Below are 144,179 nucleotides of genomic sequence, written 5' to 3'. Positions count from 1 at the left end.
TGTCTCACCATGTGCTGGGAGAAGGACAGAGCTGAGCAGGCCCTGAGCAAACACATGTGCATCCAACACATCTAATGGGGGCCATTTTTGAGGGGGGAGATACTAGGCCACGGCTGGAGCAAAATCCTGTTATTCTGAGCCAGCAAGGCTGAGCAGAAAGCATCTGTTGCTTTCTCTGCCGTGTGAGTCGGCTGACATTGCCTGGTTTTAATCGGAGAGGTGCTTTCAGGTGAAATGTTGAATCCTCCTTAGCCCTGCGAGAACACATCTGATCAAAATTTTATACAGCCTTGGGATCTTGGCATTTTATAAACAAAGGTTTTCCTGAAGTGTAAATTAGAAAAGTCTGGAGTATCAGAAATTGCTCATCAGGTGAAAAAATATAAAGGAAGAAAGAAAAACATAGGAACTTACTGATCTATTTGTACTTATCATTTGCTTCCCTGGTGAAAATAACATGTCTTTCCTTAATATGAAAAATAAAGCAGTAATTACTATTTGTGCTCTTTGCTTGTTTGTTTTCCAGTTTGTCTATATATAAAATCATTTTTAAAACCTACCAAATGAGTTTCAAGTCTTTAAGGAAAGAGTAGGATCTTTGGGCTGGTGTTCCCAAGGTACTCCATTGTCTTTTAAAATGGTTGGACAAGATGATCTCACAGGTCTTTTCCAACCTTAATGATTCTATGACTCTGAAAATCCTCATTTAATTTATATTAATTCTATCCATGCTGGGTATTCTGTAATAGTTCAGATTGTTGTCTCCGCTCTTTATTTCACCTGCAGTCACAGGTAGGGATGCTGTCCCACAGCCTCTGAACACACACGTGGGCTGATAATGGCATTTCCTAGCTTCTGAGGCTTTTTAATCACAGTGCTGTTTCAGTATGGGTTTGGGGTATCATATAGCCATATTTTCCTTGGCAGGCAGTGATCCTGATTGAAAGATCATTGCCAGTTTGGGAAGAAAATGTCTTAGTTTTAAAATAACGAGATACTTAATTCATCGGATAATCCACTGCTAACACCAAGTGGAGAGAGGCTGCTCCCCTCTTTGTTTCTGCTCTCGTAATATTTAACAGGTACAGTTGCTCTACAGTTCTTGGCAATATTCAGAGCCCCTGATATTCTGTTACCCACTCAGCTACTTGGTGATCCTGGAAGTTATGGAGTGCTGAAAACTGGACCACTGCTTGGAAGTGTGCTTGCTTGCAAAGCCGGTGTGATTTCCATGTCCTGTTCCCTCCAAATCCCACTTGCTATTTGAAATACATCTGATTAGGATGTTAAATCGCTCTGATGTTAATGCACTCCAGGTGGTCCTACGCTGTTGGGAGCTGACGTGTTTCATCACAGAGAGACACCGCAGTAAGTGCTTACGAAATGGAAATACTGCAAAGGCTGCCAGTTGTCATTTGTTCAACAAGCAGAACGGTCAGCACTGATTACAATGCACCAGCGCACCTCCGGTGCAATCCCTGAACCACAAGCAGAGCCTCTGCAATAAATATAAATACAGCTGAGCAAGGGCTGCTGAGACATAAATAGATAAAACCATCTGGTAAAAATTGACCTCACCTCCCTTACAAGAGCCCTTCTTAAAACTGAGGGTGGCTGCCAAATGCATGCTTGCTGCTTGTTCCTGTGCTATGAGACGGATGATGAATGTCAGTTACCAACTGGAAGTGGATCCTTCTTGGTTCAGGGTTTGAGCATCAGCCATACCACACTCTTGGTAGTATGGTGGACCTCTGGCAGAAGTCTAGAATACAAAAAAGGGATGTGTGATACACAGGCTGACAACAGGCTGTACGCTGTACCTGGTGCAATAGAAAGGCTGATGTTTTAACTTTTCCCTAAGATGCCTGTTGGCCACACCAAGTCTCTAGTCACTTTGCAGAAGACTGTTTTATGTAGCTATAGTGGATGGAGTGTTCCTCATACCTGTGTTAAAATATATATATCTATATTTTTGACTAAGATTTTCAAAGACATTTAGGTACCAAGGAGGATACTTGGGATTTCCAAGATGTACCAGGCAGGATAAAGAAATGAGTTTCCTATGAGTGGAGACCTAAGAAGCAAACAGATCTGACAGAGAGTAAAAAAAGTTCTAATGTGGAAAGTGTGGAGCATTTCAGCCTTTCTCCTGGCTGAGAGTTGGATCTGGAGAAGGTCTACCTGGTAGAAGATTGGCTGGAGGATAAGGAGACAGAAACAGGCAATAAAAGGCTGAAGGACTCAGCACCTTGGGGCTGAAAGATGGCGTTAAGTAAAGCCTTTCAACCCTGCATCCTTTTTTTTTTTTAAAAAAAAAAAAAAAAGATTAAAAATGAATGAATTGAACAGATTTTTTTTTTTTTTGGGGGGGGGGGAGGGGTGGACTGGGTGATGGGGGAGGGAGAGCTCTTCTCTTATAAAAGCAATTCCTATTGTAAACTTCTGGATGACAGAAGGTGTTATACCAATATGCCCAATATCACTTCCCTTTAATGGACAGTGCACAGCACAATTTTAATGGCAAATTTATTATAAGAGTACTCTTCTCTACTAAATCTCATATCACAATCCTAAATACCGATCTATGTTTTCAGCCTCTAAAATAATCCTTTCCTTTCTCAAAGTACTAAAAATGTCTGTTTGAGAGAATGTGTCCAAACATTTTCAAACTGTTTTGCTGAATTGCTCAACTTGAAGATAATGTTTGCCGGAGTCACACTGGAAATTCATTTTTCATCATTTCCTTTATGCTTATTTCTGACATTTTGTCTACTAAATTTAAACTTCATTCCTCTGTTTGTTTGTAAGATACTCTTTTTTTTTTTTTTTTTTTTTTTTTTTGGCTTCACACTGTTATATTACCTAACTACTACAGCTAACTGCTATATAAACTATTGTGCTAAAACTAAAAATGAACTAATAATGTTTATGTAACTGACCTCAGAATTGGGAGAACTTTCAAGCAAAGGGATGTGTTTCTACTCAAATTTCACCATTGGATAAATTTGTCACTGTTTTTGTCTTTGTAAAAATTACAGACAGGTTTAGTTTTCATAAGGAATCAACTTTTTCAGGTTAATATTGTCCCATTTAGATTTGGGCTCATTTGTGTTCAACTCTGTATTATCAGATTTTAAGATTCAACTTTTGCTGTTAAGAATCTTTTTTTTTTTTTTCTTTTTTTTTTTTTTTTTTCCATCCATTGAGTGTTGTGCCTTTTCAGCAAGAAAAAGACATGTTCTGCATCTTTTTTTTTTTTTTCTTTTTTTTTTTTTTTGTATGTTACCATTAATAAGAGACTTGCACTTTTATTTACAAAGACAATTTATTGTACTGTATCTACATGCTAAGTGGTTGCTAGGAAATCCAGTTTAATCCACTGCTTGTGAAAGAGAATCCATCTAGAATTTTAAGTAGATGAAGCAATTATTTCTTTGTTTCTAAGTGCACTGCACACAGGTCCAAATTAAAAAATGACTTTGAAAGATTTTTTTGGAGACCGTTGATTCTAGATTGATTCCATCTATCCATTCAAACTACTGGATTTTGTTAATGCTATCAAGTAGAAGGCTGTTGTCTCTTAGTGATCCTCTGCTCCTAGCAGTCTTTACTGTCATGCACCACATCCAGGTTTGTATGTGAAAATCCAGGAAGGTATTTTAACTTTCACAAGAGACATGTTTCAGCAGGACATCTTATTTGGCAAAAATACTGCTTCAGACCTCTGATAAATATCAGTTTTACTGATCACTCTGGAGATCTCTGCTCTTGGGCCATGGTGTGTCTCATACCCATGCAAGAAAACAGAAGATTTCAAAAAAACATTCAGTCACACAAGAAATCCTGTACTTTTGGTTAATTCAGGTTTAATTAAAAGAATAAATACTGTATATTGCATGTGCACTGCTGCTAATCCCATGTATTGAAAAATGCGAATCCAATCCCATGAAATGTGAGATTAATTAAAATTAAACATTTGGGCTTTTTCTGAGGCTTGCGTTTTGATCCACAGGTTTCCTATTTCATCTTCATGTTTGCCTTCCTGGCCATGTGGGCTAGAAACTAACTTTTTAAGGGAAAGTTGAGACTCTAGCACACTAAATAAGTTTAGCTGGTGGGCCTCTAAAGAAAATATTCATTACCAGCTGACTCGTAATAACATCTTTCAGCAGCTGCATGGTGTGTGCGGTGTTCTCCATGTGCTGGCTCAAGTGCTGGGCGCACGTTGCTCTTGGGCAGCTGGCTGATCTCCAGCCCTCTGCCAGGGTCAAGGCAAACACTGAAAGCCTGCCCGGGGATTGCAAGTGAGTGCGGGGACCCCGTTAGTGCTGCAGGTGAATTGGTTGCTCTATGAGTAGTGTTCCCACAGTTTTGGGAACTCGTGTTTTTCAAAAGTCAAGAATTTGCATTCATCTGCTTATGCTTTTGACCTTAAAACAATGCCTTTCTATGCTTTTGCCATGACAAACACTAGACAAATAAAAATGCATTCTTTTTCTAACACCTGAGACTGTTAGGAAATACCAAATCTATGGTGACTTAAACAAGGAGGAACTGCCTACATAAGAAAACAAAGCGGGCCTTGAACCAATTAGCACAGCATGATTTCATTTAATATATTTATTATGGTTTCTATTAAAGAGCCATTGCTTGCCTAGTTACATAATGCTATCATTTTGATAAGTGTAACGCACTTTATAAAATATGATATTATTTTGGCTCATGATTCCAAGAACAAATTTTTCACTTATTTTCTGCTAAGTTTAAGGAAGCAGAATGAAGCTGGTACTGACAGTCTAGAAAGAAAGGGGTAAAAAATTTGTATAACAGTACTCGTGTACCAGCTGTCCAGGTGAAGTGAAGTGTATGGGGAAGACATAGGCACATTTCCAGTTGCCATCACATTGTCTTGGACACCACTAAAAGAAGAAATGGAACACATAGACAAATCAAACAACTTTCCTGCTGCTCAGGGTCTGCCATGGAGCCCAGGAGGGGTCCTGCAGCTGTTTTCTCTTCACACTTTGTCTCACTCCATGTGGAACAAGCTCTTCGCCTCTCAGCAAGAGTGGATTTCAGTGAAGGATGGATATTTTCCAACACTAGCTGATTTCATTGAGGAAAAATTCCCTTTGTTGTGGTTGGATCTTGCAACGAGGCAATTTTCTCCAGGCTGCAAAGGTGACTGTAGTGCATTGTCCTGCAATGATAGGCTAGGTTTTCCTCAGACTCTTACAGTAACTTCCCAGACCCTCAGACGATCTAAATGAAGCACCGTCCAGGGAGCTTAAAACCATTAAAATCTAAACCTTCCCTTTAATCACCTCATGTTGCTGTCACAGCTCCTTTGCAAGTGCCCTGAGGCAGTTTCCTGAAGGATGCAGGAGCTGAGGACTGACTTGCTGAGAGTCTGAGAGCAGAATATTTGGTTATCTAAATTGGCATTGCTGAAGTGATATCAATGTACATGCACAGTTTTATGTCATCTGGAGATCAAGGTCTGGAAATGTTTCCATGTCTTAAAAAAAAACACAATACATAGCTTATTGTGCTCTTTCCCTTCTCTTCCAATTTCCTAACACTCTTCTTTATTTATCCCAATGTTTTGTTCCACCTTCTCCTCCTTTTGACACTATTTTCCATACAAATTCTATTTTTTGTTTGTTTTGTATTGCTACTTATAATCTCACCACATGGATTTCCATATATGCTTCTAGATGACATACCACATGCATCTCTAAACCCTGGCTTTAGAACACAAAAGAACAAAGTCATAAGTTTGGTTAAAATTTTCAAAATTTGATATAAAAATTACAGGAGGATATCAAAAAGTAAACAAACACAAAAAAAAACAAACAACAGGAGTGTAAGAAATTGTATTTCAACACATCATTCTGAAATCTCTCGTCTCTTTGCCATGCATCATGGTTGAACCTTTTGCCAAGACCTTATTCAAAATGGTCTTCTGTGGATCTCACCGCTATGCAGATCAATCTGAAAACAAGAGCAAACATTAAAGTTTGTGTTCCTGTTGAATGTAGGACCAATTTCACTGATTTCAATGGTATTACTTGAGCAATAAGCTACTACTTCGTGGACAAGAAAGAAAGAAAGAAAGAGAGAGAGAGAGAGAGAAAGAAAAGGAAAATTTCAATTCTACAATCTGAAGTCTATTTTCCAATGAAAAATACTTTTAATGTCTAATGTTATTCTCCTTGATACCTGACAGTGCTATATAGTCCTTATGACTGAGAAATAGTTCATTTAAATCACCACAAAATCACAAATGTCTGCACATTTGAGATTTTTTGTTGTTCAGGACAAGGAGTATAACCACAGGCTCCTGAGTTTTGAATACACAAGTTCTTGCCCTTCTCAGTCTAAGCTAGTTAAAAAGAACTATGGAATTTTCAAGATATTGCCTCTGGAAATTCCTGTGATAGTTACTGCACATGACATTATCACTGTCTTGTAACTGTTAATTGTTTTAAAAAATAGGATAAAGACTATATTCCTGACACACAGCCAACTAGAAAATTACCCTTTTGTTAATGTTCTAACCTGAGAAGAAAAAACTTTGACTCAAGGCTCATTAGAACATAAGAAATATAATGGGATCTTTCCTTCTTTTTAATTTTCTCTTTCCTTCAGTAATAATAATAATAATAATAATGTAAGGTTAGCCATTTATAAACCTGAATATATTTTCTTGATTGTAATATAATGACTTTGCTTAGATTGCCTGGAGTCAACGTGGCATCTATTCCTCTAGGTTTTTTTTGTTGTTTTTTGCTTTTTTTTTTTTTTTTGCTTTTTCCCCTGTTAATCTGAAAAATTGATTCATTTTTCTTCTTTTCAAATGAAAGCCCTATCCAGGTTAAGTCAACGAGATGTTCTACTTACTGCAGCACTGCCATATGCACACCATGTCCAATGTGCTTGATGTGTATCGTGTGCTACACAGCAGATACAGCATGGGGAAGTGGTAACTGAGATGTCAGATACCAAACTGTCACAGGTCCTGCATCTTTGGTGACACGTGAGCTTGGTGTTGAGTGAAATCATAGACTTATTCTTCGGCAGACAGCTTCTTCTGCTGGGGACCACATGACGATGGTAATGGGTTCCAAATGAAGGAAGGCTTTGGGGTAGGTCATCACCTCTGCTCCACAAAACTTGAACTCTGTGGGCACCACCATGAACTCTTCTCAAGAAACCTTCACAAAGGCCAAGTATGCATTTCCTCAGCAAGATAGTCAAAGCTGTACAGATTGATGAGTACTGCTGAAGTCTCTGCTGGGCTGATCTTGCTTGTTTTTCTTTATTTAATTTAAATAATGTATTTGGATGTGCTCTTGTTACTGGAACAACTTCTGGAAAGCATATGATGACTGCAAGCAGTAAAACATATTTTATTGATATACCATGGGTGATTACCAAGACTTGGTTGGAAATTTGGAAAAATCTGTTCTTATTTAAATATAATAAACAACACAATTTTTTTTTGCAAAAATTGTTGAATAGTATTTCTTTCTCTGAGAAGATTTGTCTGAAATGCATTTGTTCATGTTGATAGATATGAAGAATAACCTCATGCAAGTTGCACTGGAGAAAAATGAGTGTAGGAGGAAAATTAAGGAAAAGGAATCTGAAGCAGAAACCGCAGTTTTATGGTATGGGAAAAAAAGGAAGTATTGTTGCAACTTTTAAGGGAAATGTATTTATCACACTGACATTTTAAGGCTGTAGTTGGGGGTGCTTTGAGAATAAACATTATTATACAAAGAAAAAAGAATTTGTAAGGTCCTGACGAAAGTAGATGCCAGAGACTTGATTCATTGCCTCAAGCAATTATTTCATGTAAACAGAAGCCCCCAAACCCACTCCTACATACTACTGAATATGTTCACTGTTTTGTTTTGTCAGTTGTTGAAAGTCATATTGCAGTTTGTTTAAAGAAAAAGCTTTTTGTTTCAGAAAACATATTCACCAGGAAACCACAAGAGACCAGTCTGTACAGCAGAACGTACTACAAACAGATCTAGGGTAATCCTTACCCTGAGAATATGAGGGTAAAAAAAAAAATACATTTTCCGATGTATGAAGTTTCTGGGTTCCTTGGATATATTGTGTGAGGAAGCCACAATGGTTTTAGTTTCTGAAATAAAAACAGAGTTCCTTAAGGAAAGAAAGGTTTCTATTAATTTTGGTTCTTTTGGGTGTCTCCTGGAGGTGTTATTTATTCTTTCTGTTGCTGGATCCACACCAACAGTGTTTGAATTCACTGATATTTTCACACAAAATGTACCTAACATTTCTGAGAACTCTAAAGATGTCACAAATATACTGGTGATTTTTTCTTGGGATTTGAGATATTTTTGTCTCCCTACCCTTAATATTTAAATTCACCTGCTCTGTGAGATATGCCATATGCATTTCAGACCTGCTGTTTACCACTTAGTGGTGATGATAAAGAAGGTCAATCAGCCAGAGATGTCCAACTCCTCAAAAAGAACAGTAAATAGGACAACTTAGCTTCGATTACCCTGTTCTATCTTGGCAACAGTTTGAATACTTCTGGTTTGGTATTTTTCCAAAAAGTCAAAATTGTCCAGACATGCTAATAAAAAGTTGAGAACAATATATTTCATTTCTAGCTAGAGCAGATCAGGAAATACTCTTGCATTTATTTTTCTTGTCTAAGTCCCAAACAGCTCTGTGTTTTGCTTGCATGAGACTGAAGTCAGACAAAGAATGAAAAGCAGCCAAATATTGAATAAATATTTCTCAGGGAAGGTGACCATGATAACTCCCTGGATAACTCTCCTTCTACACTAAGAGGAATACTTTTTGTTCCACAATACTTTTCTAGTATTAATATATAAAAAAATCGTTAAAGAGTCAGTGAATTTTAGATTTCATTGTAAAAAATTGCTTTTTTACAACTCTATCAAAATTCCATAATTGCTAAAGGAGTCTTAAATACTCTCTGTTCAGCTGAAAATAGAGTTGTTTGAATATTATTTTTTTTTGCAGTTAAGATATGACTTTTGCTAATAAGTGGATGCTTCTGTCAAAATATTTCAGCAGCTTTCTCTCTTTCTTTAAAATTGGCTCAATATCCAAAAAGAAAACTGTGTGCCACGGGCTGCATGGTATATAACCAGGGACAGCATTCTGCCAGTTTATCATACCACTGAAGCACTTTTATTAGAGTATAAGATACAGTCAGGCAAAAAGGACTTTATTTTGATGTTAAAAAAAAAAAAAAAGCCCACAGCAATTGGGACAGGTAACCCAGATTAGGAGACAATGAACTAATTGAAAACATTTCATTTTTACTCATTATCCCCTTATTTCATTTACTCATTATCCCCTTATTTTGGAAAATTCATCCCCATTGGAAAAATTTGGTGAATTCCATAGTTAAAGCATTTTAACGGAAGAGAAGATACTGGAGAGTAGAAGGGCAAAAATCCTTCATCTAATCCTTATTCACCAACAGAAATGCTTATGGCCTCATATGACCACACTTTCATGCCACGTGGCTTGGCAAGATCACAGCCTTTCTCCCCAGCCACATCAAACATCAAAGAACATAAATGATGCCAGCACACATGGTCTCCCTCTCCATCATTGCCATCTGCGTGGAGATCATGCACTTGGATGGGTGATGGGAGACCCTGCTTCATTACACTTTGGGGTCACAAATGAACATGCCATGAGTCTGAGAATTGCTGTGACTGGTAAAACCATCCAGTCTTAACTGAATCCCTGTCCTAGCTGAATCCCTGTCCTGTCCTGCAGTGTGGGAGAGGTGAGACGTGGTGTGGCGTAGTGGGATACTGCTGCAGTCCCACATTTCCTCCAGCTGCCAACAGACTTGGGGCTGCTCCCCATTGCTCATCAGCTGAGCAGGAATGAAAATCGCACCTTGGAAATCTGGGGAATTTTCACAAATCATGAGGAAGGAGGAATAAAGGCAGTGGGCAAAAACTAAGGTGGCTGCTGACGATAACCAGAGCAGCACGAGGCTGGCAGTGGCTGTAAAGGAAGATTTCCTGCACATTGCAAAACCTACACCACTTTGACAGAGGTTGCTATTTTATTTCACACTGGCTGATGCTAGATGGTCCCTGGGGCCCGCTAGGTCTCCAAGTTGGTGAGCTCATGATACTTTCAATAATCAGAAGGTATTCCTATGTGGCTGCACTAATAGACAGACTGACAGGATCTACCTGCAGGGAAGAAATTGCTTTGAAACCATAACAGCAGCATTGAGGGATTGATGGGGTGAGGTGCTGGGTTTTCACAACTCCCTGTGGGTAGGATTGCTCTGTGCTAGTGCAGGAGGATCAGTGGGTAGAGAAACTGAGCTAGAAATAAACTTGCCTTTTCTGTTCGTTTTATTTATTTTATTTTATTCTATTTTTTTATTCTTTTTTATTATTATTTATTATTATTTATTATTATTCTATTTTATTTTATTTTAATTTTATTTTCCCTGCAACCCCTCTTAAATTAGAGTTTTGTTTCTGTTGGTCCATGTATTTTGTGTTTTAAGTCCCCTTTTCCATATCTCTGCCCATTACAGCTATCACAGTGCCACTGTCAGGAGACAGCTCAGCAGTGACAGCCACCCTGTGGGTGCTGCCAGTGTCCTTTGAGGGTCTTCAAACTACCACGAGCTTCTTCCAGGGTGGCAGGACAGCTATCAACCCTATCTACCTGCTGGGTACCATTTCAGACACTGCAAGAAGGGGAAGCCTCTGCTTTGCAGCCAGTGCTGCTCATGGATGCAGATTAACAGGGGGGACTCTGCTCTCTTCCCCTTCTTCACTGCCTTTGGGCTCAGTCCTGGATGCTGGAAGCAAAAACTTTGTTTCTTCCATGTATTCCTCCTAATTTCCACCATATTTGCGATGTGGAAATCACTGTTCATCTTATTAATTCTTCAGCCATGCTGTTTTCTTCTTCTCCCTTGAATTTCCAGTGCTCTGCATCCTAGAGAGGTGGCTGCACGCTTTGTTTGCGCTGGTAAACCTAAATTACATTCCTAACCCCATTTGTATGGAAGATTAGTAACAAAGCAAGCTGAAGAGAAGCGGTAAGTCAATCAATGAATTAACCTTCTGGTTAAATGCCATAGTATGTGACAGGACAAATGCATCATGATCCCTCTTTGGTTTAGAAATGCAAATTTCAACAAGGGAGATTAGTGCAGTTTATAATGACCCAGAATGTTTGCCTTAAAAAATGATATCCCAGATGTTGGCTGGCAGACAAGGATTCAGCCTCTAGAGTTTCAGCAATATGCTAGCAACATGAAAAATGTGCTCTTATCAAGGAGTGGAGACTCCAGGCTCAGTATTGATTTAAATTTATGAGCATATTTCAAAGGCAGCGCAGGGTTTATTTAGTGCAGGCAACTGGCTGAAAACAATATTTACCTTGCTTCCCAGGGCCAGCAGAGGTACCAGCTTCAGGTTTCCAGCTTCCCCTGGTGTTTGTGCAAAACTGCATGTCTTCCATGCTGTACAAGGGGGAAACCCAAATCTGCCCACCCAAGTGAGACAGCAGACAGACCACCCCTCATCCTTGAAGGTCTGGCAGGATTTGGCACAGGAGCTTCACTTGGAGTCCACCTGAAGCGTTGGGGAATTATCTGAGGTGATAACTAGTATCTGGACAATTTCAGTTTTACATCTGGAAGGAGAGAAGGCAGCTGATCCTCACTGACCCCTAGATGAGCTTTTTGCTTATTAATGAAGGCTGAGGAGGACCCCATCTCTTCCCTTGCATTCTTGCAGAAGAGGCGGTTTATGAGAATGACCAGTCAGGACTGGAGATTTACTGTAAATGTCCTAGTTTTCCTGTGGGTTGGCCAACTGTGAACCTCTTACTGAAGATGTATTCTTCTATAAATTTCCATCATGGATTGTTTTATGATATCCTCTTCATCTGGCTGAGTCTGTTTACTTTAGCTGCATATAAACCATCTCACAGGTCAATGTGGCAAGAAATTAAGCTAAGACAAAACATTTAACTGAAAAAAAAAACCAAAAAACTTATATTTTACTGTTCACTGGCCATCATAGGCTTCTTATTTCTATTTTAAGACAAGCTTTATGTATTTTTTAGGAAGGAATATCAATTATTGGAAGCTTGCACATAGTTATATACATTTTTAAAGCTTAAGAGAATTATTAGACTTTCTTTAAGAGTTAGAACTTTCCCTTTCACATTTCAAGCTCTCCAGTTATTGCTTTCCCCAAGCTCTTCATCTTTCTAGATGTTCCTTATTTGATGTGCAGCTTATCTAGATGTACCTCCATTAGATGATATGCAGGTTTATCTGTGATAAAATACTGGAGATGAGTTCTCAAGAATTAATCTGACAGAATTTTCTTTCTTTGATTTGCATTTTAATGAATTTATGTAACCTTAGGGTACTTTTTAAGCATCAGCAGCATTATAAATGGTTTTAAGATATACAAAGATCTGCATTTTGTTAAATACAATGACTAAAAGTTCAGATGTCTTTAACTCTGTAGTTTGTCTATCTATATAATACACTCTGAACAACATTTAGAAAGGTGACCTTGATGTGTGAGCGTATCCATGACAGACAAATCTAGATGCAGTTTAGTCATAAAGTCTTAAATAAAGCCTCACAAGTCTTCCTCCTTCACCAAGATAACACTAAGGGAAAAGGAGAAACAAAAGATGGAAGTTATAGGAGACAACAAATATAAATCTGGGAGAAAAAAAAAAAAAAAGAGGGAGAGAAACTCCATAGAAACAAATTATTAACAGAACAACCTTGGAAAAAATGTATGAACTTTTAAAACCATATGATGGTTTTAAGGAACATAATATTAGAGAATCACAGAATCACAGAGTAATTGAGTTTGGAAGTGACCTCCAGAGATCATCTAGTCCAACCCCACTGCTCAAGCAGGGTTGTCAGCATTTAAGTGAGATTGAATTAGTCATGCTATAAAACTGGAGATCTGTAAAAAGAGACAATTACTTAAAGGAATTCAGTTCCTAATGGAAACTTCCTGGAGAAACAAATCCCAGTTTTGCTATGGTCAGAGCCCTGATCTATGCAGCCAAAATTGCCTGAAGGAGTCCAAAGCCAAAGCATAACCACTTCTGTAGGTCTGCCATTGATATTCTTTCATATCCAAAAAAAAAAAAAGCATCCAACCCAAATTGTAGTAAAGTAACTATATTTAGAGTTGAATTAAAATCATAATAATAATAATAAAAAGCCATAGAGTTAGAATTAAAACAAACAAACAAACAAAAAAACATTTAGGGAGAGACTTGAAGGCACAATGATTTGGTGTGCAAGAGTCACTTGCCAGGTAGCAAGGTCAAGAAAAAAACAGAAGTGAGAAGTAATACTTCTCTACAAATTAAAATGAGGTGGATGACACTGAGTTTGTACAGAACTAAGTGGAGAGTTCCTCGCTCCATGTCTTCTGTGAGACCTCAAATGGTGAAGCTGTTATTTTGCAATCAATTCATCTGTATGTACATTGCAGCACATAGTGTTACGAAGTTCTGCCTGAAGTTTTGTAGATTAAATATTTATGAGCTCTTTTGCAACTCAAAAAACACTGAACAAAATTGGACTCCTGATCTGAATGGAAATACATTGCTACTTAAAAGACTCAAGATTTGCTGGAGAAGTTGCTTTTACATTTTATTTTGAAGACTTATACCTGTCCTATGTGTGAAAAAAATTCCAACTGTCTTTATTTACATCTGAGGCAATTATTGCAAGAAAACACAGGAGAAGACTCATGGTTTGGATCTGAACTTATATTGAACATCTGGTACTATAATCTAAATGAAAGCTTCTTTTTGGAAGGAAAAAAAAAAAAAAAAAAAAAGCTATTGACTTCTTTAGGTTGTTCTAGGTTGTTCTAGATTATTTTAAAAGTTTTAGAAGTATTTGTTTCCATGACTTAAAATTAGGAAAAAAGATCTGTCATTTTTTTTAAAGACTTTTTTTTTTGTTGTTGTCGCAGATGCATCTGTAGTTAATACAATCCAAAACAAATCAAACAAGGATTCCTCATGGCAGTCTAGTGGAGATTTAGAGGAATTGACAAATTGAGATTAAAAACCTTGCATAAAACATTAATCTTCTTATTTAACAATTTCATAATAGAAGTCTTGGCTACTCATATGGTGCTCATGATGGGAAAATACAACAGCTCTGTGCAGTGGTAAGTGCAAAGTGTCTGTCATTAAGCTGGGGCCATTCTCTGAACCTGAGAAGTGCTATGGGGTAAGGACGATCCAAACTGACCTATGCAGAGGTGTGTGTATTACATGCTACACTATATTTTACATATGGACCCTGAAGAAAGAATTTCTCACTTAAGGGGAGACTAATTATATGACCTTTGTAATTTGAGGATCCTTCTGGAGAATTTTAATCACTCAGACAGCATGAACGATTCAAGTCAGCTCTACTTACAATCAATTACGTGTAAGCAGATTTATCATCAGAACAAGCCATCAAAAAAGGCACCTTGATAGAAATAGTGCTGCTTACATTGCATGCTAGAATGCATGTTATGATTTCATATTTTCCTGATATTAATCAGGAAATCAGGATACCGACTCTGATGAATTTATAGCAGCAGGGACATTGCTAGGACAAGATGTGACTGATGCAATGTATTTTCCACTTTAAGAACACAAACTTCAATTTTTTATATTCATTCATTTATTTTATGTTATGTGGGACAAGTTGTGATCTGTTATGCTGCAGTTCAGTGCCATAAACATCTTCAGCAGCTCTAGTGAAATCATCCATAAAATCAGGCCATAAAAGCCAAAATTGCCCAGAGGAGCCAGCAATGGTAGCACACCTTACAAGTGAGGCAAATGTACTCCTTGAGTTTTGCTCAGAAGGAGCTAGAATAGGTGTTTTAAGGTCATTTGTCAGCTACAAAAGTTCTAGGCATCTTCCAGGCTCTATATTACACAGAAGCACTTCCTTTTGGTCTCTTTTGGACAGAGAAATGTAGTAAGATGAGAAAGGTAAAGAAAGAGATGAGATGTAAAGAAGAGAGGCATTGAATGGAGAAATTACAGTTGGGATAGAAATAGAAAAGGAAGATGAAGACAAAAATCTTAGTGGGTGCATTCGTTACTGAACACTTCTGTCTTAACTCTATGGAGGTTTTATATGTAGCTGTACATTTCTCATAGTTATTTATAATCACCAGATTCAGAAAAAAAAGCTTTATGTCTTTTCATAGGCTTGCCAGCTCAAGAGGACAAGATCACCTATCTCCTTCCCAATGGTAGAATAGATTACAGATAACTTTACCTCTGTAACTTGCAAAGATGTTTTCACTACAATCAAGCGACTTTCAGTGTTGTGTTTAGCTGAACAAACATGAAGTTTATCATTATAAAGCATCTCCTCTTATTTATTGCCTTTAGATATTTGCTATTCTTTTTAAGAAGTTTTCCTTCTTTTTTCCTTCTTCCATTTTCTTCTTCCTCTCCTTTTTCTCTGAAGCAGTTGATTCCCAATTCCCATTGTAATTAGGGCATCAAACCAATTTGAAGATCCTGATTTAAAAGCTTACATGTTTTACCAATGACCTGTGTGTTCTTCCTGATTAATCTTTCTCTTCTGATACCTCCTTTGTAAAAGAGTGATAACATCTGGATACCTCAGCCAGGTGCTCTGAGATTCACTGAACTGTCACTGTTTACCTTATGGAAAGCTGTAACAGATACTGTTATAGCCACTGCTTGATGATAGGCTGTTATGGGTTTTCTGCTCTTCTCAAGGGTTTTGTTTCTTACTAAACACACCAAAAGTGGTGATCTCTACTGGGCAAAGAGCCTTTTTCACCATCAGAAATATAAATTTGGTGCATTCTTGTGCTCTGGAGCATTTCTGTAATTTTCCATGAAAGATTAACTTCCCCATATTTATAAAGATGAAAAGACCTCAGTGTGATGTTCATTATCAGAGAAGCAAACACTGACTCAATACTATCAGATGTAAGAAAACAACACAAACGGACAGATAAAATCTTTGGCATGGGGGACTTCAGGCATAGAACTTATTGCATTGGTATTGCTGTATGGATGAATACAGATTTTAAGAAGCACAAGATGGGCAGGGCTGTATCTCCAGCCTGAGCAGACTGCATATTGAAGTACCGAAATTGAGGTCAGCTCATCAGCAGCAATTATCTCACCTTCCAGACACAACAGATTCTTAGACCTGAGCTCATTTGATGCCTTTTCTTCCAGGGTTAATCTGGAATAACCAGAGAGAATGTATTATTCTGCTTGCACCATGGGTCAAGAATCAAATGAATAAGTCACCCTTGAGCTTTTGAGCTTTTAGTAAAATATTACTTACACAACATGTATTACCAGATGATTTTGCAAGAAGGCCTTTTTTTTTTTTTTTTTTTTTTAAGTTTGTCCTGAAGAAACAACAAGAAAGCATTTTGGAGACACTACCATCATTAGAATCATAGAATCATTCAAGACTTAATTTTAATTCTTGGATCTCAAACTGAGCAGAAACATTTCCCTTAATTATAACTCCCGTGTGAAGATGTTTTATCATTCTGCAGGTAAAGTACACTGACACAGAACCAACGAGCTTCTACCTCTGAACGTCTCTACTGTTTTCTGCTTTTCTGCTGAGAAGATGATGAGAAAGTACATACATTAAGAAATACAAATACCTACAGATGGTCTCTGGAAATTCACACGAAGTTGAACTAAAAGATCATTTCGATAACTGGCTGCCCAGCAACACCTTTTCTCTAAGACAATTCTATAGCATGTTACAAGGTTTTTGCCAGCTCTGCTATGATGATGGAGCTTTTTGTATTGGCTGTGGACCCAGAACATCTTGGTTCATGCAGAGTCTGTAGGCTGGAAGTCTCTTGGAATCTGCTGGTCCCCGGTACTTGCATAAATGCCACCAGTAAAAACAAATTTAAACATTTCATTGGTGTAGAATTTCAAAACTATTCAAATCCAAAGAGATGAAAACTTCCCCTTACTGAACGAGTGACTATGATTTGATCTGCTTCTGTATCCAGAAATACTTGTTATGGGCTTAGGGATATCTATAGTAGTAATAAAAATAGTAACACACTGCTAATTTGAAATACATTTTGATTTCCTTTCTGGAGACAGAATCTGCTGTCTGATGGCAAAAGACATGAGTGTAGCTGGTGGGGGGTTAAAAGCAACATTTGTAAGATAAGCATTACCCAGGCCTTATGCCCCTATCTTGTTGAAAAACATGCTGGTATAGCTGGAAGCCTTATAGAGATTTGAGGCTTATATTCCTATAGGGAAAATTTAAATAAATAATTTTCTCTTTCAACAGCTGTAGGAAATGCTTAGATGTACCCTTTAATTTCTCTCATCAATCAGTTCAGATTGCTTTTAAATGGGGATCATAGGGAAGCCATATGCTCAGAGATATTCTTAACACATTGTTCAGCCTAACAGAACTAAGCTTGCTCCTTAGGAGGTTAATTTTTCACTGTAATCTTGTATTCTGATCGAATTTCCTAGCAGTAGGTGGTCAGCTGCATTGTTAAAGGGCCATTTCAATGAACTCCAAAGGAACGTGACAGAACAGCTCTCATCTCGCTTTCTTCTAATTGCGTAAAACATCTCCACGTGTGAATGGCAGCACAAAGGCTTTGCAGCGAGCAGTGATCAAGGTGGCTGCTCAAATCAAAGCAGAAGATTGTTGTGAGATACTCTATTCATTTTGTGAGGAAAGTCTTTCCTTTTTTACATAGACTCAGAAACATGGCTTGACCTGCCTTTTGCTCTCAGGGGGACAATTGGTCCCTTTGGTTCTCACCCTCCAAGCACTCATCAGAGTCAGTGAGCTCTTTGCCTTTAATCCGTAAGTTCCTTTTCTATGGAGTACAAGCTCTGAAAAATTAATGATTTGAAAGAGATCATACGCACAGGTCCTGTCTCAGATCCTTTTCTGTGTGAAAAACTGTGTATTGGAACGGCAGAAATATACATATATGTATATATATACATGTATAGTTGTTTTCCCTCAGCTTCTTATTGTTTATGAAGAAGGCCTTCAAAAATAGGAGAAAAATCACCATTCAAGTCAACTGCAAAGTGCCCGCCTCTGTTCCTGAAAGCTGCTGCTTTGTCCTGGGAAGGTTGAAGACCTCCAGCCACCTCCTGCCTTAGCAGCTGAGGATGTGGACATGGCACAAGGGCAGCAGCTCTGCAGTACATTGTGAATGTGCAAACTGTGGAGTCAGGTCATCTATGGTGAAATGCCTTGAAATGGAAGATTTTCAGTTTTAATGATGTTATTTATTTGTGTGAAAACAGAAAAAATGAACTCAAGAATATATATTAAGTGGATCAGTAGCAAAGGCAAAGCTTGGGTCCCAACTGAAGGCCAATAACTTGTTCATCTGGGGAGACATGCATTTGCACCCTGTTGCCTGGGCAGGGTATTTTGGGAGAGAGGGACAGCAGTTCACTTGATGCTGCTCTTGCAAGGGAACAGCTTTCTGCATGGGCCTCAGCCCAGTGGCTGGGAGCTAAAAGGTCACATTACCTCTAAGGAAGAGGAGAACGAGCAGTCTTCAAGGCTAATGGAAATGCTGGCACTGGGTGTTGCATAAATAGAGCCTGGTTCTTCTTTCAGGCGTGTGTAAATCAATCTGAGTAAGAGATAATGCATTATAAACTGTTGCACATAGAAGGAAAAGAAAGAAAAAACCACCAAGAACCCTGTTTCTTTTGCTAGTGGCATGTGCTCTTTGCAGCCTCTAGTAACAGCTCTCAGCATGGGAGATATTTTATATAACAACATCTGGTTACATAGTGCAAACAAAACAACAATTTACACAAGGGCATGTGAGAAGGTTTGACATATGGTATTTATTTATGAGTTTCAAAGAGTTGCCTCTATTTAGTTTCCATTCACATGTTCCATATATCCCATGAAGAGACCCCATCTGGGTTGTATACATGATCAGATCATTTTGGTGTATTTAGGCATGATGCTGAGTTAAGGGAACCTCCAATTGGCAGGCTCAGGTGAAGCAGAGATTAATCACAGTTTCTACTGAGAGATATGGCAGTTTTCTACGAGAAATATTAGTGAGAAATTCAGAACTGAGAAAAAAAAAATCACAATTCATCGATAAGGATTAGGCACCAAATATGTGTCATCTGATTTATTGCAAGAAACTTCCTGTAATGACATTGAGCATCAGCCATTAATGCCAAATTTTGATCCTGAAGTGTTGTGGAGTCTCCTGTTAAGTAGGGATACTTTTTAATGTTTAGATGGAACATATAGCAGAACATTTCAATGCTTTTCCTGCTTAGAGTGGAAAAAGTGTACTTAATAATATAAAAGTCATATCTGTGCCAGTCATTTGGTTCAGATCATGATGAACTCAGCCATGACAAGCGTATAAACTCTCTGTGTCTACATGCACATCCGCTCATTTCTGCTCTAATCTTCCAAGATCCTGAGTGCACAAAGTGGCCTCAGGACTAAAAGATGCATGACTAGATTACTATATTACAGATCTGTAATGTCAACTTCATGTCCCTATGGGAAAAAAGTATCATTTTCCAGTGACCAAGAACAGTAAGCTAGCAATTTCAACTACTTTACACTGATTTATTTCCAAATCATATATCCAAGCCTCAGATGGGATTTCAAAATACTTTGTAAACATATCAAACCAGTAAACTTGCATAGCTAAAACCCAACCAAATGTGAAAAATCTGCAGACAACATTTCAATCAAAACAAATTTCTAGAATACCAACATATAAAGCCTAAAAATTAGAATCATGCTAGTCTCACATCCTCAGGTCACGACATTTTCCATAGAGGAATGAGAAGATGTAAATTTGGGAGGGATTTTTATGGTTACTCAGTTTGACCTACCACATGGTACAGACTAGAAAGAGAGATTTTTTAGATTATTTCTGCACCCAAATTCGTATCTTTTGAAGACATTCTAAAGTCTCTATTACATCTGTCATCAGTTAAGTTCCAATAAAGTTTAGCCTTGCCATTAAAAATCTGCAGCTCATTCGTGTTCTGATTTTTATTTATTAGTTGGTTTCAGCTACCAGAGTTGATAATTCCAGAATTTGCTGAGCCAAAAGAGCCCTCTGCTGTTGGAAACCTACTTACACCCAGGGGACTTTAGCCCACAGTCAAGTGTTCTATTGCATAGTGTAGAAAAACAGAGTTTTTTAGTTTTTGGAAGGCAGTATTTCTTATGCTGGCATCCTTCTTGCAGTTCTGTTCTGAAATGTTTCTAAAATTGCCAACATTTTTTGTGGGTTGGCATCGCAAACACTGGCATCTCGATTGTGGTGAAATAAAAAAAATACTTTCTTCCTCTCTCAAGTTTTTAAGTCTCAGATTTCACCTTCAGGTAGTTATTCTTCAAAACAACATAAAGAAAAATGGCTCAAATTAGACATTTTCTTTGGTGTGAGCTAGGCAACCACAAGTAAAGAGGGACGTGTGACACTGGTCAGCCTTATAGGGAAGGCGCCTGTCTGCAGTCTGTTTTGGACTATGTCTTGTGGCACAACCACTTCATCCAGCACAGAAGAAACATTTTTATAAGGCAAGATAATAGTGCCTGCAAACACAGTCAAGGCTAGCAATGGTCCAAAGACTGAAGTTTTCTACAAATGCAATTTACTTTCATGGCTCTCATAAAAATATGGCTCTCATTAGAGGTATGGAAGTAGACTTTTAAAAAAAGCTCTCTCTCTGCAAAGTGAAAGCAGTTGGCTTGTTGAAATGCCAGGTTTTTGTCCTTTGAATGTTAGTTGTGAGAGTTATTTTTATTTGGCTGCTTCTCCCCTCACCCTGACCCAGAGCTGGGTCCCCTCTGGGCTCTCCCTTGCATCTGCAGGATGAACAGACCTGCTGCAGCTTGCTTGTGAGGACCCTTTCTGACCAGCAGAAGATAGGTTACAGCTATGCCCTTCTACCCTCCACAAGCATAAGGGGATATCAAAGAAGAGAAAGGAAGAGAGGACAGGGCATGCAGGCTGCCACCGTGGTGACTGCAGAAACATCGTTATGGACAGATTTTCTTCCTTGTAACAGCATAGAGTAAAATCACTCCATGGAAGCCAGGACTGGGTCATCTACTCCAGAAAACCCTAGCCTGACAGGAAGAAAAACTAATTTTCTCTGCACCAGATTTTCACCAGTTAATTGATTGTATGAGCAGTTTAAGCCAGCGTGCCCGGTGTGCGGAGCTGTGGCAGTGCTGATGGGACCCAGCATGAGCTGTGCTGGAGGCTGGGTAAATGAACCTGTACAGTTCTCACAGCTGCTTTCATTATTAATTACAGCGGGCATTTATGTACGATCTCATTTAAATACATCCATCACATATGAGATAATTTCAAGGAAATGCTCAAGAAGCTGAAAATAAATAGGGTCTCTCAAGCCAGTTGAGCTGACCCTGGCTCAGTCACTGGCACTACAGATGTCTCTGTGGATTTTACCTTACAGGGCCTCCTGTATTAATTAACGCCCAAGAACCGATCTAATCAATGGCATGGTCACAAGATCTTCCTCACCTTTGCTTGACAGTCAAAGGATACCCTAAAGTTAGAAATTATTGGCCCAAATCTTCACAGCATATTAATTGTATACACATGATTAATTTTATTAGTGCTCTGGATATTGTTACCAAATCCCAGTTTGATTCTCTAATTAGCCTGCTTTGTTAATTAATTAGGCCTTTATTGCCACACTGTGAGAATGTTGCCTCCAATACTTTTTGTTCTTTTTGGACACACTCCTTTGATTTTGACAGGGAACTTGGAGTTTGCAGATATTTAAAGTTACTACTGACTTCCTTTCCCACATTCTTATTTTTATGAAACACAGATTGCTGATGCTCTGGGTGAGGAACAAGCCATAGCCTGAACTGACTCGTTAACAAACAACAGAAATTATCTGGGGAGGCACGTTATAAGTAGCTCGCTCCCTTCCCTCCTAGTAAATATTTATTTAATATTAAATAGTAAATATTTATTTATTTTTATTAAGTAAATATTTATTTATTTTTTATTGCAATGGCTTATTATGTAGTGTGAACTGCCATAGCTTCTGTTCTAGTTTTGAAACAGATTTTTGGCCTTGCACTGCAGCTACTTCCTTTTTTTATGCAGCTCTATCCATTGTGGCCCATGGAACCTGAGGGAAATCAGCAAAGCTCAGATACCTGGAGAGCTCCACGCCACTGAGAGCCACATGGTGAATCCCCAGAGACCAGAGGGTTTTTACGCAATAACATACCGATAGAAGAGAAGGGAAAAAAAAAAAAAAAGTAAAAAAAAAAAGTATCAGAACTCACCATTCCAGCAATATGAGGGAAACCAAGTGTGTTTACCAATACAGACCTTAAACTGTCATGTTAGTTGCTCTGGAAATAGGAATAGTGATGTGGTCTGAGACACCTGGCAGTGACTGTTCATAGCACAATCTACCCCCATTTGCTGTTTAAATGAATCTGTCGGTCCTGGACTTGTCACAGCATCCAGGCTGGGGGCAGCCGGGGACTCAGGCAGGTCTGGGCAGGAGGGGTTATTTTTAGGACAGGAATCAACATGATCCAGAAGCAAGAATTATAACGATTTTTACCTTCCAGATCACGAGCTTATTCTTCAGAATTAGCTGAAATTCATAAGTCTGGAAAAAGGAGAAGTTTCGTATCATTATCAGCTCCACATTTTTTCTGGTCAAAAATAAGTAACTAACTAAATAAAAATCACTGACACCATTTTGAAGCCCTCATTAGAAGTACCTGTAAAGCAGGTCAACCTGTTCGACGCCCAGCCACAGAGCTGGCCCAGCACACCAAGGACACACTGTGACATCCATCAGGCTCTCGGTGCAGCACCTCCTGCTGATGCTGGGCAGAGCACCATCCATCCATCTCAAGTCTAATGTGACAGTGATTTATGACAGGTACCTCTAAGAAATCAATGCTGAGAGAGCCAACTGCTTCTGAAATTGCAATTTATACAAATATGGCCCTCTTCTGATATTAATCTTAAATTCTGAAACTATGAAGCTCTCTGAAAACTCCTAAGATTTCCTTTCCCGTCCCTTTCTTGTACCCATCCCATCCCAATTTTGAGGTCAAACAACCTGTCTTATGGCAGCTCTAACATGCTGTGCTGGCAAGTACAGTCTCTGTGTGCTCCAAGCTTCACCCATACTATTTAGCACAGAAGTCTTTCCTAATAGCCTGTATTACCTAATCATATATAGTTGCATACAGCATAAATTACAATACTAAATTTACACATATATGAAATAAAACCACCATTACACAATTAAATAATTAAGAACACTACATTTTAACAACTTTATAACATCCTTATAAAGGTACCAACTAATTCTATACATTTCTATAAATTATATATGTATACATAGCATAATTGCTATACACAGACCATATTATGTTGAGTGTTACTCCAAAATTTGAATGCTTATAGTTACCCATTAGGGAAATATTTTAATTTCAGTGAAAACTATCAACAAAAATCAGTTTTGCCTGATTTGCTTAGAAAAGTGTCATTTGTAGGAATCAGCTGTTAATATAGTTTATATCTTACCTCTTGCTTTTTCCTTTTGTGGCAAAGAAAACACATGATTATGCTTTATCACCTTTTTAGCCAGGACATCTGCTTTGAGATGAGACCTTAAAAGTCTTACTCACAGGAGGGAGACTCTTACAATCCCTTTTATAAATGGCTTGTTTGTAAAACTGGTAGCTTACAAGCTGTAGGTTCTTTAAGAAATAGTTTGGAGAACTAACTGCAACCAAGTAACCCTTTTTAAACAGACGCCAAGGTTTTTCCATCATCCTGCCTCCTCCTTGCTAGGATGGTGGAGCACCCTTCATAGTCAGCGTATTAATGAATCCTGTCTGCATGAATTTCCAAACAAAGTTATGCGGTCATACTGAACGTGTGTGTTCAATACACACAAGCACATGTAAGTAGAAGCAAATTAAACTTGCAGCTCTTATCAGCCGCACAAGGCTTTTTCCAGAGAAGAATAAATGGAGAAAGTGAGTCGCAGAAAGCTGGAGCAGCATGGTCAGATTGACAGAACATTGAAGAACTGAAGGTAAATCTCAGCTCTGCTACTCCTCAGCTTTCTGTGCTCATGGCTGGAACATGTGTGGCTGCCAGTACAAAGAAACTGGACAGAGAGAAAATATGCGAGAAGGGCCTCAGTGCTTGGGGGAAAGGGAGAAATGTAAAGAAAAAGTTTTCCTCTCTCTCAGATCCTAAATCTAATCTTTTGAAAGAGTGTGGTACTGTTGTTTATATGTTTAAACATGAACATGCACTGCTGATTCTCTGGGATGAATAGCTTTTGATTTTTTATTTGTAGAAACACAATTACAGTCCACTCCGAAGAGTCCAGAATCACAACTATCCCATTGTGAACCTTTCTTTATAGCACAGACATCTACTTTCTGACACGGAAATGAAAGAGACTGACAGGCCAAGCAGAAAGATCCGCCTGTAAAGACAGTGTTACCTCAACAGCTTGCTGTTGGGCTGGTAATAAAACCTGCTTGCACCCTCTGGCTGTTTTCTCAGCAAAACCGGCTATTTGAAAAAATCAAGGTGGTGAAAACACCAACTCTGTAAAGAGTAAGGAGTTATATGAAATGATGTCATTAAGGACCAAGCAACAAAATAACCGGGTTGCCTGATGGGGAGCTGAGGCAGAATGCAGGGGACCATTAATTGACTGGCCTGGATAAAGGCTTTTTGGCCTGAGCTGGCTGCATGGCACGGCCAGCCGTGGGGCTCCCACCGCTGCTGACACGCACAAGCAGGGCTCTGTAAACACCATCTCATTAGGGCTTTCAGAAAGGGAATTGTTATGAGCTGGGTCTGGGAGCGAAGCCTGCACGAGGCAGGTCACGGGCGGGATGGGGCTGAGGGCTGCATCCCAGCCTTTGCGTGGGGCTCACGCCTGGGTGACTACAGTAGAGGAGCAAGGGTGAAGTATTTAATGCTAGAAAGACTGATATCAAAATCCACCACCTCCACCACGCTTCCAATAATCTTAGAAATTGCATGGGATTTTTTCCCGGATTAATGAATGTCCATGGAATTGGGCTGTCTGTCTGGAATGCGGTGTGTCTTGCTTTGCCTTTCTCCATCCTACTGTTTTTGTTTTAAACTTCTGGTGTTTTCCAGGGCATTTTCAACATTGCCTTATAAGTATTTTTTTTCTTTCATGACAGCCCTAGACAAGTAGGCAGGAGGAATTTACACATGATTGGGTGAAATAACACGAAACAAATATTTTCCATTGCAATTACAAGGTTGGCCTCCTCACATAAATTATTTATGGAAAAGTGTGCTTAATACTGTTACCCAGATTTTCCAAGATAAAAGAGGATGAAGCTAAAGTTGCTGCACTGAAATCCATTAGTCTGGTATGTATGATGGATCACAGCTAGATGGGAACCATTTACAGAGTAGCTATAAGTGATCCTCCAGCTGACCCTGACTTTTGAAGCTGATTTTCCACTACCAAGGTGAAGATATATCTGTTGCAGCACAACAAAACTTTCTAGGCACGTTGCATCCATCTTCCTGGCCGTGCTGGCCCTCGGCTTGTTCGGCAGCACTTCACTGTGCAGCCCTGGACGCAACAGATACGTGTGGATATGGGAAGGTTAATGACATGAGGCATTTCACACTGGAAAATATGATCCTGGGGAACGTTTAGTTTGTCTGAGTGGATTCCTGAGCGTCTTGACTAACTAATGCTGCCCTGCAGTAAATTGCTGAACGTGCGAGGAGGTGTACAGACATGCAGGGGAGATGACCATGGCTGAGCAGACTGCTCATGTCTACCAGAGCCCTCTCCTAATTCCCATGGCTCAGGGCCCTGCCACGTGGCTCAGGATGAGGCAAAACATTCCCATGCAAACTGGACTCACCAAGGGCTCAAAGCACCTGCTGAATCACGAGGCAGAATTGCTGTAATTCTGGGATTAAAGAAAGAAGTGGCTGACAGCTCAGCTCATCATAAAAATTCAGAGAATACAATCTGCTGCCAAAGACTGTATTCGTATTAGTTGATGAAACTAATCACTGTGCATACTCATAGCTGCGAGAAAGCCCAGAAATTCTTAGCTGCAACCTAAATTCCTCATATGGCAACTTCATTGGCAGGACAAACATTGTGAGTGAAGTTTCTTTCTTCCTCTGTGTTTAAGATGAATATGTGTGATTTAAAACAAATGTGCTATAAAACTCCCCGCCATTTGGTGATGTGTTGCCCCCTGCCATTTGGTAATTTGGCCAGGGGGCAGCAGGACTGGAAGGTCATTGCAGCCTTTGGGACAAGGAGGGCTGGTGGAGAAGCAAGAAGAAATGCTGAGCTTGCAGCAAGTGTCCTGGAGGGACTGGAGGTACCAGCATTGCGTGCAGGCAGGAAGGAAACCGAGCGTGATTTCCTCTGGACCTCTATCCTGTGTCTCTCTGTAATGACTTGATGCGTCTGATTGCTCATCACAGCCAGTCCAGCTTTTCTTCATGTCTCCTGCTCCCTCATCCAGAGTGAATACCCTTGGCTCTCTTCCATACCCCCTAATTGCCATCTTGGCAAGAGGATTCATGTGCTTGGGTTGGTCTGAAGCTGTCTGTATGTTGGTATAACAGCTAGCTAAACATAACAGAAAATCATTAAATTCGCAGAGCAATTTTCTTCTCGAGTTACTAGTTTAGCTGTCTTTTCACTATTCAGCCAATTTTCATGCTATGTGAGTGGATTTTTTCTTGTCATCTTGACTTTAATGTTGAGTTGAAATGAAATCCACTGGGGACTCAAAGATCACAAGAGATGAAGACACTGCAGATGGATGGATTTTGGGAAGACCAGTGGACAGACAGCTTGGTGACAGTGCAACACAATGGGACAGGCATTTCCAGATACCCTACTACAAAAATAACCTTCTGTGAGGCTTCGGGGTGTAAAGAAGGACTAATGATGCTTCTGTAACACCTTAGGCAGCTTGAATTTATCAGAGATAAAATAATGCATGGGAAGGGTGTGACATTATTGGTAAAATCACAGTTTTCAGACGAGTGTTTGCAAGTGACTTCTACCATTTGTGAAAAATCATGACCTTACATGACTGTAACCTCAGTTAAAATACAAAGTACCCTTGAAGCATAAAGTTGTCACTCAGCATTAAATAATCAAAATATCTGAGTGCATGAAAGAGTTCTCTGGAGAGAGAGAAGCTAAGTTTTCATTTTTCCTCATTTGCTGGCAAAGAAGCCTTCGGTAATATTCTCTGTAAATGATCAGAAGTCTCTGGTGAATTTCTGCTGGGGTTTTGTCCGAAGTGAATGAAACCTGGATGATGAATGGGTTTGAAAATGCTTGTTTATATTCAGAAAAAGTATCACATTTAATATCACTTCAAACCACCTGTGAAACTAAGCAGGAAAGATAATCATGGTGTAGTGTTACACCTATTTAAATAAGAAGACAGCCTGAAGGCTCAGAAAATGTACAGGTCCCATTCCCAGGGCTTCCAGCCTTGCTGCTGGTTTGGTCCAGAGGTCTAATATCTCATTTTAAAATTTCTGCAAATCCTCTCAGCTTTCTTCTGAAATGGATCCCCAAGAAGCAAAGAGCAATGAAGCAGAACACAAACTCAAGAGTGAATACAAGTCTTGGTAGCAAAGTTTGTGTTCAAATTTGGAATATCTGAAAATTTTATGTCTGAGGAAAAGGAGGCTCATCTCAAGGCAGATGTGCAGAAAACACGGATGGGAGAGGAAGAGAAGTTCATAGGCAATAGCTGCATCTCTAAAAACCCCAGGAGAATGCAGAAATTGCTTTGTGCCAGTTTGGTTATCAATCTAGATATAGCAGTAACCAAGAAATATGAAACTCACTTGTCTGGATACTGTTGCAAAGGACGCGGTAGTTCTTGACTTTATTCACCAATTATTTCCTTTAAAAATATTATTATTGTTTTTATTATCATTTTTAATGACATAAGCTGTTAAATCCTGATGGATGCTTCTGGAAATGATTATCTGTTCAGCTGACAAGCTTATCTGGCCTCAAGTGAAGCTGAGGTATTTTACTTGAGTGTGTTTGCCATACCCAGTATGAAGGAAGCAAAACTAATCTGAACCGCACTGTGGGGTGTATTTGGCTATGTTTCAATATTTCCGAAATTCAAATTCAGTAACCCAAATGTTAAAGACTGTCTGAATGATATAACTTAACTGAAGTCAAGTACATCTCTAATAGTGATGATTTGATTAATAAGTGGGATTGTATAAGCATACTGTGAGAAATGACCCACTTCTTAGAAATCTTAGTCTAAATATTCAGAGGGGACAAAAAAGAAAGGGGGAAGCTGATCTCTCAAAGATCCCTTTCGACCTAAATTGTTCTGTGACTTTAGGAACCAAAATACTCAAGATATATTAAAAAATGAAGGCATCAATGATTGATATATCAGACCCCTGACCTTTTAACCATCCTGCTTCCTTGGCAGTGCCCAGGACTGCTGTGGAGAAATGCATTAATGCATTTCTCATAGTCAGGCATTTGTGATTTGAGGTAATTTACATGATGCCATATATTAGTAAACATCTGCACAGCCTTAAAGCTTCACTGTAATTTCAGAGCCCCTCTGGCCACCTTTTGACTAGCTTTATCCAACAGGCTGGCACAAGTACTTTTTTAACAGCTATAAGTCAGGTTCAAACGAGTTTATTACACAGCTGTGAAACTCTACTGTCATATCCAGTAATGTAAGTCTGACATGAATCTTTGATGCCTACTGCATGACAAGTGAAGACTCATTTTGGAACTTATCTTTACCATAAATTCTTGCATTTTCACTGTTTTAATAAGTGAATGCATTATGGAAGGTATCTCCAGCATTTTGTCAAAAACATGTGATTATGACGATTAACAAAATCAGTTCTTCCAAACTTTAAACAAATACATTATCTATAATTAATGAAATGTCTCTAAATTAATGTTGAGTCTGTTCAGATTTGGATATAAACTATGTAGGGACGTAGTTATTATGGAAGTATCACATTATTTATGAACCACAACCATGAATATTACTTTAGTCTGAAAGGAATCACTCCTTGCTATTGTCTTTAAAAAGCTCTTAAATATAATAATTTTGATGACTGCTTTATGGTGTCACATTTGCCTGCTCTACTGCATTTGGCATGGCAAAGACTGCTACATTTATGTGTCGTCTTCAGTCCCACCAGATTTCTGTCTGTGACTTCTCAGGCTACACTTAGGCTGTGGATATTGAAGAAATCATAGGAAAAAAAAAAAAAAAAAAAAAAGGCTTTTGAGTTTCATCAATCTCCGCATTGCATTTCCCTGCTGCTGCCTGGGATGTGTTAAACATACTGCTCACACTCCACATGGCACATGTACAGCAATTTTGATCCAGGAAATACCAGACAGAAATGTGAGAGTCATTACTTTTTGAAATTCAAATGTTGGCAGGTAGGTGATGTCCATGGGAATTTGCTGGAAGTGGCTGTTTTTGTACAAGTAAAGTGAAAAGGCCGCTCCTGCCGCACATCACCCATAGCCTGTCTGCCTGCAAAGCTGGGGTGTTTCTTCCCATTTTCTCCAACTATTCCATAAAACCACCATCACCCAGTCATCTCTGTAGCCCTAATGCTAGCTTGGCCTTACAGTTAAAATGAAAGGCACATAAAATTTGCTTTACCTTGATCAATGCAAAAACCTCTACTTTCAACTGTTGACTAATGCAGACCCCCAGTCTTTCAAATGCTGATTAATCAGCCAAAGGAAAATAATATTAGGAAAAAAAAATATTGGATCTTCTTTCTGTAGTGCTAGCATTACAGACTTTTGAATCACATGGCAGCTTCTTCCGTCCCCTTTCTGGTGATAATCCTGCTGGCGCTGATCCAGCAATGACTGCCAAATGCCAGGGCAATGTGTTGTCAACATTAAATCTACAAGCATTCTGGGGCATGAAGAAATGTAGTTCCCATCATAAAAAAAATAGAACTATTACATTCTTTGCAAAAATGCCTGAAATTCTTTTTGGCTTTGTTTATATCATGGGTTAATGTTGTCTTTCTCCAAATTCTGCTTCTTCTCATCTGTTCAGCATGGTAGGGAAAAGAAAACTCTGGAAAAGAGGATGCAGAGACTTTTCACTTCTCCAGCATAAATGGAGTGAAACAAATTTCTCTGAGCTAAGTATCCCTAAATAATAAGGATGATGTGTGAAGCCTCTGATCCACATTCAAAGCATTTCTGCCATGAACTGAGCCATCACCTAAGATGACTTTGGGATGCTCAAAACATGAAAATCCCACAGTTACATTTCTTGCTAAGAAAAGGGTTCATACAGCAAAAATGGTATCATAGCACAGGGAAGTATAAGAGAACAAGGAACTTTTGTTTCCATGGCAATCTGAGCTCCTTCTTCAGAGAGAAACACAAAGGCAATATGCTGAATGATTATCTGAAGGTCATGTTGTTCTTACCAGAAAAGTTAAAGACAATACACCGGGCTAATTTCCCCAGGCAGAATGCATGCTGCATTTCTAACCAGTTAAAATAAGCAATTTCTAAAGGAAATAACTGCTATCATTGATGTCATGTGTTTATTTTAAAATCTATTTTCAAAAAGGAATACCAGCCTGTTCATGAGGGAGGGGAGCATAAGTGACTGTTCTTCAGACTCACGCATATTTTTTTGTCATTATTTGATGTCCTCAGAAGACAAAAGTTGAGATCCTGCACATTTTTGGCATCCCACACCTGGTAATATAATCTTATTCCCCTTTAGGTCAAACATCTCTTAACAATGAATTAAATGTCTCCCAATCAGAGCTTGGGTTTGCATCCAGTCAGATCTTGGAGGAAGAGTGACACTTGTAAGCAAGTGCAAATAGGTTTTTAAGAGCCTGGGTACCACAGGGGTGCACGCAGTAAACACAGGTATGCCGTGGAAAAGCAGCTAGCTGTTATTCTCCTCAGTTACATACATAAGAACCAGCACTTAAGTGACATATAAATGTTAAATGCAGTTTACTTTGTGTTTCCCAGTGTTAGTTTTAGGTTTCCATTTCCTCTGATGTGTTTTGACCTTGTTGACAGCAGGAGTAAAATGATTTATGAAGAAAAAAAAGAAGACTGCTTAAAAACTAATTCTATTTTCTTGCTCCGCTCTGTGCTCTGTGATTTACTACAGATCTAAAGTACAAAGGGAGAAAAAACTTTTCTGGTGTTCAGAAGAAAAGTTATTTTTAGTGTTGTTTTGTTGCCAAGACATATAGAAACCTTATGTGCTACCTCAGAAAGTTACCGAGGAATGGGAACAAGAGGGATGCCTATTTCTTGATCTTTTCCTTCCCACCACTAAGCTTTTCTCCAATTAAAAATTGCACATGTTCAAAAAAAGAAGTTGCAGGAGTCACTGACCATTTTGAAGTAGAATTAAGTAAGAAATGTGTGATCATGCATTGTGTAAATATAAAGGAAGATTTTGAAGCAGGACATACTTACACATAGAACCCTACCTGTCTTCAGTAAAAATGCCTTCCTGAATCAGAACTCCTGGAAGGTAGGGTTGTTGACATCCAGGTAGGGACAAATGAGGTTGCAGGTGCTGGAGAATGTGATGGAGCCCAGTTCTTCGAGACTTTAACCAGTAGTTCCAACAAAGCTATATAATTCCAAACTGAAATAAGAGATGGAAAAACAAACAAACAAGCAAAAAACATCTCAAGGGACAGGAAAGGTGGGAAAGGGCAATGCTTTTTGACTGCAGCTGGGGTGAGGAGGAGCTGGAAGTGTCTTTTTTTCCACAGGTGTTGATGAAGCTGGCTCAAAGAACATGGCTTGAAAAATGTTAACTCGACTTGGAGGGTAAGCCATAATCTTGCAAATAAATAATTCTCAGGAACAGAAGGGGAAACCCCTGCTCATTTGCTGATAACAGCATGCAGTGTTTCACTTCAGCAGAACAAAAATTTATGTAGAATGACTTCTACATTGTCATGGGCTTTGTTCCAGGAGGGAGGATATGGCTAGCTACAGTCGTTCTACAGAAATATTAGTTTGCTTAATCTCCTTTCACATCAACTGCAAGTTTTTAAAAGCTTTTGTTATATTTTACAGGCAAAAATAAGGAGCAGCCCTTCTTATGCCAAAAACATCTCTCAGTTCAACTAATGAGACTTCAGTGAGGTTAATACTCCCATGCTACTCTAAGAAGAAAAAAACATCTCTCTTCCTGTAAGTTGTATATTGCTAGGATGCTGACTTAGAGAAAAAAGGGTAAAGACTTCTTATACTTAGGGAGACCTAAATTCTGCCCACAGACAGGCTTTGCCATGGCTGGAGCTGGCTGGACGCATGCATACCCTGAAAGCAGAGGTGGATCCACCAGGAACAGCAATGCTTGCAGATGGAAACCCACAGGAGGAACAGCTATTTCTTAGGAGTGCTCCCTCTGTGCATTCTGACCAAGCTGTAGGAAATACAAACTAGCAGAAAGTATTAAAGTTCAAGAGAAAGAAATATAGGCAAACTAGGTGCAGACACGGGCAGGGATGTAGGAATAGGTGTTGGTGGGTATAGACATGTTTTTGTGAGTGAGTCTCTCTGGGTCGCTAGGAGTCAGTGATTGCTGTCGAGAGAAGGAAGATGGAGAGAAGGGATAGAGTTATTTGTGGTGGCTCTGAGAGGTGAGGAATGATTGGGGCCCATCCTGAAGTTCTGCAAGACTGTTACTTGCAGAAATGGAGGTGTGCAAGCAAACCTGCAGCTCCTTGAATCTCTTCATGTATCCTGCTGGATGTATCCTCGTGGCTGACCATGAATTCCTAACCAAGGCTCTCTTCTGGCTTGAATGTCCCCAGAGGCATGCTTGGGCATGGCTTCTCCTGTTTCCTGCAGTGTGCAAGCTTGTGTTGTGGCCTCTCACCACAGATCATTTGTGAGGAGGCCCTTGCAGGGACTCTCAGATAGCTGCAATGCATAGAAACTTTGTTCAGACCTTCACTGCTTTGATGAATTTACTTGTAATTTGCCAGAGAATTCAGAAATTTTTAGGGGCAAGAAGAAAACACACAGACACTTCTTGGAGAAGATTTTTCCTGAGCTACTAGAAGTAGCTATAGTCATGCATCTACTTATATATAGACAATGCGTGATTATCTATTAAAGAGGTCCAAATCATATGTGACACATTGCTATAATATATAATAAATATATGCTATATAACATATAACATGTAATATATAAGATACATAATATATAATATAGTATAACATAAAAATATAATGAATATAATAATAATATAGTATAATATAATTAATATAATATAAAGTAGGATGAATTAAAATAAAAAAGACTCTTTACAAGTAGGTTCTATTTTATAGAGCAGCTGTTGTGTACAAAAGGATATGCATGGTGTTTACATGCATACATTATTGAAATGTGCATTTATAAAGTTGACAAAAGCAAATAATTCAACATTCCCCCAAATCACATTCCTCTGACTTTAATTAATGTACACATGACTCTACATTGCATTAAAACACTTTGCTTTGCTTGGAAATGTAAATCCTCTTCTGTTTCTATGGAACATTTTTGACCACTGCAATGACTTTAAGAATTTGCAGCTAGGGCTCCCTTAGTTACCAAAAATGTAGGTCATTAATGATGACATGGAAAAATCAACTCTACAATGACTTCTGTAGACATGAAAATGTCCACAATATTCACAAAAAGTGTCTGTGCTGCAAACAGTAACAAAAGTATGCAAATCTTCTGTACCTCGTGCTCTGTCCTTGGAAGTTAGGATGAAGGGAGAAGAGGACTGAATAGTTTGGAAAGGGAAAACAAAGTATGAACATCTGTGAAATCACTAAATTGGGATATCCAGGATATTCAGCCTGCCACTGAATACAGAGGACAAGCAGCCTGTTTTGCACACTGTGCTTGGTGTGTCTGAGCTTCCACATTTCCCCCATCACTGCACGAACTGTGCCAAATGTCACAAAACCTTATATTGCAGATAAAACTATATGAAAATCTTAATTTTTAACATTAAATGCTTTTTTTTTAAAAAAAAAAAATTATAATTTAGTAAAGCAGTGGAAAAGCAAAACATCTTTAATTCTATTTTCAGAAAATGAAACTCCCTCTCTTCAAAAGAGAAACATTTGCAGTTTTGAGTTTTAAAAACATGTAAAATATAAAAATCGGACTGAAAATAAAATCAATGGTGAAAACATGTTTTCATTTGTTTGTGTGTCAGTAAAATGGAGGACCATAAACACAATGTATTCACTAAATTGCTATTGGAATAGTGATTAAGAAAGCAATGACAGTAATTAAATACAGGGGACTGGATCACCCAGAGTCTGGAAACCAAATATTCCAAAAGATATAGGTACTAAGATGTGAAATTGTGTTTATTATGTTATTAAAGTTATGAGAAACACACACAAAATATGATTGCAAAGGCAGAATGAAGAGCGGAGTAACAGATGTAGTACTTTCTCCTAGGTGACTGGACAATGGCAAGAAATTCAATATACATGATGAAAATATAAGCTGGGATTTTCAACACAGGGGTGAGGATTCATATTTCATGTGGGCCAATGGCTGCACATTTCCTTCAGCACTGAAGGTTATTTTGGAGGTAAGAAGAAGATGAAAGACAAGATTTTATCCCCAGACAAATCGATTCCATTAACGACACTGGGTTGCACGTGTGCTGCTGCTAGCACAGTGCAACCTAATCTGCTTGGAAGATGTTTCAGAGAGAACAAAAGTCAGGATCTTTCCAAAAAGAGTGAGAAAAAGAGCTTCCTGATGTTTAATTGGGCCATGTCCAGTGAGCACCCCTAAGTCCTAGGAGAAGCCTGTAAAAAATTGGTGCGTTATGTATTTAGTTATATTGTCTGGGGCAACCAGGGAAGCTGAAATCGGTGCTGGAGAGGGATGCTACTGTTGTAAAAGCTTGAAAAGACAAAATAAAAAGCTTTATAATACATCATACATGGCATGAGGGCTCTTCGACACTGACAGATCACACATACGTGTGCACGCTGAGTGTCAGAGCAGGCAGGTTCGCCCAGGGCTGTGTGTGCCCACCCCCATCCCTCACAGCATCTCCCAGGGGAGGGAAACACTTTTACACGCAAGCTGGGAGGCGAAGGCTTGCTGCCAATTTTACTTTTCTCCGACTAAAGGCTCACTTGGATCGGCTGTATGTGGGAAGACTAAAGAAACTCTTCGGGGATTTAGCCAGAGCTGCCTCCTAGCTGTGTTTTTGGAAGAAAGTGACAACAACGGAAGGAAAAGCTGCAAGAGAGTTGTGCTGGAGATCACACCTGCCAGGCGCCGGCAGAGCAAGCACACTGCCTTCCTCGCGTGCGCTTGTCCGTCTGTCTGGCTGGTAAGCCCAGCGATCACATGCATCCCGCTCCTGCCCCCTCCCTCTGCAGCCCTCTGTCCCGCTGCACGCCTCACAACTTCTGCAAACTAGCCCAGAGCAGAGGCACTTTCCGCAGACGGGCTCCCTTATCCCCCTGCCAAGGCTTTCTGCTTCCCCTTCTTCCCAAATAAAGTTCAGGGGCTTGCAGAGGAGGAAGCAAACACTAATGATCGCCCTTGGCAAGGAAAGCTCATGTTCGTCTCAGCTCTGCCTCGCTCTCTGTGCCTTTGGGCTCCTATTGCTGGGGGATCTGTCCCAGGCTGTACCCATGGACGATCAGGATTATTATCTGCAGGAGATTAGCAACAGGGATCATTATTACTCCTTTCCGTACCCCGGTGAAGAGTATTTTCCTTTCACGGAGCAACCTGGAGAGGAGGGAACTATCCGTGCTGCACAGCCAGAGGAGCACCCAGGGTTCAAACCGAGCAGGAAAGAGTTAAAACCGAAGAAAAGCAGCAAAAAAGGAAAATCCATTCTTGAAACTCCACCAGGTAACTTTCCACCTCCTCCTCCAGAGCTTGGAGTCTGCTGAATCTCATGCTGACTGTGACTTTTAACATTAATGAATACCCAGTTAATGGGAGTCTTGGTAATAATAACAATAACCGTGCTCGCGGTGATGATGATGACAACACATTAATTTTTAATATCCTGCAGAACAAGTCGTCAGAACTTTTACAGGCTTTTTAACCCCTTCCTCATCAAGTAAAGAGCTTTAGGAGTGCTAATGTACTAATTATGCTGCACTGTAGCTAGTGCATGGACTTTTCCTTCTTAATTACACTTGACAGCTGGATTGTTGTTAAAGTTGCAGTTCTAATAACAAATGAAGGGAGACAGATTCTGAAGTACAAGCGGGTTGTAAATGCTAACACCTTACTTTGTCCCTGGTAATTTTAGCAGAAGAGAGACTCCTGAATTGATTATACTCACAAATACGAATATCATTTGAGATTTCACTTTAAAGCTCTCCAGAGGAAGATATGTAGACAAAGATCTTCACTGTAAGAGACAGCCATAGCAAACTCAGTGTAATCATTGGCCTGTAAAATAAAGAAATTAAGTGACAACAAAAAATCCTTATAAAAAAAAGGTCACTTGCTATTTTATTTTCTGTTTTCTGCATGTGATTTAATGAAAATATGCAAATATTAAAATTTGCAGAATCTCAGTTAGCAATTATCATCCAGTTGTTCCCATTGAGAGCTAGTTGCACCAGCCTGAAGGAAAAGTTTATTCTTGTGTTTTCTGCATGTATAGTAGTTACTTTTGGTAGGTTTGGGACACACTCAGAACTGAATTTAGCCCATGAGATGAACTTCAAGAGTTATACAGTTAGGGACCAAATCCTACTCACTTAAAAATGAACTCCTCTTTACTTCAGAAGGAAACTTTTAATGATAAAAACCAGAGTACAGGGCACAAAGTGTGCAATCCAGAGACATTACTATGTGCAACGTAGCAAAACAGCATCAAAGGTTGTATAGAGACATTATTTTACTCCGTTTACATCTAGCCAGTAGCAAACATAGAATTTTCAATTTAAGGTTAAGACTGATAGAAATCAATTAGTCTTTGATTAGAAAAGTTCTTAGCTGTTATAATAATAAACAGTGGTAAGGAAATACGATTTCTGAAATCTTGAAAACCCTTTGTGGGGCAGCCAGTTTGGACTGCCAGTGTAAATCAAGGCAGAAACCACAGATGAGAACAAGATCCATCAGGGGCCAGAAGTAGGCAACAGTTTCCAGGTCTCAAGTACTGCCCTATTTGTTATCTAACCATGGGCTTTTAAGTTGCCTCATTAGGTCCAGGTTTTCCTTATTCAAAGTGGTAGATGCAGCACAGGATTCCTACTTGTAGTGGGGTGTTGTGCAGTTCAGCTCTGCTTTCACCTTTTTGGTTGGCTTTTTTCCCAATTTCCCTGGCACCATGATTTCACACATGCTCCAGAAAGCACAGAAGCACAGGAAGAGGAATGACTTCTAGTCTTGAAGGGCAATGTTCATTTACCTTGGCAGACAAGCATAATTCTTGTTCCCCACCTGGTGTGCTGAGCACCTTGCAGGTGCAGAGGAAGTAGCAGCTGTATTAATGTCAACCTCCTTCGTTGCACAGCACTCTTCCCTTCCCAGCCTGGTTTGTTTTATGCACCGTGCATATGCAGCACAAAATTCCAGCTATGCTGGGAGAGCAAACTGAGGTCTTACAGGCATTTCCTAAAAATGTTTGATTTTGCAAGTAGAATCGCATTCCTTTTCTACATAGGAAATTATGGAATTAGATAAGAAAAACAAACAAACAAGCAAAACTCTTCCTTAAACTCTCCCCCAAACATACTACATTGTGTGCCAAACAGTATACTAGTACAAGATTCATCTTCATTTCTAATTTACTGCTTCTTGATTTCCACCCTACTTGATTCTTTTATTTCTGTGTCCAGCCTGGCGAGCTCCTCCTCAGTCTCCTCCTCTTCCTCAGTATGGCCAAGCACAAGGCCAAGGGAAGCATGGGTGAAACTTATGACACACAACCAAAAGCAGCTGGAAATAGCTCTGTTGCAGCTTTCACAGCAGGCATGTACTCTTTTGACACAGCTACCAGCTTCCAAGCTTCCACCAGCCACCTGCAGTAAGAGGTTTTAAAGCCTATGAGCTTTGTGAGGTTAGCCAGAGGTAACACAAACTGATTTCCTCCACCAAACCTTTGGTCCTTGCTCCAGCATGTGGAGGCTTGACACCTACTCAGTAAGGTGGTTGTTAGATCTACTTTAATATGGTGAAATGCAATGCGTTTCCTCGGGAGAAGTTGAACTATATTAATGGAAATAGCCATAACAAACCCTAGGGCGGACACACAGAAAACAGAATGGTTACCATTTGTTGAAGACGCAAATAACTGAAAACAGGAGTCATTTAAAAGGAAGTGTCAGGCAATTTTAACTAGAGACAGTGATAAAAATTCTGGCTCTAACATCTGAAATCTCTCCTTTTGCCTCTCCCAAAGGCAGCTAATGGCAACAGGCAGCAGCAGTCAAGCAAGGGCATGGAGTAGATGTCCAGGTCCCAGCAATGCAGTGCAGTGCAGTGACACCAAAGCCTAGTGCCATGTCATTGGGTTTGAAATGAATAGCTGAACATCTGGCCCCACACAGAGGTGCCTAAATAATAATCCATAATTATAATTTCTCACATTTGGCCAATTAGGAGGACAACTAGAAATAATAATGGTGGTTACCAAATAGCCAAGAACAATAACTACGTCTGATTGTAAATACATGTGTGTGTTGTACATATGTGTATACATCCATGTGCTTATACATGTATCCAGAACTGGAAATAATTTACTGGACATGCAGTAAATACAAAAATCTGCTTTTTGTGAGGCTCATTGAAAGCTGGGGCATGTGGGATTAATTAGTTGTAACAAACAATAGGCTGGCTCGGAGCTGGGATGAAGAAGGCGGAGGACCGGGAAAATGTGATCTGCCCTTTGGCTGAGCAGCTGGTACTGATCACTTCTAGCTTTGAATCAAAGCTGAAATCAAACTTAGCAGTCTGAAGGATGCAGCACATAACAGATGACACGGGCTCAATTTATTTAAGCTAATTACTAAGGTGGTGAGAATATAAATGTTTTCAATCTGTGAAATACAATTGTAGGAAGAAATCCTATTGATGTCAGTGGGATTGCAATATATGTATATATTTGAAAAAGTGTTGTTGGAATCAGTATTTGCAAATATTCAGGTAGCAGCAAAAAATAGCCAGAGTGACTTCTAAATGAAATGGTACTAAGTCATCGTTGAAAGGTAAACAGTCAGATTGACAGGTTTCTGCATATACAAATTTCCCTTTTCTAATTCCATCCTTGCTTATTTAGGCCTTGATCCAAAGCCCATTCAAGTCAGTGGAAAGAGTCTCATTAACATCAGTGTTTTTCTTTTATGAGTTCTTTAATGGAGTTTAATAAATGCTGCCTCAGCTACCACCTGTGTGGCAGACCCCCACAGATGGTTTGGGGCTTTGTCTGCCTAGAGACCAAAACTCACCTCAGAGAGGTTTATGGGCTGAGGTGCCCATGAACACTGCTTAATATTGCTAATTGCTCAGGGTCACGGTTAAACCTTCATTCCTATTGTGCCTGCATATGCCATAATTATATCTGTAATTATATATTCTTTTTTACTTTTGCTGTTTTTCAGCATAGCTATGAAATAACTTCAGAAAGGCAATGCAAAAGATACTCTATTCCATATTGCCTTTCATATCTAACATGATACCATTCTTTCCAAAGTGCCATCTACACAGCTTTTTTTAATCTGAGGCTATCAGGTTCATGGAAAATAGAGAAAGGTGGAACTTACCAAACATTAGGTGGAACTTACTAAACATTAGCAAAAATTCTTACTAGGAAACAAATCTGACTTACAAAATTGCATGCGTTATAGTGGTTCTTGTTGTCACCACAATTCTGACTGCCACTGGAAAATAAAGGAGCTGTGTTTGGGTTTTAGTCTAGTTTTTATGCTAGGTTTCCAGCTAGAACAGAAAAAAAGGCAGAAGAAAGTAGTAGCCTGTGAATTAGCATTGCTTGCCAAAATTGGGTGGGATTATCTAGAGAAAAGATGGAAAAGGAGCAGACAGGGAAGAGATTGAAAATAGGCAGACATGCTGGATGCATACCTAGAGAGCTGGGAGGAAGGCTAGGAGCAAAGGGAGTCATCAAAGTCAGTTTTCTGAAGCATGTTGAACTTTGCTGGCATGTTGAAGATGGGGTAATGTCTCAGAGCTCCAGCTAGGAAGAAGTCATTAGAAAGATTGGCAAGAAGAGTTTTTGTGGAATGCAAGGGCTGAAAGCCAGATGGGGCGGGAGGCTGGTGAGGGTCTGGCAGAGAACTGTGCCAGCAGCAGCTTTAGGCAATGCATCAGGGAGCTTAGAGGGGACGGTGTGAAGGGAGATGGGGCAGTGGCCAGTAATACAGCAATTCAGAGGAGCCAAGAAACAGGTTTTGGTGTTAGAAAACTGAATCAGAAGGTAAAGTGAAATTTGGGCATGACTGCATAGAGAAACTGATATCTAAGTGAAGACTATTCAGTTGTAAATGACCCATATAGCAACCAAGAGTATTAGCGGTGTTGCTGTTATCTAACCCACTGATACCCTGCTTCAGCCTGGCTCACATTCCTGAGAAGTCCAGAGAAACTGGAGCACTCCTGTGACCTAGGATTGTAATTTTAAAACTTTTGCTTAAACTTCTTATACTGGCACCTTCTGTGAATGAACGCATTGGCCCTACATGCTCTTTGGAATATCTCCCATGAATTTTAATACGACCTGTATCATGTCCTAATTGCCAGATGTGACAAGCGAAGATGAAAACATCTGGCTTTTAATGAGCTTTCTTTCATCTACCAGCTTCTATTTTCTCCCCAGCATTTCTACAAATATGTAGAATAATAAGCCATAACACAACCATTCTGTTTAAGAGCTCATCCTTTAAAGAATGTCACAACAAAAGAGGAAAAAGATGACTAAGAATAAATAATGGGCAATGCTTTCAAAATCGTCCAACCCTTTTTGATTAGCTATGGCTTCAATGAATAATATAACATGAGAAAAAATTTAGAATAAACACATTTGATTATGCTAGAGAACACCATTTTCTACAATAATTCTCCTAGCAAGCTTCTCTGAATTCAAACTAATTTTTAAGGTGAGAAAAATACCTTTTTAAAAAAGGGAATGATTTCACTGAATAGATTTTAATAATATGAATCTGAGCCTAGACCTGTCCCTGAAATGCCAGCATATTCTGAGTCACTCATTATTTGAACTCATTCTTGTTTTTTAATGTTATTCTCTGTTCAGTGAGCCGGTTAGAGAGGTCATTCCGATGGTTCACAATCAAATTTCAATTATTTCTTTTGGGTTTGGCAGGATGACTTCTATCAGCTATGTGAACTATCAAAAAGATGAAGTATTGGAAGTTGAAGATATGGTGCAGAAGAAGTAATTTCTTGAATTTTTTAAATATGAGCCTTTTCTTCCAGGGATTTTTTGAGCCTTGCCCAATTCATTGTCTATGTAAAAAACAGACTTCTGAAAAATTTATTGTCTGGATACAGAGATGAAATTTGATTGTCATATTCACACAAAATAGCTGCTTGTGATTGTATTATCAAAAGGGGGAGGGGGGAGAGGGCTGCACTGCCACATTATTATGCAAAGTATGCAATAAATCTGAATAAATCTGGCCTTCTTGTCAGGCCTCTGGTGAGGCTATGGCTTGTGGCACCGCCTGTCTTAGAAAGTAGGGCTTTTTGAAACAAACATACAGCTATGTGCCCTCAACACTCATTGCTGGTTACCTGTGGAAAAAGGAAACAAGCAAAACTGTGATGCAGCTGAAATGTAAAAACAAGTGATTACACATGCAAAACACTCCCACAGCATCTTCTCAGCTCAAACAAACATTCCCCAAGAGAAAACAGAGGTGATAGTAACAATCAGTCATGCTAGGAGCAGGCAATCACCTTTAAGCTTTCTGTCCCTGGGAACTACCTTAATGGATGGCTTGGTCCTTCTTAATTCAATAAGCCATGGATCAAAGAGGGCATTAGAGTCTCTTTGCAAGGGATTTCATTCGAGGCTGATCACAGCCATCATATCTGTGCAGTTATGTCTCTGATGCAGAAGCTACTTCTCTGTAACCTGCTTGAACACACTGTCCATGTCCTGACAAGAATAAAGCGCATTGACAGTGGGTTAAGGGTCTTTAGATGTCACCATGACCATGGCCATCTAACACTGCTGCTCTCTGATTACTTTGTTGATGGGAGCATCATTTCCTGAGCCATGGAGGATGCTGATCACTGAACACCTCAGCTCTCTCTTTCAGGGGTTTACCCAGCCTCCCTGGAAGTCTTTCTCTGGCTTTCTCTTTACTTCAAGAGGTGTTAGATGCTTTGTATTTATTTATTTATTTTACATATTACTCTCAGTGAAATACACTGAAATGCTGACTCATTACTTTGGAATTAAATGCATTTCTAATATCCTTGTAGTACAGCAAAAGGAACATTTATGATTCTGTCACCTTGTGGTTTTATAGACCCATTTTGGGGAATAATAGGATGCTCTGGGTGTCTGCTGTGTGCAGGAAGGGCTGGAGCCCAACCAGAGATGAGCAAGGCATTTTATTCTCCATGCAGTCAACAGGCAGTGCTAAATCAACTTGACAGGTGTAAAAGAGAAACTGTTTCTCTTTTTTACCCATAGCTAAAAATGGCAACAAAAAAAAAAAAAGGTGAGAAAAACAAGAGGGGGAATGAAAAGATGCCAGATGGTGACTCTGAGAGTCAGAGTGCCTATGAAGACATCAGAGAAGCATGTGAAGATCATTTAAAGCATCTTTGGAATACTTGGGCTTAGTTAATAATCTCTGTAGCCCTGTTTGAATTAAAATAAAAAGGAGATTCTGGAGAGTCTGTTGATAGATATCTGAGTCCTCTTATGGATGTCAAACAGTTCCTTTCTACTGGGTAACGTACTGATATTGGCAAGCAAAAATTTGTACCATGTTATTAGAGGTTAAATGGAGACAAGTAAAGATCAGGGGTTTATTCTTTATTTCCATAGTGAACTACGTCACTGTTTCTTAATAAAATGAGGCTTTAGTATAACTTTCTGATTCTTGAGTGCTGTTTCAAGCAGCTGTCTTATAAATGGGAATCTGGCTCAATGCACTGTAAAATATATTTTACAAGAATGTCTTGTAAAAATTATATGAAATACTACTAATATATCAGAAAAACGGAATGATTTCCTGTTCTGACACATAAATTAGCTTCAAACCTGCACTGTATGGTCTGTGTGGGGCTGAGTCTCAGGGTGTCGACTGGGATTTGATATTGAAGAAGATCAGACAAAAGCTGAAAAGCTTCAGCAGACCATAGTGAGTTCCAGTAACTGTTAATCACACATGAAGTTGAATATCTGATTTAGTAGTGAAAGCAACCAAAGGCTTAATCTTCTGTTTAATTGCAGTTATTTACAGTATGAAAATACTTGAAGTATACAGTTTTGTTATCCAGTAAATAATACAGCTCTGCCGCTCTGCTTTCACACAAACATTAGCAGGATGTTGAATTTGCAAATGTGCTGCTGAATCAAACAGTCCAAACAAGGAATGTAATAACTGTTATTCTATACATACGTTAAACATAGTTCGGGTACTGGCAGCATACACTTTATTTCTTTCTACTACAGAACTTACCTACTCTGAAGTTTCTAGTTACTGGCATGGAAATTTTAATATTCAAAGTGGATAATGTATCTGAATATTTTTATTTATTTATTTAACAGTGGATACAGTGGACAGATCTTGACTATTCAGAAGGAGACACTGTATATGTCCCAAAGGTGAACTGCAGGTACCTAAAAGGAAACTATGCAGTGTGTACAATTTTTCTAGTTGTCTTAAAGGCAAAATAGTACTTAATTGGAGATTTATGCATCTAAAAGGGAACTGAACTGCAACTTAAGCACCAGAGTCCTCTATTCAGCTTGTCTTTTTTTTCGTTTGGTCCTCAATACCTCATCCAGACAATGACTAATAGTTTCCTAAATCTGGATTGTTTTCTTGGGTTACGGGGTTTGAGTGCTTCCTGTAGATTATTTCTTCTTCACACTCCCAAGTGTCATAAATGCCGTAGCTTTCTTGCCATTTCCTTTCTTGTTGCCTCTACAAGACTGATCCTTCTGTCTGGGACCTAGAGGGAATCTGAAGGGGAAGCCCAAAAGTCCCAATTTGACTTACAGAGTTTTCTTTGGCCTATAGAGGGGCCCAAGAGGTCTGATCTCTCTTGTCCCCAGATTTGCCTTTTCCCTATTTCCTTATAAGATCTTTGGAGAGTAAATCAGTCTTCATGATCCCATTTCGATGGGAGTTCTGTTTGACAAGAGAGTATAGAGTGATGCCAAGTGTCTCCTGCTTCTAACACATGTGAGGTTTACTGTAAACTGCCTGAGTGCATTAGTCATCACGATGTGCTGGGAAACATGGTGTTTGCAGTGGAAGCAACTAAAAAGTCTATCATTCTTTCCCAGAAATTAGAGTATTTTTATGTTCTCTTCAGAGAGACTGTATCTGATGGTGACAGGTTTATGGCTCTGCTCTACTGTCAGTGTGCTCATATAACATGTGTCAAAGGGAGGGAAAAGTTCAAAGTTTCTTAGAAGAGTTGATTTCAAATCCGGATGTAAGCAGTCCCTGCCACCACCATTACTACTGACCATAATGCCCTAATTGGTTTTAATATACAGTCCTTTTTCCCCAGAATAGTTTTCCCTAGTGTAGTGAGTTTGCCCGATGCACATGACAGGACATCTGAACATAGGACCAGATTTCAGACCTCCCAAAGATTTTTACTGATCAAGGGCAGAAATTTCAATTTCAGCCAAAAGCCTTTTGAATGTGATCATGTAAAAGTTGAACTTAAAACTTCAGCCTTTGACAACATCAATTCTCTATTTTTCCTCTTAATTGTTTATGTATTGAGAAGTTACAAAAAATATTTCAGAAACCGTTAGAATAATATTCACTATCACAAGATAGATGGCAAGTACCCTATCCCAAAGGACAGAACCAAACTTATCCCACCAAGTATTTAATCAACATTCGCTTTGCACACTTTAAATTCCAAGCAAGAATTCCATTGAGAACCCTACCAAAAATATATGTGGGTTATATACAGGTGATACATATGGAGTTTCTCAGAGTAAATCTGGACTTAGATATACTCCTGGACGCAGGTGATCCAACAGCATGGGACAAGCCCCAGTTCTCAGTGCATTTTGCACAGCCCAGAAAAGAAGGCTTCTCCTATGGTGAGACAGGGCTGCAGAGGACTGCAGTCCAATTCTTTTCCAGACTCCTCTGAAGACTGCCTCACATCTGGTCCAGTTCCTTTGCGTTGGATATTTCATTAGATATGTGTAAGTGACAATAATGGGCCCCAAAAATATTTTTTCCATCTTATAGAGGAACAGATGACTGAGGGACCATACACATAAAGCAGAAAGCTGTGAGTGACGACTCACAAAGACCTTTGTGAATGCTTCCATAGTGATCCCAGGCACTGAAGAGATCCAGAGATGGGTGGGATGCTCAAGTCTCAGAGTAGAAAATTAGGCTGAGATAAATTCCTCAGCTGCCAAACATGCTGCACAGGAGGAATGAGGTATCTGGTCACTGTAATCACAAGGTTTAGCATCTGTTCTCTGCTTGAATGACTGAATTGTTTATTGAAAATGGAACAAAAAAAAAAAAAAAAGGGCTAACATATTTTATTTATTTATTTATTTATTTATTTATTTATTTTCCTACAAGATTAAATGTTTGTTGCTTAGGGTCTGAAAACACTTCTATAAAGAAAAAAGGATGATGTCTGTTTGCAAGCAGACAAGTTCAAGTCCACAGTGAACAAAGAACAAAGCTCTCATCCAGCAACTGAAGGCATTCAATGTTATTTTAAACTATTAAATGAGAAGAGGGAAAAAAATTCTTGAGGATCTACTTTCTAAATAATCCAAATCATGATGAATGCTAGTAATATATGGAATACAAAATATTGCAGACACATCTGAATTGTTTGATGTTGCTAATAATATGCAAAGAGCAAATATGTACTCTGGCTTTTTAATACTTGAAATGCTAGTCAAATGGCAATGACCGAGAGAGAGACCATACACTTTTACAAGAGAACTAGAATGGGAAACTTTTCAAAATACAATTAAAAAATGCTAGTATGGGAGTTATGCAGCTAAAATGCCACTGAGGTCTTTGAAAGCATGGAGAGAAAATAGCACAGCACTATTCCTCTGCAAAACTGTTCCATATTTCTAGTCATTAATCCTGAAGCAGATTTTTCCTCCCAATTAACAAGTTGAAAAACATTTTGTTATGCTCAGGGAAGCTTGCCTTGAAACTTTCTCTATTCTACTTCTTTCCAAGTGCAGAATACCTATACCCTCTGAATACTTCCAGCTCTTCTGGGTGGCTGGGAAGACAGGCTCTGTATGGCAGTGGCTGAGTAAGTTATAAATCCTGGATCATGGACTGAACTTTTCACGTTAGCACATTCAAGCTTTACAGCAGAGGCAAGGACTCTGTTGGCAATACCACCAGCTATTTATTGCTAGTACAAGACTGTTCAGGTAAAGGATGTCAAATCCCACTGGGCAGGCAGCATATATTTGGGTTTATTTGAATGCATTTCTGAGGAGTCCTCATTGGATCCACAGGCTGGTAATCCTTTGGTGTGGATCTCTGGGCCTTGAAGAATCATACATTCATACATGCATTCAGTTTTAAACTCACTAAAAGCTCACATTTGATGGCATTTGAAACTTCTGACACACTTAGCTTCACATCGGTTGAGTCCTACGTGCCAAATGTTTAGCTTGTGATTATGAGCCTTTGCTGGACCAAGGCTGAGTCATTAAACAAAGCACAGAAGATGTTGCACAGAAGATGTTTAGAAAGAATGAATTTTGGAAATCTTTTTGGGGGCTGTACAACGTTTCAAGGAGGCTTCATAGGAAGCTGGAATGAGGAGGAAGGACCTCTGGACACGCAGTCATTTGAGTTGGAGAGGTGCCCAGCCTTCAAGATGTTTGTCTGAACCTTGCTTGAACTGTTTCAGATCCTTTGCTCTCTAGCATGGAGATCGAGTTTTGCAAGAGCTTCCCTGCTGAACCTCCAGTCCTTCCCTCCAATCAGTTGAGAAATATTGAGTGCCATGTCTTTCTCATGGTATTTTTAGCATTTCTCTTTCTGCAGGCAGGAAGCTAGTGAAAATGCTGAGCACTGAAAATGTAACAGATATTAATGGAACTTCTAAAACCACAGAATTCTGGTGCTGGATTGGGCTCGATGCATTTATTTATTTAAGTTTTGTAAGTTCCCTAAACTGGTTCTCCCATGACTAGTTCAAGGGCAGGTAGAGATGGGGAGGTAAAATGTATGGGCTATCGGATGTGCATGGTGCCATCTTCACAGTGGACAGCTAAAAAGCCATCTGAAAACTAAAATCCTTTGGGAACATAAGCAAAAGCTCATGAGAAACAGAGCTGGTGAAACGTGGGAAAGGGAGAGCCTGACTGCAGGGTGCTTGTGTGTTTTCTAAGCTCCATAAAAGTCTTGCTTTTTTTCTGAAATTGCTTTAGGGAATAATTAATTGCCTGTGGGAGCTGGGCTCTGTGCTTAGATCTCTGCACTGGTGGAACACTTTCAAGAGGGATTCTTGTGCTGCCCTGGAGTTTGTGTCCCACAGTGAGCCCAAACACCATCCTTGGACCTGTTCTCTCCTGTACCCCGCCTGCATCCCTCCTGCACCCAAGCAACACCTTCCTTCCTTCCTTCCTTCCTTCCTTCCTTCCTTCCTTCCTTCCTTCCTTCCTTCCTTCCTTCCTTCCTTCCTTCCTTCCTTCCTTCCTTCCTTCCTTCCTTCCTTCCTTCCTTCCTTCCTTCCTTCACTTTTTAATGTGACTGGTCACATTTCAATCCAGGCCTGGGGTTGTTTTCCTCAAATCTTTGAGGTCTAATTGTTTTTTGAAGTTTTACTTCCTGCAGTTTTGAACCTTTAAGCAGTCTGCTTTCAGGGTGCTTCTCAAGGGTGCAACAGCTTGGACTTGGAGTGCTCTAAAGGAAGGAAGAAAGCTTTGTTATATGAGTTCCTAAATCTTTTTTGCTTTTTAGGACTTCTGGGTATATCCAAAGAGCCTCCAGTTATTTTCTGTGTGCCCTTGGCCAATTTTTCATCCTCTTACTAAAACAGTTTCCACTGTTCAGGATTTTAAATGTATCAGCTACTTCTGACTTTTTAGTACAATATTAGAGGTGAGCTTGGATCAACTGTGAAAAAAAAAAAAGAGCCCATCAAAAAGAATAATTAAATAAAGAGCAAACAAACCAACTAAACTTATTTTTTTCTTTTACTGTGCTCAAGGAAATACAAACATTCTGTTTTAAGGGTTGGGAAGGAGCACACAGTTTGAAATCAGGTTAATTGTAACCACACAACTTCCTTCTGAAATCATCGTCTGAGCAACAGCTCCAGGCGCTACGGAGACTTCTGTGCTTTATGAGGAGTGTTTGTTTTTGTTCATTCATCTTATTATTTCATATAAAATAGTAACAACAGATGTGATTTTAGAAAAAAACACTTAAATATCTAAACTCACTGCTAGAGCAGACACACCAGGTCTCCATAAAACCGAGACTTACACCGTATAAAAGGTTTTAAAACCAAGTTGGATAGATTTTAGGTATTTCCTGTCACAGGCTCTCTATGTAGGTCAAGTATTTAGCCCAGATGTGCAACCTGGAGGAGGCATAGGCTGCAGCTGAGACCAGCCGGCACGGGGTGACAACTCACAACCAAACCCTGTGCCCCAGGCAGCATTCCCACCACTCGCTGATGCTTCCTCGTGGTGGGCAGCTCTGCTACTGCTGCTATAGGAAGAGAGACGAGTGCCAGGGGATGCTATAAGCACAGTTTGGTGCTCGGGTGTGATGGTTTGCTCTGCTGAAGTGGCCAGCCCACCTTCAAGGGTCTTCTTGCTTTGTTCATGGAGGAGTGTTTGCAACTGTGTGCTTGTCTATGCACTGGGAGGCAGATTTTAATGCCACTTCTGATTAGCCACATACCCTTTGGGAAGATTTAAAAATGTCAAGGACTAATTTTTCACAGATCAGCAGAGGGAGGGAATGACTCTAAGAAAGATGATCCTACACTGTTCACCTAGGTATCACTGCAGACACAGATTATTTCTATTCCAAATTCTGTTGGTAAATGCATATTTTTAGTTTTAATTGTGAAAAAAATGAAAGATGACATTTAAACTTACAGCTAAGATGACTAATGACTATCTGCTGCCGAAAGGCATAGCTCAGACTTGTGCTGGCTCTGAAGTTTGCTGGCTACCACCAAGAGCTAAGTCGGAAAGCTAAACTGGTAGAAAACAGCCTACTGTGGAACCCAACAGGGGACAGCAAAGTGATTCTATCTTCATCTCTCATTTGCTTGTCTTAAGCTTTGGACGGCTTCATCAAAGGAAGCTGATGTATCTGTTTCAATATCACATTCAGAACATTTCCCACCTTTTAGGAAAGTAAAACGAATACAATCTGGTCTATACTAGGACTTGAAATTGATTAAAAGTATAATGGCATTATGTAGTGCTGACTGGTAAGTAGCTGATTTCAGTTTCTCAGCTGTAAATTTGGTACTTGGGAATGGAGGCCACAATAGCAGTGGCAATAAAATTTAACAGTTCAGCATTACAAATGAGAACTCTTTTACAATCTTTTTATTGTTGTTGTTGCTGTTTTGTTTTCCTCTGTTTGTGTGTGCTTCATGTGTGTGCTAGGAAGACAGAAAGTGAAAACTGGTTGATAATATAGTGGTGCCATTTATTTCAGTGAAATTATGAGTTTGTAGAGAATGTCTGAAGCTGTTCATATCTTCTTCACCACTAGGTCTACAGTAGCCTAAGGTGTGTAATTCTGATCCTTGTGATGGGGAGCCTTGGATCCTTACTTTGATGCAGAACTGGTGGGTCTGCCCCCAGATCATTAAAGCTGACAGAATCCTTGGTATATCCATATTTCCAGGACCCGAAGTTTAGGCGATTTTCTAGTTTATGTATGTTTAAAGAGTTTCCTGACTAAGCTGTTACACAGTACATCTGCATAGTGAATGTGCTATACTGAGCTATGAGTGTATTAGATTCTGTATAGAGTTACTACTGCAGCTTTCATAGGAGGGAGAGGAAATTGATTGTATCATAAGATATTTTTATACTTACACAACTGTTTGTATGCAGTTATACTATTTTTGGTAAAAAGTATTGAAATTGAGTTGTTAAGGTGGTTAAATTTTAGCACTTTAAAGGTGTCTCATTTTTTGGGCCATGGTACTATCTTAAGATAGTAGCTATTTTCTGTCTTAATTTTATTGTAGTTAATGGTATTCCAAGTTTCAATGTTTATTTTTAATAGCTGCAATTAAGTTCTTATTGTAAAATCTTTAGTCTTGAACTATACCTCAGTGATTTGATCTTTTAAGCTATTTCTGGCATGAGCATATTGGATAGATATGCATTTTGATGGTAATTTTAGTCCTATACCCAGCCAGTCTGCAAGCAGTCTGACTTTTGGTTGTTTTTTTTTTTTTTTTTTTTCTTTTTTCTTTTTTTTTTCCTCCATTGTTTAGCTAAGTCTATTTGTTTGGATCTGGAAAGAAAAGAGTGGTTCTCATTTTTGATGTCTGTACTCAGTTTTGTGGCTTTAGCTGGAATTACAGAAAGTCTTCATCCCATGCTTCAGAAAAACATCAGAGGAGACATTTTAAAATAAATAGCACATAAGTCAGTATTACTCAAAGCTTATAATAAAATGTGAAGAACTGATATGTTATTTTTCAAACTGTATTTTTTTTCAGCTATTAAAGGGAAAAATATTTCTTTTTCAGGGTGACTAAGCACACATATTCGTTTGTAGGGAAAATGGAGGACTCATCAGCTTTGGATACAAACAAGAGTGTATTATGAGCAACTGAAAATCTTTCCTGGGGCTATGTCTACAGTGAGACTTAACACCTAAATACAGTGATGGTCCACACTGAATACAGCTTGTTATCACATCATTTCTTTCATTAGGGCATTGTTGCTATGACAGGGTTTGGAACACGAAGCTGTTTGATTCCCACCCAAGTCAGGTCAGTGTAAGTGGTGTTCCCATGGGCCAGCACAGTGGAAACTCCAGGGTGCCTACCTAAAAACCCTTCCTTCCTCCACCTTCTTTTTCTAAAAGAGAGGGGAAAGGGAGACAAGCCCAGTTTCAGACATGCAAGAGCTATGGGCAGTATTTCCATACCACCTGGAGGAGGAGGATGCCTCCAGGCACTTACAGGCATGGTTGCTGCTTCACCCCTAGGAGAAGAATCACAGGCAGCAAGATCCAGTTCCAGGAGGAAAACTGGGACAAGCTTCTTTTGGTCAGTCACACTGGCTCTGTGCATGGAGGATACAGCTCCTGTACTGACCTTGTCATAAATCACATCACCTCCTAGGTAGACTATATGACGGCAGCAACAGGCAGCTCCAAGGTTATATAGTGTCTGCAGTTTAGCTGAGCCTCCTGAGTCTGAAAGCTTGGCCAGAAAACTCCCAGAGAACAGGCTTTCTGGAAATTCCTGCCTCCAGCTGTGCCAAGAATAACAGAAACTCTTCCGTCTTAAATGTGCTCCTTTGTTGCATCTAGAACCAGCCACAATCTGAATGTATGAGGGAGCAAAACTGTGAAGAGTAATAAAAAAGTGTACTTTCTGTATACCAAAAATGTTTGATTTCATGTCAGATCTGACATAAATAATCAAGATAATCCCCAATTTATTCTCTATTTGACTTTAACTGCTGAATTTTCCCTGAACCTCAAAAACATAAGAAACACTTTTACTCTTGCATAGAGCTGGCACCCTGCAGCCTTTCAGATGTCTGTTGTGTCCAATCCTGCCATCAGTTCAGCACTTAGGTGGCACAAAAGAAGCATGGAAGAAGTAGTGTCTTGGTGTCATGGAAAGGCCCTGTGTGTCACTGGTATCAGGTGCAGTGCGGGCATAACTTTGTTACAAAAGAAGCAGGATATTTGATCATCAAAAGTAGCTTAAAGATATCAGATGGGTCATATTTGTGGGAACCTCACTGAGGCTTTGCCTTCACCTAGAGCCCTTCAAAATGCTCCTTCTGAGTTAATGAGGCTTTGGCTCTGACCTGGGTTTTGTGGCTTTTATCCAAAACTGTTTTTTTTGTTTTGTTTTGTTTTGTTTTGTTTTAATCTTCAACAGCAACCACAAAGGGAAGTGTATGTTGCAGTGCTGTGATAAATACTGCCCTCTCCTTCTCATATAAGTCACTGACATCTTAAACTCCTGTGCAGCGTTTTCTGATTGTGCTAGAAAAATATACAGCTTTGATGCAATATTAGAACACAGTTAACATAGTTAATGTCATCTTAGGATATAAAATTTGGCATCTATTTAATCCTTTAACTGATCTTTGATCTGGGACTATAATTCAGTATTTGAGCTTATATATAGGGGATTTGTTGTAAGTGTACATTGCTCATTTTATTCTTTTAGTGCCCTGGGAATGGGTTTATAACAAAAAGCAAATAAAAGCGAAATGTGTTTCTTGAAGAACTTTCATCTGCCTATACTGCTTCAATTAATCTGGGGCACATGGGGGCTAGTGGTCAGAATTCAGGCCAGTAAACAAACTAGCATTCATTGCTAGCAATATTTTGTATGTGAAAGAAGTCAGAAAACTGCTCAGACTGAAATCCATGGAGCTGCTTCCAGGGAAAAGCTGGGACATACCAAGTATAGAGTGTGACTCATGAACATCTGTGAAAATTTCACACTTCCACAATCACATCTTCAAAACAGCAAAATTTAGCTAAACCATGTTCCCCCTACAAATGGCTTAAGACTGTAAATATAACAAATTTTTTAGAAAATGAAGAACATTGTTCTGTTTAATTCAGCCCCCACAAAGGCTGTCTGTCACAGTAAAGCAATCAAAAGATATTTTCAGCAAGTAGCAGGCCAGCAGAAATGTGCTTTACTGTTATTTCACCTTTCAGGTGCATTACATTTTTAAAATACTTGGCATATCCGTGACCTAAGTATCTGAGACACAGGTGTTAGACTGCCAGAATTTCCATTAAGTTTCCACTATTGGAATGAATTATCAACCACATGTTTCATAGGAAAAGCTCTAAAGTTTGATAGGTTTAAATTTATTGTATCAACTTCATTAAGAACTTTTGTCTAATTCTACAAAGATCTAAGATTTAGGTCAAAATAGCGTGAATAATGTAAGTGTCAAAGTTTTCATCCTCCCCAAATGTATGTTTGTGTGCTTATTGTACCAATATCAGTAGCTTCGTAGATTAGCAGTTTCTTCTTTAATTATGTTTAAGTGTTTTGCTTAAATGAAGCCTAAATTCTACATCTACTTTGGGATGGCCCAGAAAAAGAAATAGGGAATCAGAAATTAAAAGTACATCTACCTTATGAGATGTGACTTTGCCATGAGATGCCTGAGCATGCTGTGTTAGCAAGGGTATGTGTTGTGTCCCCAGAGAACAAGATCTCTAGAAAAGAGACAAGACTGTAGTCGAATCTAATAGGCAAACGTGTGCAGAAATAAGAAACCGGTTTTGATTATAGCAATAGGTTGCTAATTAGAAATAGCATCCTAAAGCACATCACACTGGCACCATACTGCTTTCCTTCCAAGCAATGATAGACCTTCTCTGTTCGGTGGGTTCCTGCTGGTCTCTGTTATCCCCCTACATGAGCAAACTCTGGCCACGTGAGGGCCAAGATATGCAATATGGGCTTTTGACCTTCTAAACTGACCAGAATCATTTTAAAAGATAGTTCATTTGTCTATTGTTGCTGTTGATGGCAGAGTGAACTTGGGCTGTGCTGCATTACTGGAGATCACAGTATGTTCTGATGGAAAATGAAAAGCTTAAAGAAATCAGTTATGCTGGGAGGTTGATGAGGTGAAAACCTGATCCAGCTTCCACTTGAGTCAACAGGAGTTCTTCCATTGACTTTGCCTCAAGTGCAAAGACAGAGATATTAACAGTAATGACAAAATATCCTGGCTCTAAAAAATTATTTGCATAGGGAAAACTCTGTGTAAACTCATCAGCAGTGCTGCCTTGACTTCCTCCTGTCTTCTCTGAACTGCTGTATCTGGATAGTGTAACATCCTTTCTCCCCAGACAAATGTTTGCAAGTGCAAGGGGGCTCTTACATATTTTAAAATGAGAAAGATCTTAGAGCTAAAACACATTTGGAATCATAAAAAATAAATTGAATACACTCTGTCTCCAAATGTTAGGGAGACTGTCACACTGCACGATGATGATATTTCTCCATTTCCAGATCTGAGTGTGATGAGTTAGACAAGCACAGACTTGTGGGGATTGAAAAAGATTATAGGTATGGCTCCTAAAAAATAAGTAAAAAGAAAACATGCTGCTTCTGTTTTCTTGCCATTTGAAAAACTGAACAAATACTTAAATTGATGGAAAATTTTCTTTAAATAAAACAATCATTTCTCCACTTTGTCTCCAAAAGGACAATACAGAATGATTTACTAAATGCATCCTTATTAGATACAAGAGCTATAAAGATAATCTGTGCTTACCTGACAATCTTTATTTAGATACAAAAAATAAAAAATAAATAAAATAAATGAAAAAATTAGGCAACAAAGATGAACAAGAGTGTTTTTTCTTGCCCTGTTTATACATATATATATCTTCTACTTATGACATTAATTTGTGTTTTTAAGAATGTCTGCAAAAATTTTTACCATAAAGAACAGCTAATGTTGCAGCAGAACAACTATAATTATACTGCACATATAAAGACAAACAAGCTGACTCTGCAGAGTTGTTTGTCTTTTTGTTTGTTTTGTTTTTGATAAGAGTTTTGGTGGAAGATGTTGCATCATTAGGGCATGCAATCATGAGGCTAAAACTACTTTTGAACCTGGGCTAATATCTCTGTACTCTCTGTACAAACTGAGACTGCAACCTGAGTTGGTGCTGGCTGGAGAAGGGAGCTCAGTAGCTCCTTCGGGTAGTCCTCTTATAGGTAAGCCTTAAATTATAACTGTAAGGTTCAGATTCCAAGAGGTGAGGTAGGGTCTGAGGTTTTTGTAAAGGGTTTCCCCCTCCTGATTTCAAGGGACAGGGGATGGCTAACTGTCAAACTATCAGAAATGACTTTCTGCCCTTAGCTGGGATACAAATTTCCACCTGGCTAGCCAAAGCAAAATTGAAAACCATAGACATGTAGATATAGCCCTTTTTCAAGATGCAAATGTTATTAAATCTGTACCCATGCCCTGTCTCTTTTTAGGTCTTGGAATTAATTAATTTGATCCAGAAATCTTGTTAATGACTTTTTTCTAAAGTGAATACCTATTCATGGTTGAAAATTACAAATGAAATCATGGTTGGATACAGGCCAGAAAAAGAGAAATGCCCATACCTCGGATTCTTCCCCAAACCTTCACTATTAATGCTTGCTTTTATGTCTCTGTAAAACATAAATGTGTTGCTGGAGTTTATTACTAAGTTTTTATGTAAATAGTATGTGGATTTAAATGTCTTCCAAAGCCACAGATACATTTTCTGTATTTTGTAATAATTCCTTTTTCAACCAGTTAAAGAAATGAAAATAATTAGGTAATTTCAAGTTGAATCTATAAGGTAAGCTGCACTGGTTATCCATGCTACCTCTTTTCTATAGCTTCTGTGTATATCTTCTAAATCAACAATAAGACAGTCTTATCAACTGTGTGGTAGTTTTCATTTTTCTTATCAAGTTTAAAAAAAGAAATCACACACACACACAAAAACAACCTTTAAGTGATTTAGTAAAGTGACAGCTTTAAGTCTAATTCACTTCCTGAGAAGCACATTAGGTGTTCTCCTACTAATTTACATGAAAAACTGTAAAAAATGAATTCCTGGATATTATTGAATAGGTGGTAAATATCCTAATGATGTCACTTGATATATTGTAAAGCTTGACAACATGAAGAAAGGACAGTGTATTGTTAACAACATGTTGCACAATTTTCATCAAAATTATCTATACTGCATACCATAAATAGCTCCTGCCATATCTTAGAGCCAGTCCTTTTTTCCATTGATAACTCCTGTTAAATTGAGCATTTCATAATATTGGCCAGTTAAGCGGAGGCATTCACAGACAATACAAATAACTCAGACTTAAAAAATATAGAGCAGACAGACATTTAACTGAGATCCATATGAACATTCTTGATCCATACAAACTATTATTGGGCTTCAGTTTCTCTAGAAATGGAGATAATACACACAAATATATGCAGGCAGGTTTTTTGCAGCCTGTAACTAGCCCATCCTGGAGTTTAAGAAACGTTGCTTGAAATCCACAGGCAATGCCAGAATATTGCAGTTTCGTAATAAATTAGGAACATTTCAGTCTGCTGAATAAAACCAAATCCGGTTCTTTGTACGTACACTGGCAAGTGCACGTCACTCCAGCAACGTCTCAGTGGGCTGGGAAACTTCATCCAGCTCTGGCAGGCAGCTGCCAGGCTCAAAAATAACAAGTTTGCTATGGTTTTAATGAAAATAGGTCTTTGTATGGAAGATAGCAATTGTGCTAATAGCCCTGCTGAGGAAAACGAGGCTGCAGATTGTGTGGTTATGAGTGATAGGGAGATATTTGATAACAGAACTGGGCTGTGAAACACAATCTGGAAGAGGCCAAGCTTCATTGGATCCTCTGCTGATGGAACTGACTATTTGCTTTGTGGGAAATTTTTGACTATTAACTTCTAGCAGTACCTACATATTGTCCTCCTAGCCTTGAGTTAGGTGTGGTATAAACATAGAGTTAAATGATCTTTTATGAACTGAGTATGACAAAGCGTCTTGCTTTTGATACTTCTTCATAGTGGTTCAGTGCCTTTAGAGAGTGTTTGCAGACAAAAAGACACTGAAATGGAAAAGAATATGTTGGATTACCCCATGAGATTGATTTCCAAACCTGTCTCGAGGACTGAACTTGTTAAAGGGGGGCAAGCAGTTCCCAGTTAAGTACTTTACTGCTGGTGCAGATCTGTCACAGTTTGAGACTTCTTCCAGTCAGAGCACAATGAAAGATGAAGCACTCTGTAAGGAAATGCAATTAAAACAATCTGCCAATGAAACAAAAATCCTCTGAGCTGCTTTGTCCTCTGGATTTCCTTATAAATCCTGTCTCTTCTCTGTTTTGGATAATTAGATTGAAAGCTCTTCAGAATGAGGAGCTGTCTACATCTTGTCTCTTGTGTAATACTAAGATCACAGTTGGTACTTCAGAAAATACATTAGTACTTAACATTTTTCTTTACTGCCTCTGATAAAGACATAAAACTTTGGCCCTGGATTTCTGTGAGAACTTTTCTAAGGATAAGCAAAGAAGAGCTAGCACAAATAAACAGCATGTAATATTTTTCCTGAGGGATTTTAGGTTGTTATGAGCTGACGAGGAGCATAGGATATCTCATATATGTTTTGTCAGTTTGTGCACAGCAATACAAAACTACACGTGAGAGTCAGACACAGTGAAATACTAAGTGTGGCACAGTTTGCTGCCTCTGCCCTACATAGACTTTCCAATCCCAGTTGGTGCTGACTTTGGGGGTCTCTAAATTGTGCTCTCTTGTACAATTTATATGCTCCCCAAATGCTATTCTGTGGTTTGTTCACCTTCTGTGAAACACTAATAGATTGTCTTTCAAACCTGGCCATTGTATTTCTAGGACTGACGAACGTGAGGGACTCAAAAACTGGTGGCTGAACTCATCTTAGACCACAAAGTTTTTTATGATAATAATGAAGTAGACTCTTTCCAATGTCTTCTCTGCCAAAGCTAGAGCTCCAGGCTGTAACTTGCTCACTGTTAAAGTAATATCTGCTTTTCGTTCTTTAAGGCTCTGTGAAATCTGGAGCTTCAAGTGATGTCCCCTTGTTTCAGATTTGCCCTCTTTGTGCTTTTTGTGCTTTAACCTGGCAGGCAGCTAAGACCCACACAGATGCTCATTCACTGCCTCAGCCCACCCAGTGGGATGGGGGAGAGATTTGAGGAAAAAAAAATAGGTAAAACTTGTGGGTTGAGATATAGACAGTTTGATAGAGCAGAAAGGAAAGGGGAAATAATAATAGTAATTATGATAAAGGAGTATACAAAACAAGTGATGCACAGTGCAACAGCTCACCAGCCATGGACTGATGCCCATCCCATTCCCAAGCAGCAGCCCCCACCCCAATCAATTTTCCTATATTTATTGTTCAGCATGTCACCACGTGTTATCAGATGTCAGCCTGGGCCAGCTGTCCTGGCTGTCTCCCCTCCCAGTTCCTGATGGACCCCCAGTCTCCTCACTGGCAAGGCAGCAGAAGCAGAGAAGTCCTTGGCTCTGTGCAAGCACCGATCTGCAACTACAACACTGGTGTATTATCAGCATTACTCTCATCCTAAATCCAAAACACAGCACCATGCCAGCTACTAGGAGGAAGATTAACTCTATCCCAGCTGAAACCTGGACAGTGCTCAGTTATTACCTCTGCAGAGTTCAGCAGTCCAGCCTCCCAGCCCTCTGTAACAGACGCTATTGTGCAATGTGACTGTGACTGAAGTTTCCAGAATAGATTTTAATTAGAACCATAACTTCATACAGTAGCTTGGAATGAGTACAGGGGGAAAATCAAAACAAGGGATGAAAAAGAAAATGCCAAAAGACAGAAAAATAAAAGGCCATTTTACTGGCATTTTATACTGAGAGGCACTTGACAGGAAATACGCTGCATATCTGTGAAAGACAAAAGCTTGCTATATTTTTTTTTTTTTGTGAAAAAAAAATTATAGCAAGCAATAATAACTTTTTGAGAACCAAAAAAGCCAGATCCTCAACTGGTGTAAATCAGCATTGCTTCATTGATTTCATGAGAGCTGCCATTTCTCATAGACTTCACTGGTGCTGTGCTTGTTTACACCAGCTGAGAGCCCTGGCCAGTTTGGCACAAGTGAAATCAAGAAACTTGGAATACTTTTTATGGTTTGCTTTAAAAAAAAATAAAATAAAAAATTAATTTTTTATAAATCTTTTGTTTTGTAGATTGTCCTCCACTTGGTCTAGAGACATTAAAAATTACTGACTTCCAGCTCCATGCCTCTACAGCAAAGCGATATGGCCTTGGGGCCCACAGAGGAAGGCTTAATATTCAGGTAACATCAATTTTGCTCCTAAGTGGGAGAACGGCTTCAGGTTGTACGGCTTTATAAAGAGAGCCAATGGATGGTTATTGGTTCTGACTACTTTGTCAGCTCATGTAATTCAAATGAAGGGGAAATGCTAGAATTAGAGCAGTGAATAAGGTTGATGGATAACCCTTAAAGTTGTGGGGCTTGTTTCCTGGGTTACAAAATGCTCCAAACTTTGTGTGGTGAGGGTACAAATCCACACAGACCTCAATGTGTAAGCAGAGGTGGCAGCAGCCCAGAGCTGCTCCCCTCCCAGCTGTAGAAAATCACCCCAGGTCCTCAGCAATACACCTGTAAGGAAACTCCCAGAGCAAGCTACATTTTATTTATTTTTTATTTTATTTTTTTTTGTCATTTGCCTGTAGTTAATGACAGCAGTTAATTGAAAGTGTGTAGTTCTAAGCGAAGCACTTGCCCTGAGGCAGCTTTTCTAAAGCAATGATTATGCTGCAAAAAATTCTGCAATTCATAAGCTGCTAGCTTCAGAATTGTTTAGCTGCTTTTATTTAACATTAGAGATGTGCTTAGGTGCTTTGTAGGACCAAATTCTATTTTCCTACTTCTTGTGTTTATGTTTTCAACTTCAGGAGTGCTACTTTCTGAATTACAATCCTTTCCAATGTAAAAACTGTGCTTTTGCATGAGAAAGCACAACATTTAAAGCTCAAACTCATTAAGAGGATACTACCACCAAGTCAGCAATAAAAATGCCTAAAGATTATTTCATTTATTAGTTACTTTTTATTATTAGACCCCTCAGTAGATTATTTTTTTCTCTAGCTAAAGGGAGGTGTCTGCTAATGAAGTAAGACTAAGACTGGGAAGGATGGGCTCTAATCAGCGGTGTAATTTCACCTGCTGCCCACTGCAGGGTAATGGTGGGCAGCTGCTGGGAGGTGGCACCACTCTTGGATAAAATTCCCCTCTGCAACAGCCTTCCTTTTCTTCAGCTCCTTGTAGTGCTTCTGCAGAAATATTTCTGTGAATTTCTCCAGGGGAAGAATGTTTCCTTCCCTTCCCTTGTGTGATTTAATTGGTTAATTTTTGTCAGCATGCTTAGTAAAGCAGTTTGCAACCACAGAAGCAGTAAAGGCAGCTCGAGGTGAGAGGTATGGGCCTGCGGGCAGCGTGGAGCTGAGAAGGAGCTCTTCCTTTCCAAGCCAGCGTGCAGGTATGGCAGGTTGGGTACGTGCAAAGTCTCACCTGCAGGCTTTGGGTTGAATTCCTGTTGAGAGATGAGTGGGGCATTTTGTTTCTTCACTTCATATTTACTGTAAGGAGGAAAAAAAAAAAAAAAAAAAAAAAAAGGAAGAAAGACACTAATGAATCCAAATATATATATATATATATATTTAATATGATATTCAGATTGATCCTATAGGAATGTTTAATTACTTTATTATAGTGTTCATAGGGTGATATAAAATCAGTAATATATATCAAGGGCTGTGATCCAAATTTGCATCATGAATTCTTTGTTGGGTGTGGTTTCTCATTTTCCATGCTGACACTAAAGTCCAGTTTATTTAAATACAAGAACAGCCATACTAGCTCAGACTGGGAGCCCAGTGTCCTGTTGTCATCAATGACACCACCTAAAGGAAAATAGAGGAGAGCATTTTACCTCTGAGTAATGTTCTTCCTACTGCCCAGAGCCTCCAGTGGGAGCTGAAGGAACAGTCAGTTCTTCCTTCCCAAAACTATGAGATGCTTGGCTCAGGCTGGGTTTCATTCTTTTGGTGTCCTGTCTTCCAGGATCTCATGGCTGCACTTGTCTCCTCCTACATTCACCTGCTGGTTAGAACAATGCTTCTGCCTGTTCTGTGGCAGAGGTTTCTTTCTCCTTTATTGTGCAGAAAAAGGCCTCCACCTCTGTACTGCTACAGCTTTGTGCCCTCCCTGCAGAGATGCAGGGCCTTGGGTTAAAGGACCTTCAGTCCAGTGCCAGTTTAAATATAGTTTTTACTATTTTTTTTTTTTTGATCTGAGATTTTTATTTAGAAAGATCGTGGGGGTACTTTTATGTTTTGTTTCTTTGTGTGTGGTGTTTGTTTGTTTCCATTAGCTTTTTCACTCTCCTGTTTATGAAGAAGCATTAAAAATGCATAGCCTTTTTTTTTTTTTAAGTTGTCATAAGTTGAATTCATTCACTTTGTTAATTTAATGCATGATTTATAAATTCAAGTAAACATCTCACTGAGACAAGGTAGCTTGATCTATATTCTTTGATTAATATTTGATGATAATTGTTCTCATTTTTCAGGAATGAAAGGTTTCCAATTAAATTTAACAGCAATTTAAGCTAAATATTTGATTGCTATGAAAACCTTATAACCTCAAAAATATTTTGAAGTGTTTATAGGACAAATTCAAATTTTCCTCCCCCTTGAGGGGAAGAAAAAAAGAAATACAATTCTAAAAGAAACCTTAACACAAATTCCTTAGGATTATTTCCCTTTGGAAATATATTTGGAAATATTATTGATTAAATCTTATTTCAAGTATTACTTAGTGATAGATACGCAAAGACACCTGCTTCTTTTTAACCTAGTAAAAATAATTTTTTTAGCTTTGGAGAAGCTAGCATCAGGAAACAAGTGCAGGAAGGAAAATCAACAGTGTTTATTTATTTATTATTATTATTTTTTTAATTCTTAATATTTGCCCCCAATTTAAGGTAGGGCTTCTTAAAATGTGAATAATTGTAAATCAAATCTGGAGAGTCTAAAGGCTATGTTTACAATTTAAGTATGTGCATAGCTTCTGATTAAGTCCAGTTGAAAGAGTAAAGACATGAATATGTAATTTAGTGTTTTTTGTTGCTGTGATGTTCTTGTTTTTTGTTTTGGTTTGTTTGCTTTGTAAATAAGCTCTTCTTTCTCCTCTCTTTCCTTCTCTCTGTAATGCAGTGGAGAGGTTTATGCCATGATGAGCATCATGCTAATTAACGGACAGCAACCTCAATCTGAATGAGGACTGAGATTCCCAGCTGAAGCACTGGGAGATATGGGCTTTTGTTCTGCAGAAATTAGTGGAACTTCATCAGGGGTTAGCACGATGCTGGTTCAAGGTGCTCTGCAGGATTTTAATGCTTCCTGGCAAGTGTCGGTCTTAAACCCTAAGGCTACATCAAATTCAGTCTTACTTTAAAATGCCTTGAAATATTTTCTTGATAAAGGTTAGAACTAAGGCTGTTACCATATTTATTTTCATTTCCCATTTTTCATGTCTCCTTGAAGAGTTTATATTCCACTGTTAATGGTGTTCCTCCCTGTAACTTGCACATTTACTGTGTGTGGAAGTGTGCTCACTGTATGTGAGCTTCACATTTAAAATATTGAAATTTGAGTATAAAATCAGATGGCTTCATGCAAATTTGGAAAATTCAGGAAAACTAATAAATTTGAAGCTGCCCTATCTTAGGTTTGAATGCTGAGAAAGATTCAGTTCTTAAATTACCTGTTTTGCATTACTTTCTTCAGATGCTACCAGGCTCAGACTGGGGAAAGAAGGGTTGACATCTGCATCCGCTTTTTGCAAATTAGACTACTCCAACACCCATTTAGGTAGAAACTGTATGTAAAAATGGAAATAGACTTGTCAGCTTCTGCCACTGTAAACCAGCTTTGAATGTAATTTAATTAGCCATATAAAATAGCTGTACAACAGAGCTTAAAAGTGTCTATAAAAATTTAAAAAGTTTTCCATTTTCTTCATTTCTCTTTGGGAAATATTTAAGTATATCCTTTCTTGGAGTTACATGGATGGCAATGATAAATCCATGTTAAACACAGATGATATAACAAAAATAAGTGTAGTCTCTGAGAACCATATGGAGAAGCTTCTGTGCTTTCTCTGACAGTAACCAGCTTAGTGCAGAACATTTCCTGGCCTTTAGCAACACGATAAATATCTGAAAACCTCAGATGACATGTTTCCTTGAGTTTTATTTCTTGTGTGTTTAGAATATACAAAATGTCTTTCAGCTATTTCTTCTATGAAAATGTTGAGAAGGGGTGTGTTTGAGGTGTTTATTGCCAGTAGAAATTGGCATGCAAGTTGGAGTACAGCAGGGAAGTGGGTATTCCTGAATCCTTAACCTTTGACATTAATTTGCTGTAAGGCCTGAAAAATCTCTGATGAAAAATGAAATAATTCTTGGAATGGTAACTGGTGGAAAACAGTATTACAGTTTTCATATGCCCTGCACACTCCATTGCTGCTTCTGTGGAACAAAGAGGTTGCTCCTTCACTCACCACTATTGAAATGGAGTGGAGATTTTTGTTGTTGTTGTTGCTATTTTTTTTTTCTTCAGAATTTCGTAACTCTGAAGACCATGTGGATAATTCCAACTGGATAAAGGATCTATTATGCCACAGGCACAGACGGTGGACTGAAGTTCTGTTTGTGCTTTATAAGTTAAATTTATATTTAATGGTTCTTAGTTTTTGAAGGGACTTGCAAAATTCTTTCTCCCTGCCTTTGAGTAAGAAAATATTTTGGTCTCTCCGTGTAGCTGTGGAGAATGACAGTCTCAGGGGTCTTAAAATGGAGCCAAAGGAGAAAATGAAATGAATGATGACTTCATGTTTTCTTTTCTTTTTCACATGAAAGACCTTTCGTTTCTTGGTTCTGATTTATGAAGACAGTTTTGCCTTCTTTTCAGGCAGGTGTTAACGAAAATGATTTTTATGATGGTGCTTGGTGTGCAGGAAGAAATGACCCGTTTCAGTGGATTGAAGTAGATGCTCGAAGGCTAACAAAATTCACTGGAGTCATCACACAAGGAAGAAATTCTCTCTGGTCGTAAGTACATTCTGGTTTTCCTCACTGAGATCTGAGCTTCCAAACCAAGGAGTTGAGGTGTTTTCTTAAGAAAAAGAAAGAGTGAAGATGATGTATGAAGTCAAGTACTGAATAGAGGAACAGTAAAAAGGCAAAGTGTTTATGTATGGCATAAAACAAATTTAAAGGTCTACAGTCATTATTCACATCTGGCAAAGGAAGCAACATGATTCCCTTCAGTTATATGCCTTTATACTCACCTTGTTGAATTTGCTTGTGTTTACCTTTCTAGTTCTTCATCAGTATTTAGCTTGACCAGTGTATCATGCTAAGGAATAATTGGTGCAACTCTAAAACATGACTCTTAAATGAACAGTTAAAACAATTATCTATATCCTGCATTTTTGCTCTAAGGAGGAATTATAATATAACCAAAACCCACACAACGAGGTGACGAGGACTGCAGTATTCTTGCAGCAATCATGCAGTGCTGAGTTTATGGATGGTCAGATGACTCCATGCAATTTGAGCCTGCTTGCTAAGAAGGTTTTAAGAAAGAGTACTTGCCATGAGTATGTCAGCTGTCTTGTTCCCTTGTTGCAAGGAGGAATGCAGCTACCTGTAGCCTGGTCTTACACATTTGGTCCCATAATGTTGTCCATTTCCAATGCTTAAAACATCTATGAGTTTTCTGGCTGTTTCTCCTGTTATGTACTGAATATATTGCACAAGGAAAAAACTGTTTTGCACAGAGCTGTGTGCAGTCCTTTGTGATCTGCTTCTGAGTATAGGCACCCAGGTCACTCTATAATATAACTAATGTGAATGAGGTGAAAATTATTCTTGGCATTGGAATATAGCAGTCAGCTGGCATACACAGGAACTGAAGTTGAAGGCTTATTTTCTTCAATTCAGTTTCAATTAACTTCTTGTTTGGTTTAACAACATTATGTGAGTAAATAACCCTGCTCATGCTGCAAGATCTTTTTGACTAAGTATGCAAGAGATGCATTGCATTAGTCTGGTTCTGGTCAACTCTCACATTAAGAAAATTGGTGTGCCATATAATGAAAGGCAAAACAACAAAAATCACTTTAGTTAAGAAATATGCATTTTTTTCTTCTGCAGTTTAGTCTTCTGGTTTTATTTCTTTTAGCATTGGTGTGGGAGCCTTTTTGGCAATAGGGTTTCTATATTTATTCCACATTGTTCTGTGTTAAATAATTACTGTAGAAGAGTCTTATTCTTTTCTATATTCATACCCTTGACATTGCTGTTCCCATCAACGCCACTGTTGCACTGCTTCATCGTATTGTATTGCTATTTTCAGTTCAGCTGTATTGTCAGTTTACAGCTGGACTTGATGCTCTATTTATAGTTGTTATTCACTGCCTATCTGTTTTTGTTTGGGAGGGAAGTGGTGTTTTGTTTTGTTTTGTTTTCCTTCTTGCGTTCATCCTCTCCTTCATGAAGATTTGGAGGGCAGGAGGAGAGGTGTTGGTGCTGGGAGAGCAGGTCCAGGCTCCTCCTGGGTTGTTACTCAGGTCACAGTGGAAAAAAAAAAGTGCACTTCTGCCTTGTAAGAACAAGGCTTCCTGGAAAACAGGGCTTCTCTTGTCAGGATCTGATGGCTACATTCTGTTGATGTAGCCTTGGCTGTGGGAGTGGTCTCCCTGGAGTCCAGCTCATGTTCTCCTTCCTTTTGCTAGATAAAACAGATGAAACCAGTTTAGTTTATGTATGTATGTTCTTCTCTATGTATATAAGACCTTAGATTTTTAAAATAACTTGTTATACAAGTTATAACAGTATAAATTCCTTCCTCAACTCCTCCAGCAGTCAAGGAACTGAGAAGACAGGAAAAACCATGAAGCCCTTCCTGGTGTGGGCAGAAGCTGAGCAAAGAAACTGGATGTCAGTAGAGGCCCTAGAGAGCATGGAGCAGAGTTCATCTTAGAGAGGAGTTTAGGGGCACTGTTGAAAGCTTTGGTACCTGTGACTATTGGGGTGTATGCTGTGAATTTCTTTTGTAAGCCAATTGAGTAGAAGCAGGCTGGTGGGGCTTCTACTGGTGTAGGCAAGTTCTTTTGTGGCTGTTCTGCTACAGTAGGCACTAGATATGAAAAAGATTCATTATCTTCTTTCTCTTACATTTAGCTACTGGCTGTGATGGTATCAAAAAAGAGTATTTATGATAGAGTTTGTAAGAAAAGATTCCATTATGTTGCCTGAGGCACCTTCCCAACTTCATGAAGTTACATGAAAGGAATATAGTGCATTTGTAGCTAATAGAAACATATATTGGAAAATAAGCTTATTTCAGGTAGAAGAGCTAGAAGAAAGCCCTCTCTTCTGTGTTGTATTACAAACAAAAGCCTGCCAAGCTTGGGAGCCAAGGTAAGATTTTATTTAAGCCTTGGAGACTTTCCCAGCATTATATAAAAGTCAAGGCACTAGGGTACGTCTTAGGTTCACCAATGCTATTATGTGATAAAGAATCAGAAGAGCAATTTTTCTCTCTTCATATTGAACAAGGAAACTTTAACAAAATGGAAAATTTTACTTAAAATCCTCTCTGAGCTTCTGCCTAGATCGGATTCATACCTTTCCTGGTCCCTTTAGCTTCCTGCTGCTGACTTAATGGGGACATGTAAAATGACAAGGAAAGACAGCTGAGGACACCCAGCTGAATGCTGCAGCAAGTAACTGCTTTTCATTGTAAGGCTGTACAGGCAGTACCACTGGAGTTACTAGGAGTATGGCCTTTGATTCTGCTGGTGTTTCTGATGCTGTGGCCTAAGTTAGTGTACTGGTGGTGGGAACAGCACTTTACTTTTATATAAGCTCTGGCAACTGCTCTCAGGCTTTGCTTATTGCCCGCTCCACCCGAAGAGTGATGGTTTCTTTGCATCAGCCTTGCTTCTTGGTTTTAAAACTTCAGAGGGTATTGATGAAATAAAAGATATGCCTGATATAATGCAAAGTACACAAAAATGCAAGGGGTTGTCACTATTTTTATGCAGGCAGGAACTGTTTCACCTCAGTTATTTCTCTCCCAGTCTCACTTGGGCAGTTGTTTTTTATTGTCCATCTTCCCCTGTGGGCTGTGGCTCTGCTTGCTTTCCCAGGGCTCCTGGGCCTGGGCTTGAGACATGAGAGCCTTGAGGAGAAAGAGGCCAAGGTATGGAAACAGCTCTTGAAAGCACATGTGACCTGACTAGAGAAAGAAGGAAACCATGCTTGGTTAGTAATGAATATTTGAATTGTTTAATCACTTCCTTTATAGAGAAAAACACTTCTTGAAGTCAAATGTTATACTTGAACTGTGTGGCTGCAAATTCCATGACAGTAACTTGGAAACAAATCTTTCTGCTTTTCTCTTTCCCTCCTGTAATGAGCAGAAACAGCCTTTGAATGAAAACTGAATTTGAGGAGTCTTTCCTTTTACCGGTCAAAGCAACCATGTGGACTCGATAGCTAGAGCTATTCAGGCACCTCAGTCATTCTTGAGAGACCCAAAATGGTGAAGCACTCTTTTAATGTTGTAAATAGCAAACACTGGCTAGACTGTCCAGATCTGCAGATGTTGTATTTCTGAGGTAATGGGGAACAGCTACAAGAAACAGGGCTCCTTTCTGACTTTATCCTGATGACATCTGAAACTAACTAGTGTGGTCCAGTATAAATAAGATCTAACACCTTGAAACTGAGCAGAACATCAGTTCCTTCCCATGAACTGAGTATATTTGGAATTCAGTCTCTTGGCCATGCTATTTCACTATGACTATCCCGTAGTTAATAAAAGGATGATATTGATATCTCTATGCAGAACTGTTTTGTTTGCCTTCAGAGAAGTTGTGTGAGTGATGAAATGCCTGGGATGTCCTCCTCTTAGAGACTGACAATGCCAGCAGAAAAGATTGACCTGGGCTACCAGAGGATTTACAGCTGAATATTTGGGGGAGAAATATAGAGTATAATTCTCCAGTTCTGCCAATACATCTTTGACTTTTATGAACTATGTATCTTTAAACAACTGTTCAAGGATGAGTGGGACACTGGAACCATCACTGTGGAATTGTGCCATGTTTAAAACAATGATGTGATAGTTTAAAATATGTACTCTTGACAGAGGGAAAGAAAATATTAATCACTCTTAGCAGTTTGGCAAGAATCTAAAAAACATAGGAAACATGTTTCCCACAACCCAAACAATCTTGATAACTCAACACCATCTCTTGTATCAAGAAAAAAAACATATGTCTAAATAGACTTAGTGTGTACTTTTAATAGAATGCTTCAGACTTTCAATGCAGAGGATGTTTTGATATTAGAGAAGTTGATGCAATATTTCAGTTATCAAGTTGTATCTGTGATGGTGCATTTTATTAAAATTAATCTTTCAAACATGTTAAGTTAAGCACTAAGCACTACATGTCATGAAATACAATGACAATGTGAAAGATTATGGGTGAAATAATCTGTAAAATGATCAAGTTCTAAAGAAAATTTCTGGAATTTTGCAGGTGAAAGTCAAAATACTTTTTTTTCAAAAAAAGCTTAAGAACTTGAGCTTTATGAAAATATTGAAAGTGTTTTGAAAAACAACAACTATCCTTTTTTAAAATTTAAGGAAACAAATGGGGATGTGAGACTGGGATGATTCCTAGCTTACATACCTTATCTGATATCTCTCCTGAAGACCTGGCATGCCATCCCATTGTTCCTGTAAAACTTGATAGTCTCACAGACATGAATCTCATCTTATAAATAGATTTAAATCTCGGACTGTGGACCTCATCCATTATATAATTTCTTCAGGGCATGACGTAGTCCTTATTAGTTTTATATCTTTACGTACAGTTTTTCAGTAGAATAAGGAAGTCACTTAAACGGACAAACTTCTTTCCAACACTTCCTGAATTTATTTAGGACTACACTTGACAATATAATAACTTATGTTTAGCCACCCTGGCTAGATTTTTAGAGCTGTCTCTTGGCTGACGTATCCTGGGAGACCTGGTCTCATCACAGCTCTGACCCACCTCTAGACTGCCCACTATTTGTTCACTGCTGTTGGAGCTATGCTTTAACTAGAAGGTAGTGTAGACACCATTACACTGACCCTATTGAGCCATTCGTTATCCTTGTGATACAGTATAGGGATAGCAAATATCCAGCAGAACTGATTTTTATTTTGATCTTTTTGTATCAGATCACTTTCTTACTAACTACAAATACTTTATTTTTTGATAAGGGAATAATTTTGCAGTTTCCTATAGCATTTTCTCAGGCTGCTCTGCATGCAATGCAATCCATTGTGATCCCCAGTATTTCTTCTGACAAATTGTACCTAGGGAAGAGTAGGTCTGTAGCAAACAGTATTTTCTAGATACATACTTGAGGATAAACTCAGGTCAGTACAGTTTACTTCTAATTTGGGTGGTGCACCATTCTGCTTTTTCTTTACTCAGAAGCTAAGTGTACTGTCCTACTTTCTAACTTCTGTATTCACTGACATTTCCTCAAGAACTGAGATTTACTTTTATAGGCAGTCATTATGAGAGGGTTTCAAGTTAATAAACTTCCTTGCTTGCAGGAAGGTAGAATTTCTTGCTTCATTCCCAGTTCAGCAGCCTGTCATGGTCTTAGAAATAGTAACTATCTTCATGAGGAGAAGGTAACATCAGTGTCTTTGGTACTCCAATAATCAGGAATTAAGCAGTGATTACCCAGTGGAGCCACAGTGACATTTGGGTAAGCATAGTGGATAATCATTGGTATTTGACTTGTTGCTACAGATACATAAGAAAACAATTTTGCACCGTACACGGGAAGAAAGGACAAAACATGCACAAAAAGGCAAAATGCTGCTTTTGAAAGCATCGTGGGATAATTGTAAATATAGCCCAGTTCACAAGAACAACTGCCATGGCTGGCATTGTCTTTCAAAGCAATATGTTGTCACCATGCAGAGGTTGCTAAAACAGACCCTGATTAAAGTCTTCAGCAAATTCAATGAAAGTGTCTCAATGTTTTATCCAAGTCCTGTAATAAAACAAGCAGCTGCTGCGTACTGACATGAACCGTTACAGTGCGTTAAATCAGTGTGAGCTGTTATTTGCCCTGACTGGGTGAGGACTGCAGAGATTGTTACAGCCTCACTGAAGTCACTCTCACTCAGTGAATTGCTCCATATCAACTGAAATCATATCAAATATAGGATGGGAGTTATGCAACAATCTGGATTCAGTGTAGAAAAAGCTCCCTCAATACATCGATGTCACTGGTTACCTACTATACTGGTGTTTATCACTGGCTTTGTTAGTAAGCTATATTTTTCAGTAACTCTGGCTTGGTGGAACTATATCTTGGGTTTTGTGTTGTGGTACCCAGGCAGTCAGCTTTTAGCATCTTCAGGCTCAATTGCTCTCTAACTACATATCTTCACTCCCTTTGCTAGGTTCACCTTCCTCCTCGGTCTTTGTGCCCTGTGCATGGTGTGGCACGCAGCCCAGTGCTTCTTATGGATGCTTGCTGCCTGCTCCTGAAGTTCGGGAGCCACTCTGTGACCACCTCTAGTGATCCTGCGTGGGTGGAGTTTTGCAGCAGTGCACCCAGAAATGTACTTGTGCTTTTGCTACTCTGCTTGACAAGAATGTCAGAACCGCTGACATTTTGCTGTGGGTAGGATTTGTCACGGTGTTCGCGCTCCAGTTAGGACTGTTTTGCTGGGTACTTAGTGACTCATGGTGCAGAGGCTGGGTCACTGCCATCCCCATGAGGAGTGCTCCTGGCTGGTTAGCCACAACTCAGCTCTTGGAAAGGGCAACATTGTGTGGGGAGAACCTGCTCTGCAGAGAGGCTGTTAGGGGTGTTCAGAAGGTGAAGGAAAGCTTGTTAACTCCCATGTAAGGAACCAGACTGGGGAACTTTAAATCAAATGAGCTGAAACAGGAAAAGGATACACCAGATAGGACAGAGGCAACTGCTTAAACCTGTTTATCATTCACAGATTTGATTTTTATATCTTTGAATGTGAATTATGACTCGTTGCAATGAGAGTGACCACAGGGGGGTTACTGAAAGGCTGTCTGGCAGCTGCTGCTTTTCCCTCCACCTGGGCATCCTTCCCAAGCTAGTGTCCCTTTTGCACACACTGAACTGCACTTGGTTGTGGTATTGTGTGCACTTGGTAGGCATGAGCCCTATCAGTATTGCTTTAAATATGCTCACAGCTGTGCACACAAATGGCAATATTTGCTGGTTACTGTTGGAGCTTTTTATTTTCCATTAATTTAATATTCACGAGCAGGAGACAATGCATGATGTGGCAGTGGCTGTATAGTTTGGATTCATCTGAAGTATGTAACCAATATGAAAAGGTGTGGTGGGCACAGAAAAGAAAGGGACAATGTGAAATTCCACAAAGGAAGGTTTAAAATAAAAAAAAAAAAAATCAAAAACACCTTGTTTGTGTTCAGCAGGTATAAAAGACATGAAAGGGGAAGGTCTGATGTAGGAAGGATTTCAAATGCATGCAAGAATTTCAAACCCTTTGCAAGGTTGCCGTGTGAATGGTAGGTGTTAAGACTAACATCTTAGAGGCAGAGGATGTCTTTGACTCTACACAAGAGGCCTGGGACCTTCAGGTTTTCTTACAGTCTGAATGTGAAACAACAACAGGAAACTGGATTTTCAAGGAAGGTTAGAAAATCAGAGAAAAAACAAACAAAAAACAAACAAACAACAACAACAAAAAAAAAACCATAAAAACCCAGCAGTAAGTAGCAAACATTGAGTGTGAAATTTTCCCAGTTCCTACTCACTTGAGAAGGGAGCTTTGAAAAAATTCATGCTTAATTCATCCATAGAAAGTGAAATTCTGGCCCTGAGCTTTTTTTCACAAGGCCTCTGAAGAGCAGATTTCACAGCAGTATATTCATTTAAGTCAGCTAGAAGCAATTTAAAAAATTAAATATTAAAAGATTTCAATTATTAAAAAAAAACACCCTTGCTTGCTATTCAAGCTCTATCTCTTAAATCATATTTATTTTAATTAGTTTGTAAAACTTGATGGGCTACCTGTGGTTAGCCAGAGCATTTTCTGACTTGGTCTGTTCTGGAAACTGTTGGGCAGTAGGTGATTTAAAATGTTATCTGCATAAATGTTATTAGATTATATTAATGGTTTTATATTTATTTGCAAGAGACTACAGATTGCTTTTTCAAGCAGAAAGTCATTTAATTGCCAGCATGCTGATTCTGTTGCATCGTTAGAGATTAATCTAAAATTTGCCTAACTTTTTTTTTTTCTAGAGATATTTCTGTTTCAACCACTTTGGAATGTCAGTTTATACGTTATTGGAGGATACAAATCTGTTTGCTTGCCTGTTTCTATTTTCTATTATTTCTGAGGTTTTATAATGCAGGTAAATCAGGTTATCCTGACAGTAGCAAAAATAATATGGTCAGCTGGAGCCAGGTCCACTGTAGACAGTGCTAGCCTGAACTCTGCCAGTGCTTGCTAGTCTCATCTCCAGCATCTCAGCTGCTGTGGTCTCCAGCTTCTACTGACAGGCACCTGCCAACCTTCCTCATTTGTTTTAAGTCACGGGGCAATTTGGTGATGTGTACAAGCACACTTGGAGACTGAGATAATTTTACTTGTTCCTTATTCAGCTTCCCATATTTGAGGAGCCTGGCCTTAAAATAGGTCATGTAGCAGATCCTGCTCAAATGAAATAAAACCATATCCAAATAGTCAGAAGTCTCAGTTAATGTACTCACCTGCCGGAGGTCAGGCAGCCAAACTGCCTGGCATCTCTTCACTGCTTCTCATTCAGCACTGTCTGTGTGCTATGCTGCATTCTGATATCAGTGTTTCTCACATAAAGAAATAAGAGAATATAATAATATAATAAGAGACTTGCCTCTGTCCATAGGCAAGTTGCTTAAGCTTCCCTCAGCTTGCCTTTTTTGGATGGAAATGCATAAGCTGGACGCTTCCATACATCACGGGAAACTGAATTGAAAATGTTTAAATAAGCATAATCTAAAGACAATTCACAGATGAAAATCAACTAATTATAGAAAATAACTTTAAGAATTTCATTACAGTAAGTGAATTGGAATTGTGTTTTGATTTTAATATTTACTTTCTTTGAAACAAGTTGATTAATCTTGGCAAAAGATAAAGAGATTTTTCAAATAGATTTCTTGAAGAGATGAAGCTGGTGTAATTTTTAAAAAGGATTGTTAATGGGAAACACCTGGATCCAAACTATTCCTGTCAAATCTACATCTTGTGATCTTTTTATAGCATAGATGAAATTCTGAGGAAATCATGTAGGTAGCACTTAAGCTCATCTTTGTGCTAGAGTGCGATGAACTTTTAGTGCTTGAAAAGATACTGTTAACCTATACCTTCCATATTGCCTACCTTCCTACCAAGAAAACCTCGATAATTAATTTGTTCCTTTCTGAATGCTGGTGTATGACTATTCCCTGAGTTCTGTCTCCTTGACTGTGTAACAAATGCCTGTGTATTTTGTCTCAGAGATATAATAGTAATGTCCAGGGAAGTTTTATAGACTGAATTCAGAAGAGCTTCTCCGTAATAAGTGTAGGGACATCCTAAGTACTGTAAAACTTTATACTTTTCTTTCAAGTTTCCTTAGATGGCTTTATTGTTCAGTGCTGATGGGGCCCAAAAAGGATTTCATGTGATGTGCTGCAGAAATTGTGTCTGCAACTCCAAACCCAATGAGATGAATCTTTTTGTCACTAACAAAAGAAAGCAGATGACATTCCCCAGTACTACTTCTGGCACAAGGCTTTTCTTTGTGATGGGTTTCCCTGAAAGCTTTACATTTCCGTGTACACATGAACAAACCAGACACCCTGTAAGAATTAAACTCTTCGATTCCAGGAAGCACTGTGCTTGCTGTAAACAGGCTGGCTGTTGATTCGAGCATGTGCAAGGCATTGATCCGCTCCCTGGAAGTATCAGACCTCCCTTGCTGCACATGGATGGGAATTTATATGGAATTTATATGGAAAACCTGCAGCTTTCAGGAAGATTTAACATGTAAATGTTGCTTGCTGATCTGGATCTGTAGAAGTGCCTGGGGTTTAAAGACACTCAGTTGGGAATGTGATTTCAAGGCAGAAGACAGCTTTTTTTTGTGGGGAGATTGAATTTACAGCAACCTCCTTAATAGTGGCAGAAGCTTTTTATTTCCTTCTTATGACATGTAGGGGGGAAAAAAAGGAGGAGGAACTTAAACCCGTAGAGGCACTTTGGCTATTTAGTGTTAGTGGGAGAAAGAGCTGGTCACCTGTGATTTGTTTATTCTACAGCTCAACAGATGCAAAAGGGATGTTTATTCCTTACAGGCAAGCCCAGTTAAGTCTGTGGTGTGTGACCTAATACATCACACTGATTTATCTCCTCCCACGACCCTCTGTAGTCCTTCGATACTGCAACCATACAAGATTGGATGAAGTCCCATTTGTGTTTTAATTGGCAGACTGCCTCTGAAAAGCATGTTACTTGTTATCACTCAAGATGGATTATGTGTACTACTGATTAGTATACATTTTCCTTCAGGAGAAGTTTGAACTTTTGTGAGTATATGGAATGAGAAAATTAAAATATGGTAAATAAGTCCTAGCTGGGAAACATTAGTATAACAACAACATATTTTCTTGTGTCAGTAAATTGACCTGTTTCTTTAAAAATAAAAATAAAAAATTGTATAAGTGCTGTGACTTTCTTACAATGTTCTCAATTATAAAGAATGCCTGTTTTTATCTTGTTTTTGTGTGGTCTCAATATTCTCTTAGAATATTTTTTTTTTTCCAGCTGTAGGGTAATGAATATGGATGCATTGTTTGTCCTGATTTTAATTATGCAGCTAGTTGTGTGGTTGTTTTTTTTGTTGTTCTGCATTCAGCAGTAGATGGTATCTTCTGGTTTGTAACGTAGACTCTTTGGTTAATCCTGATTTTAAAAAACGGCCATAATTCAGTTGTGCACTGAATACGCATGCCCCTTCCTCCTCACCCATTTAAACTTGTAAGTCTTGCTCTTAAGCTTGCTTTATTTTTCATTTGAAAAAGTTGTTTTTTCTTCATGGAGGTTTGATGTTGCCCATTTCTGAAATTCTTCCTTTTTATCTTTGATAGATGTAAATCTGCCTTCCTTCAGCTTACATGTATGAGTGAAAGTGAAATATTTTGATGCAACTACCACGTTATTGCCAAAGTTGAGGGAAAAGTTCTTTTCAAGAGTTGCTGGGAACTTGTATAGGGCACTGGAGTCACGGTCTACCTTATTGTATATTCTTTCACAGCCACAAAGACTTGAGATGCCAGCATGGCACTTCACAGATCTGCTACCTCAGGAGGAGCCTCTACCCCAGGAGATCTTCTGTTGACAGGCAGAAAATAAGTATTTTCAAGGGCTGCTAACTTGTTAAAGTCTTTCAACAAATGTTGAAGTAATGTGTTCATTACAAGCTATGTACAATAAAAAAAAGTTCAATCTGCATGGCAGTAGCCAACATTTTTCCATTTAAAATAACATGAAGTGCAAAACCTTTTCATCTAAAAAGGATGGTCAAAGGTTTGCAAAGTACAGGTACCAGTGTATAACAGTTGGATTATTTCAGTCAGTTCTTTCAAAAGCACATATTTACCCTCTGACTTTTTCGGGGTACTTATAGGTTGCATGCAGAAGTACATCCTACTAAGCACTTTGGTTTTCTGTCATTTCAAGTCTAGACCTCAGTTTGAATCATTCATACAAATGGGATAGAAAATGAAAGAGTTGGACATCTAAAGCTATAAATTTCCTGCTTCCATACCTTGACTTGAATGTTATTTGGAGGTCATTCTTTTTTTGCAAAAGGAGGTTAAGGGATCCATGTATTTTCTTACAAAGCTGGGTGAAATTGTGTTGATCCTGGGGCTGCTGAATTTGCCCTTATACATCCATTGGAAGCCTGAATACTTTCTATAGAACACATGAAGGCTAATTTGCCCCTTTAAACATAAACACAGTTAAGTCAATATGTGAACATTCATAAGTAGCTTGTTAATGTTTTTCTTATTTAAAAGAAATAAAAGTACATATAGTTGCATGTGTATGGTAGAACAAGAAGTTCTTCTTAGGTGTGTCTGTCCTTCCAGGTCTTCCTGTATCTCTGATCCATATGATCTGTTTCTCCCACAACTCCTATTGCCCCTGTTTTTTCTAATCCCAAGAGCTTTCCTTACTCAGGTTTCACTCTCAGTAACTTTAATATGTAGCTTGGTTAAGAGCCTGGTTTCAAGAATGGCTGCTCTAGAGGACAGGTGGTTGCAGGTGATTTGTTTGCATACATGAAAACTGGATTTAAACATCCTGGACTATCCTTACAGTACAAAGATATCTCTGAGGCATGACTCTCCTCCAAGCTACTGCCTATTGAAACCAGCTTTTATGAAGGGAAAAAAAAAATAAAACAAACTTATGATGGAAGAGTCAGGGTGTTACCTTCCCCAGAGATGTTATTTCACATTACCATGGGAAATGCCTAGACGGTGTATGAGCTACATTGATGAATCTCCACTCAGAATAGGGGAAGTAGGAACTTATTTCTTTTAACTCATCTTTGGATTAATACAGACAAGGTACTACCTTTGTATGAATGAAGATTTTACTTTTGAGATTAAAGGGGATTTTCCTGTAAATCAAGGAAACAGACCACTAGAAAGATCAAACTATCAAAGACTGATCTTGTTATATTGCAGTAATGCACAAGTACTGTGATCAATTAGACTGCTGTGAAGAGGCAGAATTATGTCTGTGTTCCAACCTACTGCTAATAAAACTGGGAATGATGGCAGGCTCTGGTTCACAAGCTATGGACTATTCAATATTGGTGCCAGGTGAAGGACTCGTGCTTGTACAGAGGAATGGAACCAGCTTGTAAATAGAAAACAAGTGAATGAAAAAACTGATGCTTAAAATTCACAGACTTCTCACTGGGGAGGTTTTATTTTTTTCTGTCTTCTCTGATAACAATCGTAGAAATAATGTGTTCTGTGCCTGAACAGATAAGAGTTCTGAATGCTGGAGTGAATATATCTGTTCTAGACAAGCCATTTAACCTGAAAAGGAAAGGAGAACAGTATAAAGGAAAGGAGAACAGTATTCCCTCGCACCCTGGAATCCTAGAATATTCTTTTTTTTTTTTTTTTTTTTTTTGTCTGTGCACTAGCATTTCTTAATTATCTGTTAAATCTAGATCCGCATGTCGCTCTTTTAATCCAAGTGTTGGTGTGACTGTGCCAAGTGGGGTTTCCAACCTTAGAAGCTTTATTACAATGCAATTTGCAGTTGCTGTTATCTATGGAAAAAATAACTTGCTGCTTTGTCTTTTTCAAGGAGTAACTGGGTGACTTCTTACAGAGTACTGGTGAGCAATGACAGTCATGCATGGACAGCTGTCAAAAATGAATCTGGAGATGTGGTGAGTATCACAAAACAATTATTCTGTGAAAAGGGAGGGAGGAGGGGGGTTGCCTATGTGGGATTTTGACTTGCTAGATTAATAAGTATAAGAGTAAAAGGCAATATCCCTGTAGTCCCACCATCCTGATGTAACATTAAAAGCACATCATATAATATGGAGAGGGACTCAGAATATTCGGAATGGCAAATCTGCATGAGTCTGCCTATGGATGTGGATAGCACCCTGGTAGTAGTCTTACCTGAGATGAGAAATGTCTCTAATTGCATGTCCTGCACAAGGGTTAGCATTTGTCCATTGATACCTGGGGACGTCTCATGTACATGAGGTGCCCAATACTAGAAGGAGGGTGTGGAGCTCTGGCTCTTCTGCCCCTGCTCTGGGGAGCACGGAGGGACTGTGCTCTTTGAAGAGCAGTTCTGGCCTGAGCCACCATTGACCTGGGCCTGTACCAGGTGACTTTATCTGATTCTGTTACCAAAGGTGTAGAGAGCCTTATTGAAGAAATGATCTTACTATTTTCATATGTTTGTTGCCTACGCAGATTTTTGAAGGAAATAGTGAGAAGGAGATCCCAGTTCTCAATATGCTGCCAGTGCCACTGGTTGCACGCTATATCCGCATAAACCCTCGGTCCTGGTACGAAGAAGGTAGCATCTGTATGAGATTAGAAATCTTAGGATGTCCTTTGCCAGGTAAGAGTCTTGCTTGGTTGGTGCTGACATGGCTGGCTGTGCCAAGACACAGAAATTTTATTTCCATTGGATATCTTGATATAATACCTCTCTTTAATGGACAGCACTATGCAAAAAGAAATGAAAAATATCTGCCCAGACACATGGGCAATATTAGGATAGCTCATTTCAAATGCAACTGCATAATATATATAAGTGGCTATATTAATAAGAACGAGTTGGCATGGATGATCTAACAAGATTTTCTCTGTTGTTTGGGCTGAAGTGCAGAGCAATTAATCTTACTGAGTACACATGGACTAGAGAGGCAATAGAATTATATATCAAGGCAGTCACTTGCAGATGTCTTAAGCTTTTAAGGCAAGAAAGAACCATTATAATTATGTCATCTGATTTCTTTTTATTTATTCTAATTTTGTTTCAAAAGCTATAGGACTTCCTTGAATTAATTTGAAGTCAGAAGTTGTGAATGAACTAGTGCTTATTTTGGGGAAAGAGAAGGGAGGTATTGGGGATACATTTAAAAAAACAAACAAACAAAAAAACAAACATCTAGCATATTTAAAGTGTTGTTGAATCCAATGTGACTCCTGGTAAGTTTCAGATGACAGTAAATGGTTTTGTTCTTGATAGAGACTGAAAAAACACAACAAGATGTTTAGCAGAAATGTTAAGCATTATGTGTTTCTTTACTACTATATAAGCTCAAAATACAATTAGGACTTTGTTAGTGTATACAGATTACAAACTTATACAAAGCCACTTTAAAAAGAGGCATTCAGTATAGCAAATTACGGTGAACCCATGTTTCTGCTAAGCATATCATAAATAGTCTCGTGGTCGATTCACATTGACCTATCTGTATCTACATAGATATTTGTAGAACTGTTCATTCAAACCTTTTTTTTTTTTTTTTTTAAGTTGTTCGCTACTCATTCCAGATCTTTCGTCTGCTTTTTTCTTTGGTCTTAAATTCTGGCACCTTGGGGATAGCTCTCTCTTTTTTTTGCAGGGGGCTATGAATAATATTTTCAGAAATACTAGAACCAGAAAGAAAACTGCCTTTCCAGTGCCTATCATTACTACTTTAACTGTGACTGCTGCTGTTCAGAGACTTGCTGCATCCAATTCCACTGTTGATGTAGGGTCTTCACATACCAAGCAGAGGTAGCCTGATTTTTGTCCTTTAGATGTTTAAATACTCATGGGAGAATAAAACCAGTGTGGGTCATGGAAGGGGTAATTCTCTAAAGAAAAGTATGTAACAACTATTGTCATAAAACTAAATTGGTATCTTAAAATGAAGTAGTGCAAGTTAGCAGCACTTAGGCAACTGCTTTTCTGTTGGTAACAAATCCATCCTGGACCTGAATAGCAATGATCAGAGGAATCTTGTGTAAGAGACTGTTCACTTTTTTGGTAGGATTCTGACTTATTTCAACCATGGGTTCAGAACTCCACCTCCACATGTTGTTTGTTTCCCACTATACCTCTTACCATGGAGGAGTAATTCTAGAGCCAGCATTTCATCTCAGCTTTTGGTAGGACAGCTGAAATTGCCCCAAATTCCCATATGTGGTTGCAGAGCTCCATTCCATATAAAATGGCGTGAGACTGAAGGAAAAGAGGTTTCACTGTCACCATAACTCTACTACAGGACACGCACCAAGGTCTCCAGAGAATAATGGAGATGACACTCAAACTATTTTAAAGAGCAATTTATAGAGAATTACTCATAATCCTTTTCAATTCCATAGAACAGTACTTAAAGAAATAGAAAATATGTAGATATTTTAAGTTTTGTTGCTGTTTGTTTTGTAAATGCAGTAGTTTTACTCTCTATTATTGCTTATCAGGGTCAAATTCTGCTTTCCAACATTAACATTTGTCACCCTTCAGCTACCAGCGGTGGTGAAGGTGTTACTGAGATTGGAATATATCTGCACTTACTCTGCTGTTGAAATGAGTAGTGTTACAGCTTGTTGCAGATCTTGGATTAGCATGGAAACAGCATCAGTGTTTCCTCCTGGTAGTCATTTATTGAGTTAATTGTCTGCAGTGACTGATTCCATTTACTCTTGAAAGAAAATACCATAATCATTCATTGAGAAACACAATGGGATTGGGGGTGTGTTTATTCAAAATGTAATTGGACTGAAAGAACTAATATGCTTTGATAAGCTGCTGAGCCATCCTTTAAGTTAAGAAAGGATGGATATTTTCTTCTAGCTCATTTTATTCATCACACAAAAATCTCTCAAAACAAAACTACCCAGGTTGCAGAGGCCTTTCCATGTATACTTTCCTCCTGTGGGACATTTGTTTTTGCAGTTCCCTATAACTGAACTTCCTCACTCTTTATAGGAATCACTTCACTTGTTTCCAGTTAGATCACCAGATGGTTTGGCCATGGGTCCACCTTCTTTGATCATACACTGATTGTACAACTAGAAGTCAGTTTTCAAAAGAAACGTTTTTTTTTTTTTTTTTTTTTTTTCCCTGGCAGAGGCTTCCTACACAAAATTGGGCAAAATCAAATTCATTAAAACTAGTGAGTTCTCACAACCCTATTCTTTCAAAAGCCCAATGATCCATGAAAGAAGTTATGCTATACTTAGTTTTCTTAGTTTTCTATACCTGGTATATTTGTGACCAGATCTGCACCTGAATGTGACCATGCAAGAAAAAAAGTTGTCAAGAAGAGCAGCTTGGTCAGATTTTAGAGCTGCTCTGCACTGTGCCCTCCTGAGGCAATGACAGTGAGGACAGAAAGGGCATAGGGGAATACATCAAGGAAAAAAAAAAAAAGTAGGTTGTAAAGAAAGAAGAGAGTTCTGGAAATCTTTCATGATTGAATCTCATTTCAGGTCTTTTTAACTTGTAGTGTAAGGCTTTATGTCTTTATTAATTCCTGAATACATTAAATGGTTTGCATTCAGCCTGTACTGTGTATCAGCTTTCCATCATGCAGGCTCACGGGGGAAAGGAAGAAAGGAATAACAGACAAAAAAGAAACCTGAATAAGATATTAATATTCTAGGAAAGCTTGTTAGCATTGGCAGAAGGCCATGAAAGTGGTTAGAGCCAGCTAGGACCTGTTCCTGTAGTAGGACAGTGTGTGCTAGATAACCCAAACATTGGACAAAAAGTGAGAAACCTTTATACAATCTGTACAGAGATACTACTGATTGGATAATCTGTATTTCTAAGATTGTCATTTTTATTAGTGAAAAGCTTATATATTATTCATAATACATTTTTGCTGTACTGTAGGCTGGTTTTGACAAACAGCCTTTTCTGGACTAATACAGTAGCTGTACAAAAACAAAAGCTATGTTATTGAATTCTGTCAGTACCATCTTTCAGGCAACAGAAGTGATTTGCTGTTTCACCAATGGAAAAACATTTAGCTTCAGAGGAAAGATGCCAGCAAATCCTACCTGTGGTGAAGGATCAGTGCTGCCATTACTTGTTGGGGAAAAAAGGTGGACAAAAGCACCCACATTCAATTCTCTCTCCAGTTTCCAAAGATGGTAGTGTTTACACAGATGTAGACTGACACACAAAATGTTCTGCAATTGCCTCAGAGGGATGGATGTACTTTCCTTGCCTGCTCTTTTTCAAACCTAAGAATCAAAAAGAAAATGCATATGATCAAAAGTACCCAGAAGATAGGAGAGAGAAAATTAGCTGAACTCTTCATGCATTTATTTATACTGTAGAGTATTCAAGGCAATAGGCAATTCTTTTAATGGAATAAATTTGTGATACAATTTAATTTTTAATAATTCTTATATGGAAAACTGTCATTGATATGATTATGCCATCACTTTAAACCCAAGATAAAAGACCAGCTTTAGCTCTGTAATGGAGGACTGTGTTTTGCAGTGAATGCATCATTCAGTCCTATTCTCATTGCTTGCCTCTTTCTGTCGCGCTACCTGGTTAAGTCTAGGCATGAGCCCACCATGTAAAACTCTTCAATTTTCTTCGGTTATGAGCAATTGTTCATTCAGCACTGCTAAACTCAATGCATTACTTTTGAGAGTAAAGTTTTGCTTAGAGTGCCAGTCTGTCCTTGTGTTCTGCTTTTATAGTTATAAAGATAAAACTTAATCCTGTGCAATTTAAAACTTTTTTGAAGTTTTCCTGAGCAAAGAATGAATAAAAATGAGACCAAATTAAATAATGTTACTGGGGAAGGCCAATGTATTATGTTTCTCCATACTCAGCATGACAGGTATGTAATACCTCCGAGTCTCTAGTGGTCATCTTTAAAAGGATATTTTGTATTTAATTTCTAAGATGTTTACTATTTTAGAGAAGTATTGCCAATGCTCAATTTCCCTTACTATTAGAATAAAACCGTAGGAACTCATTAGAAAGATTAAAAGATGCTAGAAAGATTTTAACAAACATCTACAACAGGTTAAGGGTTTGTTTTTTACCTGTCATATTGTCATCATGCAATATGTTTAACTGGAATTAGTTTTGAGATATTTAACTATACCTCACACTATATGTAATATAAAATTGTGAGGTGCTGTGGAGAGCTAAAATACAACAGAAAATCCCATCTGTATGTCAGGCTTCTGAGGAATCAGTCTGCCCTGGTACTGGGTTAAATTCATAGGCAAGGCCCAGGGCTGACATGCTGGAATTTCTGAGCTGACCTCTTGCTTTCATGGAAATGCAGATTGAAAAATCTTCAGAGTTAATTGTCCGTATTTACAAAGAATTAAGGTGTGAAAGAATCAAGCTACCTTTACCTGCAAACTTTATTAATTCTCTTGGTAATATAAAGATAGACTAGCAGAAGAAAATACTAATATATTCCTCTGTATAAACAGGAGTGCTACAGTTTTGCAAAATCTTTCCTCCTTGGAAGAAAGAGAGGCTGTCTGAGGTGGTGTCATGAATAAATGAGCATATTTCAATTCAAACTCTTCTGTGGTTTGAGGTTCTTGGTCTTTTGTTTTACAAAATATAATTTTGCCAAGTTGGGCCTAAGAAACTGTGCATGAGATTTTATGCTTTTCTACATTTTAGCCTCTAATTTTCTGATCTGTATTCCTGCTGCAGCAGAAATCCAGTAATCCAAGCCAACTCAGAGTAGAACCTGGCAAAATATGAGTGTTAACTCTCTAGGGAGCTGTCAAATTGTGCAAGTTTTTTGAGGAAGGTCTAGAGATGCAATCATTTTCAATGTATGTTTTTTTCAATTTCTTGACTTTTCACCAACTGTGCGCTATTCACAGTCATTCCCATGATATTAATTTTTGATGTATGGAAAAAGTGCCAGACTTTGAAGGAATGGGATTAAAGTATTAGGAAAAAATCAGCTGCTGTATACTTTGGCTTGTGGTGATAGAGAAAGCTTTCAATGTCCTGGCAATTTTTTGATGTTTCTTACTATATTTTTAAAACAGTGACTTTTACAATAATGAAGATATTCTATGCAGCATTCAGTACATTGTATCTTTCTAGAAGAGGTGTTATTTGGTCATTTGGTCATTTGCTATTATTTGGTCATTGATACATTAATAATTAAATTCTGTGAATTACCATGGGCTAACCTTTAAGAGTTATCTGCAGGGTTACAGCAGCATTGCTGTAGTGGGTGGACTTGCATGAATTTGGCATGCGGTTAGGTTGGAAAGAAGACTTAAAGTTGCAGGTGCATTGCCTGAAACTTCACCCTCTTGATTCTTCAAAACTTTGTCTTCACAAGCAAAGGAATCTTGTTTACTCATCTGGTTAGGCTCTAATTTAAATTATTTTCCCATTGGTTTTGCTATATAGTACTTTCTCACTGAAAATAACAGAGCATATGGAAAAAAAAAGTTTATTTTTTTTTGCCTTTTTTCAGTCCTATTTGTAGATCAGCATTCAATTGATCCTCTAGTGTTTCTGCTGTAGACTGGGAATAGAAGGAAAGAGTCAAGGAAATGGAAAATAAATATGTGGTAGGAAACATGGTCAAGGTTAAAACTTAATATTATTTATTCCATAAATAACTAAAATACTTCAAATTTTGCTTTCTATACACTTAAGAAAAATGCAGAATAAACCCACTTAGAATTATATGGGGAGAAGAGTTTTGAGAATTTAGGCATTTTAACATCAGAAACATGAAACTTAAATATGTTAAGCTGTAATGTATTATAGGTTTTCCATATATAGTTTTCCATAATTTCATGAAGCATTAGTTGTTTCAGAAAATAAACACCATTATTCCTCCTACTAATACTTATGCTCTCCCTTTCCCCTTCCCCAAAATAACAACTCTTGGTACTGATTTTTTAAAAGAAAAAAGGAAAAAAAAATACTTTTCTCTAGAGGTGGTGTCTTTTGGCTGTCTTGAAACAAGATAGAATGATATTTAGCTTTTAATATTTGGCTTTTCCAATAATTTTAAATGAAATCGAGATGACTGTGGGAAGGAAAATGATATATCATATCAACCTGACAACCACTGATTTGACAAAAAAATTACACATATTCCAGACATTCTGAATAGAACAAATTAAGGAATGATTTTGTTTTCCAAAAAGCTTAGTTTATCTCTAAAATCATAATAAATTTACCTGGAACATATATCAGGAAATATAAAGCTAAGCCTCGACAGCTTAGCCTGTATTTTGTTTTTGTTTTTCCAGGTGAATGGCCAAAGCACTTACCTGAAAAGTCAAGGACAAAAAAATTGGTTTTGCTCAAGCCATGTATACACCTTCGATGTTACAAAACATATGAACTATAAATTATATCAATACAGAAACAATTGTGCTCATTTTAAAGTAAAAAAGAACTTAAACTACCATAAAATTTTTTAGGAAAACAATTAGAAATATGTAATTTGTGCAGCAGTTTCTCTCTCTAAGAGATGCATAGACAGAAACTAGTCATCAAGCAATTCCATTCTCCATAATAGAAAATTAATCAAGTGGACACAAAACATTTACTGGTGCTTTCTCCTCTGATGCGATTTTTTTCCCCCACTCTTATCTTGCATCTGACTCATGATTTGCCTGTCTGTTGCCCTTCTCTGTAGCCTGAGGATGCCCTTTTGCTTTTCTGTTGAAGTTTAGCAGAGTAGCTGTCTAGCAAGCTGATGCCTGTTGCCTCCTTGCTTCTGTTTGAATCAATATGAATTGATTTGTGCTGAAACAAGAATTATTTCAAGTGTGTCGTTTCTTTGAGCTTTGTTTTTGAAATCCTGTATCCAACTGTGGAACTCAGATTTCCATGCTCTATGCATATGTTATGGTTAAGAATCTTTATATCTGAAATAGCTAAAAAGTACATGAAAATTCTTTTATTTTTCTTCTTAGACCCAAATAATTATTACCACAGAAGAAATGAAATGACAACCACAGATAATCTTGACTTCAAGCATCACAACTACAAGGAAATGAGGCAGGTAGGCAGAGTCTACCTACTTGATAATTTCCAAAATACATTCCACCATTTTGCTTCAGTGTGTAAAAGTAAAATTCTGTGTTCAGAATAGTGAAAGTCTCCAACAGAAATTGGAAAATTTTCTTTTCTGGAATTGGGAATTCTCCATTGGAAATCTTTTGTTGACCAGAAATCTTAAGGAGAAAAAAAATAATAAAATCCTGTTGGTATGATTTTAAATCTACCAGCACTGTTAATCTTGTTTCTTTAACTTCAAATAAGCAATCTTTTTTGTTGTTTTTGTTGTGGTAGTGTTGTTTTTTTTTAATCTTGCTTCATATCACCACAGAAATAGGTGTGGGTTGCACTAAGGAAATGTTTCTGCCTGCTTTCTCTCCAAATATAAAGATAATATGTTTGGACTTGAAGTGTGTGAATCATTTGCTGTGTGCTGAATTTTCACTATATTTATGCTGCATGAATCACCGTTCATTTTTATTGAGCAATTGTGTACTGAGTCACACACTTATTTCAGTAGAGATTTCATGGCCTATATTTCTTAGCACAAAGATTAGACAAGTAGAAACTCAATTGGCATAATTACTGTCAAGAACAATAAAGTAAAGGGTATTTTAGATTCTCTTTGCAGAAAGACAGGTTGGTCAGGTTAGAAAGATCTTTAAAAAAAACAAAAACAAAAAAAAACAGTTTTTAAACAGGATGTTTTTCCAGTTTTCATGCAAGTAGAAAATTTTCAGCTGTGGTCAAGAGCTGGTCAGTTGTGACCTATCATTGTGTTCTCCCATGGTTTGTATTTCCGTGGGTCAAAGCAGTGTATTTAGAACTGATTGAATTTTAATTGGGTTCTGCTGCTTGTAGGTAGAAGATTGTGGGCTGGGTTGCAACAAGTCTTATATCCTCTAAACTGCTCTTTAGTGATAACTGATTTCTTTCCTGAGTATAAAATAGAACAGTATCTGTCAATTTCAGAGTTAACTCCATATTATTACCTTTTTTTTTTTTTTTTTGTAACGCAGTGTTGTTATCAGTTTTATTAGCTGCTTCACTGCCAGTCATCTCAGAAAAGCACTGTTCTTTGAAGTTATTTATCATAAACACTGAGGAAGGAGGAGGAGAAGAGTGTTCCCTGGGCCATGTTTTGGAAGCATTACATTACAATGTGCTGAGTATTTGTGGGAGGGAGGAATTTTCTCAGTGTCAGGTTATTTTAATAGAACTCTCTCTTTAGGAAGATGAAATTTATAGTACCAATTTTTTCTCTCGAAAGAGCCCTCAGGAATCTCCTTCCAGTCAATAGGAAAACTCACTGTATCTTGTAGTCAGAAGTAGGGATTATTTTGTATTCCAAGAAGTATATACACAATGTATTTATGCTGTATAGCATGGTTTTAAAATGGCTGACAGATATCCCTGGAAATAATTTGAGGTGGACATTTGAGTACATCTTTTGCCTGTGTATACTCAAATCAGTCAAGAAAGAATGGAAAAACCATCCTTTCTAATAAAATGAAACACCTGATTAAATTAAAGGTATGAGGGAATCCTGCAAAAGTATCTGAAACGAATATATTTTTCTGTATTAGGAGTACCTATTCTAAAATAGCTTTGAACTTAAGAAGAAGGTGAATCTGAATCTTGTCCGAAGGTTCAACTTTGTTTTTGTAACAGAATGAAATATCTAATTCCTATCATATCTGCCTTAGGAAATAAGAGTGCTAATTTTTGAATCCAGTTAACTGGACATGATTCTTACCTTTGGGAAAAGTCAGGCTACAAGCACTCCTGAAGTCATGTTGGTCTTCATGGCAAGATTTGTTTATGGAAGTGATGCAATGGTAATGCAGAAAGTTCTTCTGTCTTGAGCTGTATATGTTACTTTATGAACATATTTATCAGAGGGCGAAACAATGAAATCTAGATGACTAGAGCAAAACCCAGGAAGCATCTTGGGTTGCATGCAAGGCCAGATTGACTCTCTAACTCTGAGCTCAAAGAGGAGGCAATTTCTGGTTAGACCCTAAGCAGAACAAAAGATGCAGAGTTTTTTGTACTTACTCTGTTGCAGGACTCAGACGAAAGTTCTCCATACAGGATAAAAAATAGCCCTAAACAGAAAGTCATTGATAGGAGAGCCATTTTGCCTCCTCTAAGTTTAGATAGCACTCAGACTTACATTCAATAAGCCTTTTATTCAAAACTGAACAATTAGATCTTCAGACATCAGTTTTTCAGGGCTGCTTCAAAGAATGCTTGCAGGCTTCCTAAAGTGCTAATAGGATAAATAATAGGTAATGACAAACAAACAGGAGCTGTCAAACAAGGGCTGCCAATGAGCATAACTCTGGAAATGTTTTACAATCCTGCTGGCTGTTAATAAAGCCCTGATGGACTATAGTCTTCAATTGTCTTTGACAGTTTGCATATGTGAAAAGAAAACACTAACATTTCAGGTGACCTATTGTGCTGCTTGTAGGAAATAGGCACGAGAAAAGCAAACATGAAATATGTTTGTTTCCCATTTTGTATTTGTATATTAACACGTAGCTACCTTACCATATCTGCACCGTCAAAAAAACGGCTGACATATAGCTCACTGCAGAGGCCCTGATTCAGGAAAGTTCTTCATTCAACTTAGGAAATAAGTCACACTTGAAATTAAACAGATGGTTAGGAATTTACTGAGGCCAATACAAATATTTTCACTGATTATAGTGTGTTTCAAACTTGGTTCTAGGCATTTTTCTCGCTAGGAATGAAATTTAACATATTCTTAACCACTTTCCTTAATTGATGCCATGGATATCCTATGCCCGTGTAGTGCCAGGCACAAAAATAGCTTCTGCACTGTAGAATGATTTCACAGAGATCTCTGCAAGGACAAGCTTAACTTCCCTATTTCAAACTTAGAGAGCTGCATGGTTGCAGGAATGCATCAGCCAGAGGGAAGCTTCCTGCAATCTCAAGAGTAAGGAGAGGAATGGTTAGGCACAGAGCTGAGACAATTACATAATTTACACATTAGAGGAAGAGGATCTTAGCCTTATAGAATAGACCTAATTTAAATTCAATATTTGTACTCGTTGGCAAAGTGTGAGGAAAAAAATAATATCTGTGTGGAGAAAAAATGGTATCTTGTCCAACAATGATCCTTTTCATCCTACCGTCAGGATGACTACTAATAATCCACACACAGTAGAACTTGGATTAATGATGGTCTGTGAGGCCCTAGTAAGAGCTCCATGGCTCCATATCCAATGATAGTATTTTTGGTTCATTGTGAGCAGGTTCAGGTGCAGTAGTTCTTGACCATGGAGATTTAAAGTGGTCTGTCTCAAAAAAACTAGGTTTTGACTTGTTACACATCTTCTAGCACAATGTTTAACAATGTTCTCTGATTCTTATGTGTGTTTTAGCTGGAACAGCAAATGAAGGTATACACATTTACATACACCAAAATCATTAACAAATAATAATAATAACCAGTGGAAATAGCTGGGTATTCATAATACCAGCACATTAATGATAACAATATCTGGGTACATTTTTCAGATGAGTGCTGAGCTTAAGTTTACAAAAGAAATTGTTTCTCATGTGTATAAAACTAATGTACAAGATGAACAAACCTGAAAAAAAATCTCTTTGGTCTCTGCATGATTATAAATAGAAGTGAAGTTTTTTATGAGAGGAATTTTAATGATGTTCATTCCAATGTGAATTGTGTTTCCACTTTGATTTGCTAAATGGTGGCATGGGAATTGGACACATCTAATTAATGTATTTTTTTAAATCATCTGCTTTGTTATCATCCAGTATTGTCTCTATATTAACATTGTTTGAGCCGAGGTTTTTTATCCTCCTGCAATCCTTCTTCAATAATATATTCACCCTTGTTTACGGAAACATTGTCTAATTAATAGTGCCTCGGGTTCCAATTTACGGTAAAGTCCTTATTTCTTTCTTTAATCCCTTCCATTAAAAAAAATCAAAACAGATAAATTTTGTCATTTAAAGCTACTTGCAATAACTTCTTAGTAAGAACACATCTTTTCAGTCTTGTTTGTGAATTTTAATGTTCACTTGAAATGTCACAGTGAAAATTGGTTTTGTTTGTTTGTGGGATGATTTAGATAGCAGTTATCTTTATCTGGATGACATCTGTGTACCTCCATTGATTTAAACATAACTACACCCCTTACCGTGACCCTCCTTATGCACTTTATTAAGCAGTATGGCTATTTGATTATGTTTTGATTATGTCATGCAATATCTGTAGAAATGATGAAAAGATTTTGTCTATAGATATGCCTTCAGACTGGTTGTTGGTATTGTCATTATTTTTTTCTGAAACCTGGTAAATCAATTCAGAGGAATCTGATATACCAGTTTTGCCTGGAGTATATTGTGCTATGTTTACAGGAGACATTCAGATAACACCTATCTTGCTATTTTGGCCACAACAACACTGTCTACAGTAACGATTTTACACCTATGAAATTTCATATTGTAATACAGGGGTGGGCTTGATTTCTGTCTCGGTGGTGGTGGCAGGTGTAATGAGAATTCTCTGGGACAGTGCTGTTTAAATGGATGGTATTCTTTATTTTGAATGAAGTTATCACTACATGGGGTGAAGGGGAGAGAAATCTTTACTGGGCAGTGTGTCTGTGGGAACCTGTGTTGTATGCACATTGCCATGCCGTTAACACACTTGGGTCATCTTGAGTCAATTTAGCTGTATTGATCACAGCATGTATGAAGAAGTGTTGGGGTGTCTAATCAGCCCACAGCATGTAATGTTTTGAGAACATGTGTTTTATTACCTCTTGGTAGTATAGGAGTAATGCAGGATAATTTTTATTTTGCTTTGTTGTTATTCCTGTTAGACTTACCCATTTTAGTTAATTTTGTGATAATATTGGATATGTGTAAGAAAGAGCTGGAACCCCATCTACACTCTGCTGTTTCAGCAGACAGTATTCAACTTGTTCCAGCTGAACAAGCATTATGTTGTGTGATAGCAAAGCCATAATTTTTAAATTAAGTATGAAGCATTTACAACTAAGAAATAAAATAGAAAATGAAGAGTTTCTGATAAAAAACAATTTGGAATAAAATAATTAATAGTCAATCTGTTGATGATGCACTGTCTAATTCTGTCTTTTTTTGGCAGTTGATGAAAACGGTGAATAAAATGTGCCCGAATATCACAAGAATTTACAATATTGGAAAAAGCCACCAAGGACTAAAGCTGTATGCTGTTGAGATTTCTGACAACCCAGGAGAACACGAAGTTGGTTAGGATTTAGAAAAACTAAATCTGTTGAAGGGTGTCGGGCTTTTTTTTTTTTTTTCCCTTCTCATTCTCTGTATCTGCAGTAATTATCCCTGATGGAATTATATTCATGGCAGCAATGACTTCAAATGTATGTGGGAGGAACTTCAGTGCTAAATTTCTAAATTGGGAAGAGGAGGTAGAGCACAACGAGAAAGCATTTTGAATGTGGGATCAAATTCTTTAATTATAATGAATTTTATTCTTTACAATTTAAAAAAAAAAAAAGTGAATTTTAGTGCTAGGGATTTATTTAGTTTTGAATGAGAATTTGCTTTTTTATATGGGAGTTTTTGCATTGCAAGCAAAGACAGGTGAGATTTTTCAGTGTTATTTCACCGGTGAGTGTTGGGGTATAATGTCCTACAGTAATATAGTCCTTCAGAACAGAAATTCATTCTGTCTTCAGTCGTTGTGTGGAGATGAATAAAGAACTCACTGTGATCTGTTTAGGACAGCTGTTGGTATAAAGGTGACAGTGCTCTACCTTACCTGTGAATGCCGCAGTAGGTGCCCACCCCATGCTAGGAAGAGTGCTGCAACATGCTCCTAAGACATCTCTATGCTCTGCTGTAGAGTATGGAGCTGAGCAGATGACATCTCTCCGTAAACTTGGGGCTGATCTTAACCCCTGAATCTCTCACCCCCCTGTTACTGCGGGTAGGGACAGGGACTGCATCTTCAGTCAGGCTGCTGGGAGGGTGGACCTAGGCACAAATTATAGATTGTGCATTTTGGATCTATTGTATTTGATGTTTGCAAGTGTTATTCTTACAAAGGACAATTGAATTATGTTTTTTTTTGAATAGCTAGTACTTTTCCTAATCATTCCTGACATATTTTGCTGTTGAGTGCAAGTATTGTAGAATTCAATATAATCTTGAAAAATATATGTGAACCTATTTTGTGATTAGTGAAGGAAAAGGAGTGTGTGAAGTCAGAGATCAATCAGATAATGTTACTGGCTGATTATCTTTTCAGAGCCTTAACATCTGTCCAAATGAATTACCACCAAGGTATTTTTCATGTTATTTTTACACTATCAGAATGTCTAAGATCTATGTTTTCAACTTTCAGCAGGTAATTAAAAATTTGTTTTTAGTAGAAAATGTTGAGATTTTTTACACAGTGGCTTTTAGACATTACTGATACTGATGAGCCTGTTGTAGAAAGTGTACAGAAAGTAATTATTTTTTTCTTATATATTTTCACCTATCATTTGTTCAGTTAAGACATTTCTCTAACCTGTCTTAAGTGAAAAATTGCTGATTGACATCAATGAGTTTTGAGTAGATCCTTGATCTGCTGTTCTGACTACAATTCTGGCCCATGTGTTTGACAGGTGAACCAGAATTTCGGTACATTGCAGGAGCTCATGGGAACGAAGTGCTTGGACGTGAGCTAATCCTTTTGTTGATGCAGTTCATGTGTCAGGAATACCTTGCTGGGAACCCACGCATTGTCCACCTCATTGAGGATACAAGAATTCACCTTCTTCCCTCAGTCAACCCAGATGGATATGACAAGGCATATAAAGCGGTAATATGGAGGAATTAATTAGTTCAGTCAAGTTAATGAAACAAGCAATTTATTCTTATTTTTTTCCAGGGATCAAATTTTACAAGCAATCAGAAGAATAAGCTCAAAAGATAAAACCAAAACCATGCAAGCAAAAATAAACCACTGGAGCTTACCTGGGGAAAAAGCATGAAACAATTTTTTTAATGTGATGTTGGCTAGTATGAAGAAGTACATGGAAAGGAGGGGCACTAAGACTGCCAGAACAAACCATACTGAGGTGTACAGATCAGTGGAACACCATTATGGAAAATAGAAAATTCATGCAGCCTGTTTCTCATGGGACACCAATCTTAAGCCTATGAAAATTTGTGTATCTCTGCAGCTGAAAATTAATAGTGCACCTTTAAGAAGTGCACAGTGTCAGGCATTGTAATAATTCAGTCTGGAAGAAGACAGACAGCAGAAGGAAAAAATTCAGGGGCTCTATTCAAATGCACTGGAAAATCTTCCAGGACAGTCTATAGCTGCAGACTAGAATACAAAAGCTGCACTCACAGCCATAAAGGGATATGTTATCATCTCTAGTGCAACTCTGGAAAACCTGTCTTCAGTAGAAACCTTGAAAACAAAACAGAATGTTTTGTCTAGCCCCAGGTAATTTTTCCTGGCTTTGTTTTATCTTATTCAAGGTTTCATGTAAAATAGGGAGAAAAAAAAAAGTTAAAAATTAGTTTGTCTTTCTATTTCTCTGTATGGAATTACTTCTGCCACATCCCCAAACTCTTTTCTGGGGGACCACATGTTGTCATGTTCTCAATGAACTTTTCTCCTTTTTTTTTTTTTTTTTTTTTCATTCTAAGGGTTCAGAATTAGGGGGCTGGTCTTTAGGACGATGGACTCAGGATGGCATTGACATCAACAATAATTTCCCTGATTTAAACTCTTTGCTTTGGGAGTCTGAAGATCAGAAGAAGAGCAAAAGAAAAGTTCCAAACCATCACATTCCCATTCCTGACTGGTACTTGTCTGAAAATGCCACTGTAAGTAAAGCTGGTTTTGGAGAGAGGGGAATGCAAAGTCCAGGGCAGGTTGAAAGACTGAGCTTTATGCTTCTCAGGACCATGAGCAGCTCGTAGGTGAGGTTGCATACCTGCTCCAAACTAATTGCTTAGGCTTCCTTAATAGTCAATGGAAATAAAATTACACTTTAAAGTATAATTAGGTCCCATGCAGAAGCTGTTTTGGAAGGGAAAGGAAGGGAGGGTATTCCTGGAACATCATCTTTTCCCTGGGCTATTTGGAGAGCCTGGAGGATGTGATAGCCAAATTTGAGGCTGAAGCAAAGTAATGGAAACACACAGCAGGGCCCAGGTCTGTGAACCAGGCTTCTCCATATCTTTGCTGCATGGATGAGCTCTTTACCAACTCAGTCACCATGAAGGTTTCTCCTATTTTTATTTTTTTTCTTGATGTTGTTTAAAATAACATAATGCAAAACCACTGCAGTGGCTTATGCTAGCCATGTTTAAATTTAACTTACTTTTGCATGGCATTTTAAGTAACTGTTTATAGTGGCTGAGCTTCCCCTGTTTTGTGGGAAGGCACTTAACTGTGACAGTTCCATGGGCCTTAGAATTATTTCCATGTTTAAAATTCCTCATTTTGAGCACTTGTTTCAGCTGATGCCAGTGGGCACAGTCTGATATCTTTCTTGGTTGCTGCTTTAGATCGTTCCTTTTGCACAAATTACAAATGTTAAGGTTGTGTTAGTTTTTGTAGATTGTCACTGGAATTGAAGGTGAATCTGGCAGGCACCATAATTAACTGAAGCTTTTCTTCTTGGCCACATGTCTTGTGCTGGCTGCTCACTCCATGTTTAGCAACTCCCTGTCTACCTTTGAAAGGAGATTATCAAAACTCGCAGGTTGAAACAAAGCTCTTTCTCACAGGTGGCAGTTGAGACACGAGCAATAATCGCATGGATGGAAAAAATTCCTTTTGTGCTGGGTGGCAATCTGCAGGGAGGAGAGCTGGTGGTGGCATACCCCTACGACATGGTGCGGTCCCTGTGGAAAACCCAGGACTACACACCCACCCCAGATGACCACGTCTTTCGCTGGCTTGCATACTCCTATGCCTCCACACACCGACTGATGACGGACGCGAGGAGGAGAGCGTGTCACACAGAGGACTTCCAGAAGGAGGACGGCACAGTTAACGGGGCATCGTGGCATACCGTGGCTGGAAGTAGGTGTCTGTGGAAACTCCCTTGTGGCGTTACCCTGTTGAACGTGATAATGCCTTCACTGCCTGCTATTCATAGCGGGGGTAAAGGTGGTGGAATGTGCTCCAAGAGGAATATTTCCTCATCTGAAAGCCTGTCATGAGGTATCAGCAAATTGACAGAGACTGTGTCACTAAATACCCAGTGACAATTTCATTTACTACCCAGGTTTCCAATTTATTTTGTTTATTATGGTAATTATGTTAATAAGCAATTTATTTTTTTATTATGTTAATTTATGTTTTCTATATGTTCTATGTATTTAACTGGGGAAATAACAACATAGCTCAAACCCTTTAGCAGGTGAAACCTCTCAGCATTTTGCCATCTCAGAAGGTGTCATCAGAAATCTGCTGCCAAACTCCAGAAGTAGTCAGTGTCATAGCCGAGGTAGAGACTCCCAGAGGGGCCTGGGCCCCGTTGGTAATCCTCAGACAGGAAAACTATGACTTCAGCCTCTGCTCACTGCATTCTGTTGCAGACCAGCCCCCAGTGATGTTCATTTGAGTTGTAACGACATGCCACAGAAAGCTACTGCTTCCCTGCGCCCATCCTATCTGTAAAAGACTTGGACCACTTGTGATTAAACTTTGACCAGGCTCCACAAGCATTTTTGCTGCCAGAATAAATTACAGACTGCATCATTTGCTGCGTGCCCAAACCTGTCTCCCTGTCAAAGAGTGCAAAGGGGAAACTGTGTCCTGTAGTGCAGACAGAGCATCTATTTCCAGGGAAGCCCAATTAAACGCACATTGTTATCCCCAATAGGTACAGTTATCTATGGGTGTGCACTCAAACTGGCTCTGAACAGGCACTCTGCTGAATATCACACTTCTACTCAAAAACTGCTTCTAAGTGACAACATATTCTATGAAATTAAGAAGCAAGCAGCGTACCTGCCACCACTTGAATAACAATAGGAGCCACTGCAGACCTAATGGCAAACAGATGCAAGAAAGCAGCTGTGTGGACATGTTTTTGTTGGAGCTGGCTCTTGTTTGTAACTTGCAGGTAGTTTCAGTGCATAAACCTTTCTCGGTTTTGGACACATCTTTTACATTGGCCTGTGTACAGTTAATGCTGGCCAGCCATTGATGGCTAGAGCCAAGAATTAACTTTTCAAATATTTTTTCAGGAGGTTAAAAAGTGCTGGGTGAAGTTGGGGGGAAGAAAGATTGAACTGCTCAGATCATAAGGCCAGTGTCCAATGATACATTTCTATGCATTTCTGCAAATTCTAAAAAGAAACAAAAAAACCCTCCAAACTCTTAATGCCAACTTGACTGCTTAATTATCTAATTTATGAGCTTAATTTTCCTAAGTGCTACAGAAACATAATTATGAATCAATACAGAAAAGATGGCACTGGCCATGTCACTGACAGATATTGCATTAAGTAACATTAAGTAATGGTGTGCAATATAGATGGTGAATAGCATCTTGATTTCTTAGTAACAATTGCATATTGGATTTGGTTCATCTGTTCTGTTTTATTGAGTTAGGATGTTTCTCATTATATCGTACATCCTGCTTTATGCCATTATAATAAGTCTTCCAAGATTGTCTTTGAGAAAAATGCTTGAATATTGCTTTTACCTTTGTTCTTTACACCTTGGATTCTAGACTAAACCTCACAATATTTCTATGCAAGCTCACCCTACAACCTGCAGGATGGTTTTGGATGTTTTCTCTACATAGAGAAATTGAAGAGAACAATTTGTATAGCACTTAAATAAATATTTACACATATACATACACATGCACATATATATAAACACATTCTACAACAGTTATTCAACAGTACCTTGCAATGTAAAGGGTTATTCAAATACGATTCCAGATTTGTACATAAATTTCTCATGGAAAATGAGAAATTTTTTTCATTTTGTTTCCTCTGTTTTTCCATGACTTTATATATGAAGTTATGTAGGTCACTCAGCTTTCTGTTTATTTACCCTTTAATTCAATGCATAGCAGTTTCTTCTCCAAAGAGCTGCTTGCTTAATGACTGATGTCAAGGTGACACACCTGCATACTGCTGGCAGTCGGCTGCCCCCATAGGTTTGCTGAGCTTGAAGCTGCCCTTCCTCTCCCTCCTCACCCACTGTGTTGTGTGGCCTTGCAGTGACCATGCACATAAACCTTTTGCTGCTCATGCCATGGGAAAAATTTGTAAGGGATTTTTCTGATTCCTTCTCAGCACCAGAGAGTCCCTAGAGCAGTTGGTACACCACAGATATCAAACATCTCCCAGTGCCTTTGAAAGCCAACCATACCATTTCCTGCACGTATTCTGGACGGCAATGAATTCAAGTTTTTCAGCAGCTTGACATTATAATATTTCTGCAGTGGATGAACTGCACAAAGACACAAAACAGATGAACATTTTTTTATTATTTATTTCCAATGTTTTTGAGGCTGGATTTGCTCGTTCAGACATTACATGGAAAATTGCTCTTGGCAACATTATGTCATTTTCTAAAATATGTGTATTAAAACTGATCAATTACTGTGGGTTGCAAAACATCTCGCAATAGACTAATCAGGGTGCGATATAGTATGTGAGGGGAAAATAACTGTGACTGTTTCTCAAATGGAAGGGAAGCACATTTATGCAGAGTAGCATATGCCACTGTCTGATATTTAGGCTTTTTCCATCAACAAATGCAAAAAGTGTAACATCTGTATTACATAATCCTCCCGCTCTGCACCCAGAAGGCACTGAGGGCTCGTTAAATACTTGGCTACTGCTATGTGGTAATTGGACAGGACAGGATTTTTTATTTTCTTTAACTCTTTCCACTCAAAACTGCTTGGTGAAAGCATTTTCTGCTAATCTTTGGCATTGTAAAGGATAACATCTAATGTCATTAATAAAGTTATTTAAATATTTTTATTATTGAATGTAATCTTCTTGCTGTAGAGAGAGACCTACTTTCCTAACATCTTTCTAGTGTGCTCCAATCTTCACCAGTATCTTGTAAACTTATTCCAGATAAGGTTTCTATTTTATTTTGTACTGTTTTCTGCTAAATATCTAACTCCTTTAAGTTTTATGATAGCAAAAGGGCACAGCTCTATGCATCAAAGGAATTGAGGATGCAGTGCTGGGGCGAACCAATGACCCTGGCTGTCACACTGTGGTCTCGTGCCCTCTGTTTTAAGCATATAGAGGAGACGCTGTCTTTACTCTGCTGTTACTCTGGTGCTTCGTTACAGGAGACAAGGCATTCCTGAAAAAAAAGATTTTCCTTGCCAGATCTTCAGACTAAGCCAGCTAGATAAAAATCTGAGTTTTTGCTTGAAAAAGTTGTTTACTGCACATAAAATCGCCAGATCTGAATAATAGATTTAAATAAATAAATAAATAAAATTGTTTCTTTTTTTTTTATCCCTCCTCTCTGACAGGCATAAATGACTTCAGCTACCTGCACACAAACTGCTTTGAGCTGTCCATCTACGTGGGCTGTGACAAGTATCCCCATGAGAGCGAGTTGCCTGAAGAATGGGAGAACAACCGGGAATCCCTGATCGTTTTTATGGAGCAGGTATTTGACGGAAGAACAACACCTGAGTAACTTGATGACTCCTTTCAGACTGAAAGAGAGTTTAAGAAACAGCTCTGGCTTTCCCTGAGGTTGCTGTGACCATTTATGTTGAGCTTTATTGGGGCTGAGGCCCAGTGGAGCAGTGATATTGCTGTGATGGAAAGCAGGAGCTGAGTCACCTGCTGCTGCCTTCAGCATCTCCCAGCCTTGCCCCTCATGCTGTACCAATGCTGTCACTGAGGTTTTCAAAGCAGTCTGGGGTTTCTGATATATTTCTTACATGGCTGTAATTATTGTCCTGCTCTGGCAGAAGTTTCTACACAAGCTGCTAGGTAGCTTTAGGAAGTCAAATGTAGTTTTTAGGCTTCATGCTCACATTGTATCCCCAGGAAGGAGAAGCTGTCTGCATTGTGCAAATATTTCAGCTGTAACTGTGCTTATGTGAAAAACAGAAATGGTCACTATAATGTGAAGTCTGTGCCATACAGTCCCTGCAATTTTACTTGGATAACATCATCCCTTCAACTTCATAGGCTATTTCAAAGTAAGGTTTCACTAACACTTTGTGCTTCAAGTGATAGAAATTGCATGATTATTGATATTTATTAAAGAAAGTTTAACTGTAAGCAAAGCAGGCATATAATTTCAGCCAGACTGTCTTAATTTCAGAGGACAAAAAAACAAAGCTTGTTAAAATTTAGTAAATGTGCCACAGAGCTTGCCAGAAAAGAGCACCTAAAAACCCTTTATGTTTGCTTCATCTGCTTTTTTAATCTGTTTCTTGAATTTGATGTTTCTAGGATCCCAATAGACATTGTAAATGGATTCACAAGCGTGAACCCCAAAACAGGAATAAGATGCACGTAATTGACATGAGGAATTAATGAATTGCTCTATCTTCCTAATGATGGCACTGCTCATTGCTGTGTAATGTTTATTTATTTATTTCTCCTCATAGGTCCATCGGGGCATCAAAGGCATAGTGAAAGATGTACATGGAAGGGGAATCCCAAATGCCATTATTTCGGTAGAAGGTGTTAACCATGATATTCGCACAGGTAACAATAATAAAATTAAAAATAGTTTTAAAATAAAAAGTCAGCACAAATTAATAAATTTATGGTTAAAAAAAAAAAAAAAAAAAAACAGAAAAAAAAATAATAACTTCACTGCAACTTTGAAGTCTTTTTTTTTTTTTTTTTTTCCTGAGGAAAACCAGCAGAGAGATAATCCAAGGAGAGCATTACAGAAGTGATAGTATTTGGGGGGCTCTTCTCTCCATGGCATAGCTGCATAGATGAGAATAGAACTATGGTTTCTTTTTGGACCCTGTTCCTCTTCTTCCCACCTCTTTTGAAGTACTGAGCAAATATCCCTGTATCTACCCAAAATCTGGAGACAGAGTAAGGCTGTGTTAAAAGAGAAATCATTCTTCCTTTTCTCATGAAAAGATAATGCAGCTCTAACCCAGAGTAACCGCAGCACAGCTAAACAAGGCTGTAGTAGTAGCTCGTTGCACAGAGTGCTTCTCTGGTTATGGGAATGTGTTGGAGATGTGATCCAGAGCTGTGTCCAGAGGAGGAACAGCTGCTACAGGGAAGGGGAGTTTCACACGCTTCAGAGTCTTCTGCAAAGCGTCATAAAAGATAGCCTGATGGGGCTCAGCTGAAACAAGGACTTGAATGGGTGGATTGCAGCCCGGAGAATTACTGTTCTATATGTATTTAAAAAAATAAATAAATGGACAAATGGACAGATGCCTTGTTTGTACAGCCTTTGTCTATACCGAGACACAGATGTTTATATTCAGAGTAAATTCCAGGCCTACTTAATGGCCTGGCAAGGAGTCATGGTTCTAAATAAAGTACTGCTTTAAATAGATACCAGCAATGACAGGATTAATGGTAATACCCGAAAACTGTTGTTGGCAGGTTGGGGGCTGGATAGTGTCCATTGGCTGCTGTAGTTGTGTAGGTCCTATACAGTCCTTTATGAAATGGTCATCGCTGTGCTTGTGAGCTCTGTTGTTAGAGGATCCAAAGAGAGTACGGAGCAGGGAGAGGAGCGTGGGGAAAGAGATGGCCAAGCAAGACCTGTCATTAGCAAGAGTCTGTCTGATTGCTTGCTGCTGAGGTACAGGATGGCACACTGATCTGTTGGCTGATCCTAGGTTATGGAGCATCACAGAGCATTAGATAAGAGACTTCCAACTCTTCAATGTTTTATCTGAGCAGATAATAATCTTGGGATATCTAACTCAGTTTACAATTAATTTTACTTCAGTGCTACCATGTCTCTGTTGTTAAAGAAAACATTGGATGGCAGATACTTAATTAGGCAATAATGACTCTTCCTTAAATATTTCAAAATGGGACCAGTGGGAAATGATAGTGGGAATGAAAGTAATCAGCTGGTCTTCCCTGTCTTGGAAGACTGCCATAAACGGTAGGTTGCACTGCTCTGGTAATGGAATTAACATATTACTCTGCCTGAGACCAAACAAATGCAAGGGGAAATTAATCTCCAGCTCTCTGTATGCTGGATTTCTACATGAAAGAAAGATCAGCTGTCTAAAAACAGTGGACAAGCATATGGAAAGAAGTCCTGGTAGCATGGTAATAACTGTGCAAGGTTCCAGAATGCAGTTTGTAGCACTTGGGAAGCTTGCAGCTCTTTGGATTAGGTGTTGAGCAGAACTTCTGTGGTTAAGGTCAATCTGAACTTCTTGGTACAAGCAAATGTAATTGTTTCATAATTTTTATTTATTTATTTAATGAGAAATACTGAATTTGACACTGTGTTTGGGAATCACTTTATAAATGGGAAGATGGGAGTTCTATCTTGTTTTATATTACACAGATAATGTACATGTTGGTTTTGAAACAGCAGAATTTATGGTGCAGAAAAAAAGCTAAAATGACACAGCTTCAGAGAAAGAAGGCAAGTTGTCAGAATTTGCCTTTCATTTATACATTTTAAATGAAAAATGAATCAATTTAAAAGTCTGAGTTGCCTTGATATAAAAATAGTCCAAGTGGAAGAAAAATTGTGGCCACTATCTTTATTCATGTAAATTTTGTTTAAAGTGATCTAGGCTGTAAGGTACCTGCTTTTTCTTTGGTACACTGATGTTGTTGACTACCCTGTACAGCAGACAAAATTGTGTGAAAAGGCCTTTTAATAATATTTTTTTGTTTTGAGAACATTTCTCTGCTCTTTTCTGTGGACAAAAAAAAAAAGTGCACAAAAAGTCCTTTATTTTCTCTTGAAAGTACAATATATCTTACTGAAAAAGGATACTGGTGGCACTAAGCTGATAATATTAACAGGCTAATTGAAATTATTGATTTAGAGAGCAAGAGCTTTATGGAAAATTATTCCATTTTCTTTTGATGTAGGTGTAATTATTGCTTCACTCTGATTGCATGGTGTTACAGTTAGATGTGGACTATGCTCTATGAGATAACCTTCAGAAAAGAGTTCATCGATTGGATGGATAAATGTACTAGACACCCTTTTTTCCCCACATTGCAAGTGCAGGCAATTATTTGGGGTGCCTTCTCGATCCCACTAGCAGAGGTCAGTGGACTTTCCATTACCAAGAGGGAAAGGAATTTGTAAAATGTTTGTGACTTACTATGGCCTCTGGGCATATCAAATCATATGCCAGTGGCATCTTCCCAAGTATCTGGCAAAAGGTTATATTTTTTTATATCACCTGCTTGTTTTTGCACTGCATTAGCTCATTATTTTTTTTGGATGGGTAGATCGAATGTGCCCTGTTACCAGAGTAGGAAGCAGACTTGAGCGTATTGAGTTTTTTCAAACTTGTGCCTGCATTTCAGGTTTGGATTGCTCAGGTGGAAGTGCAAGGATAGGGAAAGGACCTCTCAATACAGAAATTAGCCCACTGCAACCTTTTCATGATAGTACAGAGCCTCTCCTCCTGCACCCACTGGACAGCTCCAATAAAAAGTAACTGGAAGGTGGAATTTCTAGTGTTTTAACTGCTTGTATATACTAGCAGGAGGGAAACAAGCAAGCCAAGTGTCATTACAGAAAAGACCACCTTCCAAAAGCCTAGAGATCTCTCTTGTGACACCTCCCATCACGGCCTGTATGCACACATGCATGTACCCACAGAAACAAAAGCCACCCAACCTGTGGCAGCCTCTGACTGCTTGCAGTAAACAATTAAGACAATGCTAAACCTGGAGTATTTAGTGTCTTGATCAAGAAATGTACAGTTCCCTTCTAGTGAAGCTTCTCTGTACTGGAGCCTTCACCAGAATTCAAAGACAGATGCACATTTCTGTATGATTTTTGCAATTAAGCATAATTAATTTAATTTCACACAGTGTTCAGAGAAAGATTTATGAGTATTTTGGTAAACTTGATATGCTTTCAGCATACATTATGTAACCAAACTGAAAGATTTTGAAGTACCATTTAGTTAATATTTAATAGCATTAGTCTCAGCTAAGTATATTTCTAATGTTATAATTCTCCAGGTTTTTTCTCCTTGCTGACTGCCTCTTCAGCAGAGAAAAGTTAAGTTTTAGTTATTGTATGCCCTGGCCATGCATCACCATGACTAGATTTCCTGGGACCTCTGTAGATAACAGCGTATTAGGATAATTTTTATAATGTCTTTAAATTCTTAACATTTAGTTAAAGTCATTTAGTTGTAAAAGGTTGATTGATTGATCCTATCAGGCTCAAAGAGCACCCCTCTTAACTAGAGTGTTTCTGGAGTTGTCTGACACATTTAATTTCTAATATGTATATTATGTATATATGCTACATTTTTATTTTACCTGAGTGGACATTAAAATTTCTTTCTAGACCCAGCTATTGGATATGGACATAGCCTTCCTTCAGCCTTCTTCCATTGGAGACTGTTATTTTAGTAGTCTTAATATTAGATAAAAGTGCCTGTATTTTTAATTGTTTCTCTTGCCATCTGCTCTGATTTTTATTTATTTATTTTTTACCTTCTGCATCATTTAACCTAATTAAAAAAAAAAAAAAAGAAACCAAAAAAAAAACCAACCTTACCCTTTTACTCTGGTATTAAATTCTGGGTGATGACAGCTGACAGAAGCACTAATGTCTAGTTACTTGTGAATGAAAAGGAGGTAAAATGCATCGTGCTTAACAGCTTAATATCCAAATGTGTAATGGTTTCCTTGTGGTGTGTGAACCTGCAGATTTTTTCCTGGCTTTGTGCAGGGTTGTGATGAACTGCCTGCTAAACGTGTCAAAAATTATGGGTCAGCTTTGAATCCCAGGGGCTAAAGCCAACATCTGAGCAGGGATGAATTCACAGCCGCAAGTTGGGGGCATGCAGCCTTCACTAGGGTGTCAATGGACCTAACAATAAAGGAGAAGAACTAAATAAAGTGTTCCTCAGAGGATCCTTTCTAAGAGTGCCATTCCTAAGGTCTTGAGAAAGAGCAAATCTAAACCTTGGCCATCACCAAGTAAGGCTGAAGTGGCTGAAAGAAACACCTGAGCAAGGTGGTGTGCAAGAACTAACAGTATCAGGTGTGCTTGCACACAATTTCATGCTTGCAGTCAAAAGCTTCAATATCAGGGTATAGTAGATATTGCTGTTTTGCTAACGCTTGCTGCTTGTAAACACTTTCTGTTTTACAAAGGCCTAAATCAAAATATTTTTTCTTTAAACAGAAGCCAGCTAGTCTGATTTTTTTCCAAATAAAATATTTTCATGCAAATTGTCTTTAGTTTTTGCAACACTACGTTGTAAGCAACCCAAGGCTAGTGGTAGTAGGGCTGTCAGTAAATATTAGTACTAAAAACAAATAAACAAAAACTCTTTGTATGCAAGATGTTTCATTTCTATTTATATATATAATTGCATATTTGAATATGCACTTTCAGTCCACAGTGGGTCTTCCCTGGATAGGCTGAAAAATTAATTTCAGATGTTGATATTTCATTGTTTTTAGTCCTCAGTGATGCATACTTCCTAGTTAAAATAATATTTTAAAAGAAGTCTAAAACCATCCTAGTGTATATATGGGTAAACCAAGATGAATGGAAAGGAAAGCCCTAATTCAATGAGGTGTTAAAATACAATGTTTTATGCACAAGTGATTTAGTTGATTACAGTGACTCTGTTTATGCATTTACAGGTAAGCAAGTGGTGAAGTACCCTGATGAATTATAGTTTGTAAGAAAAATAGCATAATAAAGCTCAATGTAAGATTTTATGGAAGGGGATGCTTAGATCTCAGAGTCGATATGGTACACACTCTCACATAGCCCCACCACCAACCTACATGTGTACAGGTGGTCTGGCCAGGACCTCATGTGGTGCAAGTAGGTCCCTGCTTAAGAAATGAGCCCTGTCCTAAAACCATCCCTTTTTCCTAACAGGAGCTGATGGGGATTACTGGCGGCTTCTCAACCCAGGGGAATACGTGGTCGGCGTGAAAGCAGAGGGCTACACCGGCGCCACCAAGACCTGTGAGGTGGGCTATGACATGGGAGCCACCCAGTGCGACTTCACCATCTCCAAAACCAACATGGCGAGGATCAAGGAAATTATGAGGAAGTTTGGGAAGCAGCCGATCAGCCTGTCCCTGCGGCGGCTCCGGCAGCGGGCTCGGCAGTGGCGGCAGCGGAGATAGGCCTCAGCTCTGCCTCGATCAGCCCAGCTGTAGCAGTAGTGAGAGTTATGTAGCCCATCTCTTCATACGCATTTTCCTGCACGAGGCCTTTCTGTTAGGGGAGCTGGATGTGGGTTTGTCATTTTGGAGAAAAATTTTTGGAAACAAAATTCAGTTTGAGTTGAAGAGAAATAAGCCCCAGTGTGTGGGGGGAGAGGCGGAAGGAATGTAAAAAGATGTTTTGAGTTAAACTGAAGTGATTTTTTTTTTGCCTGTGGATTATTTAATCCTTTGTAAATCTGTTTTCTTTAAATATAGAAAAGAAAAAAAAAAAGAGATACTTGTACATGAGAAATGTTGTTTTGAAAGAAAAAAATGAAAAATGGTGTTTCTAAAGTATAAAATTGATATATTTTTGCAATTCAAAAAAGTTTTAACGCTCTTTACATTTTATCCACATATGGGAGGAAAGCTGAGAGGGCACAGCTTCTGCTGAACATTATTAAAATGTGTCAAATTTCAGTCTCTTTCCCTGAAAGAGACTTTTGGACAAGCATCATAATCTGATTGCTGAACTTAATGCCCAGAACATTTTCACTTCTGGTTTAAAAAGCTGTATTTTCTAAACCTCTAAGAAAAAGTTGCTTGATAAACATCACTGCAGCACTGTGCCATAGCGCATCCTCTCTGACCCAGGAGAAGGACTCAAAATGAAGCTTTCATCATAGATGCAGGCTTGGTCATGGGCATGTATATAGTTCACAAATCCCCTGGCAGCATCTTTTTCCTTGATTCTGGCCTGCCTATAAGTGCCTTTTGTGCTCATGCACACCTTGTGTCCCTGACTTTCATAACATGCAAAAAATTCAATGTTCCTCTACATGGTCTCTTCATCTTACCACTACAGCTACTGCTTTTCTGGCCTCACTACTCTTAGTGCTGGATTTCTGCTTTTTTATTGCCTTGTAAGTAACAAAGTTGTACAGCAGGATAGGATTGAGGTTTGGTAAAGATGCAGATCAGATCTAGGAAAGAATGAACTAAATAAACACTCATCAAACCATCAGCTGGTGAAAATCAACTTTGCTCTGTCAACTTCAATGTCATGACCTTAGTTATACCAAAAGAAGGGCCAGCTGTACCTTTTTAGCCAGTCAAAAGTCTGTGGATAAACAAACATTTTTAATATGCATGGTAGTGAGGCTGCAATGTACACTTCCAAATAGAGTTTGTTTAAAACTTTTTAATTGCTATTACAGTTCTTGCCTATCTTGATATGGTTCTTGGAAAAGACATTCACCCAACTATCACTCAAAACAGGAGAAATAAACTAAATAGAAAACTTACTGTAAAAATATTGCTTGCCATCTGTGCTAAATCTTTTTTCTTGTCAGCAAAGAATCTTGTAAACACAAAAGGCAAAAGATTTCAGAATGAATAATATAATCATGAACCCTTGCATAATAAATAGTCCTATTATTAAATTTCATAGACAATTCCAGCCTATGCTTGTTCTGCAAATTCCATTAAATAACAGCAATGTATTTGACAGCAAAGGCACAAAGAAAATAACAGGGTGCACACATAATTTTCTATAACTGAAATTATGGAACTCCAGCTCCTAGTCAACATCATTTAAATTAAATAATAGATGTAAACAAAATAATCCAATCGTCACATTAGCATTTTGAATGATGTTTTACTTTTTTCACTCTATTTACCACCTTTACAACATTCTGTGTTCCATATTTTTATTTTGAGCTACAAACTTAACAGCAAAGTTGTCAAGAAGGTTTTTTTTAGCATCTGAGAAAGGACAAGTGATTTCATTCTTTTTTCAGGTAATGATGAGAAACTTTTTTTTTTTTTTTTTTTTTTTTTTTAGTAGTGACAGCATAAAAATTTTCCTGCTAATTTTCCTGCTAATTTGCCAGCATGCCTGATTTTTGTGTTATGAACTGATGAAGTTCCTTAGGTAACTTCTTTCTTGAATCCTACGAAGTCCCAGTCATTTTGATGGGGGGTTGTTTGCACAAAGATGCAAACAGGGCAATGAGGAGGCACATTTAATTCACTAATATTCAGATTGAAGGTGGAAATCGCTAGCTGGACGGTCAGTCCTGACAGGTCAGTTCTTTCTACCTTGCAATACCTTTTCAGGCTGTTCTGAGATTAACTTTATAAACCCAACTGTCCCTATGCTCTGTTCCCAGGTATCAGGTTATCTCAACAAACAAGACATTTTTTGTTCAGTAGTGAGAAGTGGATCTCATGGGAAGGCATTTGATGTCTGTTAGCTAAAATAAAGTGGATTCTGATTGTTGCAGACCTCACTAACATAAATGCTGAAGACAGTGGCCCTGGTGTTCTCTGTTGGCAGTGACTAGTGCTTAAATGTACTTGAGTGTAGCAGAACTATGACTAATGCAGGTGACCTTAGTCTGTTTTGGTCCAGGCATTACTAAATAAATGGCCTAATAGACATCAAGTATAGTCATCACTGCAATTATTTTGTGTTTGTTCAGCACCTTTAAACTGAACGCTCAAGTTCAAAGGAATTTTACTAGTAACTTCAGACACGTGAATATCTCATGCTGAGATAAGATGCTTATGCCTGCCCTGAATACAATAATAGCAAAATGAAGTGTGCCCTATTTGCTACTATAGTAATGCACTTGGGAGTTAAAATGTTCTTTCCTTTTTTTTTTTTTTTTTTTTTTTCTTTTTAAATACATGGTACTGCTATTTAATCTCCACATATATCCATGCCACAAACCAATAAATTCAGATGCCAGTATTTTCTAGTTATCTACTTTTTCCCCATCTTTAAAATAGTATTTTATTCTAAATTCTGTGTTTTTTATCTCCTTTCATTTTATTGTTGTAGGAAAATTTGTAACCCTAAAGAAAAGAAAGGAAATAAATCTTAAGATAGATACACTCCTTTTATAATTACAGTTTCATTTTAACAGCTACATATATGAGGATTTTTCCGAGCTTTGATCATTCCTGATATAAAGGAAAAAAATACAATTATTTCAAGTAATAAGAAATTCAGCTCCACAATCTCACCCACGCAGTAAAGGTTGAACAAATAAAAGGTTGTAACAGGATGTATTCCACTCTCTTTGATAATACCAGCCATCAGTCTTCTGCTCCCATGCAGAGTGCTGACAGTCATAAAACACAGCATGAGCTGGCTGGCTTCTCCTTGAGTCCCCATGTCATGCCATCTAGTTATTCATTTTTTATCTGTTTAATTATCATAGTTTCTATAACCACCTCTCAATTTTTGTCATCCTTTTTAGTTACTACAGGTATGCTGCCCACTGGAAGACAGGTCTTAGTATCTGCAAATTGGCTTGAGAATGCTGAAGCCAATAGTACTGTATCTACTAAAACGATATCTACTTACACATGTTGGTATGAGTGTACTGAATCTTGGTAATCTCTAACTCAAATTTAATCTGCTGGCACCAGAAGACAAGTAGGATTATCTGAGTATTGTGATGTTGAACTCATTGTGGGTAAAATACACTGATAAAAATGAATGCAGATTAAGTTATTGACTACACTGAAGAGGAAATGCAATGTTTCATTGAATGTTTTAAGCCTGTTGTGTATTTTCAACTTCTTTTACCAAATACTTTTCCTTCCCTTATCCATTTTTCCCTCTAAATTTAGCTCATTGTTTTCAGTGAATTTGGGATATCTTCACAAAGCATGGATTTTAACTGTCAGTGACAGTTATATGACCATATTTACTTGCCTCTCATCATTCTACAGTGGGTGCTGGACCTTTCTGAGAAACGCCTGAAGAAAGATGAGTTAACTTGAAACAGAGTACAAATGGTGTCGCACCAACAGCTTTCATTAGTTAACCTTTAAAGTTGGTATGTAAAATATCCAAGTTTGGAGGCAGAAGTGCCTCATTTAACTTTGTAGGGTACCCATGTGAATTCAGCCAGGTTGCAGCCACCAGCCTGGCATGAGGAAAAGCCTATACCAATGGTATGGATTGGAGCAGTATCATGTCCTGCTGTGGTATGATGCTAGGCTGGCATGGGAACATCGCAGGATAAGCAGCTATGTATACACTGACCAACTATCCAACAAGAGAGCAAAGCAGCTCTATTTCTTATTCAATAAGAGGACATACCTTTCAAATACTTTTTCTTTTCTTTCTTTCTTTCTTTCTTTCTTTCTTTCTTTCTTTCTTTCTTTCTTTCTTTCTTTCTTTCTTTCTTTCTTTCTTTCTTTCTTTCTTTCTTTCTTTCTTTCTTTCTTTCTCTTTCTCTCTTTCTCTCTTTCTCTCTTTCTCTCTTTCTCTCTTTCTTTCTTTCTTTCTTTCTTTCTTTCTTTCTTTCTTTCTGTAGCTGTTGCACACACAGAGAGAGGGGCACTGCTTTTTTACAGATGATTTCATGGGTAATTTTAGTACCGCTTTTGCCTGTGCTTATCTGTGCTACCACAATGGCAAGCACTTTTTTGAGTCCTCTCCATTAATACGTATAATAGGTGAACCAGTCCTTAATAAAAAGCTATGAATGTTTTTAAGCTTCAGAAGATTAACTTGTAGATGTTTAAGGTATTTCCTCATTTTGCCAAGCTTAAATCACATTTATACATAGTCAGATGTGCTTACTAATCTTTAATTTCTTTTTAAAGGTCATTTAGCTTGAGATGACATTTTTGTATTTCACTGTGACACTTTAATAAGATTTTTGAGCAGCAAAATTTATGGTCAATGAAGCCATCATGGTGAATGCAATCTTGTGCCTGGAACAGTAAGTCAGTAAATAACTATTGTCTGCTAACCTCCACTGATGTAGTCATCATTGTGCAGCGTATATTGCCAGAGTAAGTCTAGGTGAGATTTACAAATCCACCAACTCCACGTTCAGGTTTGCAGGACAATTTGAAAGACAGGTAGCTGCTCTGTCTTCTTAACCTGGCAAATTACCTTTTTATTTATTTTTTTTTTCTTTAATGGAGATTTGGATTATTTCTCTACACTGAATATTTTAAACAGTATTCTTCCGTTCATTGTATGCTCCTTGCTCATTAGGCAGCAAAAGGATGGGTTTATGCCTTTAAATTTCAGAGGGGCTAAGTTTATTGGATGATTTTTGGTATACCATTTTAACTCATTACTAGCTGAAAATAAAACATTTATCAATTTAAAAAAAAAAAAAAAACGCTCAGGTAATGAATATAAAGGTACATTATATCTGTTTTTCCATGCTATCTGCCTTTTCATTCATATGAACACCTTCAATAATCTGACACAGAGAGCCAGGCTCTAAGAGGTTATACACCCACCTTCACTTGCCTTGTGTCTGGTGGTTTGTACAGGCTAGGTTAAGTAATATCCCCTGCAGTTTTCTGCTCAGGCCTCTTTGCTTGACTCTCTCTACAAAATTGATCTTCAGAGACCTTTCAGGCACTTACCTCTCCTCATCAGCCAGGCTCATTCAGATTTTTATAATTTCTGCAAGACTTTATGAAAAAAATATAGATGTATTTAAAGTTGAGTTCTGTACCAAAATGATCACTTGTCTCCAGTGGGTTAAATAACAAACCATCCTGCCCTTTGCTCTGCACTGAGGAACTGTGATGTTTCATGTAGACTGAGCCTGATAGCATCTGAAAGATGGTGTCCCATAAGATAAAGCTTCAATGTTCACAGAGTGAATTCCAAGGCCAGAAAACAGTATATGGAAGAGGGCATATCCAGATCTAAAGAAATACATAAATGGAGTGAGCCAGTATGTAGTTTCAAGGATGGCAGCTTGCTAAGTGCCCAGACAGTAGGATCCCAGATAGGCTTGTGATAACATCAGTTTAAAAATACTTATTAAGAATGGGCTGAGAATGAGATGAGAAAAAATGTATATTTTTTTTCAGCAAGCAAAATAAACAAGCAAAAGTCTTTCTCTGCATTTTTGAATAATATTTATCAATATCAATACCAAAACATGGCTGTGGAAAGAAAGCTTTCTCTTTTCTTTTAAATTAATTTCCATTCCAAATCTCTGTGGTGTATTCTGAAATACTGGTGTTGTTTAGAGAAAAATGTTAACAACAATTTCCACCTATTATCATATTCAGTTACATCAATCACCTGATATTTTAATTATTCTAATCATTAACTCTCACTTAATTTGCAGCAGCTGCTGTCTAGAATTCAATACACCACTTATGTCAACACCACAGTCATTCTTATTAACTCAGTACTCTCCCAAGAGCAACAGAAAAGAGCATTCAGGGTAAACCATCATTTAAAGATCTAACAAAATTCAGCCAGCATTATTGTCAGCAAGTAAGGTATGAAAAATGGAATTACTTTTCATGTTTTAGATGTGACAGAAATTCAATACCTAGGTTAATAAGGATCAATGACAGCATAATCTCACTTGAATAGACCAGAGGGATTTAAATTTGAGATCTATTTCTTACCACAAGGACCCGAATCTGATTACATGGCCTCAGGTGTTTTGTTTGTGGTTTGTTGTGATTTTCTTGTTTTTCTTTCTTTCTTTTTTTTTTTTTTTTGTAATGTAAAGGGCTTTAAAATCACATTCCTACATTCCTATTTACTACAGTTTCCTGAGACCTCTAATTTGAAGGCAAATTGAGTCATTACTTATTACTTTGGTTGTCTTCCAGAAGCATGCCATAGCTCTATGCCAGCTCACTGATCAGCTCCTGGTGGCCTCAAGTTCAGATCAGATCTTCAGAAACAAAACGGATAGATTTATAGTAAAACCAGGAAAAGAGTGGGAAGTGAATGGGAAAACAGGCTCTGTGTCTATTATCTACCCTGTATCTTCCAAATGCAAAAGCTTATTCTTCTACTTTTGGTAATGAATCACATCTAGAGCTGCTCTGATAACATAATGCTTTCTGGCAACATTTCAGCCCCCCTATGTTTGCGTTGAAGGACCAAGACAATCATGTCAACAGCTACACCAGAAACTATGTGTAAACTGTTAAATCTACTTATTTAGTTTAATTCTAAATATTCTGCTATCACTTTTTGCCTCTGTTTTTATGCCACTTTAAAATCCTACACTATGTTGCTTAAATGTTAAAACTTGAGGTATTCTTGAGAGATATTTGGCATGTGGTTTTATTGAATTTTTGCAGTTATGTTTCATTGCACAGTTTGTAGCACTGTTGCCCTAAAAAGGTCACCAGGGACCATTTTAATGAGTCTGAGTCACTCTAAATTCAAATTCTGATGGCACTGTATTGTCAATAACTATGCCACCTTCAGCATTAGGTGATGTGCAAAACATACATGACTTGGAGAAAATCCAGCATAAGAAAATCAGTTTCTCACTAATGAAAGTGTCTGTAAAATTAACCAATGAATTTCCATCTTGACTTCAGAAGAAATTTATCATTCTTAAAGCAGTACGGGTCTCCAGAGAGTGCTTTTCAGCTTATCACACTCTTCAAATGTATTATTAATTCTTTGACTGCTGGATGATTTGCTGTTGGACTGAAAATCAAACGTAATAAGCACTTGAAAATGATGGAGTTTCATCTGGCCACTTGTTTTGTGGCTTACTGGCACAAACTCCAGGGACAATGAAGAAGTGCAACCTTTCCCCATTTCTGAAAATACTGGTTGAAAAGAAATACTGTGGACAAGATCTGCACAAAGTATAAATCAATAGAACTTCACAGACTCTCATCTTTGTAATCTGCAGGGAACATGTTAACTTCTTAGGTCTAATGTTTGGGTAATGAGAACAGAAAAAGCATGAGAGCAGCACAAAGAAAAACGAGAGAGAGAGAACAGATTTTCAGGGCAAAGCCGAAACATGGAAAAGAAGATTACAGTCAAAAGCTTCTTTTCACCTATTTGTCCAGAAGAAAATCTTCCCTGAACTTGCCTTTTCCTGACTTTTCAAATAGTCTTTTCTTTTGAAGCATTCAGTGAGATGTCCAACAAAGAACAGCCATAGTGATGGCATTTCAAGATTTCTGGCCCAAACCAGAGAGTTCAGAAGCAGATGCTCACAAATCATTTCTCCCTGAACATTGATAACTGCAATTTTTCAAATAACAGAAAATGACTCTGAATTTTCAGATCTGGTAGGAGGGGAAGTAGGGGTACTTTTCACACCAAGGGAACTGGAAGAGAGCTGGTAAAAGCTCAGGATAGGAAATCAGATGGTCAAGGAAGCATTCTACCAATGAGTTAATCATTTGACATGAAATTCTTATTTGTTGTGGAAGAGAAAACGGTGTAATATTCTTATAATGGCAGGAAGATGGACAGCCAGTGGAGCAAACGTGAAATAAGCCAAGACGGGACTCCATTCACCTCTTGTTTTCCAGATTTTTTGGCCCATACCTGGCACAGGCACAGCTCTGAATTACCACAGTCCCACATCAGAGAATCTGGGGAGAGGTGCTGAGTTTCTAGAAAGATGTTATAGAACTGTTGAGGATGCTGAAATGATCCATTCACAAATTAAAATAAAATCAATGTGTATTATTAGGGATAAAATATACTCTGGAGGGGGACAAAGGAGCAAATAAGGATGCTGAAGATGGTAGAGTAGAAATGAGTTATTATGACCCATGACAATACAAGTGTGTGTGTGTTTATATGCTTCTGTGTGGGCACATAGTGTACACTTCCCATGTTTACTTGCAGTAGACAGAAGCAATCAGAAGAACAGGCAGCCCTCAGGGGGCATCAGTGCTACAGAGCTGCCAATTGTTTGACATTAGGAAACCAAACTGTACAGATGTAGCCTTATTATAGTAACAATCAGAGCAGAGTGTAGGAGTCTATAGTATTTATCAGCTTTCCTGATTATATGCTGTTGAATTTGTTTCAGTGATCTAGCTGTAGCCTAAGAACTTGAGATGGAATATACTTGTTTCAATATCCCTCCAACCCTCCAAAAAAAGTAAGGAGAAAAAAATAGAAAAAAAAAAAAAAAAAAAAAAAACAAAAACCTGCTAAAGAAAACCCAATGTCTCATGTGAATTCTGCATCTGAAAATGCTATCTTGAAATGTGAAATATCTTTGCCATGTTTTTATTTTAGCCAGGTTATAAAGAGGCTTTACAGAGGTAACAAGAACAAATGTTTACCTGTTGAAGCCAAACCAAATCTACTGATGTCAAGATAAAATTGCCCAGACACTTTGTCACTGCATTTGGAAGACTTCTTTATCAAACATTTAAAACAGTGTCATGGCTCACCAAGAGTTATTTTTTATCTGATTCCTGCTGTGAAACTACGATGATTTTCTGCACAAGAATTTGTGACCCATTGCCACTTGAATGTTTGTAAAAGGTCCAGCACATCGTGGGTGCTGCCGTAAACACACTACTAAAAAATGACTTGTAATTTGAGTTCTGATAAAATGCTGCCAACTCTTGTAGTTATGTTGGAGATCTCCCTGAAGAAGCTCAGCTTTTCTTTTGTTAGAAGAAATTTCTAGCCTTCAGAGTTGTAAAGGAGAGACCCATATCAGATGTTTACAAGCATCTGGAGAAGCCATAGTCAAATAACAACATCCTCAGTTATATTTTCTCCTCATTTTTAAGCTGAACTCGACTTTGCATGAGCCAGAATAAAAATTTGAAGACGATGACTTGATATTATTGTGAAGATATTTTGTTTTTTCACTTGTTGCTTCCTAAGATTGCTTTTTTTATAAGAGTTCTGTGATCACCATTAACATTGAGCTTATAAGTGCATTTTCTGTACCCAGGAAATCACTTTAATAAGCTCTTTAATTAACCAACAGTACCTTTGCTCCTTTGCCCCTTCTTTCTTTTCTGTGCTCTCTACACTGTATGCCCAATACTTTAAGGAGGAAGCATTAGCCTCCCAGAGACAGACCCATAGTCCAAGTCACTGCTGAAAATCACCATGTTTTGGTGAAATAAGGTTTTGTGATGCTGTACTGCTGCAAGAGGGAGAAATGGAGACCAGCCATGGGGTCCCGATAGAGGTAGGTGACACTGTAAGGAAATGTGGGGAGTGATGTGGATTGCATATCCAAAACTGTACATTTATTATGGATTTTCTAGAAACTCCCCAAAATTCAGCTGTAAATGCCTCCATCAGCCAGCCCTCTCCAAAAAGCTGGTTACTGGCGGTGGTATTGATGACTGGGAGAGAATCAGTGTAATGGGCCAAGAAATAAACCAAGAAAAAGCCTGAGAGAGATGCTGGCAGCATGGTCATGCAAAACATCCCAAAGGGAGAGGAGGTGAGAGAAAAGAGATTTGGGAGCAAGGAGAATGTTTCCTTGTTTTTTCATTCCTCCTGTGTTCAGGCAAACAGAACTTCATGTACAAACAAACCGAGGAGCATCACCAGTGCTTGTCTCTATCAAGTTTTTTTCTTGTGAATACAAAGTGGAAGGGGAGGGGGTGGTCACAGCAGTATTCACAGCAGTGTTTGGTATTTTTTCTGCTCACTGCCTTTGTCTCTGGAATAACATCACAATTTTCAAAGGTATGAAAGCTAAATTTGCTTTAATAAAGTGCATATCTACATGTTATAAACAAATGTATTTTGTGAAAACTACAAAACTAACTCTAAAATACTATTGTATTTCCTGATTAGAAGTTCACCTGCACCATTCCTAAATAGCAGAAGTCTTCCTAAACTTTATAAAGCCCTTGAGATATTCCATATGCATGCACATTTCTTTCTGCAAGGCAAAAAAACTCAGGGTTCTTGAACCTCAATATAAAAACATGCTAAACAATTTAAAAACAAACAAGAGAGCAGGAGAGGTCTTCATGGTCACTGTGGTAGCTAGCATTTCTTTTTTTTTTTTTTTAAATCATGGATTCTGAAGAAGTACTAGAAGATATCTGAGGCTGTCATCTTCTTCCTCTTGCTCTGAGGCAGGAGCAGCACTTTCACATCTACCCACTGTGTCTGGGTAAGCAAGATATTTAAAGCTAGCAATTACATCAACTGACATTAACAGCTGCCTGGAAGCTTCCTTGTTTTATGCACATCAGCCGGTTGGAACAGAAGGCTGAAGAGCAGTGTGGAAAGACAAAAATGTGCAGGTTCCACACAAGCAGAAGGCAGCACATATATCTATTTTGATGGCTTACCCCTATCCACGGAGGCTGCTGCTGCCAAGATGTCACCAAGGCTATTTCTGTTATGTTGCTGCTTTAGGGACATCCAGTTCTTCCTGTCTCAAGCATGCAGTCAGGATTAGGAAATCTCAGATACCCTGCTGAAGCCCAGAGACGGCACCAGGATAGATGCTAAACATATGCAAAGAAGTGTTGGAGGTGCCCCACCACATTTCAGAAAGTGGGTGCCAAGATCAGCTCACTGTGAGGAACAGTGCTTGTGCCCAAAAGTAACAGATACCTGAAGTATGTTAAGTTTTGGTGACTCAACATCTCCATAAAACTGAGAACTATCAGGGGATGATTTGTAAACAGCAAACCGAACTCAATTGAATCAGCTGTTCACAACAAATAATTTGAACAGCTCTGTGTATGCAAAGCAGATAATTTTAATGTGAAGATTATGGCAAATACACAATCATTTTAATAGGATGATTAAGAGCTGCAGGCTCCAGGGGAAACCATTTCAGCAGTGTGTGCACCTGCATCTATTGACGGAAGAAAAATATATGGAATAACAAGCAGTATCTCATCAGCCCATCTGCAGGTCATAGCATGGGCCAGTTGGAGCTGAGATAGAAAGAAGGAAAAAACACATTGTTAGACAGCTTGGAACCATGTACTCAAAGTCTTGAGCTTAAAGTAAAACTGAAAAGGATGTTGCAGGTTTGCTGTGTGGGCTCATGAGTGCTGAGGATGATCAGCACAAGGAGCGTGAGACAGGGGAGTTATTTGGGCCATGCTGAACGCTTAGCTCTCTCCAGGAAAATCCTCAAAATTGGGGATTTTAGAACATGAATGCAACTCAGGGTACAGAGGAAGAGAAAGTAAAATTAGAAAGACAGAGGCAACATCTTCAAAATCTCATCAACTAACTGCTCGCTTCTACCATGGACAACAATATGCCTCAGTCCCTGGAGAAAGTCTGGGCAAATTGGCCAGACACTGGAGGAGCAAGCAATCTAAAGTAATCACAAGTTCTTCCAAGATGATGATTTCACTGTCTCTATATATTCAATATTTGCTGGCAGCAATATTTGTTAGGTTCTGTTGACATAGGAAAAGTGAAAATAATTATACTTTTAAAATATTAAAAAAAAAAACTATTTTTAACAGATAATAGATTTTATTACATTTTTAACATCTTCTGGAGAAATACATTTATAAAATATGTACATATTTATATGTGATATAAATATATAGGTATATAAATATTAAAGAATGCATAGACATATTTTCACTGCCTCTTCAACCTTTTACATTGGAATGGAGAAATAAAGTATGACTAAAAATACCTTTCAGTGAATACATCCTGGCTCTACAGAGTGGTCTCATACTTTGCTGGTTCCAGAATTATAACAACATGAGCAAAACAAGGCCAAAGAAACTTATTAACTCTGTTTATACACACACCCGGTAGTTCATAGCTGGAAACAGGCATACTTCAGCCAGTAGTTTATAAGACCCAATGTGTTGCTTTTGCTGGTGAAACATTTGGGCTGCACCCATGTCCCAGTTTTTACCTTTCTGTGAAAAAACTCCTTTTCTCTCAGGCACTTTGCTGGCCAGAGCCCCTTCCCAGCACCTCTTGCCCTTTTGGGCTCAATTGCAGGCACAGACATGGAAAATCAGGGAGACATGATTTCTTGCATTACATGCATTCAGATGACACCTTTATGACTGCTTAGCCACATTCCTGGGGGCAAGTCCTAAAAAGCTGAGTATTTTTGTTGGCTTTTAGTGTTATGTTTATTTTCCTCACTGAATTAGAGGCCAGCTACTACTTAGGCTACATTGCAAATGTCCATGCTAAGTCTACCAAGGTCACAGAAGAGGTGATGTTTTGTGTGACTAACAAGGCAAGCATCAAATCTAATGTAACTTAATCAATAGCAAAATCATAGAGATGGCCAGAAAGGTGAAGTACAGGCCTTGCAGTACATAACATAACGATAATGTAGGATATCAAACAAAGATGTCTATTCTGTCCCTTCTATATAGGTTGCATGTCCTTGAATTATCTAGCAGGTGGAACATTTACCTGCTGCTAAATAAAGCATTATTTAGAGAACTGTCTGAGTTTAGCATCATTTACATTTTCCTTTAGATTTAGATACCATCTGCTGTTCTGTTTTCTTTTGCCTACTGTCACAGTCATAAGCATGTAATTACCATACTCCTACTCATTTTTTTCATGTTCCTTTTCACTACAAGCTTTGTTTCAACCAGTTTCTGTCTTTAGCTTGCTTAAAACCTGTAATTATTAGAAGACACTTTATGAGATCAACAGCAATGTTTCATGCTGTACAGATATTTTTTTAATGGATTAAACCAGGACAGATGACAAAGCACTGAAAGCAATCTTTATATCAGAAAAGTGGAAGGAAAGGGAAGTCTTGTGAAAATGAACTTATCATGACTTTGTATGTATCAAAAACTTTAAATAGACTGCTGTTTTGTTGTTGTTGTTGTTGTCTTCTCATACTGATTAAACAATAAGTTTCAGTAGTGAGAAAGTGTGTACCTATGTAAATAATTAACACAGCAAAGTGCTGCCTTGTATCTTGAACTTTTGTCTGAGTTCAGAAAATACTTGGTTCAAGCCTGAGCCTCAGAACTGTCAGGTTTGTTGTTAGCTTCTGATGTTTTCTGCTGTTGCAATTTTTATAATGTTGACTGCTGACTTTTGTGGCATCCTTTTTCTCTGGAAGCACGTGGTTCAGGAGGATCTTTTTATAGAAAAACATCTTTTGATAATGGTTGCAGTAATTTTCAACATTTTAAGTACCTGTTTTTCATAATTCCTATCTTGTTCTCTGGAAAATCCTGGAATTTTTAGCATCTGAAGCTGCTAAGACACAGATCTGACAAGTAAATTCAGTGTGAGAGTTGTGCTATGCTAAGAGCAGCAGATATCACTTCAGGGTATGTTTATTCTGTTTAGACAAAAGAATCCACATAAGAGCAACTTGGGAGCTCTCATAATGACATTCAGAGAACTAAAAAGGACATCGATTGTAAAAACACACAAGTATTACAGGAGCAAATAGAAATACATCTGCCCCACATGACAGCCCTAGTGTCTGGTACCATTTAAAGGACGTAAAAGCCTGGTCCTGTCTGCCTAAACTACAGAGGAGCTCTCAGCTTTCAGCTCATATGGGATATTCAGCTCCTACTTTCCATGTATACCTTGTACCGGCAGCGGGTAATTGTGTAGCGTGTGCTGAAGCTAGGAGGGCCCTGCTGGTGCTGCCCTTGTTTGTATCTCATCAGGGTTTATCTAACAGAATGGGTTGGTGCACATGCACACGCACACACACAAACACACACACACCAGCTTTCTTATGGCCAAGAAAACATAGTGAGCTCTCCAGTATGGAAAATTAAGGCAGCCTAACAGAAATACTCCAACTTCATAGGTAACTAATTCTTTCCCAATATGGTTTAAAAACCAGCATTGAAAATAATGTAGTCTATCAGGGATTCAACTAACATGTGACATAAACGTTGTGTGTCATGTATATTTAATTTCTAAAATAACATCTTGCATGACAAGCAGGTCGAGGGAGGTGGTTTTCCACCTCTACTCTGCTCTTGTGAGACCCCCACCTGGAGTGCTGCGTTCATCCCTAGGGCCCCCAGCACAAGGAGGGACACAAGAATGACCAGAGGGATGGAGAACCTCTCCTGTGAAGCCAGGCTGAGGGAGTTGGGGTTGTTGAGCCTGGAGAAGAGAAGACTCCGGGGAGGCCTTATAGCATCCTGCCAGTGCCTAAGCAGGGCCTACAGGAGAGCTGGGGAGGGACTCTTTGTCAGGGGTGCAGTGATAGGATAAGGAGTAATGGCTTTAAAAATACAAGAGGGTAGATTTAGGTGAGATATGAGGAAATTCTTCACTCAAAGGGTGGTGAGGCAGTGGAGCAGGTTGCCTGGAGAAGGTGTGGATGCCCCATCCCTGAAAGAATTTAAGGCCAGGCTGGATGGGGCTTTGAGAAACCTGATTTAGTGGGAGGTGTTCCTGCCATGGAAGGGGATTGGAATGACGTTGTCTTGAAGTCTCCTTTCAATCAAACCATCCTGTGATTCTATGATTTAAAGTTTACAGATATAGAACATTGAAAAGTGAGAATCTCGGATTTCGACCAAGTTTTTTGTAAATTAAGTTTTGAAAATGTGGGTTAATTTATTTTTTTCAATTTCATCATTTCCTGAAGTCTTCTCAAAAATATCATGTGGCAGTCTTTCTCTTGATTTATCAACAGCTTGGAAACAATGCAACTAAACTGTGCCAACATGTGCCGTGTCTTATTGTGCAAGTATTTATCCCTTTCAAAGAGTTTCTTGCAGCAGAAAAGAACTAGGGAACGATTTTTATTTTTTTTTTTACTCTGAAAGTTTTCTTTACTTTTTTAGTTTCTGTTTAATTTTTCCCTCCCATAACTATACATGCATAAAATAGATAAAGATCTGTAGAGTTTCCATCAAAGTTTGTAGAAATGTTAGCTTTTATAGAGAGTAAGATAACTAGAAGAATAATAAAACTCTGAAATTATCTGGAGAGGATAGAAGATTTGTGGAACAGTGATCACTAGGAGTTTTACAAACAGGTGAGGTTATCATGTACTGGTGCTGGAGTAGTTTTAACTGACCCTACCTGAGGGCAGGTGGCCCCGAATGTCTGATTCACTAAAACATTTTCTTAACAATTATTTTATTATCTCCACTCCAAAGCACTGCAGCTGGAAGTGATTCTGTTAGTGTACACATGACAGATCATCCATGATTGTAAATCTAGTATTTATGTTTTGTGAAGGCAAATAGGTAATTTAATAGTCCAATTTTTTCTGGCCTGAGACTTTATTCCAAGACCACTGGTCTTGGTGGAAAGTCACTACAATGTCCCATCCCTCAGGTCACTTCAGGCTCTCTCTCAAGAACATACTGCTGTCATTTGCTATTGAAACATTTTCAGCGAATTTATTGGAAGAAGGTCTAGACATTTCAACATCACATATCACTTACATAGGTCTCTCACTCTGTCCAACATGGGGTTTCTGAATTGCTGTCTGGAAATGCATGTCTCTTTTGATTGGAAAAGCAGTCCCAGGGACTAGGCGAGACACGTCCCCACTGGCAGAGAGGCAAAGCTTGCTGCTGAAAAGCAACCTACAATTTAGCCTCTCCTAAACAGCAGTGAAGGCTCTCATGCAAGTGAATGCTCAGCAGAGCAATTACATTAATTTCTTGAGGAGTATTAAATTTCCTAAAGTTATAAAGAAAATTGTCTTCCTAAATTATAAAAGCACTGGATATCCTAAAGGTATCTGTGAAATGTTTATGATTATTACCAACTCTTACAAGAAACAAGAAAATGACAATGTATTTAACACACTTTGATCTTGTCTGTTTGAATGATGACAACTTTGCAGTTTAAGGTGCTTAAAGATCTAACGAAAGCAAAAGTGACATCATGTATAGGCAGATATGGGAAAATGCTACATAGCTGGGGTAAATAGAATAGGAATTAAATGTGATACCTAGGCAACAAAGGTGCACTATTAATTTTTAAATTATTAAACTTTAAATAATGTTTAAAATGTTTAATTTTTAGATGACACTTGAACTCTGTGGTCCCCAGTGCTCTGCATGCACTATCAGGGTGCAGGCAGGGGAGGAGTGGTTGGAACTGCTGCTTGCTCTTTCCTTTTAATATTTTTGGAGATGTTTTTCCATGCTGGATGCATGTCCACTGTGTTGCTGGCATTACAGTTGCTTTCCTTTAAAATTCTGGGTGGCAGAAGTTGATGTAAAGCTTGTAAGTGGGTTCTAACATAATGCTGGCAAAAGAAAGAAGTTTTATAGCCATGTGGATGGCAAGCCCTTTGAAATGAGATTCAGGATAATTATTCTGTCTCTGCTAAATCTCCAGGCAAAACTTTCCTGAAATGAATGTTCCTTTGCGTCAGGTTTTATAATATGAAAGGTCCTTCCTAAGTGATGAAAAAAAAGCAGTTGCAATGGAGAGCAGAGCAAATGAAAACTTCTTATGCTGTGCTAGTAGGTTTCCCTTGGGTGTCTGCTTGAACCTGGAGCCCAGGATGGATCAGTGACATTGGAAAATGTCTTCCCCTTGTGAGAGGACATTATCATGGCACTGAGGTTTGCCGAGCCAGCACATCTCCAGCTTCTGCTCCCAAAGATAATGGTGAAAGCTATTGCCTGGGTTGACCAGTCACACTGTTTTCATGCTCTAAATTTGCATTTGAAGCTTGCTTTGTGCATTGACCTCAGTATAAATTGAAAGCAGCTATGAGATGAACATGAATAAATTATTTCCCCCATCCTACCCTGCCAGTCTTTCTGAGATAATTGCATCTCAGCACCAGTGCTGAGTGCTCACAAACCCACACACAACATCCTCACAAAACTGTCTGTGTGTGAGTGAGAAGGGACAGTGTGCACACAGAAAGATGGACAACAGAAACTTGCTTGCTGAGCTGTTTAAAAGAAAGGGGAGATATGGGAACAAATGATGTCATGTTGGTTAATTTAGAAATTATTCAGTGTCTGAGAATTTTGAGCTCATCTGGGGGTCTCTTCTGCTTTTCTACAGCACAGATTTAACACCTGCAAGAGAAGCAAAAGAGTCCTTAAGAGGCCTAATCTGTGCACTGGCGTGGAATTTAATCTCCAGCTCAAATCTCTGTCTAGAGAGCAGAGGAAGAAGACTGGGGATATTTGCATTGATTTCAATGAGTGCTTATCCACATCTGGGAACTGAAGTTGTAATACTGTTATTAAAGCACAATTAACAGTTAAACCCTGTGACTCAGCAGAAGAATATATTTGGGGATAAAGCGCTTGGACTTCATGTAGACAATAAAAGACTTCTGCTCTGACAGGACTACCTGCAAGGTCTGGCTCTTGGTTAGCATTCAGGATGGGTCTGAAACCTTCAGAGACCTTCTGTGGGAGCTCAGGGTGGGTCTGGAGCCTTGTAGAGCAGGAAGAGGAACCCTATACTACCAGAGACCCCCACCTCTTTTTTTTCACAGCAACCGTGGAACTGGCTCAAGGTATCAAGGAAAGTTTAAGTTGGATCATATATATTAAGTCTAGACCAATGCCTTATGTATTAAGGTTCTCCAATAATTTCAGGTATGTTGCTCATAAACACCTTGATGCAATCTTCTGTTAGAGTTGACTTTGTAGGTTTTTTTTCCAAAAGTCAACAGAATTATCAGATCACATCACTGCAGTCATCACTTTGCAGGTATGACTTTTGCAACAATGAAATGAAACAGACTTTTTAAAGTGTAAACTTTTATATTAAAAAAATAGCTCACACGAAGTCATTTAATCATAATCACATTTCATTAACAGTCCATATAACAAAATCACAATATACATATATAGTATGTATTTATTTATATGTTACTTTTTATTAACCATTAACTCTATGTAATAAAAATATATTACAACATTTGATATGTATTCACAAAGCACAAGCCATTGTAAACAGAATAGGCAGCACAGGCCCCTTATTCAAAAAACTGAAGGATTAAAATTTACTGTCTTGTATTCCTTTAAACTAGAAGTGTCAATACAACAGAATTTTATATATCTGTCTTTACATGAATGGATATGTATATTAAGAAACTACAGGAGTTTAGCTTACCAGGGACACTAAAGCCCCATAGTCCATTTTAACCCATGGCACTCTTGAGTATTTTGTCATTACAAGTTGGTCTGTGCATCACTCTATCCATTTATTAATATTGCCTTTTTCCCCCCATATAAATAGCCCCTACAATTACAACCCATTGTTATACAAATTAAAGTAAAATGCAATAAATTATAATTTTATATTTATAATATAGTCAAAACATGCCCTATCTACAGCAGCTATTATTAATGCTATTTCAGAACTACCTTTCTTTAGACTGACTAGGTACTTAGAATTTATTTTTGTTATTTCAAAACAAAACAAAATGAAGTTTAAATACACAGGCCATACATTTTTGAACCTCTTATATGAGGTTCCTTACTGATCCAAGAAATACCACTGTCCTTATAGCAAGCAGTTAGCAGCCCCTAACTTTTTTTTTTTTTTTTTTTTTTTTTTTTTTTTTTTTTTTTAAGCAAGTAATCATCTAATAATCTAATCTAGAGGAAAAGTTTTATATTCAGCTGCATCTATAAGGACTGGTAATATATCACATTTCTGCAAGAATTCAGAAGGGAAAGATTAATGATTGTCAAATATATGTGTGTTGGTTTTTTAATGATCTTAAGTAAATAAAAACAACATGAAAAAAATCTAAGGTTTAGAAAAATGTGTATAAATAAAGCTAAATCAAGGCACCTTTTAGTTATCTATTTCTATTTTCCAAGGCATTTTGTGATAATGATTTTTCAAACATGTTATGAGGGAAGCCCTATGGTTTCTGCTATAAATGACCCATCACATACTGTGGCTGATGCAGATAGCTTTATTTTACTTGAGTGTGGTTGGACCAGATGGTATAGTATGGATAAGTTGTCCCCCGCCTTGTCACATTTGCTGTATGACCCTGAGGACACCACATATTTTACTGACATTGTTTTCCTAACAAAAGTCAGAAAAAGTCAAATGTCATTCAGCTCATGGGATGTATATATATATTTTTCTCTGTAGCTCATGGATCACATTAACAAATCAGGAGGAGTAGAAATTAGCTGTCTTTGCATAAGGATTTCATGGTCAGGGTTGCAACGTAAATCACTTTGAAATCCAACAGCTTTTTATTTGTTAATTTTGTTCAAGGACTCAAGACAGCATATGAACAAAATGACTAAATGGGACTATCTATGGTGGTCAACCATATGGAAGGATATAGCCAAGTTTGCACACTAGGCCATGTTGCATTTCCTTTAGTATCTCACTAGAATGCACTGGCATTTCATTTGAAAGCACTTGTTTTCTTCTTCCTTAGGAACTCTTGCTGGATCAAATCCCAGTAGAATGGAGGCTCTCAATTTCCTTTTTGCTATTTCTGTTATTTAAAAAAAAAATGTTTGCTTCAGAACTGTAATTTTATAACTACAGGGACTAGAAAATTCTCAGTATTCAGTAAACTCCAAATGGAGATCCTTTTCCTAATATATCTTTGAAGACTATTAATCAGTTGAGTGGACTCATGCCTTTGGGTATATTGAAACCATGTGCAATAGTATTTCTTCAAGAAAAAAATCATATTTTACAACACAATTACCACACATGCATGCTTTCATCCACCTGATACATTTGCTTCTCAACACACATTTCAGAAGTGCACTTACAGTCTATAGGGCTAACCATCTTTGTTATAAATATAGACATATATGACAGTATCCTCTCTAGTTCATTAGATCAGCATTATTTGCTTAAAAATCAACAATTCTAAATACATATTTACATGATATACACCAGAAATACATATAAGAAGTAGACATTTTATAGACACTGCAGCAGCTCTTTTCTCCATGTAAACTTTTATACCTCCCAACAAGGACAGCTGTCTTTTAAAGTGGGATGGTTTTCATAAAGAAACTTTATTCATCAAAGATTACAAGGTATACTTAGTGCTCTGAATTAAAGCATAAAAAGCAAATTGAAAAAATAATAGATTTAAGGCTAAAATGTTATTGTCTCACCTATTCAGGCTTGGGTAGCTTATGAAGATATAGTCCCTGATTCTACCAACACAGAAGCTTATGCTTAGCACTAACTATCCAGTGTCACCTGGTAAAGCAAACACCATAGGATCCATGAATCCGAGTTTTCTGTGCTGAATGTGATGTGCAGTAATATACAGAGATTTTGGGGGCTAAATAAAAATGATCTGACATTAGTGTGAAGTCTCTGGTTTTGCTTATAAGGTTCATTTAATCATAAAAACATTTAGTGTAGGGAGAAGATAGTTCTGATAGTAGTGAAAAGCAAGGAATTTCCAAAGAGTTGTTTCAGTGGCATTTACTGCACATGAACAGGACAAGATATTCTGAGACCTCAGAACCTTGTTTATTCAGTAGTAAAAGGAATGGAGAAACTATGAAAAGTTTGGCAAGTAAGCCCAGAAAAATTTTCTATCTACAAACTACATAAACTTCCTGAGCTTTAACAATTGGTCTGTCTCTTAAACCAAGGCTCATCCAGGTGTAGATGGTTTCTGGCCATCCAAAGTATGTGACGAGTATCCATATAGCCCAACTGAAAACCATTTAAGCCTTCCTAAACCAACATGGACTCTCCTATAGAGGCTGTGCTGCTTGTGTTACTGGGCTTTGAGAGAAGTTTTCACTTTGTCTTTGGGGTAAGTGAATGGCTGAGAGTCCTGGAGAGTTCTTGGTGTGGAAGCAGGTCAACAGGAAAAGCCCAGTGCAGCCAGAGCAACACATATCATTGCAACAGCAGTAAAGTAAGGATTAGGTTTCCCAAACTTTCTGGTCCTCAGCCTACCATTCACATCTATTTCTGACCCAGTTTTGTAGCCTCTAAATTGTGCTGATGCAGCTGTTTTTGAAGTCAAGTCTAAGCTGGCTGTCCAAAACGATTTCAGAAAAAATAATTTTCAGGATGACTTTATTGTGGATGTGGACTAGGATCATTTCCCAGCACTACTGCAGAGCAGACATGCATTGGCAAAACTGAGATGGTAAGCTACAGCAAAAAGCAGTGATGTGCCTCTTGGGAGGTGAATAAGATGACCTCCAGAGGTCCCTTCCATCCTTAGCTGCTCTGCAATGCTGTGATGCATGAAGCTACTGCTGCAGCACTCAGGCTTCATACAGATTTGTCTGGGAGTTTTTATATATTGATTATTTGACTTGATTAATTGTTATTGACTTGATTATTATAACTTGATTATTTCATAAATAAAACTTCAGAGGTTATAAAAAGCATGGTTCAGAGCCACTGACAACATAGCTTTGTGGGCCTTTGAGGGGTAACAATGGGGATAGACCTTAGTTAGAGATGGATCATGCAGTTGCCTAGCATTGAAAGTGGGTACTTGCACTCATGAGGAACTCAATAAACCCTGTTTACATCTTGCACTGTGCAAATACCTTTGAAAACACAGCCCTAAACATTCAGAAGACAGATCTATAAAATCTGGATATAATTATCTAATGGGACTAGATTGTCAGTTGAAGCAACAAAATATTATGTTGATTTATGTCAGTAGTAAACATATCATTCTCTCATAGTTTTTGCCATGTGCAATTACCAAATCTTCACATCAAAACTAGTTCAAAAACATAACATAATATGGGGTCCTAGTTCATAGTTATGGCTCTGAAATTGTGTAAGTAACTGTAAAAATGAGCAGAGGGAATCTGCAATATGACATAGTGAACTAAATTCTCTTAATTGTCTGCCAATGTTCTGCCTGCCAAACTTACAAGATATGAAGAAAATGTTAATTGAACATGCATGTGAGAAATAGATATTGCATATGGAATGCAGATACCAACAAACAGAAAACTGCATATTGCCTAAGCAGCTGCACAAGTTTTGCACATGCAGTTCCATATTTTGGGCACACGTTGTAGCTGTACTTTACAAACTTTTTCAAAAATATTTAAACAACAAATGGAAAATCCACCCCTCGCACACACACTCACATTTGCATTTGACAAAAGAACAGTTCCACCTCATGACCAGAGATAATAAAGTAATGTGCATTACATTTGCCATCATTATTCTAACTCACTCGAGTGAAAGTGTCGTATAGTACACATAATACTCAGCAGACACATAGTTAGTCATATCTACATTCATCACTTAGACACACATTTTAGAAAAATTTGCCAGTTGCCTATAAGAATTCAGATGAATATCTAGCACTTAACGAGCCACGGTATCATATTTCTAGTATCTTATGAAATGTCATCAGAAAATGTTAGGGTATTACTTTTATTTTGTATATTGAGTCGGTTTATCAAGCACCAGCATGTACAACTCTTGCTTGCTTCAGATGGTAGAAATATGACAATGTGTCAGAGATCTGATGTAAGTTAAGGGGAAATTATATTTATTCTCTGCTATAAGATTAATCCTAGAAGAAAGGCACCATGAAAGAAAGACAAATTTTTAAACATATACAAGGGGAGAGATTTATTGCTCATGGTGACACATAAATCAACCAGTGACTGACTGTGATACACAGGCTTAATGAGACAAGTCCAATGTTATATTCTTTACCTTTTACTTGCCATCCTAACAGTACTATAGTTTTTTCTTCTGGGAAATGATTTTGCTCTATTTGAATAATGGATTGCATGCAAAATCCCTCTGGGACTAGGTTTATCAACAAACCTCCCATTGACTTTGGCAGCAGCCCCATGTCTAAATTGACAACAGTTGTGGACTTTAACAATCAGCCTGTTTTAATTTCTTAAATAAAAGTGGTCTTAGTAAAACATATAACATCCTGATACAAAGCATTTTATCTTTTTAAGCTGATAATCAGCTTTCTACTATCCTTTCAGAATACAGTCAAGCCATCAAAATGACTTGAATTTTGTAAGAAACAAATATTGAACTGGGTGTTTTTGCCTATTGTACCTGAGAAAATTATGTTAAGATTAACAAGTCAAATGATTAAGATGAGGTAGACAATGTAATGTGACTAATGGGTACCATAGAGTGTTGGAAAAACCTACTTGGATTCCATGACTATAGTTGTGTATTTTTTTTTTTTATATATATATGCTGTAGTTTTATAACTAAACTGAATAGCTGAGATGAAGACTTTTACTTACATGGTAGTTAGTTAATGATCTTCATTCTGTTATTATTTTTTTTACACTTATAAAGCAGATGACAATGAGAGTTTATAGATTGCACCTGTGGTATTATGCCAGAGGGCTAAGGCAAGGTTCTTCACACTAGTGACCCCAAATCTGAGGTGAAACTTTGAGGTGAAACCTCTCACTGAGTTACCTATCTGGGTTCTTAATCAACAGTCAAAAATTATAGCAGCAGGCGTTTTTGCAAGGTATGAAGGAAAAATATTGTTGTAATATCCGTTTTATCAAAGGCAGGTGTTCATGGTGAAACTTGCAAAATGGAGTATGCTGAGGTTTGCAGAATAACTGATATTAATGATTTCTCACAAATAAAACAAAATATACTAATTTAGCTCATTAACCTTTTCTGCCAGGGCATCTGCAGATGCAGATAGATGCCATACAGTGCTCTTTGTTTAGAGAACACAAGAGGTGGCAACTAAAATTAATTCAACATTTTTAGTACTTGGGGCCCTATTTTATCAATATGGTCCTAACTTTTGTATTTACAGTTGGAATATTCAAGGATTGATGTTAATATAGCCAGCTATATCAGCTGTTATTTAAGTTGCCATTGCATGCATGAAGCCTGTTTAACTGAGAATGTTCATAATCTGGGCATGCATTGACTGTTTTACCCTTGTCAAAAAATAATATAAATAAATAAAATCTAATTTATGGCCACTACAGAGAAGCTTTCGTGACCTACTGAACAAAACCTAATTTCATTTCTCATGTCTTTGTCTTATGGAATTTAAGTCACTTGCTGGAGACAAATGTGTGAAGAATTAAGATCAGGATTGGTAGCAAGTCTTTTGCCAATCAAAGTATAAATGTGAAGCATTTCAAACCAATAGTTCTTTACCTGAAAATAATTTTAAGTTACATTTTTTTGGAGGCAAGTTGTTTTATAAACTGATTATTCCTAAAATCATAGTGCTGACAACTGATTAATTATTGCTTTTTATTTTCTACATCTTAGTTAATAAGAAAACACTTAAACTGTATCATTTCGTAGTGTTTTCCCTGAATTGAGAGAGAAATCACTGAAAATTACCAAAGAAAGTAATTTGCCATTAGTCACTGGAGGATGGATTCAACGTTGTGGCTACATGACGGTTATGAGGCCATCTATACACTTCAGTTTTACTTACAATGAACTAAATATTGTTTACAATAATTAAGATACTGTGACAGTTTCTGAGGAAGTGTCACATAGGATTTTCTTGATCTTGAAAATTTTAGTGGTATATGGGTCTGTGTTAGCTGCAGGCTGAGCTGAATGCATGGTAAATATTAATAACATTAATAAGCAGAGCAACATCCCAGTGTTACAGAGATCCAAATTGAAACCTCTGAGATTTGCACTTGTTCAGATGTGGAATAATATTACTGTCTGCACTTTCATGGTGGGGAGGAGGTCTTTTATTTTTGCTCTACTTGCTTTGGAAATGATACTTTTAAACTCAGCTGTGGGCTCATTTTTCCTGATATATATATATATAAACCATCATTAACTTATTTATTAATTTATTAATATATGGAGCAGGCAGACCAATTTTGCAGCTTTGGGGCAAAATCAATCTCCATGTAGCTCAGATATACTAGAAAGTGGTTTGAAGGTAGGCAGGAATCATCCTGATTATTTCATCTTATCCACCTTTTTTACCGTTCTAAAATTTAATGGGGAGGAAAATAATGGGTTTCTGTGAAAGTTACTTAGAAGACATGGCCGAATCCAGCCTGCAGTGTACCACAAAAGTGGCTTTCTCTCCATTCAGTTCTACAGAATTGTTCAAATAATATGTTTAAAAAGAGGTTGAAAACTATGCTGGGCACTGTATGAGTATCCAGGTAAAGATTTTGCTATTAAGCTTTTTAAGAGCAACTAGACTGGGGTTGTTTTAGTAAAGCCAGATTGGCAGCTCAATGGGAGTGAGCCTTACCTGCAGCCCATGAAAAACACCACACACGTATCCCTGTGTGGCTTTTCTGAAATAATCTCTTGATCGCACCAGTCTGCTTCCTTTACTCTCATGAGCCCTTCCACGAAGGACAAGCTTTTCACCCTGTATGTATGTGTAACTGCTGATGAAAATCAATGGGAGATTTGTACCCGCAAAGCCTGCAGGAGCCACTTATCTATAGCACACTTGTAGTTGTGGGCAGGAGGCACCAAGCAGCCTGCCTCCCATAGGTGTTACAGGGGCTGCGGGAGGGACATTGGCTTCAACCAGCCTCTGTGGCTGCCTCCCAAAACCTTGACAGCTGAGGATAGCTACTAGGGTTAAGCCAGTTACTTTTGTTTCCCATATATCACTTTATGGTTCCTGAAGATCGCATACCAGGCTCCTCATTCGTTCAGTTGCAATATATTCCGGTTGTGCGACTCACTCGTGAGGGCGGAGGAGTTGATGGAGCTTCTTTTGAGGATCTTGTTTATGATGTCCTTCCATGTCTTCTTGTACTGATTACGTAGCAAAGAGTACACAAAAGGGTCTGAAACAACTTTGCTGTAAGCTAAGCACTTGGAAATGATTCCCCAGTGGGAATTGATGGGGACCACAGAGGACAATTCAACAAGTCTGTGGAAACAGGAAGGTTGAAAGAGTGAATATTCATATTACATGGATGAGGTAACAGCACAGCTATGAACTAATGACACCTACCCCTCACCCTTGCATTCCTCTCCCACCCAGCAAGGTATGAGGCAGACTTCAAAACAGCCTATTTAAAGGGAGGGCTGATGAGAAACTATTGACTTTTCTAGGGGACAACAATTCTAAAGGGTACATGTGCTGCTGGACAGCCCCATTATGCAATGGAAAATAAGATCTTTGCTGAAAACTATCTTCAGCAGCAGGTGTTCTTAAACCTGCCTGGAAAACACTCGCTAATGTTTCTTCAGACAAAGGACCATTTCCAGGGAATATTCTGAAGTGTGATTCTTGCAGCAGAAATGCAAACAGTGTATTTCAAGCAGTTTAGAGATGAGGATTTTTTCCCCCTCACTCATTTTATTTGCATTCCATGAACTTTCCATACATTTTGTTGTTTAAAATAGCACTGGCAGATGGTGTGGTCCAGTTGTTTGAGCATGAAAGTGGGACTAAAGAGCTTGAATTTGTTGCCTCACTGACTAGGAGCTTCTGTCTTCTCTCTCCATTCTGGTTTGCCTACACTGCAAATTCCCTGGCTAAAATACTGTTTCTTCTCAAGTATTTGTGCTAGGCTTAGCACTATGGGTCTGCTGCCAGTGATGGGGCTTTAGTCAGTGATGTGGTATTAATAATTCTAATTCTGAGAACAGTTGTGTGTGCTGCATGCTAGCAATTTGATCATTTTGTACTTTGCTTCGATTAGAAGTGGGGTCCATTTGTTCAGTGATGCTTTTAGGGGTGGTGACATTACCCAATATAACCTGTGTGTTTTGTTGTAGAAAAACAATATGTATAAAAATAGCATCCGATACGATGCACTCTGGGATAGAAAGTCAGGCAAAGCAATTTCTAATTTAAGTGAACTTTGTAAAACAAACCTTCCACTTCAGTACGTCAGTAGTGCTCAAAACATCCCAATACTCAGGGGTTCTTAGTTAGATACAGTTATAAGTACTTCTGCTCTTCCAAATTCTTACCTATAAGGACCTCTTCTTTTTCATTTTGAAGTGGTTTCTGAGAACCTCTTTAGTATCCATTTGCATACATTTCAATGACATGCCATGGAAGCCTAAGCTATATTAAATGAATAATTTGATGGAAACATGACATAAGGACGATAACTGAAGTCAAGGTTTGACAATTCATTTTATACACTCTTAATTTCACTGTCCAATAGTTAAACATCAGTCACTGATAACAAGTTTTAAACAGAAGTATCATCCTGTCACAAATAGCATCTTTACATCAATGTGTCCTATTATCAAAGAACAAATTATTTTGGGATTCTTTATACGTTTTACTGAGATGAATGGCCATTCCAGAAATGTGCTGCAGCTGGTCTTGTGCTATTCTCCAGGGAGATCATGCAAACTTCAGTGGACACAAAGGCTGAAAGTATTATGTATGTGAAAAGAGGAACTCAAATAACTATCGAGTTATGGGCTCACAGCCACGTGAGACATTTGAGGTGACTAGACTATATGATATGAAAATACTTGAGAACTGCTCTTGCCCTTCCACTGGTGTTGTTTGGCACAGCTTATCACTGTAAGCTGCTCTGAGATACCAAACTGCCACCTGTACCATTTCTCTCCTTTCGTCTTGACTACCTAAATACTGATCCTTCAGCCTCCCCTTGTAATTACTGGCTGATGTCCTTCATACAAAGTAGGATCCAAATTCAGACACAATTTTCTTCTACTCAAGCTCCTGGGGGTCTCCTCTGGTGTATATTCACCTGTTTAACAAAATGTAGCTATGACACATTTTAGTGTGTTCTAAAATGAGATTTGACTGTTTGGAAATTAATCTGGTTCATATTTACTTTGTAATTTACATTGAGCCATTCTTATTCTTTCTGTTCCTCACATATCTGATAGCTTTTTCCTTGCATTTTGAATTTTACTGTGTTGAATTAAATCCTGTTGATTTACTTTGTCAAATGTTTTACGAATGTAAATTTGATTAAGCTTAATTAAATTCAGTGGATGCCTCGAATGACCAAGGTATGATAAATTTGTATCTGAGCCTCTGTCACTCAGTTCTACGAGTCATTAGCAATCTTCATTTAAATATATCAAATAGGCATCTGATGGTTGTAAGCCTAGACCTACTAATTCTGCCTTCAGTGACTGATCAATTTAAAGGCTACACTTTTATCAACAGAATCTTTAATATTTCCTCAAATTATTTCCTTAAGTGTCCTTGATATTTTTATATTTTGCATTTTCTGTTATTTTTCATAGTATATTTGCAGATGTACTTGAGCAGGTAATGATATGACAAGGGAGAATGTTTTTAAACTAAAAGAGGCGGAGAGTTAGATTAGATGTTAGGAAGAAATCCTTTACTATGATGGTGATGAGGCACTTCCAGAGAAGCTGTGGATGCCCCATCCCTAGAGGTGTTCAAGGCCAGGCTGGATGGGACTTTGAGCAACCTGGTCTAGTGGGTGGCATCCCTGCCCATGGCAGGGGAATTGGAATTGGGTGGTCTCTCAGGTCCCTTTTAACCCAAGCTATTCTATGATATCTAGTAACAAATGCAGACTACCCCCAAGATATGCAATTTCATTTAGTGTAGAAACAATTAAATGTCATTCTTGTAAAGACTATCATATAACTTATTGCCTTTGAAAGGGTTTCATGAAACATCTCAGCCAGGAAGATATTTTCAGTGAAGGAGCATTAATATTTCAGATCAACCTGTAAATTAAATTCTACAGTATTGTCTACATAATTCCCCTACTTGCTTTCATAAGCCACTCTTTTACTGTCTGATAATACCTGTACTTCAAAGCTATAAACCGTTTTGTTGTGATACTTTGTCAATATTTTAGAAATATATTTCTGTAGAGCACTTGGTGTCAAGTGGCTATCCAATTATTTTATTTCACTTTCAGTAAACAAACAAGAATGTTACCTTGATGTGTAAGACCTTGATCTCTTATGCAGTGGAATACACAATGAAAATGTTTTATCAACATGTGCAGTTAATCATTTTAGTAAAATATTTTACTGAACGTGTATAGGTCCAGCTGGCTAGTATAATGGCAGCATCTCTCTTGTGCATTGCCTAAACTTGAGAAAAACTGAATTACAAAGAAAAGTGTGAATAGGCCAGAGAGCCTCAAACAAGCTAAAATGTCTGGTTGTTTTGGAGTAAAACAAGTCACACTTCATTTTGGAGCTGGTAGATGAACGGATCTTCTTACAAGAAATTTATTCTCTTGGCCCAAATTGGGGAAGTTAGATCAACTCTTTAAGCGTATACTTCTAACATTGATATTTGTTACTAATTCTGGTTTTTGTTTTTCATAGAAGTCTCATAGTAACAGAATTTGACCTTAGTCATTTATTTTGTCTTAATGATATGAATAAGCCAAACATCAGTTTTAGTTTGACTTTTATGCTTATTTTACTTTATTGCTTGGTAGACTGAATCTTATGTATCCTGTCTTGCTAGTGGAAAAAGCCTAGCCAGTTTTGCCTCATAAGTGGTACATATATTACAAGCAGACAGCTTCTGTTAAGGAAGTAGTGTGACTTGTGGACCTTCAGCTCTTGTAAACTGTTGCTCTCCAGAGCTGTGGGAACCAGCTGGCAGCAGAGATGTGATGATAGGGAGCAGCGCTGGCCAGCTTGTGCCAGCAGATTTCTCATGCAGAAGGAAAATCTCTTTACCTCATGTCATCTGTAGCTCTTGAGGGAGCCTATAAGGCCACTGTCTTCAAATATATCAACCTAAGATTGCATAGGAAAAGCATGCATTTAATATGCATGAACAAGAACATAACTCAGAACTCCTCTGTGGGTTTGCTTGTTTGTCTGTCCAAGCAGGATTTGTATGCAGAGGGCAGTCGACCAGTGTAAAAAAACATGGTTTGTTTATCCCCTGATCCCCAGAGATTATACAAGAGAAATTCAATCCTCCTCCTTAACCTGAGGGCTTGGGATTGCAAACTTCTTTCTGATATTACTTCAGGATTTTTAATTTAGGGCCAATTTCCTCACACATAGACAGCACTTATTAAATGACATGAGCAAAGTTCTGTATTTGTCTGAAATGCCTGGAGTTGGACATGAATATTAGAAATTGGTATGACTTATTTTAATCTTTCTTATGAAAAAGCTCCTTAGAGAAAACAGGTTTTGAACATTATTGTTCAATTGCGTAATGATAAATATAAAGGGAAAAAAAAAAAAGAGATGTGTGCTAATAGCATTTTTCCAAACGAAACAACAAGCTATGCCTATAAATATACAATACAGGGTAGTACATCTGTCATACTGCTACTTTGGAACATGGAATCAAGAAGAATGGGGTTGTATAGATATACTACTTAAGGTCAGCTACTGAACTAATTAAAAGGGTGTTTTCCTGATAAAAGGGGTAGCTAATCTGATTTTTACCTTAATGTAATCTGAAAGACTCTGACCCAGAGAAGAATTTGTCTGACTGGGGCCATAGGCATGGCTTCCTCGTTGGCTTGTGGGACTGCAGCAGACAGCTGGTGGTTTTTAGTGGGGAAGCAGAAATATTATAGCGAAACCTGGTGATTAGCTGCTTTGAGGCCTTAATTCATAAAGTACTTCAGAGCATGTTTAAAGTGTTCTGCCAATTAGAGTCTGCTGTCTACAAGCAGTGCTGAACAATACACTTCATCAGTTACCTTCTGTTTGCTGCCTTGAAAAGTGATTGATTGCCTCTGTCTTGTGAAGTGCAAAACACTCTGGACATAGTCCAGAAAATAATACTTGCTTGCATAATTAAACCTATTCTTCCCCTGACTTCTGCATTTCAGCCATACACAGGAGGCACAGGGAAGCACAGTAACATGCATCCTGGAATACCCATCCATGCAGCATGGTCCCAGGAAGATTCAGGTAGCTAAACAGGGAATTCCATTTAGCCTGTCATGCAGTAATTCCTTTAGATCAGTTAGAGATGAAAAGGCAAATAAAGTGATAGCCCTTACTTCTTATGTCTGACCATTGCACAAGTCTTTTCCTTTGCTGAAAAACATCTTTGTGCATTTTGGACCTTATGTCTTAAGTCTTGTAGTTACTGCCCATGGAAAAGCTATTAGTCTTTAATGGAATGAAGACTTGGGTGAACATTTAAGTGAGCCTTGTAAGGATTAAAACAGATAGGTTCAGGATTATTTTTAATCCCTCTTCTGCACTTCAGGACTATGACGACACAAATTAGAATGACTCAGAACTAAGAGTAAGGGGGCAGATGGTGCCTGAATACTGGGCTGAGATGTGAAGAGCACAGAAATACTTCTGACAGCCCTGGCTCAAGCACTCGCTGTCACTCAGGACTGAGCTGTGAGCTATTCGATGACTGCGATGATTCTCATTAAGTTCAGAGACCCAATATAAAATTAAACTTAACTACTTGCAATGACAAATACTCTAATATCTTATAGCCTGAGAATTAAGGCTAAGTGCCTATTATTATTATAAATATTTTCATGCAATTTTAGTGCACAGAGCATGGAGAGTCTTCTTGCCCCTACTAAGTAGAAGTGAAGAAATATATGATAACACCGCTATAAATGTATTTGAAACATTTTTACAAATTATTAGCACAAATAAATTAGCTATTATTATCATAAACATAAAATGACTGTGGTGTGCTGGTTTGCCTTTCTACAGAGACTACAAGACCTTTTGTGAATTGTTTGGTTAGACATAGAAAATCATGATATTATATTGAGATGAAAAAATTGGTTTTGCTGTGTAATATAATTAGTATAATTGCTTATACTGAGTCTTAATTCAGCTTTTTCAAGGATTGTGTTGTTTTACTTTTTTTTGGTCAATCTGAATTTGACTGAAGTCATCCCCCAAAGTTTCTGTCCAATAATATCTAAATAGGTGATGTTTCAGAAATACTTTTTTCTTTTTCTGTTCTGCATAGCAATATTTCAGTTTTTCCAGAGTCTTAATAAGCACAAGTTGTAAATTTATTTCTAACAACTTGATAACACTTCTTCAGATATACACCCTCTTTCATATTTTTGTTTCATAAGAGTTTTTCCCACAGTAGCCATTTTCAAAGATAAACTAGTAGATAAATAAGGACACCTGACCATAAATCACAAGAACTATTTTAGCTGTAATCCAGGACATGTTTGATATTTAATGTATATGATCAAGAACTCGGTCCAAACAAAAACCTATGGGTTGTCTGTGGACTATGTTGTCACCTCAGCTGGATCTTGTTTGAGCAGGCTTTTACATCCCGACCTATTCAGACAAGTGCCTTATCTTATGGATCACCCCATTGGGCTCATGAGGTAATCTGAAGAGTAGCAGAGTTGGTCTCAAAATAACTACAACATCTATGGGCCTCTGTGGGCTGAACTCCTAAATCACTCCCATGCAACCAATACATTGACTTGGCTGACCAAACAGGGCTTGGCCCACAGGTTGTAGCAGGATTATATCAGATAAGTGCTATGATATTCTATATAGTTTTGTTAGCTCAGTAAATACAGCCTCTGTCATAGAAGTGGAAATGCTGCACAGAATTTTCAGAGGAGACTAGAATCAATTTCTAGCTCAGAGTGCACTGCTTTTCCAACTTGAGTTCATCTCCACAGTATTCTTCACTGCATAGGTTCCCACTTACCTTGTGATAACATAAGGTGCAAAACAGAGTATAAAAGTACCGATAAAGGTACTTATTTTCTTTGTTGCTCGTTGCCTCCGTCTCTTTTGTTCTTCCAGACAACGCTCTCTTACACTGTGACATTCAACACAAACAAGAACATGAATCATAATATCAGGTAGCAGACTTTAATGGCTATAATTCTGGAATGATTGAAATCAATCTTTCCAGTAAGTGCTTTCCAGCAAGTGCTGTATTCACATATATACAATAACATGTTTCTATAGGACAAAACTGAGTATCAATCCTTTATATGATTTTACCCTTCAAAAATAATTATGGGGAAATGCAGGTATATACATATATATATATATATATATATATATATGTAACATTTACACACACCCCTTATATCTATTCATATATAGACAAGTTGGTGGAATTCAGCCTTGAATTCAGCTGCAACTCCTTTCTGAATTACTGTAAGCTGTGTATGCAGGCTGGAGTTTGCCTCATGATATTCAGAGATTTGGAAGATATCCAGAGTGGGGTAGGCAACATGCTGCTTTCCTAGAAATAGCAATTCAAATGACAATATCACAGATAGGAGGAACTGCCCAGTGAGATAAGCAGCAAAACATAATAAAATTGTAACCGGAAAAACACCCTCTAAACATTCAGCCCAACATTAGAGCAATCGTTACATCCCATAGCTGTGAACTGTGTGGCCATAAATCTTATGACAGATCCTGCACGGACTGAGTGCTTTGCAAAGCTGGGAATTATGCAACAAATCTGAAGAACTGTGATGTTCTGACTACACAGATCAAACTACCTGCCTTGTTTCAGATCAAACGTACAAATTAGTCATGCCCTGCGCTTTCCTACCTGTGGCATTTTAGGACATGAGTTTTCTCATTTGAGCTTCCTGATGGTGGTCACAACAGGGTGCCAGAGAGCTGCAAAGCCCCTCAGGGTGCAGGCAGGGCAATAGGATCATGGGGCTCTGGTACCCATGATCTGAGCGCACCCTTCCACTGCAAGAACACCCCTCTGAGATTAGTACATTGGCTTCCTGAGACTGATAACATGAAAGTCCATCCTCCTCTACCTGTTTGGGCAACTTCTGTGCTGGCTGCATGAATCCCAGGGATGGGAACAAGCAAATGGTTGTCCAGGTGAGAATGGGAGGCACTGGTTGTATCTGCCAGAACCACCCCTACCTGAACTAGTGCATCAGCCAGCACACTTCCTTTGGAGAAGGACAAAAATAAAGCCAGGCTGCATGCCAAAATCCCTCTCTAGGCATATAACAGCACTATGTGTTGGTTTATTGTGCAGGTCTTGGGGCAAAGCAACCACGTGTCTTGGGAGAAGTGAGTGGTCTGGCCCACGTGCTGCACATTGTAACTGCGTGGGGTTGGTCTCCCTCTGCTTTTACTGTAAATTTGTAATTGATGACTCAGTGCCCGGTTCCACACACGTATTTTAATAGCTGTGGGGTTTATGACCATACCCTTACATTATTTGTTGTAACTAAATGTCTAATCATCATCTAAGCATGCGTTGTGTCCTGAGAATCTCAGTGTGCTTTGCAGCTCTCCATGGCAGGTAGTTGCTATGTTACCTTTCTATTGGGCTACAGAAAAAAAAAAGTGTTTTTTTTTTTTTTTTTTTTTAATATCCATTTTATTTCTGGTCTTATCAAGCCCTCAGAGCAGTGTGGTAGCTGGCAAAGTGATGGCAAAGTGAAAAAAATACTGGGGAAAAAGTTCGTTCTCCTTGAAATAATGAATTTCCTCACGAAGAATATGCCTAAGTAGAATTAAAACACATCTAAAAGTGTTACATGTTCTATGTCTGAGTTATTTGCAGCTCGAAGTGACAGCTGAGAAGAAAAAAAAATCTACCTTTTCAAGGGAACCTATGATATGCTTTGAGTTCTGCAAGAGCTGGAATATTTTTAGGTGCAAACAGCCAATCTGAGAGGTTCAATAGCTTCACTTAAGAGCTGTGTTTTTAAATTCATGTTATCCCAGGAACATGCTGGTATAGAAAAAGAAAACTCCAAAGTGGGTTCAATTAGGGTGCTGTACTGGGGAGGAGGGCATTATAATTTTTGTTTCTAGAAGTTTTACCAGTTATATTTCTTCACATTTTATTTGACACATGCAAAGCTGTCTTTGATTTCTGGTGCTCGTGCATGATGTGAAAAGTCCTGAAGACTTCAACCAATTGCTTTTGATCAGCCTTTCCAGATGTAGCTAATAAATACCTACCTTTGTGATGTGGTATTTTATCTCAATCCTTCAAACAGAGAATGTGTTCAAATGGGTATTTTGCTTTTGTATGCTGTTGTGTGCAGTAAGATAAAAATATATACACAGGTTCCAGTAGTGACACTGGTAACAGAACCGGGTAGTTGACTTAGCTTTTATTTAAAGATTTTAATATCCTGGAAAATCTGAGATATATCCCTTCAAAGGCTTGGTATTCTAAACAAACTTTATGAGACACTGGACCTTAAGATCTAGTATCTTTAAGAGCTGAATACACCAAAAAGTTAGTATAGATAATTTGGGTTAAGAAATACATAAGTTAAGCAATTAAGTGGATTCTTGCCCAAGCCACACTATAACTCAGATAAATCGGTTTTAGGAACAAAGTCAAGAGAAAGCAGTACCCAGTAAAAATGCCTGAGCTAACTTGAAAGGACATGTGCCCTAAACATTCACACGATTTTATGTGGTATTTAGAGGTTTCCTTTGTACTCTTCTCAAATGATCTTCAGAAGATCACTTATGTCTTTCCAAATCACAGGTAATAAAGCCATCTGTCACAATGCCTGTTGCTAGACCCCCTTGCGGGTGGATTCTGAGTCACAGGGAGCAGAGAATTGTCCATACACATTTCTCAGCAGTGAAACTAGATCATGCAAAAAGCCAGAAACGTCAGGGTAGGTGAAACTGGGATTACAAACTTTGTTCCCTCATGTTCAACCTCACAGCACCCATGTCTATACTGTTAGGTACTACAGCAAACGCTAATCATCCCTTTATATATGCCACTTATATAACTCAAATTATGCTTTTGTTAGAGTTTTAGGAACATCACTTTGTGAAAAGCCTTTGTGTAGCTCTCACGCTTGGGAAGGCAATCCAAGGTTTGATTCTGTCAGCTGCAGCAGCTGTCACCTCTTCAGGCAACACCACCATGGGTTAAAATCAGCCATCATCCCTGCAGTCTAAGGAATAAGTTAAAACTCCCCTTTCTTAGAGAATAGCCTGGTGTAAGAGCTAAACAGCAGTTAGTAAATAGAGGTTACTCACAGCAAAGTGCCTGTATAACTCTGTCTCCTCCAAAGAAAGGTCTAACGCCCTCAGCCCCACTGAACCTGCCCTTCAGTGATGTGATTACAAAATGCAGGAACACTCTCAAGTTAACTCAGACCAGAGAAAATGCAGAGGAGGAGAAATACCATTGAGATTTTTGCCTCTTTTCTGTGCAATCCAGCCATACTTGAAGCATTAGGTGTAACGATTGCTATTTCAAACAGCCCTGGTGGGTTCGCAGCTCTGCCCTGGGAGAGGCCACTCAAAGCCTGTGCAGAAATCAAGATCAATCGAGGTATGGTTTAGCAACCAGACAGCACGTGGGGCAGAAGGGTGGTTTTTCCTCTGCGTGACTTGGTGGATAAGGGAAGATTTATACATGTGTTTCTCAAAAGCAGGACCAGGACTCACCCAAAGTCCTGTTCCACATTCTTGGTCAAGAGACAGATCAGACAGCTTCCCTGGAGAACTTTCAGCAAGTGTTTCTGCTCCTCTGGCACAGTGCTGGCCTGCCCTGATCCTTTCAGACTTATTTGCCTTGGGCTTAGGAATCCCCAAACTGTGACCTTATTCTGAGGACAGCCACATGTGCTCTCAGTCCTGCAGCTCAGCTCCCAGCTGGCTGAGGATGGAGGGAGCTGGTGTTTGCCTCCAGCCTGCAGAGCAAAGGACAAAGCAGAGTGGGGGCAGGAGGGATGTCTGCCGTGGGGCTGCCCTCTTTATCTGCTCTTGGCTTCCTTGCTTCCAGGCAGATTTCTTCCCCCGTATCAGACACCTCACTGTGCTGGCAGCTGCTAGCACTTCGCCGAAACACATTTCTCTTCCCTTCAGCCTGTGACAGAGACAGTCTGAACTTTTAAGATTCAGTCTCTGACTGTCTCCCAAGTAGCGCACGCATCCCTCACAGCCACTCTGTCACTCTGTGTAGCCAAACCATTTTCTCCCTTCTTTTCCAGGCAAATCCATCAAACCCTTTCCTTTCCAATCACCCCCTCCAGACATACTCCTCCCCAAAACCAAACTCTGAGCAAACCAGGCCCATTTCTCTCCACACTGTGACCAGTGCCCCCGCTTTCCCCTGCCCAGAGCTCACCCACTGGCTTTGCCACCCTGTCCCAGTCAGAGCTGGTTCTTAACCCATCTGCCCCAGCCCCTAGGAGCCTCTCAGCCCTAACCAGGATAATCTGATCCATCAGCCCCCATCCCTCTCCACCCTACCCCAGCTCTGTGGGTTCATTTCTCAAATCACCAGGTGGGTCACTCTGGCTGGTCCGTTCTCCGCAGTCCAATCCCACGTCCTTCCAGCCATGCCTGCTTCAGCCCTCTCTGTTTCACCCTCTCTGCTTCCCGTGAGCAGAACGATGGCACAATCACATTGCACACCAACTCCTGTGCACCAGGCACCTTCCCGGCTCCTCGCCAGGACCTCTTCCTGCCCAGCACTGCCCTGGGGCTTCCATCCAGCAAGGATTTCTCTCTTTCAGCTTTACAGCTCAGTTCTCCTTAACGAGCCAGGGAGCTCGTAACGAGCTCCCACCCTCCCTTCTCCAGTGAAATCTGCTTCCCTTCCAGATCCAGACACATCCTATTCGTACAGGATTTACAGTTTGTGTATAATCTCTGATGTGACTCTTGCACTGCTTTCCAACACGTTTTCATGTCTGTTTGGTGCTTGCCTGTAAGCCCATTATTCTCCCAGCCCCTGGAGACTTTTCTCCTAACAATTTCCTTGCTTACGGACTCTCATTAGCAATGAACTTTATACATCCCTCGCTTGTCATATTAACGTTGCTACTGAAGTCTCTCTCAGCTGGATTTAAATACAGGCATTCAAGCATACACATTTTGCAGATGCTATTCCCTTACGATTCTGCCTTCAGAAAATATAAGGTTACAGAGGGCACAGCAATACTGACACAGCTGGGCAGAGGAGCAGCACACAGTGCCCCAGACTCCCTTCCCTTCCAGCTCTGAGTGGAGGGACATGTGCCCCCTCTCAGTGAGATCCAGCAGCATTTGGGGCTGACAGTGCCCAAATCCACAAATCTGTCAGTCACTAAATCCACCTCCTGAGACAAGGGGCAGTGATCTGACCATTGCCTCGAAGGGAAATGCATGCCCAGGTAAAACAGCCTGTTTCTTTGCTCTCCCTCTCAAAACAAGCTCCTAAAAATAACAAAGAAGAGTTGTTTTTGCAACCCCAAAAATGAACACAAGTACAAAGAAGCATGCAGAACAGAAACCAGCAGGGATGCTTGTTTTCTTCCCCTCCCGATCCCCCGCTGTGATAC

At 38.4% G+C, this 144,179-nt stretch overlaps 2 protein-coding genes across 3 annotated transcripts in view; one reads left to right on the top strand and one right to left on the bottom strand.

Moving 5' to 3' along the window:
* Nucleotides 1–35,379: 35,379 nt before the first annotated feature.
* Nucleotides 35,380–107,817, top strand: CPXM2 (carboxypeptidase X, M14 family member 2). 2 transcript variants are annotated; one of them, XM_068689085.1, is made up of 13 exons: nt 35,380–36,114; nt 59,432–59,541; nt 64,245–64,384; nt 77,799–77,883; nt 78,428–78,578; nt 85,910–85,998; nt 91,168–91,291; nt 92,672–92,868; nt 93,711–93,890; nt 94,800–95,097; nt 98,543–98,682; nt 99,641–99,740; nt 105,085–107,817. In XM_068689085.1, the coding sequence occupies exons 1-13, from the start codon at nt 35,787–35,789 to the stop codon at nt 105,336–105,338; spliced, it is 2,196 nt and encodes a 731-aa protein (XP_068545186.1). In that variant the 5' UTR covers nt 35,380–35,786; the 3' UTR covers nt 105,339–107,817. The 2 variants fall into 2 exon arrangements, with proteins under 2 accessions (XP_068545186.1, XP_068545187.1); XM_068689086.1 differs by lacking the exons at nt 35,380–36,114; nt 59,432–59,541 and adding an exon at nt 60,517–60,762.
* A 15,951-nt stretch (nt 107,818–123,768) lies between these two features.
* The window catches only part of GPR26 (G protein-coupled receptor 26), a 21,182-nt gene continuing 771 nt past the window's right edge, over nt 123,769–144,179 (bottom strand). The window contains exons 2-3 of the mRNA XM_068689082.1: nt 138,578–138,691; nt 123,769–131,860 (exon numbers count right to left, since the gene is read on the bottom strand). Coding sequence (XP_068545183.1) covers nt 131,629–131,860; nt 138,578–138,691 — 346 coding nt within the window. The 3' untranslated portion in view covers nt 123,769–131,628. The remainder of the gene's footprint in view (nt 131,861–138,577; nt 138,692–144,179) is intronic.

This window comes from Anas acuta, chromosome 7 (assembly GCF_963932015.1).
Source record: "Anas acuta chromosome 7, bAnaAcu1.1, whole genome shotgun sequence".
In the NCBI taxonomy this organism is placed as follows: Eukaryota; Metazoa; Chordata; class Aves; order Anseriformes; family Anatidae; genus Anas; species Anas acuta.
This window is presented reverse-complemented; position numbering and strand designations above follow the sequence as displayed.

Excerpts from the sequence above, each read along its gene's own strand:
- CPXM2 (XM_068689085.1), top strand. The coding sequence starts at position 35,787 with ATGATCGCCCTTGGCAAGGAAAGCTCATGTTCGTCTCAGCTCTGCCTC. Across the intron at positions 64,385-77,798 it reads GGAAGAAATTCTCTCTGGTC|GAGTAACTGGGTGACTTCTT; the intron begins GTAAGTACATTC and ends GTCTTTTTCAAG. Across the intron at positions 92,869-93,710 it reads ATGACAAGGCATATAAAGCG|GGTTCAGAATTAGGGGGCTG; the intron begins GTAATATGGAGG and ends TTTCATTCTAAG.